Source organism: Ceratotherium simum, chromosome 3 (assembly GCF_057802395.1).
Source record: "Ceratotherium simum simum isolate JZ-2026a chromosome 3, ASM5780239v1, whole genome shotgun sequence".
Lineage (NCBI taxonomy): Eukaryota > Metazoa > Chordata > Mammalia > Perissodactyla > Rhinocerotidae > Ceratotherium > Ceratotherium simum.
The window spans coordinates 14,722,916-14,867,094 of record NC_141902.1 but is presented as its reverse complement, the minus strand read 5'-3'; the positions used below and the strand labels follow the sequence as shown (position 1 = coordinate 14,867,094).

General features: G+C 43.1%; 2 protein-coding genes, 1 long non-coding RNA gene and 11 other non-coding genes across 18 annotated transcripts; 7 read left to right on the top strand and 7 right to left on the bottom strand.

Moving 5' to 3' along the window:
* Window positions 1–3,200: 3,200 nt before the first annotated feature.
* On the bottom strand, window positions 3,201–16,165 carry EAPP (E2F associated phosphoprotein). Of its 2 annotated transcripts, XM_004421133.3 has the most exons (6): window positions 15,982–16,164; window positions 11,297–11,478; window positions 10,165–10,260; window positions 9,058–9,175; window positions 7,604–7,717; window positions 3,201–3,777 (listed from the first exon to the last, which is right to left on the bottom strand). In XM_004421133.3, exons 1-6 carry the CDS (start codon window positions 16,053–16,055, stop codon window positions 3,501–3,503), a joined length of 861 nt encoding a protein of 286 aa, XP_004421190.2. In that variant the 5' UTR covers window positions 16,056–16,164; the 3' UTR covers window positions 3,201–3,500. The 2 variants fall into 2 exon arrangements, with proteins under 2 accessions (XP_004421190.2, XP_087278839.1); XM_087422713.1 differs by lacking the exon at window positions 9,058–9,175 and having other exon boundaries at window positions 3,631–3,777; window positions 15,982–16,165.
* Window positions 16,166–20,149: 3,984 nt separating this feature from the next.
* LOC147917433 (U1 spliceosomal RNA) lies at window positions 20,150–20,313 on the top strand. The gene has a single exon (XR_015551777.1). It is a non-coding gene; the product is annotated as a U1 spliceosomal RNA (small nuclear RNA).
* A 2,341-nt stretch (window positions 20,314–22,654) lies between these two features.
* Window positions 22,655–30,369, top strand: LOC147917432 (uncharacterized). Its single transcript, XR_015549707.1, has 3 exons — window positions 22,655–22,836; window positions 22,924–23,009; window positions 29,625–30,369. It is a non-coding gene; the product is annotated as an uncharacterized LOC147917432 (long non-coding RNA).
* Window positions 30,370–32,852: 2,483 nt separating this feature from the next.
* Window positions 32,853–33,016, bottom strand: LOC147917431 (U1 spliceosomal RNA). The gene has a single exon (XR_015551846.1). It is a non-coding gene; the product is annotated as a U1 spliceosomal RNA (small nuclear RNA).
* An 11,261-nt stretch (window positions 33,017–44,277) lies between these two features.
* On the top strand, window positions 44,278–44,441 carry LOC147917430 (U1 spliceosomal RNA). Its single transcript, XR_015551766.1, has one exon. It is a non-coding gene; the product is annotated as a U1 spliceosomal RNA (small nuclear RNA).
* Window positions 44,442–47,184: 2,743 nt separating this feature from the next.
* Window positions 47,185–47,274, bottom strand: TRNAY-GUA (transfer RNA tyrosine (anticodon GUA)). The gene is given in 2 exon segments: window positions 47,185–47,220; window positions 47,238–47,274. It is a non-coding gene; the product is annotated as a tRNA-Tyr (tRNA).
* Window positions 47,275–49,941: 2,667 nt separating this feature from the next.
* On the top strand, window positions 49,942–50,105 carry LOC147917428 (U1 spliceosomal RNA). Its single transcript, XR_015551839.1, has one exon. It is a non-coding gene; the product is annotated as a U1 spliceosomal RNA (small nuclear RNA).
* Window positions 50,106–60,708: 10,603 nt separating this feature from the next.
* On the bottom strand, window positions 60,709–60,870 carry LOC147917427 (U1 spliceosomal RNA). Its single transcript, XR_015551788.1, has one exon. It is a non-coding gene; the product is annotated as a U1 spliceosomal RNA (small nuclear RNA).
* A 2,672-nt stretch (window positions 60,871–63,542) lies between these two features.
* TRNAY-GUA (transfer RNA tyrosine (anticodon GUA)) lies at window positions 63,543–63,632 on the top strand. Its single transcript is given in 2 exon segments — window positions 63,543–63,579; window positions 63,597–63,632. It is a non-coding gene; the product is annotated as a tRNA-Tyr (tRNA).
* A 2,748-nt stretch (window positions 63,633–66,380) lies between these two features.
* On the bottom strand, window positions 66,381–66,544 carry LOC147917425 (U1 spliceosomal RNA). Its single transcript, XR_015551758.1, has one exon. It is a non-coding gene; the product is annotated as a U1 spliceosomal RNA (small nuclear RNA).
* An 11,268-nt stretch (window positions 66,545–77,812) lies between these two features.
* Window positions 77,813–77,976, top strand: LOC147917424 (U1 spliceosomal RNA). Its single transcript, XR_015551829.1, has one exon. It is a non-coding gene; the product is annotated as a U1 spliceosomal RNA (small nuclear RNA).
* A 2,478-nt stretch (window positions 77,977–80,454) lies between these two features.
* SNX6 (sorting nexin 6) lies at window positions 80,455–131,846 on the bottom strand. 4 transcript variants are annotated; one of them, XM_087422672.1, is made up of 15 exons: window positions 131,793–131,846; window positions 131,588–131,635; window positions 119,123–119,227; window positions 118,368–118,478; window positions 116,216–116,337; window positions 114,204–114,327; window positions 108,375–108,470; window positions 106,242–106,347; window positions 99,474–99,549; window positions 97,835–97,874; window positions 93,567–93,653; window positions 87,995–88,154; window positions 87,822–87,907; window positions 82,948–83,125; window positions 80,455–81,205 (listed from the first exon to the last, which is right to left on the bottom strand). In XM_087422672.1, the coding sequence occupies exons 1-15, from the start codon at window positions 131,796–131,798 to the stop codon at window positions 81,201–81,203; spliced, it is 1,350 nt and encodes a 449-aa protein (XP_087278798.1). In that variant the 5' UTR covers window positions 131,799–131,846; the 3' UTR covers window positions 80,455–81,200. The 4 variants fall into 4 exon arrangements, with proteins under 4 accessions (XP_087278798.1, XP_087278809.1, XP_087278803.1 ...); XM_087422683.1 differs by lacking the exon at window positions 82,948–83,125 and having other exon boundaries at window positions 131,793–131,843; XM_087422677.1 differs by lacking the exons at window positions 131,588–131,635; window positions 131,793–131,846 and adding an exon at window positions 119,875–119,893.
* On the top strand, window positions 95,773–95,879 carry LOC147917423 (U6 spliceosomal RNA). The gene has a single exon (XR_015551828.1). It is a non-coding gene; the product is annotated as a U6 spliceosomal RNA (small nuclear RNA).
* On the bottom strand, window positions 102,531–102,637 carry LOC147917422 (U6 spliceosomal RNA). The gene has a single exon (XR_015551824.1). It is a non-coding gene; the product is annotated as a U6 spliceosomal RNA (small nuclear RNA).
* Window positions 131,847–144,179: the final 12,333 nt, after the last annotated feature.

Here is a 144,179-nt window from a genome sequence, read left to right as displayed (position 1 = left end):
CAAAAGCATTTATCCATTTGGCACCGCAGGCAGAGTGCTCAGGGCCCACAAGCTTTTTCCAGAGCAAAGAAAATTGTCTGAGTTCTGGGCAGGGAGGGGGCAGGTATTGGTTCTAAATAAGAAAATAAAACTACAAAATTAAGAAATGTTTAATTAAATTTATATTTAAACTTCATTAATTTTTTTATTTAAAACAGATACAAATTTCATTACATTTTAAAACAATTAGAATTCCCATGTATGCACAATGATTGCTTAAAAAAAAATCAAATCATAAATGAGTCAATCATAGTCAATTAATTTCAAACACAAGAATAATCTATTCAAAAAGTTTTATAAGAAAAATATTCAACACTGGATATGAGTGAATCTTAATATTTGATATAACACAGGGTAGGGTCTCTCTTTTCTCCCTCCATTCCCTAACTGCCTATCTCCCTCAGTTCCAAATCACTGGTAATAGTGCAGAGAGCCCAAGGCAGTGGTTCCTGCAAGGGAGGGCTGGAGGGTCCTGAGGGCAAAGTTTCTAGGGGTTAGGAGGATGAGGAGCTAAGAAAAGAAGTAAGCATAAAGAGTCCCTGTATGATATACCATACCATACAAACATAAATACACCCTGGACCCTTTAAAACATAAGTGACAGATGTAACAATAGATTTAACATTATGTGTCTTTCCACCTGTAGAGGCAGGTGGCCTCCAGGAGGTAAGAGCAGCTCCTGGCTTACAACCAGCAAGAAAACAACGAACTCAGTCCTATAACCAGAGGAGGTGAATTCTGCCAACAACTTGAGGGAGCTTGGAGGTGGAATCTTCCCCAGTCAAGCCTCCAGATGAGAATGCAACCCGGCAACAACCCGACTACAACCTTCTGAGACCCTGACTAGAGGACACTGCTGAACTGCACCCAGGCTCCTGACTCACAAAAATCATGAGATGATAAATGTGTGTCATTTTATGCCACTAAGTGTGTGGTCATTATGTTAAATAGCAATAAAAACTAATAAAGTAACCCAAGCTAATCAGGAAAAAAGAACAATTAGTTTCACTGGGATCACCAAACCAAAGCTCCAAGCTCATGTTTACCTAAACCCCACTTAAATAATTTATGCTTCATTTAAAAAGGAAATTGAAACGGATTAGGGCCACAAGTGGCCTTAATCCTTTAAAGGTTCATGTGTAGCTCTTTAATACAGAGACAAGAGAAAAACATTTACAATTACAAAATGTGAGAAGGCTATGCTGAAAAGCACTAAGATTGTTGAATAATCTGAATATAATCACATTGCAGGATAGCCTCCTAAGAAAACAAAAGAACAGAAAATATATTCAAAGCTATGCATTAAAAGTGAGGTGGAAAAACTGTGGCAGCCTCTCTGCTTCAAGCCAAAACAGTGTCACCACCAATTTCCTTGAGTGATATTTCAAGGATTTTTTTTTTTAATTAAAGGGACATAATAGTTATACATAGTTGTGGGGGGTTTTTTTGTATCTTTGGTGAGGAAGATTAGCCCTGAACTAAAATCTGCGCCCATCTTCCTCTACTTTATGTGGGACGCCTGCCACAGCATGGCTTGATAAGCAGTGCGTAGGTCTGCATCCGAGATCCGAACCTGCGAACCCCGGGACGCCGAAGTGGAGCATGCAAACTTAACCACTATGCCACCGGGCTGGCCCCTACGTAGTTTTTTATTTTATAATATTAAATATATTATAGTCTTTTCTTGAATCACTTCAAATTTTTTTCTTGTTGCAACATCTTCATGCTTACCCTGGGGATTACAATTGTTCTCTTAAATTCCTAACTAGCTTGAAATTAGCTTCCATAGTATACAAAACTCTGCTTCTATACAGTTCTGTCCCTCCCCTTTATGTTGTTACTGTCACAAACTGCATCTTTATACACTGTGATTTCCTACCTCATTTTTATTACTGAATCCATTCTGAGTAGAGACTCAACAATGTACCTTCTTAATATCTGGTCCAGGTGATCTTTATGTATAAGACCACTGGGAACTTCCACTCAAGTGGAGATGAGGTTATAATGGAGGAGTGGTTGTGGGATCTGGGAAGAAAGTAGGCTTTGCAATGACAGTAAGACAGAAAGAGATCTTGCAAAGCTACAATATGGCAAACACAAGGTTAAAACAATAGACAAGTAGTGTTATTCTGCAACATATCATCTATCATATGTTAAAACATTTATATATACATATATTATATATATATATATATTGCTTCCAGATAGGTATCAGTGTAGTATAAAAATTATTAAATATGCTATTAAGACATTGGAAATTCCCTAGAAGCAAATTCGTTATCATTTTTCTGCCTCCACCCGATTCTTACCAACACCACAAAATCACTGGTTCCAGCTCTCCTTACGAGTAGCTTTTAGAAAGCGAAGGCGGCAAGGCGGTGGGAAGGACATGTTTTCCTTCTGGAAGCATATCATTCTCTGAGGGAGTATGCAGAGGCACCCCCTCAAGCTCTGTTGAGTCCTGACCTCTGTGGGGAATCACTGCTCTAGTCCAATCTTTTCATTTTATAGATGAGAAAACTGGGGCTCAAAGGAACAGACTTGCCCAAGATTAGCATGGTGGGGCCTGAATTAAAACATATTTCCTGACTTCTCTCCACTCTATCACATTTCTATTAGAATAACAAGAGGACCCTGAGGTTCCTAGTGTTGTTTTTGGAAACAGTCCCATCCTATTATCCTTTTAAAACACTAAAATGTACAGATGCATACAGTGCAATTTCCTCCTAGCTGCCACTAATGATTTTTATATTATTAACAGCAAAAAAAAAATACCTGATTGCTGGCAACAGAAATTCCAGAATAAATGGTAAGCACAAGAGGCAGCAACAGGATTTTTAAGTCCAAGGCCAGAGACTGAGGTTGCTCTTCTTAACCACAAATTTCTATTTTACTATGTTAATTCATTAAGTTTAGAATACTGCTAAGTACAATCCTTTTAGGGAAAGACCTAAATTAATTACTCAAGGCACCTGGCAATAGTAACTCCATATAATTGTAATAGTTACTAAATACTGTCACTCTATCATGCAGGGGAGAAGGAAAATAAAGCTATTTCTTAGCAAAAACAATGCAGACAGAAGTCAGGAAATAGTTTCTAGTTTAATCACACCAAGGGTATATCCAAAATAAAAAATAAAAATAACACTCTGAAACAAAGATTACTTATAACTCCAGAACATTTTAATTTTAAAGAGCTTTAATAAATAAAAAGCCCCACGGTTTCCAAATGCCCATGAAAAAGGAAGGAATAATCAGTCCCATCAGAGCTGGGGGAAAATTTTTTAAAAAGGAGGGGGGATGAAGGTTGATAACCATTCTCTTTCAAAAGGATAAAGACAAAACACTGCTTCCTCAAGTAAGCACTGAGAATGTCACTTGATATGAAGAGGCAGGAGAAAAACAACTGTTCATACTTGCCTTATCTACATTACTGAGCAACTCAATGCCAACTTAGCTACTTAGGAATGGCTTGCTAAAACGTTGAAAAAATGAAAGACTTCGTCCTTGTCGTAGACTGCCACTTCAGTGGAACATTCGGTGCACATGACTGGGTGATAGATTTCTTCCACTTCTGTCTCTGTCTGCTCTGCAGCATCTTCACGGTTAGACCTCATCTTCTTATGGCCTCGTCTTTTCCTCCTGTTCTCTGGGATTTTGTATCTTAGAACCTCCTCTTTGTTGACAGAGCAATTCATCACAAACATTGCTCTATATTGAGTTTTGTAAGATTCATGTCTAAGAGGAAAATGAAATGGAGAATTTCGACTTATGTTCTATTTTAATTATTATCTATTTAGATAAAATTTGAGAACACCAGAAACTTACTGAAATATCAAAGTAAAGACATGGGAACAAAACAGAAAATTTAAAGAAATTTAAGTTATTTTAAGAATAGGAAGAAACTTGTTAATAGATAATAGTATAAAGAATGAATATATCCTCTTTTCTACTGCTTTAAACTTTTATTTTTATATATTATTATTTTTGTGTGTGTGTGTGAGGAAGATCAGCCCTGAGCTAACATCCATGCTTATCCTCCTCTTTCTGCTGAGGAAGACCGGCTCTGAGCTAACATCTATTGCCAAGCCTCCTCCTATTTTTTTTTCCCCCCAAAGCCCCAGTAGATAGTTGTATGTCACAGTTGCACATCCTTCTAGTTGCTGTATATGGGACGCAGCCTCAGCATGGCGGGAGAAGCGGTGCGCCGGTGCGCGCCGGGATCCGAACCCGGGCCGCCAGTAGCGGAGCGCGTACACTTGACCGCTTGCGCCACCGGGCGGCCCCTCTACTGCTTTAAAAGTAACTTGTCTCTCAGAAAAAATTTGATTTGCTCTTCAAACTTAGAACAAGAAAAGCTGTTGAAAAACTTGAGAGGTAATGTTTAAATAATCTTTGTGTCTTTTCCTGTTGTGGCCTGAGACTCTGCCCTCCTCTCATTCCAGGTGGTGCCATTCTGGTTACCATTTTCATAAAAGCTACAGTTTTAAAAGTTTAAAGAGGGGCTGGCCCCGTGGCTTAGTGGTTAAGTGCGTGCGCTCCGCTGCTGGCGGCCCGGGTTCGGATCCCGCCGCGCACAGACGCACCACTTCTCCAGCCATGCTGAGGCCGCGTCCCACATACAGTAACTAGAAGGATGTGCAGCTATGACATACAACTATCTACTGGGGCTTTGGGGGAAAAAATAAATAAATAAAATTAAAATTAAAAGCTTAAAGAGCTTCTGACTTTATAACGTCCACTCTTGCCTTTACTCTCGCAGCTTAATGAACAAACAATGCTTTCTTTACTCTCCTCATAGACTTAATATTTTCCTACTTCTTTCCCCACTTAGCAAGTTGCTTTTCTTTTTTGCCCCCTTAAACCTCATGCAACAGAAATATCTATCTGGCTAAAAACAGTGAACTCAAGTTATGCATTCACTAGTTACAAATGTTGATCTCCACCACCACCACCACCACCAGGAATTTAGACTATGCAAGCCGGTGCTTCTCCAGGTAAGACTACAAAAATTTCATTTATACACTACTGTGTTGGAATCTTGTATTAATACAGAACACAATTTTTATCAAGGCCAATTTCCACTGTTAAGATCATGAAGGGGTATTATGTTAAGTGAAATTACGCCAGAAAGAGAAAGATAAACAGTGCATGATTTCACTCACATGTGGAAGATAAACCAACACACGGACAGACAGAACTGTTTGGTGGTTACCAGGGGCTGGGGGGGTGGGGGGTGGGCACAAGGGGTGGAGGGATACACTTATATGGTGACTGATAAACAGTAACGTACAACAAAAATTTCACAACTGAAAAAAAAAAAAAAGATCATGAAGCAATTTCTTTTGAGTATGAGAACTCTGTAACAGTCTAACTTGGAAGAAAAGTGACTTAAGTACAAAGACATTTTACTTTTTCTTGATTTTATAAACATATTCTAGGTGTCAATTTATATACAAAAAACTTAAGCACTCATATGGAGAGTAGAAAAATTAATTGTTGCAGATGATCAGAAACCTCAAGCTAGCCAAAAAAATAAACTACGTCTGGCTACTCATTAGTTCCTAGAACAAATCCACCACCTACATCATCACTTAGTTTCAGTTAACTTGATTCAGAACATGGACTAAGCTAGGCATTTATTAGGCCACCAAAAAAAGGGGGGCAAAAAAGAAAAGGAAAAGAAGGGAGTATATTCGGATTAATAGAATGAAGGAGAAAAGCACACAATCATCTCAACTGATGCAGAAAAAGCATCTGACGAAACTCAACACCCTTTCATGATAAAAACACCCAATACACTAGGAATAGAAAGAAACTTCCTCAATACAAAATAAAGGCCATATATACAAAAACCCCACAGCTAACATCATTTGTAGTGATGACAGAGTGAAAAGCTTCCCTCTGAGATCACAAACAAGAAAAAATGCCTGCTTTCACCACTTCTATTCAACAAGGTATTGGAAGTTCCAATCAGAGCAATTAGGTAAGAAAAAGAAATGAAAGGCATCCAAATTGGAAAAAAGTAAAATTATCTTTGTTTACAGGTAACATGATCTTAAATACAGAAAACTCTAAAGATTATTCAAAAAAACTGTCGGTGCCAATAAATGAATTCGGTAAAGCTGCAGGGTACAAAATCAACACACAAAAATCTGTTGCATTTCTCTACGCTAGCAATCAATAATCCAAAAAGGAAAGTAGAATAGAGGTTACCAGAGGCTAGAGTGGGTGGGAGTGAAGAATGGGGAATTATTGTTTCATGGGTGCAGAGTTTCTGTTTGGAATGACAAAAAACTTCTAGAAATGTATAGTGGTTATGGCTGCACAATATTATGAATGTAGTTAATGTCATTGAATTGTACACTTAAAAATGGTTAAAATAGGGAACAAAACAAGGGTGCCCACTCTCACCACTCCTATTCAACATAGTACTGAAAGTCCTAGCCAGAGCAATCAGGCAAGAAAAAGAAATAAAGGTATCCAAATAGGAAAGAAAGAAATTAAATTGTTTTTGTTTACAGATCACATGATCTTATAGATCATAATCTTTAGAAAACTCTAAAGACTCCACCAAAAATCTGTTAGAATAAACGAATTCAGTAAAGTTGCAGGATACAAAATCGATATACCAATATCAGTTGGATTTCTATATACTAACAACAAACTATCTGAAAAAGAAATTAAGAAAACAATCCCATCCACAATAGCATCAAAAATAATAAAATACTTAGGAATAAATTTAACCAAGGAGGTGAAAGATCTGTATACTGAAAACTATATACTGTATGATCTCACGCATATATGGAATCTAAAAAAACGGAACTCATAGAAAAAGAGAGTAGATGGGGGGTGGCGGCAGAATGGATGAAGATGGTCAAAGGGCACTAACTTTCAGTTATAAGATCAATAAGTTCCGGGAATGCAATGTACAACATGATGACTATAGCTAACAATACTGTATTGCACACTTGAAAGCTGCTAAGAGAATAGATCTTAAAAGTTCTCACCACAAAAAAAAAAGGTAACTATGTGAGGTGATGATGTGTTAACTAACCTTATTACGGTAATCATTTTGCAATACACATATATAAAATCATCACATTGTACACCTTATACCTACTTAGATAATGTTATACATCAATTATATGTCAATAAAGCCAGGGAAAAAAATTTTAAAGAATAGTTGACAACAACCTGAATATTCAAATAAAGTACTCTTCAACAGCAAAATTTTTAAATTGGTTAATATAGTACATTTTATATTACATATATTTTATCACAATAAAAAGAGTGTATTTGAGCGATTATGTCATTCCACAACATATATATAGTTTCACTGAATTCTTGTCAGCACTGGCAAGTGCTTTATTAGAAAAGCTACTTAGAACTATGTATAACCATAATTATTTGTATAAAGATTAGTCATGTAGCACCAAGGACAGATGAGTACAGAACTTTATCAGAATTCCTAAGCACCTCAAAAGTCTATTTCTGATATAAACAAAGGACCACAAGTTGTTTCTTTGTGTGTGCATGTGTGTTATTACCCTTTACCTATTACCTTTGACAATCAAGACACAGCGTGGTCATGCAGGCAGGGCAATTCAAGACAGCATCACTATTTGGAACAGGCTGCTGTTGTTGACATGGCCTCTGTATTCCAAAACCATGGTAGCTAGAACAGAAAAAGAAAGGGCAGGGGGGAACACATCGGCCGTTATAAAATCAAATTTGAAAAAGAGTATTTTTCCCTCTTGGGAAGATGAAAATGGCTTGAAATGAAATAGGCTGCACAACATTGCAAATATACTAAATGCCACCAAATCATTCACTTCAAAATGGTTAATTTTACGTTATGTGAATTTCACCCCAATTTTAAAAAACCAAATTTGTAAATAGTGAGAAAGAACAATTCAGGTGCAAAAGATAACATCCACTCTTCATCCACATAAACACTTAATCTCCAAGTAATTTTAAAATGTGACCATTTGAAAAAAGTCAGCTTTGTTTCTTGAATGGAGAGAGTGACTACAGCAGTTTGAATTCAACAACAGTTTTTTAAAAATCAATTGTCTGACAGCAATTTGCTGGTTATTTTCAAAATAAACTATTCTTGGGATCGGCCCTGTGGCATAGTGGTTAAGTTTGGCATGCTCTGCTTCAGTGGCCTGGGTTCAAAGGTTCAGATCCCAGGTGCAGACCTATACTACTCGTCAGCCATGCTGTGGCAGCGACCTGCATACAAAATAGAGGATTGGCATAGATGTTAGCTCAGGGCTAATCTTCCTCAAGCAAAAAAAGAGGAAGATTGGCAACAGATGTTAGCTCAGAGCGAATCTTCCTCAGTAAAAAAACAAAACAAAAGGGGCCAGCCCCATGGCGTAGCGGTGAAGTGCGCACGCTCTGCTATTGGCGGCCCGGGTTCGATCCTGGGCACACACCGACGCACCGCTTGTCAGGCCATGCTGTGGCGGCATCCCACGTAAAGTGGAGGAAGGTGGGCACAGATGTTAGCCCAGGGCCAGTCTCCCTCAGCAAAAAGAGGAGTATTGGCATGGATGTTAGCTCAGGGCTGATCTTCCTCACAAAAAAAAAAACAAAAAATAAACTATTCAGCAGTTTTTTCTAAAACTTCTTTGTTTATGTATGTCTGCATAAGCATATACATGTATATTCAAAATGTGAACATGGTGAAAATCATCTTTTAATCATTTTATTCCAAAGATTCTAAATATTAAATTTAAGTTCTGGGGCCAGCCCCATGACATAGTGGTTAAGTTCAGCGCGCTCCGCTTCAGCAGTCCAGGTTCGCGGGTTCAGGTCCTGGGTGCAGACTTACACCACTTGTCAGCCATGCTGTGGCGGTGACCCACATATAAAGTGGAGGAGGACTGGCACAGATGTTAGCTCAGGGCTAATCTTCCTCAAGCAAAAAAAGAGGAAGACTGGCAACAGATGTTAGCTGAGGGCTAATCTTCCTAAGCAAAAAATAAATAAATAAATTTAAGTTCTTACCCTCTTCTCTGTGCATCAACCCAGGCCTGATCTCTGTTATCTTTCTCAGGATCATATAGCAATTCATCATTTGTTGGAATCCTGTGTCTTTTCTTCTTTTTTTTCTTGGTTACCTGTGCTATTTGAAAATGTTGAGGATATGGCTAAGCATCATGTCTAAAGTTCACATCTCTTTAATACAGAATGAAGAATTCCACTTCCTAAGCTACATTTTTTTTCCTATTTATATTTTCCTAAAAAAAATTTTTAAACTATTCCTCCAAATAAAGTTCTTGTGCAATTAACAGGGCAGTAAAATTATGACAAACAAGGCAAAAACTGTTCCTTCACCAAAAACTGGTATCTCAAGAACTGAGCACAAATAATGAGAATTCAGAGTCTTAAAAAGGCCACTCAAAGCAAGCCAAGAATACAAACTATTCTTGATGTTTAAATTCTCCACAAGTTTCCATATATAAAATGCTACTGAAATCAGAACAAAAATATTTCAAAATGAGTGGGGAAAAAAAAAATATGGTCATCTACATACACTAGGTTTTTTTAATGTACTTGAGCAAGTCAATATTTAGGCAATAATATATAAAAATATAAAATTATTTCTTTACTATATAAATTTGTTGTTTGTGTATTCCAGTGTAATTACTGATATAACTAGTTTTGGCTCTTGTCATTATGTTCAACTTTGCTCAAATTTTATACAAAATCAATTCCAAAGAACAGAGAAGTTGATAAAAAAAGCAACAGGTCAGGAAAAATTATGCAAAAAGGTAAAAACATAGAAACTGTTTGCAGGTGTGAAAGCAAATGTTTCATGCTAAGGAACCTGAGGGAAGAGGGGGCCCAGGAGCCCTGACAAAGGAGGTCCTGAGTGAGGACAGACTCTCCTTCTCCCCAGGGGTGCCTGTGCAGCACCATTGTTGGTCCCATGCCCTCATATGTGTACATTCCCATCTGTTCTGATTCATCAATCCTGCTTTTGTTTTCACATCAAGGGCCTACAATTTCTTAAAAGATAAAACTCAGAGAGAAACCCTAATATCAAATAATTGCTAGGCAAACCTTTTTTCATAAAATACAACTGCTAAATCTGGTAAACACGTTACTTACCTGCTTTGTCTTCATCTTCAGAATCAGAATCAAAATATATATCATCGTAGTACTTTGTTGGAGCTGTTCCAACTTTCCCATTTCCTGAGGAAGACCCTATGCAAACCATAAGGGAAGTTTACAGACTAAACCATACATAATTGACAAGAAAAAAACTCCATGTATTCTTCTATCACCTCAAAGTAACATCAACTCATTCCCAGTCTCACTTGAATGGAAAAATATTTTCACGTCAATGACTTACTGGATTTCTGTGCCCTATGCAATTACAGAGAACTGCTCCTCCTTGATTAAGTGTTCCAAATCATGAGAAAATTATTCTCTCTCCCTTCCCACAAATCTAATTAAATAAAACAGCCATATTTTCAAGTTGCCAGCATACATATCTCTACCTTTCAGCCATGCAGTATGCTATGGAGAACCGGGAGTAAACATCACATTTTAAGGGACTTTAGGGAAAAGAGGATAAGAGCCTTACAGAGAGGTGGGGGACATGAGGCAAGGACTCTTCCTCTTATGCCTAGTGCCATGACATTACCTATATCTACATCATCATATGCCTGCATCCCTAATTCTTCCTCTTATTTAACATCTGCTTTTGCTTTTATTATTATCATATATGCTTTCAATTCTTAACAGTTAATACATAAGCATATCAACATGGCAACCAATGCTGAGGAGTCCTACTTTCACAAATCAGTTTTCAGGCCAGGTACATTTTACATAAAGACCAAATATCAAAATGAAGTACATTTCCTTACTTCCTAAAATGAGAGAGGAATTTGTGGTGACACACCATTCAATCTGCCATATCAGTGCTATACAACCCTAAAAATACTTCTACGAGCTGGGCTGTCTTTTTTTTTTTCTTAATCCTGGCATAAAAATTACAAAAGGAAATCACACAAGTAAACAGTACTAAACAGTCTCTTTCCAACAACACAGGACACTTCTTCGTTAATCATCAAAGAAAACTATATGCTCAGGTTGCCAAACACATTTATTCATCCATTCAGTAAATATTTATTGAGCACCTACCAAAAGCACTGGGGACACGACAGAGTACAACTAAGGTTCCTGCCCTTACAGAGCTTAGGAAAATATCTACATGAAAATCTAACTAAAAGTTTACCTGTTTCCAGAGAGGATAGCTTGTCCTCCATTGTTTTTATGGTCGAATTTAATTCAGCTTCCATTTCTTTTTCAAATTCATCTTCACTAGAGGATTCACTTTCTCCAGTAAGACATTCTCTGATGAGTTTTCGTTTTTGGTCGGGAGTTCCATGTAAAAGCACATCCACTTCATCTTCAGAACTAGTACACATTTAAATCATAAAGAATAGGAATATTAAAGAATTAAAATAACTTAAAACTCCCATCATCTCACTGGCCAGCAATTTTAAGTTTTACAAGGTTGCATTTGACTTACCTGTCGTATTACATACAGCTATTCTCACTTAATAAATCAACCATTTCTGTATATTTCCAAATATATAGATAGATAGATAGATAGATACCCCCCCCCCCAGCCCCAGTGCATGGTTGCATATCCCAGCTGTAAGTCCTTCTAGTTCTTCCATGTGAGCCACCACCACAGCATGGCAACTGACAGAGGTGGTGTGGTTCTACGACTGGGAAACAAACCCGGGCCACCAAAGCGGTGAGAGCACCAAACTTTAACCAGTAGGCCATCAGGGCTGGCTCCCAAATATATTTTTTAATGTCTGGATAACATTTCCTCTTGTAGATGCTGTACATTTATTTCTAACTCTCAGCTATTAAACCCTACAATGAAGAGTTCTGTATATGTAATTTTGTATCTGTTGATTTCCTTAGGATAAATGTCTAGAATTAGATACAAACATCTTTCTGACTTCTTGAATTATCACTCTGCTTTCCAAAAGTATTGCACCAATTCAGAATTCTATCAGCAATAAAAAGTTTACTTCACAGAACTGAGAGTTTTTTAAAACTCTGGATACTTAAATAAAACTTAATATACATACCGATACACAGCTAATACATTCACACAAAATATTAACAGACTAATTAAATATTACAGTTTAAAAGGCACAGTGCTACAGACAACTATAAAGAGAGAGAAAGGTAAATTATACTCCAAATTCTCCTGAGCAATTTCTGCCAATTTACTTGGCCTTTTGTGCCTGGGTTTCCCCATCAATAGCAGTATGACAGAATTAAACCAGATATCAGAAAGGATGAAATGTTATCAAAATGAATGAAATGCCCAAGACATTTCTAATATAAGCAATAGTACATATATAACATTCAATTATTCACAGTCTGATGAATAGTTACAGACAATTCCTGGTTTCTGCTTCTCTATTTTTCTCTTCTAAAACAATGCTTTTGAGCCTCCAGCAGAAGGTAAATCAGAAAACACAATTCACGTCAATCAATTTTGCTAATGATAGAGGCCTCAGTCAGATCTACTCCCAAGAAAATTCCCTGTCTGACATTCCTCACCCTGACCAGCACGCTCTCCTTCTCCATTACCACTACATTCACTCTGCTCCTCTCAACTCTGCCTGTACCACCATATCCTAAGGATCTCCAGGCCTCCAAACTCTTCTGTTTCATTCCACCCTTAACCCTGCTGCCAGAATGTTATTCCTAAAGAACTCTCATCACATCACCACTCAACTGCAAAAGAAATCGTCCATGGCCAAATCTCCAAGCACAGTATCCAAAAGAACCTTCCACAACCTGGCTCCAACTTATCCTTTCAACCTTACCTCTCACTATTACCCTTGAACTACCACAGTGGTCTTCAACTGGGGGCAATTTTGCCCCCCAAGGAACACCTGGCATAGTTAGAAAAATTTTTGATGGTCACAACTGAGAGGCAGCAGGAAGGGCTACTGGCACCTAGTGGGTAGAGGCCAGAGCGCTGCTAAACATCCTACAATGCACAGGACAGCCCCCACAACAGAGAATTATCTGACCTAAGATGTCAATGCTGCCAAGGTTGAGATTTATCCAGTTTATTGATTTAGCCAATATGCTAGTGTTCCAAAGTGTGGAATGTAGATTATTTTAAGGAGTGGCAGGCAGACAGCCCACTAAGTAACAATGAAGCCATTGCTAGTGGGAATATAAAATGGTACAGCCACTATGGAAAACAGCTTGGCAGTTTCTTATAAAACGAAACAGGCAACTACCACACAACACAGCAATCACACACCTGGGCATTTATCCCAGAGAAATGAAAACTTAAATTCACACAAAAACCTATACATGAATGTTTATAGCAGCTTTATTCACAATAGTCAAAATTGGAAACAACCAGATGTCCTTCAATGAATGAATGGTTAAACAAATACAGAATACTGCTCAGCAATAAAAAAGGAATGAACTATTGATACCTTCAACAATGTGGATGAATCTCCAGAGAATTATGCTGAGTGAAAAAAGCCAATCCCACAAGGTTATATACTGTATGATTCTATTTATATAATATTCTTGAAAATGACAAAATTGTAGAAATGGAGAATAGATTAGTGGTTACCAGAGGTTAAGGAGGGCACAGGGGCGGACAATGGTAATATGAGGAACCCTTATGGTGATGGAGATGTTCTGTGTCTTGACTGTATCAATGTCAGTATCCCAGCTGTGATATGTACTGTACTTCTGCAGTATGTTAACACTGGTGGAAACTGGGTAAAGGGAACAGAGAATCTCTGCATTATTTCTTACAACTGCATGTGAACCCACCTCAAAATAAAAAGTTTAACTAAAAAAAAATTGAATCACATGGCAAGAGTTATACTTTTCTCAAATTTTCTTCAATCCTTGTGATTATTTCAACAGAAATCTCAGCACTTAGCACTGCTGGGCGAAGCAATACATCACGGGCCCTGCACATTCCTGTTGAGTATGCCAAGAATGCAAGGTTCTGATCACTCTTCACCCAGGCCTGTGTTTGCAGTGAACAACCTTGAGGGATGAGGCAATGTCTCTTTCCAAGACAGAGAGCAGGCTTATTTACTGCCTGCTGTAAAAGAGGTGGATTCTCCAAGCTCAAGTGGTCCTGAGGCTCGATGCCAACCCACTGAATGTGTAGTATCCATCTGGGCCTCTCCGGGTAACCCCTGTAAGACTTGGGAACTAAGAGTGAGCAACACAAACATGATACTCATGCTGCTTGCTGTGCTGTGAGTTGTCTCTGACCCACGAGTCTCATGTCTTCTGCCAGCTTCCATGAAACAGTAACAGGCTATAAAATATTAGCTTATAAGTAGGGTAAAATCAAATCCTGACCGACATCTCTTAAACATCTCTCTAACACCAATCTCCCTTTTCAAAACAACAAGCATTTGATTTAGAGCCTTGAGCAGGCAATATTAATAACAGTTTTGTTTTCGTAGTATTTTTTTAACAGCTTTTCTTTTCTTTTTTCTTCTTTTGAGAAAGAGTGGCCCTGAGCTAACATCTGTTGCCAATCTTCCTCTTTTCTTCTTTTTTTCCCTCCCCAAAGCCCCCAGTACATAACTGTATATTCTAGTTATAGGTCCCTCTAGTTCTTCTATGTGGGATGCTGCCTCAGCAAGGCTTGATGAGCAGTGAGTAGGTCCACTCCCAGGATCCAAGCCAGGGAACCCTAGGACGCCGAAGCAGAATGCGTGAACTTAACCACTGCACCCCCCAGCCAGCCCTCACAGCATTTATTTTTATAGTTACCTTACCAGTGACAACCGTCACAGGATTATAAAGCTTCCTCAAAGAAACTTAACTACAAAAATGTAAACTGATTTAAAGAAAAATATTAAATACATAATAACCCGGGTGACTATGGAGATGGTAAGTGGGGGAATAACTCAAGTCCAGGAAACACGGCTATATTGCAAGAGGCCTACATATACCTCCTTTACAGATGGGACTCATTAACTGAAACGCTTTTTCACAGGGTATCCTGGAACCCATCCTCACTTCCCACCACAGAAATCTCCACAGCAGTCTGCTCTCTCATGCCTACAACCCTCCCCAGGATAGTATGAGGAAACATTGTGGCTAAAGGAAGGACAGTTTCACAGAAAGCTTAGTCGGATAGAATATTTTAAAGTTTATGAATAGAATCTGCTGACAACCTAAAAAATGGCTTAATTTGCCTGCAAATTTCCTGCCAACATAATCCCAAGTTTCCCCCAGGTAGGATTAATCCCTCCCTTCTGGAAATTCCCATGGAACTTCATCTGTGCCTATCTCAGGTCATAGTTTTCTACAACACTCTTCTGAGATACATGCTTATTTCCGAAATATATACCTTATTTCCCCTACTGTACTGGAAACCTGTAAACGACAAATATCTTAGGACTGACCTCTGTAGCCCAGAGCAAACATTTAACAGGTGCTCAGAAAACGTCTGTTAAAAGGTCCCTTATGTCTGTTTATGGCAGTTTAGTCTTCAAGATGGTCACTTCACATTAAGTCCCGTAACCTCACAACATACTTACGATATAGTTATTATATTTCCTCTTTACAGATGAGAAATCGAGGATAACTGACTTGCCTTCAGTCACACTGCTAGTAAGCTGCAGAGGCAGGATTCGATCTCACGGCTTTTGAAGACAAACGCAGAATTCCAGAATATCCCTCTTCCCCAAGCGGGTGTCAGCCCCGCCTCCCCCGTGGCTGCGCGACCTCACCAGAACCCCCCTCGGCGTCCCACAGGGGACAGCGGGGCGCGACAACCGCCGGGCCGAGGGTCCACACGAGCGCGGCAGGCGCAGGGAGGGGAGGAGACTAAGGCCTGGCCTCGGCCCGAAGCCTCGGGGCAAGGACGGGGCAGGGGCCCACCTGCTCAAAGCCGGCTCCTCGTCACTAGGCTCTTCAATTGCGTAGGGGTCATAGTCATCTTGGAGCCGGTTCATGATGGCCTGCGCCCTCCGACACCGTCTACAGGTGTCGGCAAACCATCTGTTTACGCCGCAGGTCCCTTCCCTAAAGCGTTCCGGCCTCCACTTCCGACCGCACTTCACTTCCGCCCTCACTTCCGCGCCCTCCCTGCGCGCCTGCGCAGATCGTCCCAACGAGGGGGCGGGGAGAGGGGGCGGGTCCCCGTGTCTCGACACTGCCCTCCGAGGCTTCTGCTCACCTGGAAACGGCTACCCTATTACCGGAAATAGTAATTGGCACCTTCATAAATGGCAGTCTCTGAGATGAACACTCCAAGTGCATTGTCTCCCGCCGTGACGTGAAGAAGCAGAAATCTAGATGCTGAGAGACATGCAGCCTGAAGTCTGGGCCAGTGGGTCCCCAGACACTAGCACCCGATGTCCCTCCAACCTCCTCGCCTCAAGCTTTTCTTTTTTGTCACTGCGCGGCTGCCTCGGGCTCACCCTGTTCTCCTCAGTCTGACTTCAGCCCCAACTGTCTACCGGAAAGTTGCTAGGTTGCCACCAGTTACTTCCTAATTGCATTTTCTTGGCCTCTCCTCAGTCCCAACCTTTGCTCAGCCTTTATCCGATTCCACTCGATACTCGAGGTGAAGCCGATGACAGCTTCCCGATTGTGAGACCGTTTCCTCCCCTGTTTCTGTATTGGCCTACACTCAAGTTCCTGCCTCCTTCCGGACAATTCTTCCCTCTGCATGATCCCAATCAGGTGACTGCCCCATCTTATGTGGTCCTTGCCTTCTCCTCCGGTACCAGGTTGGATTTCCAATCGCCTGGCTAGGTAACTCCGCCTGCTGCACCACCGGCAATTCAAAGTCAAGGTAGCCCAGACCACACTCAACATCTTCCACCCTGTTCCTATATCTCAGCCAATAACTACCTTTGACTTCTGATTTCTGTGTATGTCACTTCCTCCACCCTTACAACTGCCATAGGCTGAAAGTCTTGGAATCTTGGTTGACTCCTTCTCTGTCCCTCCATGAGCCCTCAATTCCCAAGTCCTGTAGATCTCTTAGCAATATCTCTCTCACCCACCTCCCATCTCCCCACCCCTCACTTTGACTATTGATACAGGCTCCTAACTGACAGCCTTGCTTTGCTTTTGTTCCCTCTGCAATCCATGCTACTCTCTACTGGCAGAGTAACGCTCTTCCAGCACAGCTTTTGCTCTGGATGACTTCCTTCCTAAAATGTCCCAATATTTCACCTTCGCTGGCTGATCTGTTTGCCTTATTCTGCAATATTCTTGGCCCTCCGCAATATAGTTCAATCCATCATGCCATCCCTACAGATATCCAGCACAATTTGCTGATTCGAGAATATGTGTTATGCCTTCCACCACTAGGCTTTTGCTTATGCTATTCCCTGAAGCACTCTCTGCTACTTTTTTTTTTTTTTTTTGGTGAGGAAGATTAGCCCTGAGCTAACATCTGTTGCCAATCCTCCTCTTTTTGCTGAGGAAGATTGGCCCTGGGCTAACAACCGTGCCCATCTTCCTCTACTTTATATGTGGGACGCCTACCACAGCATGGCTTGATAAGTGGTGCATAGGTCTGCACCCGGGATCCGAACCTGTGGACCCTGGGCGGCCAAAGCGGAGTGTGCAAACCCAACCACTATGCCACCTGGCCAGCCCCCCACCCTCTCCTACTTCTAATTCCACCATCCAAACCCTACCTCAAGATCCTTCTGCAAGCAATGGATGGGTCAATAAATATATAGAATGACCCTTTAGGATACCTTTCAGCCATGAGATGCCATAGTTCTGGGAACTCACACTGTACCTTTTCTATGATGACTTTTCAGATTCTCTCTCTACATGGGATCTTTCTCTGCTTTGAACTCTTGTAGGATAAGGTACCACTCACACATGCCATGTGTTTCTCTGGTTTTCAACTATTGTTCCACCCAACTCTTTTGAGAGGTACAGTACTCTTCCATGAGTCACAGTGATGTGAAGGGGACACCTGTTGGGGAATCCATTTTTCCTTTTCTGGGAATTGTGGCCCTCCTCAGGGATATGCCCTTATATCTATAATCATTCTGCTCCATGAAAGTTGGGCCATTACTTACCTACTTACTCCCATAAATTTAAAAGTAAGAGTTACAGATTCTAAAGAGTTGACTGTGGTCCTAGGACTTGTAACAGGACAAGTAAACTCAGGAGCTGAGGCTGCCATTTTAGGGTGGCTGTTTAGGGGTTATATGTGTTGATGATGAGCAAGCAAAGAAAAGCACAAGTGTGTAACAGAGAGAAGCAGAGAGCTTTCCCTGACCCCCTTATCAAAAACTTTAAGCCCTCAACCCCAACCCCTTCTCTCCATCCCATCTTCTCTATCCTTTAATCCACATTTTTCCCCTTCTGATTCATGTTACTTGTTTGCTTATTTCTGTCTTCCTGTTCCATTTCTCTATTGCTGCACAAAAACACCACCCCAAAATTTAAGAGCTTTGAAACAAAAACAATCATCTAATTTCATCACAAATCTGCAGTTTTGGCAGGGATTACTCTGGGGTCTCAGTTTAGGACTGAAACTGCTGGGGACTCACCGAACATCTTTCTTTTCATGCATCCTTCTCCACAAAGCCTTGGGCTTCCGTACAATATGGCAGCCCCAGAGTAGTCAGCCTTCTTAGATAGCAGCTCAAGTCTCGCGGAGAGGGTTCCCAGAGACCCAGATGGAAGCTACAAGGCTTCTTCTGACCTAGCCTCAGAATTCTCTGAACATCACTTCTGCCACATTCTATTGGTCAAGCTAGTCACTAAGTCCAGATTCCAGGGGAGGAGACAGACTCCACCCCTCAATGGGCAGAGTAGCAGAGATAGAAAAGTTGTGTTTACTGTCTAAAAAATTGTGTTGGCTTCACTATCTAAAAACAAAAGGAGACATGAACAGATTAAATGGAATATTTCAGATATCATGAACTTACTGTAAAACATAATAGTATATTTACAAATTTTTTAAGTGTTTTAAAATACTTTTCTAGGGGCTGGCCCCGTAGCTTGGCGGTTAAGTGCTCCCGCTCTGCTACTGGCAGCCTGGGTTTGGATCCCGGGCGCTCACTGACACACCGCTTCTCCGGCCATGCTGAGGCCGCATCCCACGTACAGCAACTAGAAGGATGCAACTATGACATACAACTATCTACTGGGGCTTTGGGGAAAAAGAGGAGGAGGATTGGCAATAGATGTTAGCTCAGAGCGGGTCTTCCTCAGCAAAAAGAGGAAGATTAGCATGGATGTTAGCTCAGGGCTGATCTTCCTCAAAAAAAATAAATAAAATAAAATACTTTTCTATTTACTAGTATTATATACTTAACTCCACCACTGCACAATTTGCACAGTGGATGAAATTCGTACTTTGCCCTGGTTTTCTTTCTTCAAGCTTAGAGCCTTGACTTTTTTTCCTTTAGATTTCCCTAGGTTTAGTTGTTGCGTATGTTGAGGCAGTTCATGTGATGTAGTTTGTGACAGGCTTACTGAGGACGGCGCCATGGGAAAACGATCCCTGTTGAGTTGCTTGGGGAAATATCAGTACTTAGATGTTTAATGGGGGGGGGGGGCCTGCTCTCATAATAATCGTGTCCAGGGAGAATGAGTTCGGTCGGCCGGGCAAGGACAAAATGCGCTGAAACTTCCTTTTTGCTGAAAGGAAGGCGAGACCAGACCCGAGCCCTGACCCGCCCCCGGGGGGCCCCTCAGCTGCCGGGCGCCGGCGCCGCGAGATCCCGTCTTCCCGGGCGTCCCCTCCAGGTCCCGGACTCGTCGGGTCTCCGGTGGGGATTCGTAGGTCCCGTATCCCGGAGCGGGAGATGGGTCGCGGCTGACGTCACGACAGGGGCGTGGCGTATGCAGATGAAAGTACGCGCAGAGGCTGCCGGTCCCGCTCGGCCGGGCCGCGGCGTCCTGCGTGTGGAGATCCGAACGCCGCCGGGGTCGTGGTCCGGGTGGTCGTGGTGGGAGCACCGGGCCTTGAGGGGGCGAGTGCGGCGGGCGGCGCGAGGGAAGTGACCGTGAGTAAGGAGCGGGGCGCATGCGAGGGTGTGGGGCGAGGGGGGCGGAGCAATTCATACTTACCTGGCAGGGGAGATACCATGATCACGAAGGTGGTTTTCCCAGGGCGAGGCTTATCCATTGCACTCCGGATGTGCTGACCCCTGCGATTTCCCCAAATGTGGGAAACTCGACTGCATAATTTATGGTAGTGGGGGACTGCGTTCGCGCTCTCCCCTGAGAGTTCTGGTGTGCTAACGTGAGACTCAGCAACTTATGCGGTCGCTCACTTGGTTACGGGTAATCTGCTGTGCTTAGAACGCTTAGTGAACACACGTTGGGGAGAACACTGTTGTCTTTCTGTTTCGCAAACGTTTAGTAAAGTGAAACTACTGATAGTTCTATTAGGTGGAGTGTATAGTTCATTAATATCAGTACCTTGATTTCGCCCGTGGGAACTCTTTAAAACTGATCTCTTTGCGCTTGCCGTGACCGCATCACTCCGCATCACTCACTACACATTTCTTTCATTTTTGGCTGAACTCCCTGGTCCAGGTTCGGCTTGTGTTTTCCCGGCCTGGGAGTCTCTTCTCCCTGGGTGATGTGTCCCTCCATCCTCCTGCCCGCAATGACCTAGGCTCACTGAGAAGTGACTGGAGAAAGGCTATTAGATGAGGTGGGGAAACCACGTCCAGAACAGCCCAGGACGTGACCAGGCCGACAGATGCCAAGCCTTCGAGGCCGTGGCTCCTCTCCTCTGCCCACCGACCTGGATTCCTTTGCAGAGGAGGCTGCTTCCCGAAACGGGTCCAGGTTCTGTGCACTTCCGGGGGAGGGGCAGGGGACACTGATGTCCGGGTTGGACTCCTTGCCCTGGCTCCACGTATTTTACAGACGTTTCACATCCACAAGACCGCTCACCCACCCAGCGCAAGTTCCACAGAGGCACGGCAAGCCACACTGAGGTGGCCTTCCTTCGACTGAGAGTGTCCCCACTCCCTGACTGGGCGGCAGGCACCTCTGCACGTTCTAGGATGAGAGGACTCTACTGGGACAACTGAATAGTCATATGAAAAAAATGTTGGACCCCTTCCTCATTCCATATGTAAAAATTTACTCAAAATGGATCAAAGACTTAAATGTAAGAGCTAAAACTATAACATCTTTAGAAGAAAACAAACATAAATCTTCATGACCTTTGATTAGGCATTGATTTCTTAGGACACCAGAAGCACAGCAACCAAAGAAAAAATGATAAATCGGACTCTATTAAAATTAAAAACTTTTGTGTTCAAAGGACATTATCAAGAAAAAGTGAAAACACAACCCATAGTCTGGGAGAAAATATTTGCAAATCATGTAAGTTCCTAATAAGCAACAGGTATTCAAAATATATAAAGAAGTCTTATAACTCAATAAAAAGACAAATAGCCCAGTTTAAAAATGCACAGAGGACTTGAAAAACATTTCTCCAAAGAAGATATACGAATGGCCAATGAATACATAAAACAATGCTCAAGGGCCAGCCCCGGTGTCCGTGGTTAAGTTTGGTATGCTCTGTATTGGTGGCCTGGATTTGGTTCCCGGGCTCAGACCTACACCATTCATGGCCATCCTGTGGTGGCAACCCACGTACCAAATAGAGGAGGATTGGCAACAGATGTTAGCTCAGGGCAAACCTTCCTCAGCAAAATAAAGATGCTCAACTTTATTAGCCATAGGGAAATGCAAATCAAGACCACGATGAGATATCACTTCACACCCACTAGGTGGCTTTTATCAAAAAGAAAGAAAAGAAGTGTTGACAAGGATGTGGTGAAATTGGGACCCTCATACAGTGTTGGTGGGAATGTAAAATGGTGCAGCCACTTTGGAAAACAGTTGAGCAGTTTCTCAAAAGGTACACCACAGAGTTACGAGGTGACCCAGCAGTTCCACTCCTAAGTAATGAGATACGAAAAGGAAATGAAAACGTGGCCACACAAAAACTTGCACACAAATGTTCATAACAGCATTATCCATACTAGGCAAAAAGTGGAAACAAACCAGATGTCTGCCAACTGATGAATGGATGAATCATCGTGGTATATCCATACAATGAAATGTTATTTAGCAATAAAAAGGAATGAAGTACTGATTCATGGATAAACTTGACACTTTATGCTAAGTGAACAAAGTCAGACACAACAGGCCACGTATTTATATGATTCCATTTTTTTATGAAATGTTCAGAATAGGCAAATCTGTAGAGACACAAAGCAGATTAATGGTTGTCTAGGGCTGGGGGGTGTGGGAGGAAATGGAGAGCGACTGCTAATGCATATGTGGTTTCTTTTTGGGTGATGAAAATGTTCTACAATTGATTGTAGTGATGATTACACAACTTTGTGAACATACAAAACCGTTGAATTGTGCACTTTGAGTGAGTTATATGGTATGTGAATTATACCTCAATAAAGCTGATTTATAAAAAAGCATTGAGAAGAGTAATTGGCATGTGGTATTCAGTGTGTGAGTGTTAGCTCTGATGATGATTGGAGAGCTATGAACGTAAGCACTAGGTACACGCAGCCTGTGTTACCGTGAAGCACTCTCTTTTATAGGATCTCCTCTATCGACGATCTCGGTCACTAGTGGATTACGAAAATGCTAATAAAGCACTGGATAAAGCTAGAGCGAAAAATAGAGACGTTCTGCAGGCTGAAACGTCCCAGCAATTATGTTGTCAGAAATTTGAGAAAATATCTGAATCTGCAAAACAAGGTACTGTTATATTGACCTTTGATCATCAAGTGTGCTTTAGACTATTGTGTAAATTCAATAGTTAATCCGAATCTCTCTTGTTCACAGAACTTATAGATTTTAAGACAAGAAGAGTTGCTGCATTCAGAAAAAATTTAGTGGAACTGGCAGAGTTAGAACTGAAGCATGCAAAGGTAGTGTCATATTAAAGATTTCATAATTTAAGTGACTTTGGATTTAGAAATGAGTCAGGAAATTGATAATAATCCTTCAGTGGCAGTTTCCTTGTGCAGAGATACTGTAAGAACTATTCCTGAATTGGAATTGTGTTTTCCAGGATTATTTCACTGCTTCAAAACATTTAGTTTTAGGGGCCGGCCCCGTGGCTTAGTGGTTAGTGCTTGCGCTCCGCTACTGGCAGCCCGGGTTCGGATCCTGGGCGCACACCGACGACCGCTTCTCCAGCCATGCTGAGGCCGCTGGCCCCACGTACAGCAACTAGAAGGATGTGCAACTATGACATACAACTATCCGCTGGGGCTCTGGGGGAGAAAAGGAGGAGGATTGGCAATAGATGTTGGCTCAGAACCGGTCTTCCTCAGCAAAAAGAGGAGGATTGGCATGGATGTTAGCTCAGGGCTGATCTTCCTCACACACACACACACACAAAAAAATTTGGTTTTAGTAAATAAAATCCTTCTTCTAGAGTTTTTTACAGTATTGTTTACTTCTAATTAGGCCCTTTCTTGTAGTTAACATAAAGATAAAGCTTAGCCCAAACCTTATAGTAATTTTTAAAATAGAGAAGCGTAGAATTGAGAGAGATTGTAAAGATCACCTAATTCACACAAGAATAGCATCTCTAATGTCTCTAATGGTCAACTCTGCGAGACTCTAGTACCTGATATGTGAAACCAGTACCATTTTCTGAGTAGCTGTTAAAAAAAATAGGGCCGGCCCCGTGGCCTAGTGGTTAAGTTTCACACGCTCCACTTTGGCAGCCTGGGTTCAGTTCCTGGGCACAGACCTACACCACTCATCCGCAGCCATGCTGTGGCAGTGACCCACATACAAAGTGGAGGAAGATTGGCATAGATGTTAGCTCAGGTCGAATCTTCCTCAGCCAAAAAAAAACCACGACATGTGACTGGGCCAGCCCGGTGGTGTAGTGGTTAAGTTCATGCCCTCTGCTTCTGTTGCCCGGGGTTCGTGGGTTCAGATCCCAGGTGCCGACCTACACACTGCTCATCAAGCCATGCTGTGGTGGCGTCCCATATACAAAATAGAGGAAGATTGGCACAGATGTTAACTCGGGGCCAATCTTCCTCACACACAAAAACTAAATAAGTAAAAATATAAATCTTCCTTAAAAAAAACATCACTTAAAAATTTATTTAAGGGGCCAGCCCAGTGGCGTAGTGGTTGAGTTCGCACACTCCACTTCGGCGGCTCAGGGGTTCGCAGGTTTGGATCCCGGGCACACAGGTATGCACAGAGTATCAGGCCACGCTGTGGCAGGTGTCCCACGTATAAAATAGAGGAAGATGGGCACGGATGTCAGCCCAGGGCCAATCTTCCTCAGCAGAAAGAGGAGGATTGGCAACAGACGCTTAGCTCAGGGCTAATCTTCCTCACAAAAAAAAAAAAATGTATTCAGAATTCCCAAAACTATAAATAAGTATTAAAGAAATTTAAGTAAACTTTTAAATGTTATTTTTTGATACATTTATAGCATTTACACTTATAAAGTTATTAAAGCTTAAAACTACTGAGATTTTGGGGGCGCTCGCTAATGAACACAAATCTACCTCTGTGTAACTCTGACCAATATGTCCAAGTTTTCTCATCTAAAATAAGAAAGATAAGTTTCATTCCTTTAATTACAGTTTACCCTTCCGATATTTGAATACTTTATATTCTTTATGTATCTTCTCTCCTCCAGGCTAGACATCCTTGGGCTAAAGATTTTCATCCCCTACACCTCAACAATCTTTTCGTGATATTATTGCCCTCCTCTCATTGCTCTTCTGAAATATTGCGCCTGGAAGTGCAAACGCTTTCCCATACACCTACTAATTATTGTACAGGTTGCTTCTTACAGCGTGTTTTATATGTATAAGATGAGGGGTTTTGAAACTGCCATATTGCACCAGCTTGATTTGGCTTATACTCACACTTTTTTTTTTCTTTTCTTCCTCTTATAACTCAGTTCTTGAACCACAAACCTGTAGTTGTGTGTTTTGGCGGTATTTTTTAGTAATTATTTTTTTCATTTTTGTTGTAAAAAACACATAACACAGAGCCAGCTCTGATGGCCCAGTGGTTAAGTTCGGCAGCCTGGGTTCGGTCCCTGGTCACAGAACCACATCACTTGTCTGTCAGTAGCCATGCTGTGGTGGCGGCTCACACAGAACTAGAAGGACCTACAACTAGAATATACAACTATGTACTGGGGCTTTGGGGAGGAAAAAAACAAACACATAACACAAAATTTACCACCTTAACCATTTTTAAACGTACAGTCCAGTAGTGTTAAGTATATTCATGTTGTGCAACAGATCTCTAGAACTTTTTCATTTATTGAGCATTTAATTTTTAAAATGTGATTGCAAGCCACATTTATGTCTGTTAAATATTAGCTTGCTAGTTTTAGCCCAGCGCATAGAGTTAGTTCTTTTGGAAACTTGGATTTGATCAGATGGTATTTGACTGTTATACTAGTCATTCCTCCCAAGTGCTGGACATTTGTAATTTATGTGAACTTCCCTTTTATGTCTTCATCTAAGTTTAGATTTAAGAGATTGTTCAGGGGGCCAGCCTGGTGGCTCAAGTGGTTAAGTGCACACGCTCTGCTTCGGTGGCCCAGGGTTCGCAGGTTCGGATCCCTGACGCGCACCGACGCACTGCTTGTCAAGCCATGCTGTGGCGGCGTCCCATATAAAGTAGAGGAAGATGGGCACGATTGGCAATGGATGTTAGCTCAGGGCTGGTCTTCCTCACCAACAACAAAAAAAAAAATTAGTAAAAAAATAAAAATAAAAGATTGATCAGGACCAAAGGAATCAACGTTGTCAATCTAATCGTAGACGTGTGTGGCACCAAAAACAGCTAAATTTTTAGTTCCCTTCCTTTCTTTCTATCCTGATTGGTATGAACTCATTAATTAATATTCTTCGGTTGTAGTTAGATAGTTATGAATTCACCTATTTATACTATCATCAACCATTGTTTTTTCATTTTATCCATGAAGGATATAAGAAGTATCAAATTCCTCATTAAAATCAAGATATATGTTGCTTGATTTCCTGGTCTAATAACACTGTCAAGAGAAAAATCTTTTGATAAGCTTGGCATGATTTATTCCTACTGAGCCTGTGTTGGTTTCTAATGTTCACTGTTTTTGTTCTTTTTAAAGAGGTTATAAACTGTCCAAGATTTTGTTACAGATCAAGGAGAGGTTGGCAAATTACAACCTGTCTGTTTTTGTACAGCCCGTGGGCCAGCAGTGGTGTTCATATTTTTAAATGGTTACAAGAAAAGCAAAAGACTAATATTTCATGACCCGATAATTGTATGAAATTCAAATTTAATCTGTAAATAAAGTTTTGTTGGACTACAGCCAAGCTCACTCATTTATGCTGTCTGTGGTGGCTTTCACAGCAGAGTTGAGTAGTTGAAACAGAGACCAAATATCTCTCAAAGTCTAAAATGTTTACTGTTTAGTGCTTTAAAGAAAAAGTTTGCTGACCCTACTATAGATTGATGCCAGCCTCTGATTCCCGGATTCTATACTTTTTCAAATCCTTTCTCAAATGCGTTCTTTGTGTTCAGATTTCTGATCGCTCTTCTAGTCCAGGGGCTCTCAACTGGAGGCGATTTTGCCTGGCAGGAGACATTTGCGGTTGTCGCAGTAGCTCGTGGGTGGGTTACTACTGGTATGTAGTGGGTAGAGGCCCGGGATGCTGCTAAACGTCCTACAGTGTGCAGGACAGCCCCCACAAGAAAGGATTATACAGCCCAAAATGTCAGGAGTGCTGAGGTTGAGAAACCCTGCTCTGGTGTCTAAGATTTCTTTTCTTTTCTTCTTTCTTTCTTCCTTTTTTTTTTTTTTTTTTTTGCTGAGGAAGATTCGCTCTGAGCTAACATCTCTGCCAGTCCTCCTCTGTTTTGTATGTGGGTCGCCGCCACAGCGTGGCCCCCAATGAGTGGTGCAGGTCCACGCCCTGGAACCGAACGCGGGCCGCCGATCGGAGCGCACCAAACTTAACCACTATGCCACGGGACCGCCGCGCCCCCCCCCCACCCCACCCCCGCTCCGAGATTTCTTAATGATTTTGTAAATCTGAACAAAGTCCCATTTTGGTCCCAGGATCCACATAAATTATTCCAAAAAGACTAGATATTGGTTAAAGTCACAGCAAGATGGTTTAAAACCACTTTGGATTTCATCTAGTATAACTGGGATATGTCTTATCACATAATTGAAATCTGGCTATAACAGAAAACTAGGTAGTTAGGTCATTTTTGTGTCCTTGAAAATAGTCTCGGATTCTTTATTAAGGCAGTATAAAATGTATGAGGAGGAGGGCAGTAAAAAAAAATAGAAGCGATGACGCCGACTCGGAGGCTGTGCAGCGAGTCCTCACGTGCCCTGTTGGTAAGGGGGTGAGCGCACGCCCTTTCGGGGGCCAGTTTGCAGTGTGTCCCAGTGCAGGGTGTGCATCTGTTGACTCACCAGTCCCACTGAGGAGTATACCTTTAAGAAGATAATCTCACAAATACGGACAGGCTCAAAGTCAATTGTCACAGTTCTTTTCTCACACTGACACAAAATTGACAGTAACCAAAACACCTAAAATTTTTAAATGTTTATTTTCCCTTAATTTCAGACTTTCAGAAAAGTTGCAAGAGAAATACAGAGAATTCCTGGATGCCCTTCGCCCAGATTTCCCAAGTGTGCACGTTACCACATCTGCGTGTCCTTCTTCCTCCCTCCCTCCCTCTCTTCACACGTACTCACACACGTACACACACACCCCTTTGCACACTATTTTTGTCTTAAGCCATGTAAGTTGCAGATAGATACCTCTTCATTCTTAAACACTTCAGTGCGAATTTCCTAAAACCAAGTAATTCTCTTCGATACTCAGTACAGTTATAAAGATTAGGAAATTAATATTGATAGAATGCTGCTATCTGATCCAGAGACCTTTATCCACATTCCACCAGTTGTCCAAGTAATGTCTTCAATGGCAAAAGGAAATTCAAGATAATGTGTTGCATTCGGTGCACATGTCTTTTTAGACTGCTTTAACCTGGGAAAGTTCCGGAGCCGTTGTATTTCCTCACGCTGGACACTGTCAGAAGCACAGGCCCGTAGGCTGCCCTCCTTTGGGGTGTGTCTGATTACTGGGTTTGGGTCATGCGCTTGGGCAGGAACGCCGCGGGGGTGATGCTCGGATCTCCTCCCTGCAGCACAGCAGAGGCACGTGCTGTTAATCTGCTGCCTTACTGGCAACGTGTGACTTGAATCATTTTCTTAAAGTGATGTCTGCAGGTCTCTCGGTGGCAAAGTTACTATTTTACACTTTGGAATTAAGAAGTATTCTGTGGGGAGACCCTTGGGCCTATGGAAACACCCCATCACTCAACCAGCACCGTCCCACAGAACTTTGTGCGAAGATGGAAATATTCAGTCAGCGCTGTCCAGTATGGTAGCCACTAGCCACATTGTGGCTATCGAACGGTCGAAATGTGGGTAGTGCAACTGAGGAACTGAGTTTTTATTTCATTTTAATTGACAGGAATTTAAATTTTAGATGGCTTCACGTAGCTAATGGCTACAGTATTGGCATTTCAGCCCCGCACTGTTTTTAGCATCCATTCGTGACTTTTTGCCTGAATCAGTTATTATTACGATGGTTGCCAAATGGTCACTTCCTGATCCCATCGTTCTTCATACATTTTAGTCGACCTTCTACTCTAAGGAGGAGGTGTTCCTTCACCCCCATTCATAATTAATGTGACCTGAGTATACTCACATTTGTCTTTAAACGTGTCTCTAAATTTGGATGCCAGTTTATGTGTTTTACAAATGGGTACTTGGGTATGAATTTCATAGAAAATCTTTGTATCGGGGCCGGCCCGGTGGCGCAAGCGGTTGGGTGCACGCGCTCCGCTGCGGCGGCCCGGGGTTCGCTGGTTCGATCTCGGCGCCAAGACCGACGCACTGCTTGGCAAGCCATGCTGTGGCGGCGTCCCATATAAAGTGGAGGAAGATGGGCACAGATGTTAGCCCAGGGCCGTCTTCCTCAGCAAAAAAAGAGGAGGATTGGCGGATGTTAGCACAGGGCTGATCTCCTCACAAAAAAAAAAAAAAAGAAAGAAAATCTTTGTATGGAATCTTACTATTTTTATCAAAACTGCTCTAACCCTATGCTATCGTATGTTTTAATGGCTAAAGGAAAGTGATCAGAACCTATCTTACAATCAGAAAATGTCTACTAGTTTAACTTGGACACAGAGGGCATATTGTATCCCTCCCTCATTAGAACATAAGTAATTCGAAACATTAATACTGGTCTAGATGGAAATTTACAGAAGAATCGGGTACGTGGAAAATATGGTACACGAAACAAGTTATATAATTTTATGTCTTTAAACCTTGACTTGTACGTAATAAATGGCTGTTTCCAAAATTCTGATGATCTTAACAAATTTAAAGTTATGTGATTTCTGATCCTGTATATTTTCAACAAGATTCTTCCCAAGTATTGGAACTTCATGATTGGTTTTCCCTTCCCTCATAGGGTAACCTGCAGTTGCTGCAGAACTGCCTGGCCGTGTTACATGGAGACACATAAGCCACACGCTCCACTTTCCGGTTACAAAGGGCTGCCTTCCTTCAGATTTTATTTTTGTTTTCTTCATGACGTTAGGCATTTACAGCTCACTGGAAACAAGGACACAGCTGACGAAGCGCATCTCCTCTCCTTTTCTCTGTGCCGCAGCGGAGCGGCGGCGTCCGCCGTCGCCGTCGCCGTCGCCGTCCCCGTCCCCGTCCCCGGGTGCGGCCAGTCTGCGGCGGGCCGCTGCGCTCCCGCACCCGCGTGCTGCCCGGTCGCTGGGCGCTCGTCGTGCGCTCCTCCTCTGCAAAGCCCAGAGGGCGGTCCTTGTTTTCAAGTAGCCTCTATGACTGTGTTTATTTTATGAATAGGATTCCTTGTGGCTGCCAATCTTCTCTGCCTTTAAGTAATTTCTGAAGTTTAACCCTTTCAGAACACACTGTTCAAACAAGATAAAGATTGCCGTTACCTTTTTCTTTTTGAATTTTGTTTTTAAAAAGTAATGTATACCACCTTAGTTCATTCGTGTATCCTGGAAAACATCTTAATCAGACTTATTTTTAATTATGAACATTTCTTAGAAGTTTTGGGACGGACTTTATGTACTCTTTATAAGTATGATTTGTGAAGAAAAGCAAATGCATTAGTATGTTTGCCTTAAACTTGTAGACTAAACCAACTATTGTCAAATAAACAGTGATAACAGTGATGGTTTCTAAGTCTGTGGTCATTGTATCACTCTACAGTTCGGAGTAGCTCTAAGAAATCTACTCCTCTGTTATGCTTTACTTTCTTTTTTCTTATTTCTTTTAAAATGGCATGTGGAACCGAGTTCACCAGTCCCTTTACAAGAGAATGAACTGCTTCTCTCTGTGCTCTAAGCTCTTCGTAGTCATAGAAGATGGAACTGGGCAGAGGCCGGTCAGAACAGCTGTTCCTGAAATTCAGGAGCAGAGAGTGTGGTCTGTTCCGGTTTCCTGGATTCCCTCCCCAGCTCAGCGGATGAACCAGGCGAGAGATGCCTCTGAGCCACCTGGTAGCTGTCGCCCGGGTGTGTAGACTGGTGTGGAGAGAGGAGGGGGTCTGCTGTAGGGGACAGCACTTGTCGGTGGGTGGAAAACATTGGAATACTTGGGATACAAGTTAGGGCACAAAGAGGATACTGATTGATTGTCAGTAATTACATTACAGATATTTTTGGCCTTTCTCCTATGAAGGAACATTATGTCATTCCTAGTGTGGAATTAGGTTGAGTGATTGGATTTTCCCACTGTCTTTTTCTAACTTTTCTCCCATCTGGAAGCCACAGGCATTTGGGTGGGTCCCCCCTCGGGTGGGTTCCCAGCGTGCTGACATCTTCCCACACCGTTCTGAAGAAGGCCTGGTCTAGGGCTCATGGCGAGTCCCCACGACTCCAGCCTTCTCTGCAGCGTGTCTTCGTGCCTCACTGGTGTGCCGGTTAACGTCTCCGTCCTTAACCCCTGTTCCCAGATGCTGTTTGAACTGTTGCTTTTCCTTTTGGCTGAGTGTGTTCTGTCCTTCGTGTCACCTTCACTGGTGAAAACGTGCCCATGCAATGCCCACCCGTGGGCGAACGTGTGATGGAGAGCCTTAGCTTCTGGATTCGGGTGTGGTCCCTCCACAGCTGCCCTTGTGGCTTCAGGAGGGTTGTCCTGACCTCTCTCTGCCTCAGTTTCCCTGCTATAAAGGACATAACGACCTACCTCACAGGGGTGTTGTGAGGATTAATAAATGCTGGTACAGTGCTTTGGAAATGTGAAGACGCCGCGTCAACGCTAAGAAATAGCAAGTACAAGGCAAAAAGCTCTACAGTGTTCCATGTACCCGTCCGCGAATCCGTGTCTACCAAGGGGGCCTTTTTTCTGGGAAGGGGGTGGAGTGGAAGGTGACATCCCTTGGCCCCTGGTTTGCGTTTCTAGAGTGCGTGTTGGGGTGGAGGTAGACTGGAAGCAGCTGTTACACATTAGAGTGTGTGGGTGGGTGGGCGGGCGGAGGGTTGCTTAATAGTTATACAAATGTGTTAACGACCACACTAGCCGAGGGCCCTCTCACTAACAAAGCGTACAAATAAGGTAAAGAATGTACGTTACTCCCTCGAGGCCATACTTAGGAAAGTGTCTACTTTGTCCCTCCGGAACAATTGAAGCATTTATTCCGTAGCTCACTGCTGGTCTCTGATAGTAACAGCCAGCCCTGGATTCACCGCTGTTGAGTTGTGGCATTCATTTTCGTTTATTGACCATCTCTTGCCTGGGAGACACAAAGGTGACACAGGGAGACAGCCTAGGATTTCTCTCAGGTGAGCCTTTATACACTGAGAGCCGGGAGAGGAGCGCCCAGGCAGTGGCAGTGGCAGTGGCCTGGGGAGTCGCCAGCGGGGTGGGAACCGGCGGAGTGACAGATGAGGGCGAAGGATGGCAGGACAGGAAATTGCAAAAGAAAGCGGCTCAGGCCTGTGGGCCAGTGAGGCTCAGACGGTGAGATGTCTGTACCTGGTTTGGAAAAGCCTGTACGATACTCTTAATGTTTCGCAGTGAAACTATGGAAGGTGAGCCCAAACTGATCTTTTTGAAGCGGAGCACTAAGGAGTCAGTAAAATAGGAGAGGGGACAAGGGTGGTGGGTTTAAAAGGGAAACTGTGTGGGGGAACGGGAGCGATTCAGGGCCTTAAAGCCAAGAAGCGAAATTCTACTTGAATCTTACTTTACACCGTCTCCGGGTAGAGAGAGATGGGAACACGTCCACCTCCTCCCACGCCTATCCTCTTCCGTTGAAATGACACACAATATAACAATCAAGCGGAATGTAACTTTAGCTACAGATAACTAAACGAGCATTGTACAAGTAAGTTGTCACCACTTCCCCTTCTGCACCTGAGCCTGGGCAGGGTCGGCCTGTGTGTGTACTCCCTGCCAGACCACCCCCGTGATTTCGTACTGCCAAAGAAACCCACAAAACACAGAACCGAATCACAGCTTGTTAAAGCCACCGAAATTCTACTCCGACCTCTTTAAGCAGAAGCGCACAGAAATTGTCTTACCACGTGACGCACACCTCGAACACAGACAGCAACACCACCGCTGTGTAACAACACACCCACGGCAGAAAGCACCAACCGCACTTTCGTGGGGGCAACACAACAAGCTCTACTCTTTTTGAACCGCAGGACACCAGGGGAAAGCGCGAACGCAGTCCCCCACTACCACAAATTATGCAGTCGAGTTTCCCACATTTGGGGAAATCGCAGGGGTCAGCACATCCGGAGTGCAATGGATAAGCCTCGCCCTGGGAAAACCACCTTCGTGATCATGGTATCTCCCCTGCCAGGTAAGTATGAGTTGCTCCGCCCCCCGCGCCCCGCACCCTCGCGTGCGCCCCGCTCCTTACACACGGTCACTTCCCTCGCGCCGCCCGCCGCACTCGCCCCCTCAAGGCCCGGCGCTCCCACCACGCCCACCCGGACCACGACCCCGGCGGCGTTCGGATCTCCACACGCAGGACGCCGCGGCCCGGCCGAGCGGGACCGGCAGGCTCTGCGCGCGCGCTCATCTGCATACGCCCGCCCCTGTCGTGACGACCGCCGCGTCCCGTCTCCCGCTCGGAGACACGGGACCTACGAATCCCCACCGGAGACCCGACGAGTCCGGGACCTGGAGGGGACGCCCGGGAAGACGGGATCTCGCGGCGCCGGCGCCCGGCAGCTGAGGGACTTCGGGGCGGGTCAGGGCTCGGGTCTGGTCTCCCCTTCCTTTCTGCAAAAATGAACCGCAACAGAGTGTCAATTAAACGTTAAATACCAAGATCAGAGTTTCGTCACCAATTTAACATGAAATGGTTTGAATCCTCGTTCGTGATCTTTCTTTCAGATTGTGTAGTAGCCTAGTCTTGCAACAGTGAGAGGAAGACTTGAACAGAGACTGTCAGGGCAAGGCGTCTCTTCACCGGGAAGCCGTGTGGGCCGGGGAGGGCTGTTGAACGGTCTCCGAAAATCAAATGAACAGAAATGTCACATTTCCGTCCTGGGGGCTTAGGTTGCCTCTTTCAGGCCTCCGGGACTTGTCTTTTCCTCTTCTGTACAAGATTCCTTCTCGAGATCAAGCCGAGGTTAAAGGTGCGTCCTCCCCAGATGTGAGCAAAACGATGGACTATTGTGTGTTCGTGGGTGGTCGGTGCTATGGAGCAAAGCAAGGCCAGAGGCAGGGCTGGAGATGACAGGGTCAGGGAAGCCTCCTCTGAGGTTCTAGCTGCGCAGAGATCCGAGGAAACGTACGGTCGCATCCCTTGTGATTGTTGGTTGTTTCAGGAAGAGTTTCCTTTCTTAGTTGTATTTACGAAAAACACAAGATTCTCTTACCGAACCCCAGTACAATTATCGAAATCAACGTTGATACGATATTATTTACTCTACAGACATTATTCCATTTAAATCAATTGTTCCGATAATGTCTTTTATGACAGAGGAAAATTCAAAATCACGTGTTATGCTCAGTTGTCGATCTCTTCAACCTACTTTAATCTGAAAGAGTCCCCAGGTCATTCTTCGTATTTCATTATGAAGGCATTTCTGAAGACTACAGGCCAGTTATTTTGTAGAATATCCTTTGATTTTGGGGTTGTCCTATGTTTCCTCACAATTACACTCGGGTATGCGTTTTTGACATGAAGACTACGTAAATGATATCGTGCCTGATGTGGGTTGACTTGTGTCCCTCCAAAGAATATGTTGAATGTGACCTTATTTCGAAATGGGATCTTTGCAAGCACAATCAAGTTAAGGTGAGGTCACTAGAGTGGGCCCTAATCCAATATGACTGTTGTTCTTATGAGAGGAACACACCGTGTAAAGACACAGACACACAGGGAGAACACCATGTGATGACAGAAGCAGAGACTGGAGCGATGTTGCCACAAGCCACAGATTGACTGTCACCACTAGAAGCTAGAAAGAGGCAAGGAAAGATTCTACCCAGAGTTTCAGAGGGAGCATGGCCCTGCTGAGACCCTGATTTTGGACTTGGAGCTTCCAGGGCTGTGATGAGAGCAGACGTTTCTGTTGTTTCAGCGACCCAGTTTGTGGTACTTGATTATGACAGCCCCAGCAAATGAATACAGTGTCCTCCTCTGGGCATCACGTTTGGAGGCACGTGAAGTCAGTTTGTTCAATTGGTGGTGTTGACACTGATTACTTGATTAAGGTGGTGCATCAGTTATCTGTTGCTGTGTGACAAATCCCCCTAAACCTTTTAGTGATTTAAGATACCAGCCATTTTATTTGCTCACCATTCTTTGGATCAGCAATTCTGGCTGGGCTCAGCTGGGCAGTCCTGCAGGTCTCCAGCAGGATCACTCACGCAGCTGCGGTCAGCTCACGGGTCAGCTGGTCAGTCTAGGGGACCTCAGCGGATAGGCTTCATCTTCACTCCCGTGATTTCATCCTCCAACAGGCTAACCCAGGCTTCTTCTCATGGTGGTCTCAGGACAGCGATTGAGAGCGAGTCCCAGTGAGGGAGCGTTTTTCAATCTTCTGCTGGCATCACATTTACTAACGTCCCATTAGCCAAGTCCAGAGTCCACATGGGGGGTACTGCAGACGAACATGGGTAATGGGGCCAGCGCTGCAACCATCTGCCACTAGAGGTGTTCACTGGGTTTACCCTTTGTGATTATTAAGTAATTTCTGTGGAGATAATTTGGGGATATGTAAATATCCTGCTCCTCTTCAAACTTTAACACAGGAGTTCTTAGCATCCATGGATGACTCTTGCATTATGATTGCCAAATGTGCATTTTCTAATTCCATCATTCATTCTACATTTATTAGTGGGCACGCTATTGTCAGGAAGAACTTTCCTCCTTCCCTATGTACTATCAATATGAAGTCATGGTTGTGATTTTATTCAGTTGTTTATAATGCATAACTTTTTCTTTACCTTGATGTTCAGACATTCTGCGATCGGGCCTATGAAAGCTGGTCCGTATAATTTTGGAGCATTTCCTTATTTTCTGGCACAAGATGTTCCAGGCTCATCTGGTACCTTCCCTGACCCCTGAAAATCATCAATTTCTCCAAAGAGCCCTGCTCTTTGTAGGGGAATGGCATTTAGAAAGCAAGATCAGGGCACTAGGTATGCTGCTGTTACTGGGTGTCTTTGCTTCTAGGCCGCTTCAGTGGATAGAGCTGGGAAACACCTATATTTCCTACACATGCCTATACCTACTAAAAACAATGAGCCCATGCTGATATCTTCGATTCCAATTTTCAGCTTAATACCAGGTGGTTCCTCCTTGCCCTCCTCCTTTTCATATTTGCATCTCCTTTCTCCAGCAGCGAGAACCTTGACTCCCAACACGCATTTACTCATTAGCTCAATCCTGCAACACACACGACATTATGACGGGATTGTTACGGCCCCGTACCGGGAAGAACAGACCTGCCGTGGGACAGTTCGGTCTTTGCAGTTCTTGTCTTTAGACTTGAAGATGCTCGTAGTCAAGGTACTGTGTTCAAAAGTCATCTCGGTTATTGTTTTCTATTTCAGTGTGCTTACGCTATTCACGTGAGACACAGTTAGGTCCATTTATGCTTATATCCTCTGTTAGGGTCTTTTCCCCTGTATTTAAAAAATAAATGTAAAACATTCACCGAGTTCCAGAAAGATGGAGGCGTAGGCAGACTCTGAACTCACCACCTCCCACGGACACAGCCAATTTACAGCTACTCTTGGAAAAATTACCCCTGAGAGAGAACTGAAAACTGGATAAGAGGAACCCCTGCGACAAACGACAATCCTAATTGAGGTGGAAGAGGCAGAAACTCCCTTCTAGAGAGGAAGGACGCCGCCTTCACGAGCCGCAGCGCTTTACAGCCGCCCGGGAGCAGCCCACGGGCACCCAGACTTCCCTGGAGGAGTGGGGGCCCTGAGCCGGGGAGCGTGCCCGCTATAGGCATTTTTTGGACCCAGCACAACCGAGACGAGTGGCCTAATATCTGACTTTGCTTGCTACTAACAACACTGGGGAGTACCCCCAGCAAAGCTGGTTCACAAAGAAATTAACGCCGGCTCTTGAAGGGCCCACGCGCAAACTCACCCGTTTCAGAAAGCAACCTAAATTCACCAGAAAGAAAGGTGCACGGTCCTTTGGTGAAAAGAGACTCACCTGATGGGCTCTGAGTGCATCTCGGTGAGAGGTGAGACCTCTCCAGGGACTGGGACATTGGCGGCGGCCATGGCTGTGACCTGGTGTGGGCGTGCTGACACAGACGCCGGCAGACGCCATTGGAGTTCTCCCCCTGGCCTGCTAGCCCAAGGTCTGCCCCACGCACTAGAGCACCAACTTAATCCAGCTCAGCCAGGGCGGGCAGCCCACCCTAGGGACTGGCCTCACCCAACAGCAAGCCCTCAGGCAACTTGTGGGCCTGCATAGATTGGTGACTGGATTCTCCGCAGCCTGGCGAGTGGGCCCACCTCTGTGGGGCAGGGCGTGCACAAGGAGCGGCTGGGGAGTATGGGGCGTTGGTGGAGTGTGTGGGGCTCCTGCTTTGGAGAGACTGGGTCCACTTCAGGAGGTCGGGGCACGCGCACCCACGGGCAGGACTGTGTTGACCCGTGTGTGTGTGTGTGTGTGTGTGTGTGTGTGTGTGTGCGCGCGTGTGGCCCTGTGGGCGGTGGGGCCTGCCAGCTGCCGAAGACTTGTGCTTCTCAAAGAGCCACATGGGGGATTGGCCCCACCTTCCAGAGCCTGAAACAATTGGGTGCTCCCGGGCCTGAGGCCAGCCATACCCAGCTGCAATCCTCAGAGAGCTGACAAGAGACCTAAAGGCCGGAGGCTTATAGCAATTATAAGCCCCTGAGCCTAACAACCAGCCACGCTGGGGGCCTTCTCACTTAATAGAAATACTGCAACAGGAATGTGCTATTAGACCTTGCAGCCAACTGTGCTGGGGCTCCCCACACCCGATAAAGACACTGAAGGGCCCACAACAACTACAAGCAGCTGAGCGTTACAACAGCTGGCCAGGGGGACAGCTCAGCCTCCCTGGGCACCTACGGGAAGAGCAACCCTGCCACAACAGAAGGACACACGTAGCCCACACAGGGGTCACTTCTGGAACATTCGGAACTGGTGACGAGAGGGAAGCACACTGCCGGGCCTCAGGAGGCATCACTTATATAAGGTCACCTCTCCAAGATCAGGAGACGTCGCTGACCTACCTAATACATAGACACAAGCACGGGGAAAGAGGCAAAATGAGGAGGCAAAGGAATATGATCCAAGTAAGGGAACAGGACAAAACCCCAGAAAAGGAACTAAATGAAACAGAAATGAGCAATCTACCCGACAGAGAGTTCAAACAAAGAGTCATAAGGATGCTCACTGATCTTGGGAGAAGAATGGATGAACTCAGTGAGAATGTCAACAAAGAAATGGAAGATGTAAAAAAGAACCAATCAGAAATGAAGAATACAATACTGGAAATGAAAATTTCACTAGAGGGACTCGAAAGCAGAGTAGAGGATACAGAAGAACGGATCTGTGAGCTGGACGAAAGACTAGAAGAAATCACCCAAGCTGAACAGGTAAAAGAGAAAAGAATTAAAAGAGTGAGGGCAGTCTAAGGGACCTCTGGGACAACATCAAGTGCACTAACATCCGTGTTATAGGTGTCCCAGAAGGAGAGAGAGAGACAAAGGGGCAGAGAATCTATTTGAAGAAATAATGGCAGAAAACTTCCCTAACCTAAGGAAGGAAACAGACATCCAGGTACAGGAAGCACAGAGAGCCCCAAACAAGATAAACCCAAAGAGGCCCACACCAAGACGCATCATAATTAAAATGTCCAGAATTAAAGATAAAGAGAGAATCCTAAAAGCCTCAAGAGAAAGACAAGTTACATACAAAGGAAACCCCGTAAGGCTATCAGCTGACTTCTCAGCAGAAGGCTTACAGGCTAGAAGAGAGTGGCACGCTATATTTAAAGTGCTAAAAGGAAAAACCTACAGCCAAGAATACTCTACCTGGCAAGGTTATCATTCAAAATGGAAGGAGGGATAAAAAGTTTCCCAGATAAGCAAAAATTAAAGGAGTTTGTCACCAAGAAACCAGGACTACAAGAAATGCTAAAGGGATTTATTGAAGGGGGAAAGAAAAGACCACAAATAGGAAAAATTATCTATTTCCATGATAAGAGGGTAATGGATACAAACGCACAAAAAAGAGGTTAGATATGATATCAAAAACATAAAATGTGGGAGGAGGGGAGTTAAAGAGTAGAGCTTTCAGATAGAGGTCAAACTAAAGAGACCATCAACTTAATTTAGGTTGCTATATACGTAGGTTACTGTATATGAACCCCATGGTAATCACAAACCAGAAACCTATAATAAATACACAAAAAACTAAGAGAAAGGAACCCAAACAAAATACTAAAGAAAGCCATCAAACCACAAGGGAAGAGAGCAAGAGAAGAAGGGAACAGAGAAGGACTACTAAAACACCGAGGAAAACAAGTTAAAAAATGACGGTAAGTACGTACTTATCAATAGCTACTTTAAACGTCAATGGACTAAATGCTCCAATTAAAAGGCACAGGGAGGCTGATTGGATTAAAAACAAGACCCATATATATGCTGCATACAAGAGACACACTTCAGACCGAAAGACACTCACAAACTGAAAGTGAAGGGATGGAAAAGATACTCCACGCAAGTGGCAATGAAAAGAAAGCTGGGGTAGCAATACTCACATCAGACAAAATAGACTTTAAAATAAAAACCGTAACAAGAGAAAAAGGAGGGCACTACATAATGATCAAGGGAACAGTCCAACAAGAGGATATCACACTTGTAAATATCTATGCCCCCAACGTAGGAGCACCTAAACATATAAAGGAATTATTAACAGACATAAAAGGAGAAATAGACAGTAACACAATAATAGTAGGGGACTTGAACACTCCACTTACACTAACGGATAGATCATCCAAACAGAGGATCAATAAGGAAACATTGGCCTTAAACGACACACTAGAACAGATGGACCTAGTAGATATATACAGAACATTCCATCCAAAAACCGAAGAATACACATTCTTTTCAAACGCCCATGGAACATTCTCCAGGACTGATCACACATTAGGCCACAAAACGAGTCTCCATCAATTTAAGAAGACTGAAATAATACCAAGCATCTTTTCTGACTCCAACGGTATGAAACTAGAAATCAACTATGCGAAGAAAATCAGAAAAGCCACAAATATGTGGAGGTTAAACAAAATGCTACTGAACAACGATTGGGTCGACGAAGAAATCAAAGGAGAAATCGAAAAATACCTGGAGACAAATGAAAAGGAAAATATGACATGCCAGAATTTATGGAATACAGCAAAAGCGGTTCTAAGAGGGAAGTTTATAGCAATACAGGCCTATCTCAACAAACAAGAAAAATCTCAAATAAACAATCTAACAATGTACCTGAAGGAACTGGAAAAAGAAGAACAAACAAAGCCCAAAATCAGTAGAAGAGGGGAAATAAAAAAAATCAGAGCAGAAATAAATGAAATAGAGACTAAAAAACCAATAGAAAAAATTAATAAGACCAAGAGCTGGTTCTTTGAAAAGACAAACAAAATTGACAAACCTTTAGCTAGACTCACCAAGAAAAAAAGAGAGAAGGCTCAAATAAGTAAAATCAGAAATGAAAGAGGAGAAATTACAACGGACACCTCAGAAATACAAAAGATTACAAGAGGATACTATGAAAAGCTATATGCCAACAAATCGGACAGTCTAGAAGAAATAGATAAATTCTTAGAATCATACAACCTTCCAAAACTGAATCAAGAAGAAACAGAGAATTTGAATAGACAAATCACCAGTAAGGAGATCGAGACAGTAATCAAAAACCTCCCCCAAAATAAAAGGCCAGGACCAGACGGCTTCCCTGGTGAATTCCACCAAACATTCAAAGAAGACTTAATACCTATCCTTCTCAAACTCTTCCCCAAAATTGAAGAGGAGGGGAAGCTCCCTAACTCATTCTACGAAGCCAACATTACCCTGATACCAAAACCAGACAAGGACAACACAAAAAAAGAAAATTATGGGCCAATACCACTGATGAACATCAATGCAAAAATCCTCAACAAGATACTAGCAAATCGCATACAACAATACATTAAAAAGATTATACACCATGATCAGGTGGGATTTATTCCAAGGATGCAGGGATGGTTCAATATCCGCAAATCAATCAATGTGATACACCACATTAATAAAATGAAGAATAAAAATCTCATGATCATCTCAATAGATGCAGAGAAAGCATCTGACAAGATACAGCATCCATTTATGATAAAAACTCTGAATAAAATGGGTATAGAAGGAAAGTGCCTCAACATAGTAAAGGCCAGATACGACAAACCCACAGCTAATATCGTCCTCAATGGTGAAAAGCTGAAAGCTATGCCTCTAAGAACAGGAAGCAGACAAGGATGCCCGCTCTCACCACTCCTATTTAACATAGTATTGGAAGTCCCAGCCAGAGCAATCAGGCAAGAAAACGAAATAAAAGGGATCCAAATTGGAAAGGAAGAAGTGAAACTGCCACTGTTTGCAGATGACGTGATTTTATATATAGAAAACCCTAAAGAATCCACCAGAAAACTTTTAGAAGCAATAAACGAATACGGTAAAGTTGCAGGATACAAAATCAACACACAAAAATCAGTTGCGTTTCTGTACACTAACAATGAGGTAGCAGAAAGAGAAATTAAGCATACAATCCCATTTACAATTGCAACAAAAAGAATAAAATACCTAGGAATAAACTTAACCAAAGAGGTGAAAGATCTGTACACTGAAAACTATAAAACATTGCTGAAAGAAATTGAAGATGACACAAAGAAATGGAAAGATATTCCGTGCTCTTGGATTGGAAGAATCAACATAGTTAAGATGTCCATGCTTCCTAAAGCCATCTATAGATTCGATGCAATCCCTATCAAAGTTCCAACAACATTTTTCACAGAAACAGAACAAAGAATCCTAAAATTTATATGGAACAACAAGAGACCCCGAATAGCCAAAGGAATCCTGAGAGAAAAGAACAAAGCTGGAGGCGCCGGCCCCGGGGCACAGCGGTTAAGTGCGCGCGTGCTCCGCTGCTGGCGGCCCGGGTTCGGATCCCCGGTGCGCACCGCCGCACCGCTTGTCAGGCCATGCTGTGGCGGCGTGCCACATAAAGTGGAGGAAGATGGGCACGGATGTTAGTTAGCTCAGGGCCAGTCTTCCTCAGCAAAAAGAGGAGGATCGGCATGGATGTTAGCTCAGGGCTGATCTTCCTCACAAAAAAAAAGAACAAAGCTGGAGGTATCACACTCCCTGATTTCAAAATATACTACAAAGCTATAGTAACCAAAACAGCACGGTACTGGCACAAAAACAGACACGCAGATCAATGGAATAGAATCGAAAGCCCAGAAATAAACCCACACATCTATGGACAGCTAATCTTCGACAAAGGAGCCAAGAACATACAAGGGAGAAAGGAAGGTCTCTTCAACAAATGGTGTTGGGAGAACTGGACAGCCACATGCAAAAAAATGAAAGTAAACCATTATCTTACAACCATACACAAACATTAACTCAAAATGGATCAAAGACTTGAAGGTAAGACCTGAAACCATGAAACTTCTCGAAGAAAACATAGGCAGTGCGCTCTTCGGCATCGGTCTTAGCAACATATTTTCAAGCACCATGTCTGACCGGGCAAGAGAAACAATAGAAAAAATAAACAAATGGGACTACATCAAACTAAAAAGCTTCTCCACAGCAAAGGAAACCATCAACAAAACGAAAAGACAACCTAACAACTGGGAGAAGATATTTGCAAACCATATATCTGATAAGGGCTTAATCTCCAAAATATATAAAGAACTCATACATCTCAACAACAGAAAAAACTAACAACCCAATTAAAAAATGGGCAAAAGACCTGAACAGACATTTCTCCAAAGAAGATATACAGATGGCCAACAGGCACATGAAAAGATGTTCAACATCATTAGCCATCAGGGAAATGCAAATCAAAACTACAATGAGGTATTACCTCATGCGCCTGTCAGAATGGCTATAATTAACAAGACAGGAAAGAACAAGTGCTGGAGAGGATGTGGAGAGAAGGGAACTCTCATACACTGCTGGTGGGAGTGCAAACTGGTGCAGCCACTATGCAAAACAGTATGGAGATTCCTCAACAAATTAAGGATAGAACCACCACACGATCCAGCTATTCCACTGCTGGGTGTTTATCCAAAGCACATGAAAACACCAGTGCGTAAAGATACATGCACCCCTGTGTTCATCGCAGCATTCTTCACAATAGCCAAGACTTGGAAGCAACCTAAGCGCCCATCAAGGGACGAATGGATGAAGAAGATGTCGTATAATATATACACAACGGAATGCTACTCAGCCATAAGAAACGATGAAATCCAGCCACTTGTGACAACACGGATGGACATTGAGGGTATCATGCTAAGTGAAATAAGTCAGAGGGAGAAGGTCAAATACCGTATGATCTCACTCATAAGTAGAAGACAAAAACAACAACAAACGAACACATAGAGACCCAGATTGGATTGGTGGTTACCAGAGGGGAATAGGGGAGGGGGGAGGGCAAAAGGGATGATTCGGCACCTGTGTGTGGCGATGGATTGTGATTAGTCTTTGGGTGGTGAACATGAGAACATGATGTCACCTATGCAGAAACAGACGTATAATGATGTGCACCTGAAATCTATACAATGTTATAAACCAACGTTACTGCAGTAAAAAAAATAAAACACTCACCGAGTTCCAAAAGTCAAAACTACATAGAAGGGTACACTCAGAAAAGCGGCACTCTCTCCTTCCTTTCACCCCTGCAGGCAATTTCATCAGTTGTGTTTCTTTTTGCAAGACTGTGTATAATGTTCTTATTTTCACATTTTTCCAAGACTAAGGGTAGCATGCTACATATATTTTTGCACTTTATTTTTTTCACTTAACATAGTCAACGCGTCATATCTAGAGAAACCTAGAGGTCAAGCAAACCTGCCCTCACCTGCTCGAGGCCCCAAGGGCAGCCAAAGAAAAAGTAAGCAAACTGGAACCGCGGCCCAGGCTGACTAGCCCAAGAGACGGTGATTTCCCAACGGGGAAAAGGTTCGAAGACGACGGCGAGAAAAATGCAACCCCTCAACCTAACTTCAAACTACCAACGAGTGTTCATTTTAACCATAAGAGTCACAGCAGATCTCGCCCACTCCTCTCTACTTCCGTCGCCCGGGTCAGGGACAGACGGGACGCCGGGGACGTCAGGACAGGGGCGTGGCGTATGTAGATGAGCGCGCGCGCAGAGGCTGCCGGTCCCGCTCGGCCGGGCCGCGGCGTCCTGCGTGTGGAGATCCGAACGCCGCCGGGGTCGTGGTCCGGGTGGGCGTGGTGGGAGCGCCGGGCCTTGAGGGGGCGAGTGCGGCGGGCGGCGCGAGGGAAGTGACCGTGTGTAAGGAGCGGGACGCACGCGAGGGTGTGGGGCGCGGGGGCAAGGGCAACTCATACTTACCTGGCAGGGGAGATACCATGATCACGAAGGTGGTTTTCCCAGGGCGAGGCTTATCCATTGCACTCCGGATGTGCTGACCCCTGCGATTTCCCCAAATGTGGGAAACTCGACTGCATAATTTGTGGTAGTGGGGGACTGCGTTCGCGCTCTCCCCTGAGAATTCTGGTGTGCTAACGTAAGACTCGGCGAGTTATGTAACGGGTAGCTCGCTTGCGGCTCTTCTGCTGTGCTTACAGCATTTAGTCACGGCAAGTTGCGCTGAAAGAGCGCTGTTTTTTCTGTCTCGCTGTGGCCAGCCGTGGTTTTGTCCCCTACCGAAAGTGGGGGGATCTTCCAAACGCTTTCCGCGTTGCGTGTTGAAGCGAGCGAGAGACGGTTTTACTTCTAGTGCAGTCGTTTTATTTACAAAATTGCAAAAGTGTATCATTAGTACTTAATGCAAGCGAAACTAATTATAGTTTCATTTTATTCGATGGAGTGTATAACCCACTACTATCAGTACTTTGGTTTCGCCCGCGGGAACCCTTTCAAACTGACTTTTTTGTGCTTGCCATGACCGCATCACTCACTGCACGTTTCTATCCTTTTTGGCTCAGCTCCATGTCCCAGGCTCGGCTTGTGTTTTCCCGGCCCGAGAGCCTCTCCTCCCCGGGAAACGGGTCCAGGTTCTGTGGACTTCCTGGAGAGGCGCTGGAGTGGAAGGGGAGGGGCAGAGAACACTGATGTCCGGGTTGGACTCCTTGCCCTGGCTCCACGTATTTTACAAACGTTTCACATCCCAACTGGTGTGTGCCCACCACCCAAGACCGCTCACCCACCCAGCGCAAGTCCCACAGAGGCACGGCAAGCCGCACTGAGGTGGCCTTCCCTCGACTGAGAGTGTCCCCACTCCCTGACTGGCCGGCAGGCACCTCTGCACCTTCTAGGATGAGGGGCAGGGCCTCAGAGCACCCCCCGCCCCCCGCCCCGGGACGCCCAGACAGGAGGGTTGGCCATGCTGGGGCTCACGCTCGCCTATGCTGGTCACCAAAACCCAGCTCTTTCCCCAAAGCACCCGAAGCTAGGTTCCCAAGGATTCCACACCTCCACATCCCGTCAAGGGCCGTATCCAACGAAGGCCTAAGGTTCTTTCTGTGGTCTCTGTCCTCTGGTCTCCGCAGATGGTGACATTCGAGGCTCAGGTCTCTTCCTGGAGGTCACCTGTCAGACTGCAATGGCACACCCTCCCGGACCGGTGGAGACTCCGCAGACTCCGGCTCAGCCCATCTCAGTTAGCAGTGGGAGAGTGGGGAAGGCTGAGACTGCGGAGGGAGACCGGGGGCAGCGTGCCGGGAGAGGAGGACTGTGGGGAAACGCAGTCTCCAGCTTGAGAGGCAGAAGCAGCGGGCCCAGGGGTCAGGGGAGGGCGGTGGCTGGCCCCCCGAGGCTTCAGAGCGCCACACTCCCATTGCGGTTCTGCTGCGAGTCCTCTCTGTGATGCGCTCCAACTGGACAGCGGGTCTCTGGACTTCCCTCCCTACAGGAGGGAAGAGAGCAAGGGCCACTCCCTGGCGTTCTTCTCTGCACCCACCCCCTCCCCAACCCGGCTGCGTGGGCAAGGTGAAGCCCAACCCCTTTCCTCCTGGGTGCTCTCTGGTTGGGCCTCAGCATCTTCCCCTTCAGGCCCTGCCAATTTAGCCTTAAGGGCCCAGCACTCGAGTTAGCCAACTGGTCAGAACCCACGGGCCGGTGGCCCATGTAAGGAGGTGAATTTGTGTGCCCCTCTATGATGACAGCTGCCCACCTCCCACCCCCGTCCCCACGCTTCCGCTCCCTGCCTCCAGCCCCCGTTGCCCCCGACTCGCAGGGCTCTCTCTGAGCTCTGAGTCTGCGCTGTCGCTGTCGTATATGTATATGTGTGGATACAGATATAGATATAGCCACAGATATCTCCATCAGATGTGGCGGGAGAATCGGTGCAGGTGCTTTACCACCATTGTACAGAGTGAGAGCCATCACTGCTCCTTCAGCAGGAATTCAAACCCTCCCTCGGCTACAAGAACAGCTTCGAAGGCCCGTGAAAGTCAAGGTTTCCCCGGGGCCACACCTCTGTCCTCAGACGGGCAGGAAACCTGAACGGGCCACTGGAGTTCCCATCGTGACTGTCAAAGCCCACCAGGAGCCCTGCTGCATCTTGCTCCTGGCAGCGTCAGCCTCGATGCAAGCGCACGATTGGCAATGGCTCGGACAATCTCAAGGGGCCAGTTCCGTCCCACGAGCAGATTAAGCCGGGTCGGGGAAGAGGGTTTCCCGTCTCCCTGCGTCTGCATATATATAGACCATATGAGACAGAGAGACAGAGAGGCTGCAGCTGGGAGAGACAGAGACAGTGACCATCCTTTGCGGAGGGAGAGCAGGAGACCAAGACGGAGACTGAGAGGGAGAGTTTTCCTGGAGGATGCCGTGATTGTCCCTGTCCCCTGTGAGGGCCTGTATGCCCGTCAGCCTCCGGGGCTTGTCGTGGGCAGATCCTCTTTGCCCACCTGTTTGGCAGGGATCTGTCAACGGTGAGCAGAGCGGTGGTGGCAGAGCCGGCGCTCCGGATGGGGGGCGGTGGGTGAATCAACGTGGAGAGGGCGCGCCATGTCGCGGGGCTGGTTGGGGCTGCGCGGCAAGGCAGGAGCACCGGGGACTGTTCGGCGCCGAGGGGACGGTGTCTGTGGACCGTGGGAAGAAGACGCGGGTGCGTCCCCTGGCGACAGCACACTCGAAGCTGTGTAGGTGTTTCGAAAAAGACTCTCCTGGCTTTGGCCCGTGGGAGAGAGGATGCTACGATGCTCCGAGGGCACGGGGGCGGGGGAGGTGGGGGTCCGGGAGCCAGGGGCGGTGCCCTCCTGAGGGCGCAAAAGCGTCAGGCACTTCCTTCGAGCCGGAATCGAACCAGCGACCTAAGGATGTCCACGCCTGCCCAGTCTACAGTCCTCCGCTCTACCAGCTGAGCTATCGAAGGGTGCACGCTGCCACGGCTGGGTCGTTACTTTTTCTCGAAACGGTGGAGGCCACGACACGGGACCGCTCGAGGTCCGGCGTGCCTTGGGTTGGTCGGAAGCCGCTTTGAAGACGGCCGGGCACTCGCCGCCAGGCGCCCCACTCCGGGCGGCGGAGCAGATCCTCTGCGCGTGGCTGCTGGGGGCTAGCGGGTGGCCCGGCCTCCCGGGACGGCGATCTTCAAGACGCCGGGGCCCGGGCTCTCACCTGTCGCCTCATTTCCCCTCCCCGCGACCCTCTGTACGGGTGGGGACGCCAGCGGTCCGCCGCCGGCCGGAAGGCGGGGACGAGGGGCAGGGGAGGGGCGTTGGCGAAGGGATGCGGGGGTCGAGTGGGCGAGACCCGGCGGAGGACAGGAGGAGAACCCACTGGAATGGGCACCGGTAGGCGGCCGCGACCCGCCCCGCCACCTGCTGTTTCTCCAGGGCCTTTAGTTCAAAATATGCCAAATGGCGTTTTTGGTGTGGCATATTCTGCCATCATTCAAGGTCAACACCATCTTGCCTGGATTATGCAAATCTCCTCACTGATCTCTCTGCTCTGGCCCTTGCCACCCTTGCAGCCAGGGTGATTTGGGGGGGTGGGGGGTCGGATCAAACCACTCCTCTGCTCAAAACTTCTGTTTCGCTCAGGTTTAAAGCCTTACAATGGTCTACAAGACCTTCACGATCCTACCCCGCCCAGTCACCTCTCTGATTTACCTGTGTACAACTCTTTAATTTTGCTCTGGACACAGGGCCCCCTTGCTGTTCTCCACACACAGTGCTACCTGGGCCTTGGGTAGCAGATCTTTGTGCTGGGGATGCTCCGCCCCCAGAGAGCCCCCCGACCGACTCCCTCACCTCCTCCAAGTCTTTGCTCACATGGCACCTTCTCAGTGTGGCCTCTTCTGGCCACCCAATTTAACACAGCAACCTGCCCCTTACTGCAATCCCCCATCCCCTTTCCCTCCTGCATGTTTTCTTTTTTCATAGGTCTTAACACCTAAGATACTAATTAATTTACCGATTGTGTCCATTGCCGATTTTCTCCCATCCCCCTCCCTCTTCTCTAACTAAAATGGGAGCACCAAGAGGCATTTTTGTTCCCAAATTCCTGAACAGTGTCCGGCACAGAGCACGCGCTCAATAAACAGTTGTTGAATGGACAAAATCGCAATGTCATCAAAGAGGAGATCCGAATATAAAAGAAGGGGCCAGGAGCCGGGGGTGGGGGTGGGAGGGCAGAGCTGTCTTGTTTGATCACAAAACGGAGAATTTCTTAAGTGAGAAGTACAGAACTCTCAGCACATAACCACCCATCCAAACCGTTTCCTGCACCGAGAGACCTGACCAGACTCTCGCGTGGCTCCTGGCGGCATGAGGTCCTGTCCCTAGGCCGCCCATTAAAATGCCTGCCTGAGAAAGTTCTACATAGCCCCTGACCTCCCTTTCTTAGAGCATTTATTAAGAAGGGCTTACAGTTGTGAATGTGGATCTCTTACGACTCCGGAGTGTCTCCTCAAGGACTGAGAGATGTCATCAGGAAGGATGGGGCCTGCGTCTCCCAGCCTCCGGGAGGATGGCATCCTGACTTCAGTTAACTGCCAGCTGACAAACCCCGCTGGCCTAATCGCCTTTGGACCGACCAACCCTTTGAGGCCCTCACTTCTCGGACTCTGCTGAGCCCTCCCTCATTCTCGCTTCGAAACGCCCGAGTCGCCTCTGCACGAATCGGAATGGAGCTCCGCTCTTTCCCCCACGGTCAGCAGTTACTGCATAAAATCTGTTTTCGCCACTTTGCTGGGTTTCTCTTTCACCGAGTCCGCGTCGGAGAGGACCAGAGGGCACTCTGCGGGGCCACTGTGTGCGCGGGCTGGCGCAGGAGAGACGAGGGAGAAGGCCGGGGCGCCTGACCCTGACCCCGGGGCCCGGGGACCACCCGCCTGGCCGCGGTTGACGGGGACCGCTTGGCGCTCTCACGCGGTTTCTCTCTTCAAAACTTAGAACGCTGGGTTTTCGTTCCAGCCTTGCTAGGTTAGGCTTCTACACATTCTGAGGCGCTTCGTGTCGCTTTCACTGAGACAGACAGCGCGAATAAACATCAGCACGATTTCTCATTAAGGCGGCTTAGCACTTCACGTCAGCCGGCAAAAAGGCCTGGCCTGAGTGTCCGATTACTTGAGGATGAGTTGGAGCAGGCGAGAACAGAAATGGGCTGAAACTTCCTTTCCGCTGAAAGGAGAAAGCCCTGCCCCGCCCCGCCCCCGGGGGGCCCCCTCAGCTGCCGGGCGCGGGCGCCGCGAGATCCCGTCTTCCCGGGCGTCCCCTCCAGGTCCCGGACTCGTCGGGTCTCCCGTGGGGATTCGTAGGTCCGGTGTCCCCGAGCGGGAGACGGGATGCCGCGGACGTCACGAAAGGGGCGTGGCGTATGCAGATGAGCGCGCGCGCAGAGCCTGCCGGTCCCGCTCGGCCGGGCCGCGGCGTCCTGCGTGTGGAGATCCGAACGCCGCCGGGGTCGTGGTCCGGGTGGGCGTGGTGGGAGCACCGGGCCTTGAGGGGGCGAGTGCGGCGGGCGGCGCGAGGGAAGTGACCGTGAGTAAGGAGCGGGGCGCACGCGAGGGTGTGGGGCGCGGGGGGCGGAGCAATTCATACTTACCTGGCAGGGGAGATACCATGATCACGAAGGTGGTTTTCCCAGGGCGAGGCTTATCCATTGCACTCCGGATGTGCTGACCCCTGCGATTTCCCCAAATGTGGGAAACTCGACTGCATAATTTGTGGTAGTGGGGGACTGCGTTCGCGCTTTCCCCTGGCTTGTTTGTGTTTCCAAAAATAGCAAGCTCCTTCGTTTCGCTGTCTACGGGTTTTCGGGGTGTTCTGCTTACGCCAACGTCGCTTCTGCCCCCGATGTTCGTTCTAGGAGTGCAGCGTTCGCGGTGTCTTCTGGGGATTGGTTACCGAACGTGCTTTTGATCCCGATCCCGATCCCGCTTCGGTACGCATGCTTTTGCTCTACCGATTCAGTACAGATACTTACTCCGTCTTTCGCTCCCGGGGAGCTTGTGCGCACGCGTTTCTTAGGTGATTCTAGTAACGAGGGCACGGAAAACTGGGTTATTTGCGAAGTAGTCCCACTTTCGTTCTGGCTGGTGTGTCAAAACCCGGTGGTTTTTGAGGGCTAATGCTCTGTGGGGTGAGGCGTGACACAGCATCATTATGTGAATCCCCGGAATTGTGTAACTGATATGTCAAGGCCTCGGAAGGGTCCGATAGAACCCCCACCAGTTTGGATGCAGTTTACCAGCACTATCTTTACAGCTATAAATAGTTTGATATTGACTCAAACTCCTACCATAGTGACGATGAGAAAAATTCTATAGTGGGGTTAACTCCTACCGCTCTCTTGCTGTAGAGTTAAGGGATTCCTTTCTTCTATAAAGATCCCTCCAATCAAGCCAGTTAACAAAACGTTTTTGGGGCACATTCACGGCTTGAGTATCTGGATACATCATACATAACTTATACATCCAGCAGTGGGCAAAGTGCCCGCTCTTTGAGAAGGACTGGACCGAGTGAGTCATCATACTCCTAAGTAGACACAGATGTGTGGTGACAGCGAAGGCCTATCTATGAGGCCCTTCCCAAACAGGGGACTTGTGCTCTCCTCTAATGGAGTTGGAAAACCAGGCAAGACTGGCCAATCTAGAAAGACCTTTCAATGATGCTGCGTGGAGAGAATCTCCTGACTGCCTAGGAACATGTCCCCAGGAAGAAACGAGACTCTCTGCGATTGTATTTTAAGATTCCGGGCCACCATCCTGACATAGACATTTCCTCCACTGATAATGTTGCCATTTCACCATCCTAAGTCTTGTATGTCCAGGCCTCCCCTGAGCTCCAAGCCATTGGGACACGTGTAACGTAAGAGTAAATATGAAATTGAAAAAATTTTTTCCTCCTGGTGCCCAAAGGGAAAGAGATTTCTTCTCTCTTTTTCTTAAAAATTTGTAAATTTTTGTTCTGTCCCTTTGAGATATATGTAAATCTTATTAATGGCTAAATAAACCTCTCGCCGGTTTTGCAACTTAGAAATGTTCATAGTAAGAGCCTTGAAGCCATCTCTTCGGAATGTAAACATGAAGGAAGGTAGTGCCCCATCTCCCTCTGTCACTGAGAGTTTAGCTTAGGTGTCTGTCCAGGTTGTAGCTACTTGCTTGTCATGAAGATATGAGTTTTATTTTCTCTTTGGGTAAAGACAGTTAACACAGATGGCCACTCCAATTACTGGTTGAGTTTAGGATGAACTATGCGTAGCAAACGGTGCCGTCAAGTCCTCTTATAGAGAACACATTCTTGAGAACATACATGTAATCAGTTGTATCTGCCTGTCTATACAACAGAGTAAAATTTCTTACTGTTATGGAATGAATTGTGTCCCCCCCCAAATTCATATGTTGAAGCCCTAATCCCCGATGTACGGTAGTTGGAGATAGGGTCTTTAAGGAGGTAATTAAGGTTAAATGAGGTCATACAGGTTGGGCTCTAACCCAACAGGACTGCTGTCCGTGTAAGAAGAGAGACATCAGGGATGGTTGCCAGCCAAGGACAGGCCTGAGGAGAAACCAAACCTGCCAACACTTTGGTCTCGGACTTTCAGCCTCCCGAACTGAGAAAAATTCCTGTTGTTTAAGCCCCTTACTCTGTGATATTTTATTATGGCAGCCCAAGCGGACTAATACACTGTCTTTGCAATCTCTTTAATGGATTGCCTGTGATGCACATTACAGTCTGGTTTAATGCTTTTTCAGTGAAACTGTTTACTTCTCTTCTTTCTTCCTTTGTGGAGAGGATTCACTGGGTTGGCAGGAGAATTTCTTTTCCCTAACAACCTGGCAACGAGGACAGGATTGGTCTGGCAGTTCTTGATTTGAGTGGACCAGCTAAAAGTCTTATGGCCCCACAACAGTCAGGTAAAAGACCCCAAGTTATTTTTAAAAACTCTCCGTTGAAGCTCTCTGCTCTTCTGGAATACTACCTGGAGGAGCCAGCCTCTCCAGTATCAAGACACTGAGTAAGCATGGGTAACACAGGCTCTAAAATCCTGTCGGGATCACTATTAGCTTTGAGGGTAGAAAAATACAGGAAGCCAGAAGTGTTGCATGCAGGTCTTTCTCTTAAATGGCTAATCTCTCTCTTGCATGTGGAATGGGTCTGCATATGAGAATCAAGTCTTATGGCCTGAGGGTGGTTCCTTTGATTTGGATAAATTTATGTATTTTTGGAGGTTCTTAGCAGGGCCTCCTCCCAAGCAAATGAATTATGGTATTTGTAGGATTAATACCATTCTAAGAGGAAAGTTAAAAATTATTTGGCTAGGGGCCGGCCCGTGGCTTAGCGGTTGAGTGCACGCTCCGCTACTGGCGGCCCGGTTCAGATCCCGGGTGCACACCCACACACCGCTTCTCCAGCCATGCTGAGGCCGCGTCCCACATACAGCAACTAGAAGGATTTGCAACTGTGACATACAACTATCTCCTGGGGCTTTGGGGGAAAAATAAATAAATAAATTATTTAAAAAAAATTATTTGGCTAGACAGAAGGAAAGGTTGAGAACAATGGAAGAGGAAATGTGAGAATGGCAATTTCTTTTTCGCAGGACACTCTTCCTCTTTTCTCTGCTGCTCCCCCTGGTCCTCTAGCATCCCTCTATTCCTCCCAGCCTCAAATCAACTCCTGGGAAGAAGGAAAGGGGACGAACGCACAACTTCTTTAGCTGGTAATAAATTACCTGCTCTGTTTGAGGGCATAGATTTTAATTTTTTATTTTTTTAATTTTATTGAGATCATATTGGATTATAACATTGTGTAATTTCAGGTGTACATTATTACATATCAGTTTCTATATAGACTGCATTATGCTCACCACCAATAGTCTGGTTTTGATCCCTCACCATACATATGTGCCCCTTTACCTTTTTCGCCCCCACACCCTTCCGCTCTGGTAACCACTAATCTGTTCTCTTTATCCATGTGTTTGTTTATCTTCCACATACGAGTGAAATCATACGGTGTTTGTCTTTCTCTGTCTGGCTTATTTTGCTTAACATAATACCCTCAAAATCCATCCATGTTGTTGCAAAGGGGATGATTTTGTCTTTTTTTATGGCTGAGTAGTATTCCATTGTATATATAGGTACCACATCTTCTTTATCCAGTCATCAGTCGGTGGGCGCTTGGATTGCTTCCACGTCTTGGCTATTGTGAATAATGCTGCAATGAACATAGAGTTGCATAAGTCTCTGTATTGTTGATTTCATGTTCTTTGGATAAATACCCAGTAGTGAGATGGCTGGGTTGTATGGTATTTCTATTTTTAATTTTTTGAGAACTCTCCATGCTGTTTTCCACAGTGGCTGCGCCAGTTTGTATTCCCACCAGCAGTGTATGAGGATTCCCTTTTCTCCACATCCTCTCCACCATTTATTATTTCTCATCTTGTTCATTATAGCCATTCTGATGAGCATGAGGTGATATCTCATTGTAGTTTTTTTGTGTGTGAGGAAGATCAGCCCTGAGCTAACATCCATGCCAATCCTCCCTTTTTTTTTTGCTGAGGAAGACCGGCCCTGGGCTAACATCCGTGCCCATCTTCCTCCACTTTATATGGGACGCCACCACAGCATTGCCTGACAAGCAGTGCATCAGTGCAAGCCCGGGATCTGAACCTGGGTCGCCAGCAGCGGAGCGCGCGCACTTAACTGCTAAGCCACGGGCCGGCCCGGGGTTATTCACTTTAGCGAATAGTTCTGAGCAGCTACACAGCAGTTTCAAATTCCTTAACTTCTTCTTTATCTTTCTCTAGATTGTCACAAAGGTCTTCCCCAGTAGCAGAGGAGGGGGGTCTGGGGGGCCGGCACAGATAGTTGGCTTCGGTTGGTCATGAATACCCCTTGACTTGGTGGGTCATCTGGTCCCCGATATGCTTGCTCATCCAAGGAGCCAAGTCTAGTTGCAGAATTTCACTCAGCAGCCAATGCACACCCCCATGAGTGGGGCTGTTAACTGAAAACACTGCAGAATACTTCTGTAAACTTCTGCAGGTCTTCCTGGAGCAGGGAAAAAGAAGACTTTAAATGATGACTATCAGCTGGTGAGAAGGGCACCTTGATTCTTATTGTTTCATGTGGGAGTGGGGGCGGGGAGTTGGGGGCTGGGTAGCTTCTCAATGGCCTTAGCTTTGCTGGCAATCTGCACAGGAAGGGCTGGTTTACCTGCATTGAGAAAAGAAAAATGTAGAATTATATGGCAGGTTGGCTTCTTTTCCCATGTTGAATTTATCAGCCAATCTTTTTTGTTTGCCTTTTTCCGAGTGACTGGTACAACAGCTCTCCATCCAGTGGCCTTCACAGGGGATACATTCTTTTATCCAAGTTCTCAATTACTCCCTGATCATGTCTCTCCATCATGTCTGCTGTCCTAACTACATGGTGTGTATGTGATAAGCGACTCTTGGAGGTGAAATCTGGACTGACACAAAGTGGACTCTGGGCTAGAGCTGGAGGCACACAAATCTGTGCCCTCAATGCAGGGATGGCTCAACATCTGCAAATCAATCAATGTGATAGACCACATTAACAAAATGAGGAATAAAAATCACATGATCATCTTAATAGATCTAGAGACAGCATTTGACAAGATCCAACATCCATTTATGATAAAAACTCTGAATAAAATGTGTATAGAAGGAAAGTACCTCAACATAATAAAGGCCATATATGACAAACCCACAGCCAACATCATACTTAATGGCAAAAAACTGAAAGTCATCCCTCTGAGAACAGGAACAAGACAAGGGTGTCCACTCTCGCCACTCTTATTCAACATAGTACTGGAGATTTTGGCCAGAGCAATGAGGCAAGAGAAAGAAATAAAAGGAATCCAAATTGGAAAGGAAGAAGTAAAACTCACCGTTTGTGGACATGACTCTATATATAGAAATTCCTAAAGAATCCACCAGAAAGCTATTAGAAATAATCAACAACTACAGAAAAGTTGCAGGGTACAAAATCAACTTACAAAAATCAGTTGCATTTCTATACACAATTAATGAACTAACAGAAAAGGTCAAAAATACAATCTCATTTACAATCGCAACGAAAAGAATAAAATACCTAGGAATAAATTTAACCAAGGAGGTGAAAGACCTATACACCGAAAACTATAAGACATCATTGAAAGAAATCAAAGAAGACAAAAGAAATGGAAAGATATTCCATGCTCATGGATTGGAAGAATAAACGTAGTTAAAATGTCCATATTACCTAAAGCAATCCTCAGATTCAATGCAATCCCAATCAGAATCCCAATGACATTCTTCACAGAAATAGAACAAAGAATCCTAAAATTTATATGGAACAACAAAAGACCCCAAATAGCCAAAGCAATCCTGAGAAAAAAGAACAAAGCTGGAGGGGGCTGGCCCCATGGCCTAGCGGTTAAATGCGCGTGCTCCGCTGCTGGCGGCCGGGGTTCTGATCCCAGGCGCGGACCCACGCACCGCTTGTCGGACAATGCTGTGGAGGCGTCCTATATAAAGTGGAGGAAGATGGGCACAGATGGTAGCCCAGGGCCAGTCTTCCTCACCAAAAGAGGAGGATTGGTATGGTATATTAGCTCACGGCTGATCTTCCTGACAAAAAATAAAAGAGAACAAAGCTGGAGGCTTCACAATCTCTGACTTCAAAATATAGTACAAAGCTATAGTAATCAAAACAGCATGGTACTGGCACAAAAACAGACACAAGAATTGAAAGCCCAGAAATAAAACCACACATCTATGGACAGCTAAGCTTCAACAAAAGAGCCAGGAACAGACAATGGAGAAAAGAAAGTCTCTTCAATAAGTGGTGTTGGGAAAACTGGACAGCCACATGCAAAAGAATAAAAGTAGACCGTTATCTTACACCATACACAAAAATTAACTCAAAAATCAAAGACTTGAAGGTAAGACCTGAAACCATAAAACTCCTAGAAGAAAATATAGACAGTACACTCTTTGACACTGGTCTTAGCAGCATCTTTTTGAATACCATGTCTACTCAGGCAAGGGAAACAAAAGAAAAAATAAACAAATAGGACTTCATCAGACTAAAAAACTTCTGCAAGGCAAAAGAAACCATGAACAAACCGAAAAGACAGCCCATTAACCAGGAGAAAATATTTGCAAATCATATATCTGACAAGGGGTTAATCTCCAAAATATACAAAGAACTCATACATCTCAACAACAAAAAGACAAACAACCAGATCAAAAAATGGGCAGAGGAAATGAACAGACATTTTTCCAAAGAAGATCTACAGGTGGCCAACAGGCACATGAAAAGATGTTCAACATCACTAATTATTAGGGAAATGCAAATCAAAACTACAATGAGGGGGCCGGCCCCATGGCTTAGCGGTTAAGTGCGCGCGCTCCGCTGCTGGCGACCCAGGTTCAGATCCCGGGCTTGCACTGATGCACTGCTTGTCAGGCAATGCTGTGGTGGCGTCCCATATAAAGTGGAGGAAGATGGGCACGGATGTTAGCCCAGGGCCGGTCTTCCTCAGCAAAAAAAAAAGGGAGGATTGGCATGGATGTTAGCTCAGGGCTGATCTTCCTCACACACAAAAAAACTACAATGAGATATCACCTCATGCTCATCAGAATGGCTATAATGAACAAGATGAGAAATAATAAATGGTGGAGAGGATGTGGAGAAAAGGGAATCCTCATACACTGCTGGTGGGAATACAAACTGGCGCAGCCACTGTGGAAAACAGCATGGAGAGTTCTCAAAAAATTAAAAATAGAAATACCATACAACCCAGCCATCTCACTACTGGGTATTTATCCAAAGAACATGAAATCAACAATACAGAGACTTATGCAACTCTATGTTCATTGCAGCATTATTCACAATAGCCAAGACGTGGAAGCAATCCAAGCGCCCACCGACTGATGACTGGATAAAGAAGATGTGGTACCTATATATACAATGGAATACTACTCAGCCATAAAAAAAGACAAAATCATCCCTTTGCAACAACATGGATGGATTTTGAGGGTATTATGTTAAGCAAAATAAGCCAGACAGAGAAAGACAAACACCGTATGATTTCACTCGTATGTGGAAGATAAACAAACACATGGATAAAGAGAACAGATTAGTGGTTACCAGAGCGGAAGGGTGTGGGGGCGAAAAAGGTAAAGGGGCACATATGTATGGTGAGGGATCAAAACCAGACTATTGGTGGTGAGCATAATGCAGTCTATATAGAAACTGATATGTAATAATGTACACCTGAAATTACACAATGTTATAATCCAATATGATCTCAATAAAATTAAAAAAAATAAAAAATTAAAATCTATGCCCTCAAACAGAGCAGGTAATTTATTACCAGCTAAAGAAGTTGTGCGTTCGTCCCCTTTCCTTCTTCCCAGGAGTTGATTTGAGGCTGGGAGGAATAGAGGGATGCTAGAGGACCAGGGGGAGCAGCAGAGAAAAGAGGAAGAGTGTCCTGCGAAAAAGAAATTGCCATTCTCACATTTCCTCTTCCATTGTTCTCAACCTTTCCTTCTGTCTAGCCAAATAATTTTTTTTAAATAATTTATTTATTTATTTTTCCCCCAAAGCCCCAGGAGATAGTTGTATGTCACAGTTGCAAATCCTTCTAGTTGCTGTATGTGGGACGCGGCCTCAGCATGGCTGGAGAAGCGGTGTGTGGGTGTGCACCCGGGATCTGAACCCGGGCCGCCAGTAGCGGAGCGCGTGCACTCAACCGCTAAGCCACGGGGCCGGCCCCTAGCCAAATAATTTTTAACTTTCCTCTTAGAATGGTATTAATCCTACAAATACCATAATTCATTTGCTTGGGAGGAGGCCCTGCTAAGAACCTCCAAAAATACATAAATTTATCCAAATCAAAGGAACCACCCTCAGGCCATAAGACTTGATTCTCATATGCAGACCCATTCCACATGCAAGAGAGAGATTAGCCATTTAAGAGAAAGACCTGCATGCAACACTTCTGGCTTCCTGTATTTTTCTACCCTCAAAGCTAATAGTGATCCCGACAGGATTTTAGAGCCTGTGTTACCCATGCTTACTCAGTGTCTTGATACTGGAGAGGCTGGCTCCTCCAGGTAGTATTCCAGAAGAGCAGAGAGCTTCAACGGAGAGTTTTTAAAAATAACTTGGGGTCTTTTACCTGACTGTTGTGGGGCCATAAGACTTTTAGCTGGTCCACTCAAATCAAGAACTGCCAGACCAATCCTGTCCTCGTTGCCAGGTTGTTAGGGAAAAGAAATTCTCCTGCCAACCCAGTGAATCCTCTCCACAAAGGAAGAAAGAAGAGAAGTAAACAGTTTCACTGAAAAAGCATTAAACCAGACTGTAATGTGCATCACAGGCAATCCATTAAAGAGATTGCAAAGACAGTGTATTAGTCCGCTTGGGCTGCCATAATAAAATATCACAGAGTAAGGGGCTTAAACAACAGGAATTTTTCTCAGTTCGGGAGGCTGAAAGTCCGAGACCAAAGTGTTGGCAGGTTTGGTTTCTCCTCAGGCCTGTCCTTGGCTGGCAACCATCCCTGATGTCTCTCTTCTTACACGGACAGCAGTCCTGTTGGGTTAGAGCCCAACCTGTATGACCTCATTTAACCTTAATTACCTCCTTAAAGACCCTATCTCCAACTACCGTACATCGGGGATTAGGGCTTCAACATATGAATTTGGGGGGGGACACAATTCATTCCATAACAGTAAGAAATTTTACTCTGTTGTATAGACAGGCAGATACAACTGATTACATGTATGTTCTCAAGAATGTGTTCTCTATAAGAGGACTTGACGGCACCGTTTGCTACGCATAGTTCATCCTAAACTCAACCAGTAATTGGAGTGGCCATCTGTGTTAACTGTCTTTACCCAAAGAGAAAATAAAACTCATATCTTCATGACAAGCAAGTAGCTACAACCTGGACAGACACCTAAGCTAAACTCTCAGTGACAGAGGGAGATGGGGCACTACCTTCCTTCATGTTTACATTCCGAAGAGATGGCTTCAAGGCTCTTACTATGAACATTTCTAAGTTGCAAAACCGGCGAGAGGTTTATTTAGCCATTAATAAGATTTACATATATCTCAAAGGGACAGAACAAAAATTTACAAATTTTTTAAGAAAAAGAGAGAAGAAATCTCTTTCCCTTTGGGCACCAGGAGGAAAAAAAATTTTTTTTCAATTTCATATTTACTCTTACGTTACACGTGTCCCAATGGCTTGGAGCTCAGGGGAGGCCTGGACATACAAGACTTAGGATGGTGAAATGGCAACATTATCAGTGGAGGAAATGTCTATGTCAGGATGGTGGCCCGGAATCTTAAAATACAATCGCAGAGAGTCTCGTTTCTTCCTGGGGACATGTTCCTAGGCAGTCAGGAGATTCTCTCCACGCAGCATCATTGAAAGGTCTTTCTAGATTGGCCAGTCTTGCCTGGTTTTCCAACTCCATTAGAGGAGAGCACAAGTCCCCTGTTTGGGAAGGGCCTCATAGATAGGCCTTCGCTGTCACCACACATCTGTGTCTACTTAGGAGTATGATGACTCACTCGGTCCAGTCCTTCTCAAAGAGCGGGCACTTTGCCCACTGCTGGATGTATAAGTTATGTATGATGTATCCAGATACTCAAGCCGTGAATGTGCCCCAAAAACGTTTTGTTAACTGGCTTGATTGGAGGGATCTTTATAGAAGAAAGGAATCCCTTAACTCTACAGCAAGAGAGCGGTAGGAGTTAACCCCACTATAGAATTTTTTTCTCATCGTCACTATGGTAGGAGTTTGAGTCAATATCAAACTATTTATAGCTGTAAAGATAGTGCTGGTAAACTGCATCCAAACTGGTGGGGGTTCTATCGGACCCTTCCGAGGCCTTGACATATCAGTTACACAATTCCGGGGATTCACATAATGATGCTGTGTCACGCCTCACCCCACAGAGCATTAGCCCTCAAAAACCACCGGGTTTTGACACACCAGCCAGAACGAAAGTGGGACTACTTCGCAAATAACCCAGTTTTCCGTGCCCTCGTTACTAGAATCACCTAAGAAACGCGTGCGCACAAGCTCCCCGGGAGCGAAAGACGGAGTAAGTATCTGTACTGAATCGGTAGAGCAAAAGCATGCGTACCGAAGCGGGATCGGGATCGGGATCAAAAGCACGTTCGGTAACCAATCCCCAGAAGACACCGCGAACGCTGCACTCCTAGAACGAACATCGGGGGCAGAAGCGACGTTGGCGTAAGCAGAACACCCCGAAAACCCGTAGACAGCGAAACGAAGGAGCTTGCTATTTTTGGAAACACAAACAAGCCAGGGGAAAGCGCGAACGCAGTCCCCCACTACCACAAATTATGCAGTCGAGTTTCCCACATTTGGGGAAATCGCAGGGGTCAGCACATCCGGAGTGCAATGGATAAGCCTCGCCCTGGGAAAACCACCTTCGTGATCATGGTATCTCCTGCCAGGTAAGTATGAATTGCTCCGCCCCCCGCGCCCCACACCCTCGCGTGCGCCCCGCTCCTTACTCACGGTCACTTCCCTCGCGCCGCCCGCCGCACTCGCCCCCTCAAGGCCCGGTGCTCCCACCACGCCCACCCGGACCACGACCCCGGCGGCGTTCGGATCTCCACACGCAGGACGCCGCGGCCCGGCCGAGCGGGACCGGCAGGCTCTGCGCGCGCGCTCATCTGCATACGCCACGCCCCTTTCGTGACGTCCGCGGCATCCCGTCTCCCGCTCGGGGACACCGGACCTACGAATCCCCACGGGAGACCCGACGAGTCCGGGACCTGGAGGGGACGCCCGGGAAGACGGGATCTCGCGGCGCCCGCGCCCGGCAGCTGAGGGGGCCCCCCGGGGGCGGGGCGGGGCAGGGCTTTCTCCTTTCAGCGGAAAGGAAGTTTCAGCCCATTTCTGTTCTCGCCTGCTCCAACTCATCCTCAAGTAATCGGACACTCAGGCCAGGCCTTTTTGCCGGCTGACGTGAAGTGCTAAGCCGCCTTAATGAGAAATCGTGCTGATGTTTATTCGCGCTGTCTGTCTCAGTGAAAGCGACACGAAGCGCCTCAGAATGTGTAGAAGCCTAACCTAGCAAGGCTGGAACGAAAACCCAGCGTTCTAAGTTTTGAAGAGAGAAAACCGCGTGAGAGCGCCAAGCGGTCCCCGTCAACCGCGGCCAGGCGGGTGGTCCCCGGGCCCCGGGGTCAGGGTCAGGCGCCCCCGGCCTTCTCCCCTCGTCTCTCCTGCGCCAGCCCGCGCACACAGTGGCCCCGCAGAGTGCCCTCTGGTCCTCTCCGACGCGGACTCGGTGAAAGAGAAACCCAGCAAAGTGGCGAAAACAGATTTTATGCAGTAACTGCTGACCGTGGGGGAAAGAGCGGAGCTCCATTCCGATTCGTGCAGAGGCGACTCGGGCGTTTCGAAGCGAGAATGAGGGAGGGGGCTCAGCAGAGTCCGAGAAGTGAGGGCCTCAAAGGGTTGGTCGGTCCAAAGGCGATTAGGCCAGCGGGGTTTGTCAGCTGGCAGTTAACTGAAGTCAGGATGCCATCCTCCCGGAGGCTGGGAGACGCAGGCCCCATCCTTCCTGATGACATCTCTCAGTCCTTGAGGGAGACACTCCGGAGTCGTAAGAGATCCACATTCACAACTGTAAGCCCTTCTTAATAAATGCTCTAAGAAAGGGAGGTCAGGGGCTATGTAGAACTTTCTCAGGCAGGCATTTTAATGGGCGGCCTAGGGACAGGACCTCATGCCGCCAGGAGCCACGCGAGAGTCTGGTCAGGTCTCTCGGTGCAGGAAACGGTTTGGATGGGTGGTTATGTGCTGAGAGTTCTGTACTTCTCACTTAAGAAATTCTCCGTTTTGTGATCAAACAAGACAGCTCTGCCCTCCCACCCCCACCCCCGGCTCCTGGCCCCTTCTTTTATATTCGGATCTCCTCTTTGATGACATTGCGATTTTGTCCATTCAACAACTGTTTATTGAGCGCGTGCTCTGTGCCGGACACTGTTCAGGAATTTGGGAACAAAAATGCCTCTTGGTGCTCCCATTTTAGTTAGAGAAGAGGGAGGGGGATGGGAGAAAATCGGCAATGGACACAATCGGTAAATTAATTAGTATCTTAGGTGTTAAGACCTATGAAAAAAGAAAACATGCAGGAGGGAAAGGGGATGGGGGATTGCAGTAAGGGGCAGGTTGCTGTGTTAAATTGGGTGGCCAGAAGAGGCCACACTGAGAAGGTGCCATGTGAGCAAAGACTTGGAGGAGGTGAGGGAGTCGGTCGGGGGGCTCTCTGGGGGCGGAGCATCCCCAGCACAAAGATCTGCTACCCAAGGCCCAGGTAGCACTGTGTGTGGAGAACAGCAAGGGGGCCCTGTGTCCAGAGCAAAATTAAAGAGTTGTACACAGGTAAATCAGAGAGGTGACTGGGCGGGTAGGATCGTGAAGGTCTTGTAGACCATTGTAAGGCTTTAAACCTGAGCGAAACAGAAGTTTTGAGCAGAGGAGTGGTTTGATCCGACCCCCCACCCCCCCAAATCACCCTGGCTGCAAGGGTGGCAAGGGCCAGAGCAGAGAGATCAGTGAGGAGATTTGCATAATCCAGGCAAGATGGTGTTGACCTTGAATGATGGCAGAATATGCCACACCAAAAACGCCATTTGGCATATTTTGAACTAAAGGCCCTGGAGAAACAGCAGGTGGCGGGGCGGGTCGCGGCCGCCTACCGGTGCCCATTCCAGTGGGTTCTCCTCCTGTCCTCCGCCGGGTCTCGCCCACTCGACCCCCGCATCCCTTCGCCAACGCCCCTCCCCTGCCCCTCGTCCCCGCCTTCCGGCCGGCGGCGGACCGCTGGCGTCCCCACCCGTACAGAGGGTCGCGGGGAGGGGAAATGAGGCGACAGGTGAGAGCCCGGGCCCCGGCGTCTTGAAGATCGCCGTCCCGGGAGGCCGGGCCACCCGCCAGCCCCCAGCAGCCACGCGCAGAGGATCTGCTCCGCCGCCCGGAGTGGGGCGCCTGGCGGCGAGTGCCCGGCCGTCTTCAAAGCGGCTTCCGACCAACCCAAGGCACGCCGGACCTCGAGCGGTCCCGTGTCGTGGCCTCCACCGTTTCAAGAAAAAGTAACGACCCAGCCGTGGCAGCGTGCACCCTTCGATAGCTCAGCTGGTAGAGCGGAGGACTGTAGACTGGGCAGGCGTGGACATCCTTAGGTCGCTGGTTCGATTCCGGCTCGAAGGAAGTGCCTGACGCTTTTGCGCCCTCAGGAGGGGCACCGCCCCCTGGCTCCCGGACCCCCCCACCTCCCCCCCGCCCCCGTGCCCTCGGAGCATCGTAGCATCCTCTCTCCCACGGGCCAAAGCCAGGAGAGTCTTTTCGAAACACCTACACAGCTTCGAGTGTGCTGTCGCCAGGGGACGCACCCGCGTCTTCTTCCCACGGTCCACAGACACCGTCCCCTCGGCGCCGAACAGTCCCCGGTGCTCCTGCCTTGCCGCGCAGCCCCAACCAGCCCCGCGACATGGCGCGCCCTCTCCACGTTGATTCACCCACCGCCCCCCATCCGGAGCGCCGGCTCTGCCACCACCGCTCTGCTCACCGTTGACAGATCCCTGCCAAACAGGTGGGCAAAGAGGATCTGCCCACGACAAGCCCCGGAGGCTGACGGGCATACAGGCCCTCACAGGGGACAGGGACAATCACGGCATCCTCCAGGAAAACTCTCCCTCTCAGTCTCCGTCTTGGTCTCCTGCTCTCCCTCCGCAAAGGATGGTCACTGTCTCTGTCTCTCCCAGCTGCAGCCTCTCTGTCTCTCTGTCTCATATGGTCTATATATATGCAGACGCAGGGAGACGGGAAACCCTCTTCCCCGACCCGGCTTAATCTGCTCGTGGGACGGAACTGGCCCCTTGAGATTGTCCGAGCCATTGCCAATCGTGCGCTTGCATCGAGGCTGACGCTGCCAGGAGCAAGATGCAGCAGGGCTCCTGGTGGGCTTTGACAGTCACGATGGGAACTCCAGTGGCCCGTTCAGGTTTCCTGCCCGTCTGAGGACAGAGGTGTGGCCCCGGGGAAACCTTGACTTTCACGGGCCTTCGAAGCTGTTCTTGTAGCCGAGGGAGGGTTTGAATTCCTGCTGAAGGAGCAGTGATGGCTCTCACTCTGTACAATGGTGGTAAAGCACCTGTACCGATTCTCCCGCCACATCTGATGGAGATATCTGTGGCTATATCTATATCTGTATCCACACATATACATATACGACAGCGACAGCGCAGACTCAGAGCTCAGAGAGAGCCCTGCGAGTCGGGGGCAACGGGGGCTGGAGGCAGGGAGCGGAAGCGTGGGGACGGGGGTGGGAGGTGGGCAGCTGTCATCATAGAGGGGCACACAAATTCACCTCCTTACATGGGCCACCGGCCCGTGGGTTCTGACCAGTTGGCTAACTCGAGTGCTGGGCCCTTAAGGCTAAATTGGCAGGGCCTGAAGGGGAAGATGCTGAGGCCCAACCAGAGAGCACCCAGGAGGAAAGGGGCTGGGCTTCACCTTGCCCACGCAGCCGGGTTGGGGAGGGGGTGGGTGCAGAGAAGAACGCCAGGGAGTGGCCCTTGCTCTCTTCCCTCCTGTAGGGAGGGAAGTCCAGAGACCCGCTGTCCAGTTGGAGCGCATCACAGAGAGGACTCGCAGCAGAACCGCAATGGGAGTGTGGCGCTCTGAAGCCTCGGGGGGCCAGCCACCGCCCTCCCCTGACCCCTGGGCCCGCTGCTTCTGCCTCTCAAGCTGGAGACTGCGTTTCCCCACAGTCCTCCTCTCCCGGCACGCTGCCCCCGGTCTCCCCTCCGCAGTCTCAGCCTTCCCCACTCTCCCACTGCTAACTGAGATGGGCTGAGCCGGAGTCTGCGGAGTCTCCACCGGTCCGGGAGGGTGTGCCATTGCAGTCTGACAGGTGACCTCCAGGAAGAGACCTGAGCCTCGAATGTCACCATCTGCGGAGACCAGAGGACAGAGACCACAGAAAGAACCTTAGGCCTTCGTTGGATACGGCCCTTGACGGGATGTGGAGGTGTGGAATCCTTGGGAACCTAGCTTCGGGTGCTTTGGGGAAAGAGCTGGGTTTTGGTGACCAGCATAGGCGAGCGTGAGCCCCAGCATGGCCAACCCTCCTGTCTGGGCGTCCCGGGGCGGGGGGCGGGGGGTGCTCTGAGGCCCTGCCCCTCATCCTAGAAGGTGCAGAGGTGCCTGCCGGCCAGTCAGGGAGTGGGGACACTCTCAGTCGAGGGAAGGCCACCTCAGTGCGGCTTGCCGTGCCTCTGTGGGACTTGCGCTGGGTGGGTGAGCGGTCTTGGGTGGTGGGCACACACCAGTTGGGATGTGAAACGTTTGTAAAATACGTGGAGCCAGGGCAAGGAGTCCAACCCGGACATCAGTGTTCTCTGCCCCTCCCCTTCCACTCCAGCGCCTCTCCAGGAAGTCCACAGAACCTGGACCCGTTTCCCGGGGAGCAGAGGCTCTCGGGCCGGGAAAACACAAGCCGAGCCTGGGACATGGAGCTGAGCCAAAAAGGATAGAAACGTGCAGTGAGTGATGCGGTCATGGCAAGCACAAAAAAGTCAGTTTGAAAGGGTTCCCGCGGGCGAAACCAAAGTACTGATAGTAGTGGGTTATACACTCCATCGAATAAAATGAAACTATAAGTAGTTTCGCTTGCATTAAGTACTAATGATACACTTTTGCAATTTTGTAAATAAAACGACTGCACTAGAAGTAAAGCCGTCTCTCGCTCGCTTCAACACGCAACGCGGAAAGCGTTTGGAAGATCCCCCCACTTTCGGTAGGGGACAAAACCACGGCTGGCCACAGCGAGACACAAAGAACAGCGCTCTTCAGCACAACTTGCCGTGACTAGATGCTGTAAGCACAGCAGAAGAGCCGCAAGCGAACTACCCGTTACATAACTCGCCGAGTCTTACGTTAGCACACCAGAATTCTCAGGGGAGAGCGCGAACGCAGTCCCCCACTACCACAAATTATGCAGTCGAGTTTCCCACATTTGGGGAAATCGCAGGGGTCAGCACATCCGGAGTGCAATGGATAAGCCTCGCCCTGGGAAAACCACCTTCGTGATCATGGTATCTCCCCTGCCAGGTAAGTATGAGTTGCCCTTGCCCCCGCGCCCCACACCCTCGCGTGCGTCCCGCTCCTTACACACGGTCACTTCCCTCGCGCCGCCCGCCGCACTCGCCCCCTCAAGGCCCGGCGCTCCCACCACGCCCACCCGGACCACGACCCCGGCGGCGTTCGGATCTCCACACGCAGGACGCCGCGGCCCGGCCGAGCGGGACCGGCAGCCTCTGCGCGCGCGCTCATCTACATACGCCACGCCCCTGTCCTGACGTCCCCGGCGTCCCGTCTGTCCCTGACCCGGGCGACGGAAGTAGAGAGGAGTGGGCGAGATCTGCTGTGACTCTTATGGTTAAAATGAACACTCGTTGGTAGTTTGAAGTTAGGTTGAGGGGTTGCATTTTTCTCGCCGTCGTCTTCGAACCTTTTCCCCGTTGGGAAATCACCGTCTCTTGGGCTAGTCAGCCTGGGCCGCGGTTCCAGTTTGCTTAGCTTACTTTTTCTTTGGCTGCCCTTGGGGCCTCGAGCAGGTGAGGGCAGGTTTGCTTGACCTCTAGGTTTCTCTAGATATGACGCGTTGACTATGTTAAGTGAAAAAAATAAAGTGCAAAAATATATGTAGCATGCTACCCTTAGTCTTGGAAAAATGTGAAAATAAGAACATTATACACAGTCTTGCAAAAAGAAACACAACTGATGAAATTGCCTGCAGGGGTGAAAGGAAGGAGAGAGTGCCGCTTTTCTGAGTGTACCCTTCTATGTAGTTTTGACTTTTGGAACTCGGTGAGTGTTTTATTTTTTTTACTGCAGTAACGTTGGTTTATAACATTGTATAGATTTCAGGTGCACATCATTATACGTCTGTTTCTGCATAGGTGACATCATGTTCTCATGTTCACCACCCAAAGACTAATCACAATCCATCGCCACACACAGGTGCCGAATCATCCCTTTTGCCCTCCCCCCTCCCCTATTCCCCTCTGGTAACCACCAATCCAATCTGGGTCTCTATGTGTTCGTTTGTTGTTGTTTTTGTCTTCTACTTATGAGTGAGATCATACGGTATTTGACCTTCTCCCTCTGACTTATTTCACTTAGCATGATACCCTCAATGTCCATCCGTGTTGTCACAAGTGGCTGGATTTCATCGTTTCTTATGGCTGAGTAGCATTCCGTTGTGTATATATTATACGACATCTTCTTCATCCATTCGTCCCTTGATGGGCGCTTAGGTTGCTTCCAAGTCTTGGCTATTGTGAAGAATGCTGCGATGAACACAGGGGTGCATGTATCTTTACGCACTGGTGTTTTCATGTGCTTTGGATAAACACCCAGCAGTGGAATAGCTGGATCGTGTGGTGGTTCTATCCTTAATTTGTTGAGGAATCTCCATACTGTTTTGCATAGTGGCTGCACCAGTTTGCACTCCCACCAGCAGTGTATGAGAGTTCCCTTCTCTCCACATCCTCTCCAGCACTTGTTCTTTCCTGTCTTGTTAATTATAGCCATTCTGACAGGCGCATGAGGTAATACCTCATTGTAGTTTTGATTTGCATTTCCCTGATGGCTAATGATGTTGAACATCTTTTCATGTGCCTGTTGGCCATCTGTATATCTTCTTTGGAGAAATGTCTGTTCAGGTCTTTTGCCCATTTTTTAATTGGGTTGTTAGTTTTTTCTGTTGTTGAGATGTATGAGTTCTTTATATATTTTGGAGATTAAGCCCTTATCAGATATATGGTTTGCAAATATCTTCTCCCAGTTGTTAGGTTGTCTTTTCGTTTTGTTGATGGTTTCCTTTGCTGTGGAGAAGCTTTTTAGTTTGATGTAGTCCCATTTGTTTATTTTTTCTATTGTTTCTCTTGCCCGGTCAGACATGGTGCTTGAAAATATGTTGCTAAGACCGATGCCGAAGAGCGCACTGCCTATGTTTTCTTCGAGAAGTTTCATGGTTTCAGGTCTTACCTTCAAGTCTTTGATCCATTTTGAGTTAATGTTTGTGTATGGTTGTAAGATAATGGTTTACTTTCATTTTTTTGCATGTGGCTGTCCAGTTCTCCCAACACCATTTGTTGAAGAGACCTTCCTTTCTCCCTTGTATGTTCTTGGCTCCTTTGTCGAAGATTAGCTGTCCATAGATGTGTGGGTTTATTTCTGGGCTTTCGATTCTATTCCATTGATCTGCGTGTCTGTTTTTGTGCCAGTACCGTGCTGTTTTGGTTACTATAGCTTTGTAGTATATTTTGAAATCAGGGAGTGTGATACCTCCAGCTTTGTTCTTTTTTTTTGTGAGGAAGATCAGCCCTGAGCTAACATCCATGCCGATCCTCCTCTTTTTGCTGAGGAAGACTGGCCCTGAGCTAACTAACATCCGTGCCCATCTTCCTCCACTTTATGTGGCACGCCGCCACAGCATGGCCTGACAAGCGGTGCGACGGTGCGCACCGGGGATCCGAACCCGGGCCGCCAGCAGCGGAGCACGCCACAAGACTTAACCGCTGTGCCTCGGGCCGGCGCCTCCAGCTTTGTTCTTTTCTCTCAGGATTCCTTTGGCTATTCGGGTCTCTTGTTGTTCCATATAAATTTTAGGATTCTTTGTTCTGTTTCTGTGAAAAATGTTGTTGGAACTTTGATAGGGATTGCATCGAATCTATAGATGGCTTTAGGAAGCATGGACATCTTAACTATGTTGATTCTTCCAATCCAAGAGCACGGAATATCTTTCCATTTCTTTGTGTCATCTTCAATTTCTTTCAGCAATGTTTTATAGTTTTCAGTGTACAGATCTTTCACCTCTTTGGTTAAGTTTATTCCTAGGTATTTTATTCTTTTTGTTGCAATTGTAAATGGGATTGTATGCTTAATTTCTCTTTCTGCTACCTCATTGTTAGTGTACAGAAACGCAACTGATTTTTGTGTGTTGATTTTGTATCCTGCAACTTTACCGTATTCGTTTATTGCTTCTAAAAGTTTTCTGGTGGATTCTTTAGGGTTTTCTATATATAAAATCACGTCATCTGCAAACAGTGGCAGTTTCACTTCTTCCTTTCCAATTTGGATCCCTTTTATTTCGTTTTCTTGCCTGATTGCTCTGGCTGGGACTTCCAATACTATGTTAAATAGGAGTGGTGAGAGCGGGCATCCTTGTCTGGTTCCTGTTCTTAGAGGCATAGCTTTCAGCTTTTCACCATTGAGGACGATATTAGCTGTGGGTTTGTCGTATCTGGCCTTTACTATGTTGAGGCACTTTCCTTCTATACCCATTTTATTCAGAGTTTTTATCATAAATGGATGCTGGATCTTGTCAGATGCTTTCTCTGCATCTATTGAGATGATCATGAGATTTTTATTCTTCATTTTATTAATGTGGTGTATCACATTGATTGATTTTATGGATATTGAACCATCCCTGCATCCTTGGAATAAATCCCACCTGATCATGGTGTATAATCTTTTAATGTATTGTTGTATGCGATTTGCTAGTATCTTGTTGAGGATTTTTGCATTGATGTTCATCAGTGGTATTGGCCCATAATTTTCTTTTTTTGTGTTGTCCTTGTCTGGTTTTGGTATCAGGGTAATGTTGGCTTCGTAGAATGAGTTAGGGAGCTTCCCCTCCTCTTCAATTTTGGGGAAGAGTTTGAGAAGGATAGGTATTAAGTCTTCTTTGAATGTTTGGTGGAATTCACCAGGGAAGCCGTCTGGTCCTGGCCTTTTATTTTGGGGGAGGTTTTTGATTACTGTCTCGATCTCCTTACTGGTGATTTGTCTATTCAAATTCTCTGTTTCTTCTTGATTCAGTTTTGGAAGGTTGTATGATTCTAAGAATTTATCTATTTCTTCTAGACTGTCCGATTTGTTGGCATATAGCTTTTCATAGTATCCTCTTGTAATCTTTTGTATTTCTGAGGTGTCCGTTGTAATTTCTCCTCTTTCATTTCTGATTTTACTTATTTGAGCCTTCTCTCTTTTTTTCTTGGTGAGTCTAGCTAAAGGTTTGTCAATTTTGTTTGTCTTTTCAAAGAACCAGCTCTTGGTCTTATTAATTTTTCTATTGGTTTTTAGTCTCTATTTCATTTATTTCTGCTCTGATTTTTTTATTTCCTCTTCTACTGATTTTGGGCTTTGTTTGTTCTTCTTTTTCCAGTTCCTTCAGGTACATTGTTAGATTGTTTATTTGAGATTTTTCTTGTTTGTTGAGATAGGCCTGTATTGCTATAAACTTCCTCTTAGAACCGCTTTTGCTGTATTCCATAAATTCTGGCATGTCATATTTTCCTTTTCATTTGTCTCCAGGTATTTTTCGATTTCTCCTTTGATTTCTTCGTCGACCCAATCGTTGTTCAGTAGCATTTTGTTTAACCTCCACATATTTGTGGCTTTTCTGATTTTCTTCGCATAGTTGATTTCTAGTTTCATACCGTTGGAGTCAGAAAAGATGCTTGGTATTATTTCAGTCTTCTTAAATTGATGGAGACTCGTTTTGTGGCCTAATGTGTGATCAGTCCTGGAGAATGTTCCATGGGCGTTTGAAAAGAATGTGTATTCTTCGGTTTTTGGATGGAATGTTCTGTATATATCTACTAGGTCCATCTGTTCTAGTGTGTCGTTTAAGGCCAATGTTTCCTTATTGATCCTCTGTTTGGATGATCTATCCGTTAGTGTAAGTGGAGTGTTCAAGTCCCCTACTATTATTGTGTTACTGTCTATTTCTCCTTTTATGTCTGTTAATAATTCCTTTATATGTTTAGGTGCTCCTACGTTGGGGGCATAGATATTTACAAGTGTGATATCCTCTTGTTGGACTGTTCCCTTGATCATTATGTAGTGCCCTCCTTTTTCTCTTGTTACGGTTTTTATTTTAAAGTCTATTTTGTCTGATGTGAGTATTGCTACCCCAGCTTTCTTTTCATTGCCACTTGCGTGGAGTATCTTTTTCCATCCCTTCACTTTCAGTTTGTGAGTGTCTTTCGGTCTGAAGTGTGTCTCTTGTATGCAGCATATATATGGGTCTTGTTTTTTTAATCCAATCAGCCTCCCTGTGCCTTTTAATTGGAGCATTTAGTCCATTGACGTTTAAAGTAGCTATTGATAAGTACGTACTTACCGTCATTTTTTAACTTGTTTTCCTCGGTGTTTTAGTAGTCCTTCTCTGTTCCCTTCTTCTCTTGCTCTCTTCCCTTGTGGTTTGATGGCTTTCTTTAGTATTTTGTTTGGGTTCCTTTCTCTTAGTTTTTTGTGTATTTATTATAGGTTTCTGGTTTGTGATTACCATGGGGTTCATATACAGTAACCTACGTATATAGCAACCTAAATTAAGTTGATGGTCTCTTTAGTTTGACCTCTATCTGAAAGCTCTACTCTTTAACTCCCCTCCCACATTTTATGTTTTTGATCTCATATCTAACCTCTTTTTTGTGCGTTTGTATCCATTACCCTCTTATCATGGAAATAGATAATTTTTCCTATTTGTGGTCTTTTCTTTCCCCCTTCAATAAATCCCTTTAGCATTTCTTGTAGTCCTGGTTTCTTGGTGACAAACTCCTTTAATTTTTGCTTATCTGGGAAACTTTTTATCCCTCCTTCCATTTTGAATGATAACCTTGCCAGGTAGAGTATTCTTGGCTGTAGGTTTTTCCTTTTAGCACTTTAAATATAGCGTGCCACTCTCTTCTAGCCTGTAAGCCTTCTGCTGAGAAGTCAGCTGATAGCCTTACGGGGTTTCCTTTGTATGTAACTTGTCTTTCTCTTGAGGCTTTTAGGATTCTCTCTTTATCTTTAATTCTGGACATTTTAATTATGATGCGTCTTGGTGTGGGCCTCTTTGGGTTTATCTTGTTTGGGGCTCTCTGTGCTTCCTGTACCTGGATGTCTGTTTCCTTCCTTAGGTTAGGGAAGTTTTCTGCCATTATTTCTTCAAATAGATTCTCTGCCCCTTTGTCTCTCTCTCTCCTTCTGGGACACCTATAACACGGATGTTAGTGCACTTGATGTTGTCCCAGAGGTCCCTTAGACTGCCCTCACTCTTTTAATTCTTTTCTCTTTTACCTGTTCAGCTTGGGTGATTTCTTCTAGTCTTTCGTCCAGCTCGCAGATCCGTTCTTCTGTATCCTCTACTCTGCTTTCGAGTCCCTCTAGTGAAATTTTCATTTCCAGTATTGTATTCTTCATTTCTGATTGGTTCTTTTTTACATCTTCCATTTCTTTGTTGACATTCTCACTGAGTTCATCCATTCTTCTCCCAAGATCAGTGAGCATCCTTATGACTCTTTGTTTGAACTCTCTGTCGGGTAGATTGCTCATTTCTGTTTCATTTAGTTCCTTTTCTGGGGTTTTGTCCTGTTCCCTTACTTGGATCATATTCCTTTGCCTCCTCATTTTGCCTCTTTCCCCGTGCTTGTGTCTATGTATTAGGTAGGTCAGCGACGTCTCCTGATCTTGGAGAGGTGACCTTATATAAGTGATGCCTCCTGAGGCCCGGCAGTGTGCTTCCCTCTCGTCACCAGTTCCGAATGTTCCAGAAGTGACCCCTGTGTGGGCTACGTGTGTCCTTCTGTTGTGGCAGGGTTGCTCTTCCCGTAGGTGCCCAGGGAGGCTGAGCTGTCCCCCTGGCCAGCTGTTGTAACGCTCAGCTGCTTGTAGTTGTTGTGGGCCCTTCAGTGTCTTTATCGGGTGTGGGGAGCCCCAGCACAGTTGGCTGCAAGGTCTAATAGCACATTCCTGTTGCAGTATTTCTATTAAGTGAGAAGGCCCCCAGCGTGGCTGGTTGTTAGGCTCAGGGGCTTATAATTGCTATAAGCCTCCGGCCTTTAGGTCTCTTGTCAGCTCTCTGAGGATTGCAGCTGGGTATGGCTGGCCTCAGGCCCGGGAGCACCCAATTGTTTCAGGCTCTGGAAGGTGGGGCCAATCCCCCATGTGGCTCTTTGAGAAGCACAAGTCTTCGGCAGCTGGCAGGCCCCACCGCCCACAGGGCCACACGCGCGCACACACACACACACACACACACACACACACACACACACACGGGTCAACACAGTCCTGCCCGTGGGTGCGCGTGCCCCGACCTCCTGAAGTGGACCCAGTCTCTCCAAAGCAGGAGCCCCACACACTCCACCAACGCCCCATACTCCCCAGCCGCTCCTTGTGCACGCCCTGCCCCACAGAGGTGGGCCCACTCGCCAGGCTGCGGAGAATCCAGTCACCAATCTATGCAGGCCCACAAGTTGCCTGAGGGCTTGCTGTTGGGTGAGGCCAGTCCCTAGGGTGGGCTGCCCGCCCTGGCTGAGCTGGATTAAGTTGGTGCTCTAGTGCGTGGGGCAGACCTTGGGCTAGCAGGCCCGGGGGAGCCCCCCAATGGCGGCTGCCGGCGCCTGTGTCAGCCCGCCCCCACCAGGTCACAGCCATGGCCGCCGCCAATGTCCCAGTCCCTGGAGAGGTCTCACCTCTCACCGAGATGCACTCAGAGCCCATCAGGTGAGTCTCTTTTCACCAAAGGACCGTGCACCTTTCTTTCTGGTGAATTTAGGTTGCTTTCTGAAACGGGTGAGTTTGCGCGTGGGCCCTTCAAGAGCCGGCGTTAATTTCTTTGTGAACCAGCTTTGCTGGGGGTACTCCCCAGTGTTGTTAGTGGCAAGCAAAGTCAGATATTAGGCCACTCGTCTCGGTTGTGCTGGGTCCAAAATGCCTATAGCGGGCACGCCTCGGCTCAGGGCCCCCACTCCTCCAGGGAAGTCTGGGTGCCCGTGGGCTGCTCCCGGGCGGCTGTAAAGCGCTGCGGCTCGTGAAGGCGGCGTCCTTCCTCTCTAGAAGGGAGTTTCTGCCTCTTCCACCTCAATTAGGATTGTCGTTTGTCGCAGGGGTTCCTCTTATCCAGTTTTCAGTTCTCTCTCAGGGGTAATTTTTCCAAGAGTAGCTGTAAATTGGCTGTGTCCGTGGGAGGTGGTGAGTTCAGAGTCTGCCTACGCCTCCATCTTTCTGGAACTCGGTGAATGTTTTACATTTATTTTTTAAATACAGGGGAAAAGACCCTAACAGAGGATATAAGCATAAATGGACCTAACTGTGTCTCACGTGAATAGCGTAAGCACACTGAAATAGAAAACAATAACCGAGATGACTTTTGAACACAGTACCTTGACTACGAGCATCTTCAAGTCTAAAGACAAGAACTGCAAAGACCGAACTGTCCCACGGCAGGTCTGTTCTTCCCGGTACGGGGCCGTAACAATCCCGTCATAATGTCGTGTGTGTTGCAGGATTGAGCTAATGAGTAAATGCGTGTTGGGAGTCAAGGTTCTCGCTGCTGGAGAAAGGAGATGCAAATATGAAAAGGAGGAGGGCAAGGAGGAACCACCTGGTATTAAGCTGAAAATTGGAATCGAAGATATCAGCATGGGCTCATTGTTTTTAGTAGGTATAGGCATGTGTAGGAAATATAGGTGTTTCCCAGCTCTATCCACTGAAGCGGCCTAGAAGCAAAGACACCCAGTAGCAACGCGCATACCTAGTGCCCTGATCTTGCTTTCTAAATGCCATTCCCCCCTACAAAGAACGGGGGCTCTTTGGAGAAATTGATGATTTTCAGGGGTCAGGGAAGGTACCAGATGAGCCTGGAACATCTTGTGCCAGAAAATAAGGAAATGCTCCAAAATTATACGGACCAGCTTTCATAGGCCCGATCGCAGAATGTCTGAACATCAAGGTAAAGAAAAAGTTATGCATTATAAACAACTGAATAAAATCACAACCATGACTTCATATTGATAGTACATAGGGAAGGAGGGAAAGTTCTTCCTGACAATAGCGTGCCCACTAATAAATGTAGAATGAATGATGGAATTAGAAAATGCACATTTGGCAATCATAATGCAAGAGTCATCCATGGATGCTAAGAACTCCTGTGTTAAAGTTTGAAGAGGAGCAGGATATTTACATATCCCCAAATTATCTCCACAGAAATTACTTAATAATCACAAAGGGTAAACCCAGTGAACACCTCTAGTGGCAGATGGTTGCAGCGCTGGCCCCATTACCCATGTTCGTCTGCAGTACCCCCCATGTGGACTCTGGACTTGGCTAATGGGACGTTAGTAAATGTGATGCCAGCAGAAGATTGAAAAACGCTCCCTCACTGGGACTCGCTCTCAATCGCTGTCCTGAGACCACCATGAGAAGAAGCCTGGGTTAGCCTGTTGGAGGATGAAATCACGGGAGTGAAGATGAAGCCTATCCGCTGAGGTCCCCTAGACTGACCAGCTGACCCGTGAGCTGACCGCAGCTGCGTGAGTGATCCTGCTGGAGACCTGCAGGACTGCCCAGCTGAGCCCAGCCAGAATTGCTGATCCAAAGAATGGTGAGCAAATAAAATGGCTGGTATCTTAAATCACTAAAAGGTTTAGGGGGATTTGTCACACAGCAACAGATAACTGATGCACCACCTTAATCAAGTAATCAGTGTCAACACCACCAATTGAACAAACTGACTTCACGTGCCTCCAAACGTGATGCCCAGAGGAGGACACTGTATTCATTTGCTGGGGCTGTCATAATCAAGTACCACAAACTGGGTCGCTGAAACAACAGAAACGTCTGCTCTCATCACAGCCCTGGAAGCTCCAAGTCCAAAATCAGGGTCTCAGCAGGGCCATGCTCCCTCTGAAACTCTGGGTAGAATCTTTCCTTGCCTCTTTCTAGCTTCTAGTGGTGACAGTCAATCTGTGGCTTGTGGCAACATCGCTCCAGTCTCTGCTTCTGTCATCACATGGTGTTCTCCCTGTGTGTCTGTGTCTTTACACGGTGTGTTCCTCTCATAAGAACAACAGTCATATTGGATTAGGGCCCACTCTAGTGACCTCACCTTAACTTGATTGTGCTTGCAAAGATCCCATTTCGAAATAAGGTCACATTCAACATATTCTTTGGAGGGACACAAGTCAACCCACATCAGGCACGATATCATTTACGTAGTCTTCATGTCAAAAACGCATACCCGAGTGTAATTGTGAGGAAACATAGGACAACCCCAAAATCAAAGGATATTCTACAAAATAACTGGCCTGTAGTCTTCAGAAATGCCTTCATAATGAAATACGAAGAATGACCTGGGGACTCTTTCAGATTAAAGTAGGTTGAAGAGATACGACAACTGAACGCAACACGTGATTTTGAATTTTCCTCTGTCATAAAAGACATTATCGGAACAATTGATTTAAATGGAATAATGTCTGTAGAGTAAATAATATCGTATCAACGTTGATTTCGATAATTGTACTGGGGTTCGGTAAGAGAATCTTGTGTTTTTCGTAAATACAACTAAGAAAGGAAACTCTTCCTGAAACAACCAACAATCACAAGGGATGCGACCGTACGTTTCCTCGGATCTCTGCGCAGCTAGAACCTCAGAGGAGGCTTCCCTGACCCTGTCATCTCCAGCCCTGCCTCTGGCCTTGCTTTGCTCCATAGCACCGACCACCCACGAACACACAATAGTCCATCGTTTTGCTCACATCTGGGGAGGACGCACCTTTAACCTCGGCTTGATCTCGAGAAGGAATCTTGTACAGAAGAGGAAAAGACAAGTCCCGGAGGCCTGAAAGAGGCAACCTAAGCCCCCAGGACGGAAATGTGACATTTCTGTTCATTTGATTTTCGGAGACCCTTCAACAGCCCTCCCCGGCCCACACGGCTTCCCGGTGAAGAGACGCCTTGCCCTGACAGTCTCTGTTCAAGTCTTCCTCTCACTGTTGCAAGACTAGGCTACTACACAATCTGAAAGAAAGATCACGAACGAGGATTCAAACCATTTCATGTTAAATTGGTGACGAAACTCTGATCTTGGTATTTAACGTTTAATTGACACTCTGTTGCGGTTCATTTTTGCAGAAAGGAAGGGGAGACCAGACCCGAGCCCTGACCCGCCCCCGGGGGGCCCTCAGCTGCCGGGCGCCGGCGCCGCGAGATCCCGTCTTCCCGGGCGTCCCCTCCAGGTCCCGGACTCGTCGGGTCTCCGGTGGGGATTCGTAGGTCCCGTGTCTCCGAGCGGGAGACGGGACGCGGCGGTCGTCACGACAGGGGCGGGCGTATGCAGATGAGCGCGCGCGCAGAGCCTGCCGGTCCCGCTCGGCCGGGCCGCGGCGTCCTGCGTGTGGAGATCCGAACGCCGCCGGGGTCGTGGTCCGGGTGGGCGTGGTGGGAGCACCGGGCCTTGAGGGGGCGAGTGCGGCGGGCGGCGCGAGGGAAGTGACCGTGTGTAAGGAGCGGGGCGCACGCGAGGGTGCGGGGCGCGGGGGGCGGAGCAACTCATACTTACCTGGCAGGGGAGATACCATGATCACGAAGGTGGTTTTCCCAGGGCGAGGCTTATCCATTGCACTCCGGATGTGCTGACCCCTGCGATTTCCCCAAATGTGGGAAACTCGACTGCATAATTTGTGGTAGTGGGGGACTGCGTTCGCGCTTTCCCCCGGTGTCCTGCGGTTCAAAAAGAATAGAGCTTGTTGTGTTGCCCCCACGAAAGTGCGGTTGGTGCGTTCTGCCGTGGGTGTGTGGTTACACAGCGGTGGTGTTGCTGTCTGTGTTCGAGGTGTGCGTCACGTGGTAAGACAATTTCTGTGCGCTTCTGCTTAAAGAGGTCTGAGTAGAATTTCGGTGGCTTTAACAAGCTGTGATTCGGTTCTGTGTTTTGTGGGTTTCTTTGGCAGTACGAAATCACGGGGGTGATCTGGCAGGGAGTACACAGGCCGACCCTGCCCAGGCTCAGGTGCAGAAGGGGAAGTGGTGACAACTTACTTGTACAATGCTCGTTTAGTTATCTGTAGCTAAAGTTACATTCCGCTTGATTGTTATATTGTGTGTCATTTCAACGGAAGAGGATAGGCGTGGGAGGAGGTGGACGTGTTCCCATCTCTCTCTACCCGGAGACGGTGTAAAGTAAGATTCAAGTAGAATTTCGCTTCTTGGCTTTAAGGCCCTGAATCGCTCCCGTTCCCCCACACAGTTTCCCTTTTAAACCCACCACCCTTGTCCCCTCTCCTATTTTACTGACTCCTTAGTGCTCCGCTTCAAAAAGATCAGTTTGGGCTCACCTTCCATAGTTTCACTGCGAAACATTAAGAGTATCGTACAGGCTTTTCCAAACCAGGTACAGACATCTCACCGTCTGAGCCTCACTGGCCCACAGGCCTGAGCCGCTTTCTTTTGCAATTTCCTGTCCTGCCATCCTTCGCCCTCATCTGTCACTCCGCCGGTTCCCACCCCGCTGGCGACTCCCCAGGCCACTGCCACTGTCACTGCCTGGGCGCTCCTCTCCCGGCTCTCAGTGTATAAAGGCTCACCTGAGAGAAATCCTAGGCTGTCTCCCTGTGTCACCTTTGTGTCTCCCAGGCAAGAGATGGTCAATAAACGAAAATGAATGCCACAACTCAACAGCGGTGAATCCAGGGCTGGCTGTTACTATCAGAGACCAGCAGTGAGCTACGGAATAAATGCTTCAATTGTTCCGGAGGGACAAAGTAGACACTTTCCTAAGTATGGCCTCGAGGGAGTAACGTACATTCTTTACCTTATTTGTACGCTTTGTTAGTGAGAGGGCCCTCGGCTAGTGTGGTCGTTAACACATTTGTATAACTATTAAGCAACCCTCCGCCCGCCCACCCACCCACACACTCTAATGTGTAACAGCTGCTTCCAGTCTACCTCCACCCCAACACGCACTCTAGAAACGCAAACCAGGGGCCAAGGGATGTCACCTTCCACTCCACCCCCTTCCCAGGAAAAAAGGCCCCTTGCTAGACACGGATTCGCGGACGGGTACATGGAACACTGTAGAGCTTTTTGCCTTGTACTTGCTATTTCTTAGCGTTGACGCGGCGTCTTCACATTTCCAAAGCACTGTACCAGCATTTATTAATCCTCACAACACCCCTGTGAGGTAGGTCGTTATGTCCTTTATAGCAGGGAAACTGAGGCAGAGAGAGGTCAGGACAACCCTCCTGAAGCCACAAGGGCAGCTGTGGAGGGACCACACCCGAATCCAGAAGCTAAGGCTCTCCATCACACGTTCGCCCACGGGTGGGCATTGCATGGGCACGTTTTCACCAGTGAAGGTGACACGAAGGACAGAACACACTCAGCCAAAAGGAAAAGCAACAGTTCAAACAGCATCGGGGAACAGGGGTTAAGGACGGAGACGTTAACCGGCACACCAGTGAGGCACGAAGACACGCTGCAGAGAAGGCTGGAGTCGTGGGGACTCGCCATGAGCCCTAGACCAGGCCTTCTTCAGAACGGTGTGGGAAGATGTCAGCACGCTGGGAACCCACCCGAGGGGGGACCCACCCAAATGCCTGTGGCTTCCAGATGGGAGAAAAGTTAGAAAAAGACAGTGGGAAAATCCAATCACTCAACCTAATTCCACACTAGGAATGACATAATGTTCCTTCATAGGAGAAAGGCCAAAAATATCTGTAATGTAATTACTGACAATCAATCAGTATCCTCTTTGTGCCCTAACTTGTATCCCAAGTATTCCAATGTTTTCCACCCACCGACAAGTGCTGTCCCCTACAGCAGACCCCTCCTCTCTCCACACCAGTCTACACACCCGGGCGACAGCTACCAGGTGGCTCAGAGGCATCTCTCGCCTGGTTCATCCGCTGAGCTGGGGAGGGAATCCAGGAAACCGGAACAGACCACACTCTCTGCTCCTGAATTTCAGGAACAGCTGTTCTGACCGGCCTCTGCCCAGTTCCATCTTCTATGACTACGAAGAGCTTAGAGCACAGAGAGAAGCAGTTCATTCTCTTGTAAAGGGACTGGTGAACTCGGTTCCACATGCCATTTTAAAAGAAATAAGAAAAAAGAAAGTAAAGCATAACAGAGGAGTAGATTTCTTAGAGCTACTCCGAACTGTAGAGTGATACAATGACCACAGACTTAGAAACCATCACTGTTATCACTGTTTATTTGACAATAGTTGGTTTAGTCTACAAGTTTAAGGCAAACATACTAATGCATTTGCTTTTCTTCACAAATCATACTTATAAAGAGTACATAAAGTCCGTCCCAAAACTTCTAAGAAATGTTCATAATTAAAAATAAGTCTGATTAAGATGTTTTCCAGGATACACGAATGAACTAAGGTGGTATACATTACTTTTTAAAAACAAAATTCAAAAAGAAAAAGGTAACGGCAATCTTTATCTTGTTTGAACAGTGTGTTCTGAAAGGGTTAAACTTCAGAAATTACTTAAAGGCAGAGAAGATTGGCAGCCACAAGGAATCCTATTCATAAAATAAACACAGTCATAGAGGCTACTTGAAAACAAGGACCGCCCTCTGGGCTTTGCAGAGGAGGAGCGCACGACGAGCGCCCAGCGACCGGGCAGCACGCGGGTGCGGGAGCGCAGCGGCCCGCCGCAGACTGGCCGCACCCGGGGACGGGGACGGGGACGGGGACGGGGACGGCGACGGCGACGGCGGACGCCGCCGCTCCGCTGCGGCACAGAGAAAAGGAGAGGAGATGCGCTTCGTCAGCTGTGTCCTTGTTTCCAGTGAGCTGTAAATGCCTAACGTCATGAAGAAAACAAAAATAAAATCTGAAGGAAGGCAGCCCTTTGTAACCGGAAAGTGGAGCGTGTGGCTTATGTGTCTCCATGTAACACGGCCAGGCAGTTCTGCAGCAACTGCAGGTTACCCTATGAGGGAAGGGAAAACCAATCATGAAGTTCCAATACTTGGGAAGAATCTTGTTGAAAATATACAGGATCAGAAATCACATAACTTTAAATTTGTTAAGATCATCAGAATTTTGGAAACAGCCATTTATTACGTACAAGTCAAGGTTTAAAGACATAAAATTATATAACTTGTTTCGTGTACCATATTTTCCACGTACCCGATTCTTCTGTAAATTTCCATCTAGACCAGTATTAATGTTTCGAATTACTTATGTTCTAATGAGGGAGGGATACAATATGCCCTCTGTGTCCAAGTTAAACTAGTAGACATTTTCTGATTGTAAGATAGGTTCTGATCACTTTCCTTTAGCCATTAAAACATACGATAGCATAGGGTTAGAGCAGTTTTGATAAAAATAGTAAGATTCCATACAAAGATTTTCTTTCTTTTTTTTTTTTTTTGTGAGGAGATCAGCCCTGTGCTAACATCCGCCAATCCTCCTCTTTTTTTGCTGAGGAAGACGGCCCTGGGCTAACATCTGTGCCCATCTTCCTCCACTTTATATGGGACGCCGCCACAGCATGGCTTGCCAAGCAGTGCGTCGGTGCGCGCCCGGGATCCGAACCAGCGAACCCCGGGCCGCCGCAGCGGAGCGCGTGCACCCAACCGCTTGCGCCACCGGGCCGGCCCCGATACAAAGATTTTCTATGAAATTCATACCCAAGTACCCATTTGTAAAACACATAAACTGGCATCCAAATTTAGAGACACGTTTAAAGACAAATGTGAGTATACTCAGGTCACATTAATTATGAATGGGGGTGAAGGAACACCTCCTCCTTAGAGTAGAAGGTCGACTAAAATGTATGAAGAACGATGGGATCAGGAAGTGACCATTTGGCAACCATCGTAATAATAACTGATTCAGGCAAAAAGTCACGAATGGATGCTAAAAACAGTGCGGGGCTGAAATGCCAATACTGTAGCCATTAGCTACGTGAAGCCATCTAAAATTTAAATTCCTGTCAATTAAAATGAAATAAAAACTCAGTTCCTCAGTTGCACTACCCACATTTCGATCGCTCGATAGCCACAATGTGGCTAGTGGCTACCATACTGGACAGCGCTGACTGAATATTTCCATCTTCGCACAAAGTTCTGTGGGACGGTGCTGGTTGAGTGATGGGGTGTTTCCATAGGCCCAAGGGTCTCCCCACAGAATACTTCTTAATTCCAAAGTGTAAAATAGTAACTTTGCCACCGAGAGACCTGCAGACATCACTTTAAGAAAATGATTCAAGTCACACGTTGCCAGTAAGGCAGCAGATTAACAGCACGTGCCTCTGCTGTGCTGCAGGGAGGAGATCCGAGCATCACCCCCGCGGCGTTCCTGCCCAAGCGCATGACCCAAACCCAGTAATCAGACACACCCCAAAGGAGGGCAGCCTACGGGCCTGTGCTTCTGACAGTGTCCAGCGTGAGGAAATACAACGGCTCCGGAACTTTCCCAGGTTAAAGCAGTCTAAAAAGACATGTGCACCGAATGCAACACATTATCTTGAATTTCCTTTTGCCATTGAAGACATTACTTGGACAACTGGTGGAATGTGGATAAAGGTCTCTGGATCAGATAGCAGCATTCTATCAATATTAATTTCCTAATCTTTATAACTGTACTGAGTATCGAAGAGAATTACTTGGTTTTAGGAAATTCGCACTGAAGTGTTTAAGAATGAAGAGGTATCTATCTGCAACTTACATGGCTTAAGACAAAAATAGTGTGCAAAGGGGTGTGTGTGTACGTGTGTGAGTACGTGTGAAGAGAGGGAGGGAGGGAGGAAGAAGGACACGCAGATGTGGTAACGTGCACACTTGGGAAATCTGGGTGAAGGGCATCCAGGAATTCTCTGTATTTCTCTTGCAACTTTTCTGAAAGTCTGAAATTAAGGGAAAATAAACATTTAAAAATTTTAGGTGTTTTGGTTACTGTCAATTTTTTGCCAGTGTGACAAGAGAACTGTGACAAATGACTTTGAGCCTGTCCGTATTTGTGAGATTATCTTCTTAAAGGTATACTCCTCAGTGGGACTGGTGAGTCAACAGATGCACACCCTGCACTGGGACACACTGCAAACTGGCCCCCGAAAGGGCGTGCGCTCACCCCCTTACCAACAGGGCACGTGAGGACTCGCTGCACAGCCTCCGAGTCGGCGTCATCGCTTCTATTTTTTTTTACTGCCCTCCTCCTCATACATTTTATACTGCCTTAATAAAGAATCCGAGACTATTTTCAAGGACACAAAAATGACCTAACTACCTAGTTTTCTGTTATAGCCAGATTTCAATTATGTGATAAGACATATCCCAGTTATACTAGATGAAATCCAAAGTGGTTTTAAACCATCTTGCTGTGACTTTAACCAATATCTAGTCTTTTTGGAATAATTTATGTGGATCCTGGGACCAAAATGGGACTTTGTTCAGATTTACAAAATCATTAAGAAATCTCGGAGCGGGGGGGGGGGGGGGGGGGGGGGGCGCGGGGGGCCCGGGGCATAGTGGGTAAGTTTGGTGCGCCCCGATCGGCGGCCCGCGTTCGGCTCCAGGGCGTGGTCCTGCAGCACCCATTGGGCGCCGCGCTGTGGCGGCGCCCCACATACAAAACAGAGGAGGACTGGCAGAGATGTTAGCTCAGAGCGAATCTTCCTCAGCAAAAAAAAAAAAAAAAAAAAAAGAAGAAAGAAAAAAGAAAAAAAAAGAAAACTTAAACACCAGAGCAGGGGTTCTCAACCTCAGCACCCCTGACATTTTGGGGTGTATAATCCTTTCTTGTGGGGGCTGTCCTGCACACTGTAGGACGTTTAGCAGCATCCCGGGCCTCTACCCACTACATACCAGTAGTAACCCACCCACGAGCTACTGCGACAACCGCAAATGTCTCCTGCCAGGCAAAATCGCCTCCAGTTGAGAGCCCCTGGACTAGAAGAGCGATCAGAAATCTGAACACAAAGAACGATTTGAGAAAGGATTTGAAAAAGTATAGAATCCGGGAATCAGAGGCTGGCATCAATCTATAGTAGGGTCAGCAAACTTTTTCTTTAAAGCACTAAACAGTAAACATTTTAGACTTTGAGAGATATTTGGTCTCTGTTTCAACTACTCAACTCTGCTGTGAAAGCCACCACAGACAGCATAAATGAGTGAGCTTGGCTGTAGTCCAACAAAACTTTATTTACAGATTAAATTTGAATTTCATACAATTATCGGGTCATGAAATATTAGTCTTTTGCTTTTCTTGTAACCATTTAAAAATATGAACACCACTGCTGGCCCACGGGCTGTACAAAAACAGACAGGTTGTAATTTGCCAACCTCTCCTTGATCTGTAACAAAATCTTGGACAGTTTATAACCTCTTTAAAAAGAACAAAAACAGTGAACATTAGAAACCAACACAGGCTCAGTAGGAATAAATCATGCCAAGCTTATCAAAAGATTTTTCTCTTGACAGTGTTATTAGACCAGGAAATCAAGCAACATATATCTTGATTTTAATGAGGAATTTGATACTTCTTATATCCTTCATGGATAAAATGAAAAAACAATGGTTGATGATAGTATAAATAGGTGAATTCATAACTATCTAACTACAACCGAAGAATATTAATTAATGAGTTCATACCAATCAGGATAGAAAGAAAGGAAGGGAACTAAAAATTTAGCTGTTTTTGGTGCCACACACGTCTACGATTAGATTGACAACGTTGATTCCTTTGGTCCTGATCAATCTTTTATTTTTATTTTTTTACTAATTTTTTTTTTTGTTGTTGGTGAGGAAGACCAGCCCTGAGCTAACATCCATTGCCAATCGTGCCCATCTTCCTCTACTTTATATGGGACGCCGCCACAGCATGGCTTGACAAGCAGTGCGTCAGTGCGCGTCAGGGATCCGAACCTGCGAACCCTGGGCCACCGAAGCAGAGCGTGTGCACTTAACCACTTGAGCCACCAGGCTGGCCCCCTGAACAATCTCTTAAATCTAAACTTAGATGAAGACATAAAAGGGAAGTTCACATAAATTACAAATGTCCAGCACTTGGGAGGAATGACTAGTATAACAGTCAAATACCATCTGATCAAATCCAAGTTTCCAAAAGAACTAACTCTATGCGCTGGGCTAAAACTAGCAAGCTAATATTTAACAGACATAAATGTGGCTTGCAATCACATTTTAAAAATTAAATGCTCAATAAATGAAAAAGTTCTAGAGATCTGTTGCACAACATGAATATACTTAACACTACTGGACTGTACGTTTAAAAATGGTTAAGGTGGTAAATTTTGTGTTATGTGTTTGTTTTTTTCCTCCCCAAAGCCCCAGTACATAGTTGTATATTCTAGTTGTAGGTCCTTCTAGTTCTGTGTGAGCCGCCACCACAGCATGGCTACTGACAGACAAGTGATGTGGTTCTGTGACCAGGGACCGAACCCAGGCTGCCGAACTTAACCACTGGGCCATCAGAGCTGGCTCTGTGTTATGTGTTTTTTACAACAAAAATGAAAAATAATTACTAAAAAATACCGCCAAAACACACAACTACAGGTTTGTGGTTCAAGAACTGAGTTATAAGAGGAAGAAAAGAAAAAAAAAAGTGTGAGTATAAGCCAAATCAAGCTGGTGCAATATGGCAGTTTCAAAACCCCTCATCTTATACATATAAAACACGCTGTAAGAAGCAACCTGTACAATAATTAGTAGGTGGATGTGAAAGCGCTTGCACTTCCAGGCACAATATTTCAGAAGAGCAATGAGAGGAGGGCAATAATATCACGAAAAGATTGTTGAGGTGTAGGGGATGAAAATCTTTAGCCCAAGGATGTCTAGCCTGGAGGAGAGAAGATACATAAAGAATATAAAGTATTCAAATATCGGAAGGGTAAACTGTAATTAAAGGAATGAAACTTATCTTTCTTATTTTAGATGAGAAAACTTGGACATATTGGTCAGAGTTACACAGAGGTAGATTTGTGTTCATTAGCGAGCGCCCCCAAAATCTCAGTAGTTTTAAGCTTTAATAACTTTATAAGTGTAAATGCTATAAATGTATCAAAAAATAACATTTAAAAGTTTACTTAAATTTCTTTAATACTTATTTATAGTTTTGGGAATTCTGAATACATTTTTTTTTTTTTTGTGAGGAAGATTAGCCCTGAGCTAAGCGTCTGTTGCCAATCCTCCTCTTTCTGCTGAGGAAGATTGGCCCTGGGCTGACATCCGTGCCCATCTTCCTCTATTTTATACGTGGGACACCTGCCACAGCGTGGCCTGATACTCTGTGCATACCTGTGTGCCCGGGATCCAAACCTGCGAACCCCTGAGCCGCCGAAGTGGAGTGTGCGAACTCAACCACTACGCCACTGGGCTGGCCCCTTAAATAAATTTTTAAGTGATGTTTTTTTTAAGGAAGATTTATATTTTTACTTATTTAGTTTTTGTGTGTGAGGAAGATTGGCCCCGAGTTAACATCTGTGCCAATCTTCCTCTATTTTGTATATGGGACGCCACCACAGCATGGCTTGATGAGCAGTGTGTAGGTCGGCACCCGGGATCTGAACCCACGAACCCCGGGCAACAGAAGCAGAGGGCATGAACTTAACCACTACACCACCGGGCTGGCCCAGTCACATGTCGTGGTTTTTTTTCGGCTGAGGAAGATTCGACCTGAGCTAACATCTATGCCAATCTTCCTCCACTTTGTATGTGGGTCACTGCCACAGCATGGCTGCGGATGAGTGGTGTAGGTCTGTGCCCAGGAACTGAACCCAGGCTGCCAAAGTGGAGCGTGTGAAACTTAACCACTAGGCCACGGGGCCGGCCCTATTTTTTTTAACAGCTACTCAGAAAATGGTACTGGTTTCACATATCAGGTACTAGAGTCTCGCAGAGTTGACCATTAGAGACATTAGAGATGCTATTCTTGTGTGAATTAGGTGATCTTTACAATCTCTCTCAATTCTACGCTTCTCTATTTTAAAAATTACTATAAGGTTTGGGCTAAGCTTTATCTTTATGTTAACTACAAGAAAGGGCCTAATTAGAAGTAAACAATACTGTAAAAAACTCTAGAAGAAGGATTTTATTTACTAAAACCAAATTTTTTTGTGTGTGTGTGTGTGTGAGGAAGATCAGCCCTGAGCTAACATCCATGCCAATCCTCCTCTTTTTGCTGAGGAAGACCGGTTCTGAGCCAACATCTATTGCCAATCCTCCTCCTTTTCTCCCCCAGAGCCCCAGCGGATAGTTGTATGTCATAGTTGCACATCCTTCTAGTTGCTGTACGTGGGACGCGGCCTCAGCATGGCTGGAGAAGCGGTGCGTCGGTGTGCGCCCAGGATCCGAACCCGGGCTGCCAGTAGCGGAGCGCAAGCACTAACCACTAAGCCACGGGGCCGGCCCCTAAAACTAAATGTTTTGAAGCAGTGAAATAATCCTGGAAAACACAATTCCAATTCAGGAATAGTTCTTACAGTATCTCTGCACAAGGAAACTGCCACTGAAGGATTATTATCAATTTCCTGACTCATTTCTAAATCCAAAGTCACTTAAATTATGAAATCTTTAATATGACACTACCTTTGCATGCTTCAGTTCTAACTCTGCCAGTTCCACTAAATTTTTTCTGAATGCAGCAACTCTTCTTGTCTTAAAATCTATAAGTTCTGTGAACAAGAGAGATTCGGATTAACTATTGAATTTACACAATAGTCTAAAGCACACTTGATGATCAAAGGTCAATATAACAGTACCTTGTTTTGCAGATTCAGATATTTTCTCAAATTTCTGACAACATAATTGCTGGGACGTTTCAGCCTGCAGAACGTCTCTATTTTTCGCTCTAGCTTTATCCAGTGCTTTATTAGCATTTTCGTAATCCACTAGTGACCGAGATCGTCGATAGAGGAGATCCTATAAAAGAGAGTGCTTCACGGTAACACAGGCTGCGTGTACCTAGTGCTTACGTTCATAGCTCTCCAATCATCATCAGAGCTAACACTCACACACTGAATACCACATGCCAATTACTCTTCTCAATGCTTTTTTATAAATCAGCTTTATTGAGGTATAATTCACATACCATATAACTCACTCAAAGTGCACAATTCAACGGTTTTGTATGTTCACAAAGTTGTGTAATCATCACTACAATCAATTGTAGAACATTTTCATCACCCAAAAAGAAACCACATATGCATTAGCAGTCGCTCTCCATTTCCTCCCACACCCCCCAGCCCTAGACAACCATTAATCTGCTTTGTGTCTCTACAGATTTGCCTATTCTGAACATTTCATAAAAAAATGGAATCATATAAATACGTGGCCTGTTGTGTCTGACTTTGTTCACTTAGCATAAAGTGTCAAGTTTATCCATGAATCAGTACTTCATTCCTTTTTATTGCTAAATAACATTTCATTGTATGGATATACCACGATGATTCATCCATTCATCAGTTGGCAGACATCTGGTTTGTTTCCACTTTTTGCCTAGTATGGATAATGCTGTTATGAACATTTGTGTATAAGTTTTTGTGCGGACACTTTTTCATATCTCATTACTTAGGAGTGGAACTGCTGGGTCACCTGGAACTCTATGTTGAACCTTTTAAGATACTGCCAGTCTGTTTTCCAAAGTGGCTGCACCATTCTACATTCCCACCAACACTGTATGAGGGTTCCAATTTCTCCACATCCTTGTCAACACTTCTTTTCTTTCTTTTTGTTGAAAGCCACCTAGTGGGTCTGAAGTGATATCTCACTGTGGTCTTGATTTGTCTTTCCCTGATGGCTAGTGATTGCTGAGCATCTTTTTATGGTATTCGTTGGCCATTTGTATACCTTCTTTGGAAAAATGTGTTTCAAGTCCTCTGTCCATTTTTAAATTGGGCTATTTGTCCTTAGAGTTATAAGAGTTCTTTATATATTTTGAATACCAGTTGCTTCTTAAGGACTTATATGATTTGCAAATATTTTCTCCCAGTGTGGGTTGTCTTCAGTTGTTTTTTTTTTTTTTTTTTTTGAGGAAGAGGAGCCCTGAGCCAACACCTGTTGCCAATCCTGCTCTTTTTTTGCTGAGGGTGACTGGCCCTGGGCTAACATCTGTGCCCAGCTTCCTCCCCTTTACATGGGACACCACCACAGCATGGCTTGACAAGCAGTATGTTGGTCTGCACCCGGGATCCAAACCTGTGAACCCTGGGCCGCCGAAGCTGAGAGTGCGAACTTAACTGCTATGCCACTGGGCCAGCCCCCTTGTCTTCAGTTTTCTTGATAGTGTCCTTTGACACACAAAAGTTTTTCATTTTAATAGAGTCCAATTTAATATTTTTTCTTTCGTTGCTGTGCTTCTGGTGTCCTATCTAAGAAACCAACGCCTAATCGAAGGTCATGAAGATTTATGTTTATGATTTCTTCTAAAAATGTTACAGTTTTAGCTCTTACATTTAATTTAACTCTTTGATCCATTTTTAGTAAATTTTTATACATGGTTTGAGGAAGGGATCCAACTTTATTTTTTTTATATGACTATTCAGTTGTCTCAGTACCATTGTTGAAAAGTCTATTCTTTTCCCCACTAAATTGTCTTAGTACCCTTGTCAATAATCAGTTGACTGTCTCAGCAAACCAGGACTAGAAGGAACTTCCTCAACTTGATAAAGAACATCTACAAAAAATCTACAGCTAACATCATACTTCATGGTGACAAACCACAAGCTTTGCAACAATGCAAGGATGTGCCATCTTACCACTCCTTCTCAACATCGGACTGCAAGTCCTCGCTAATGCAACAAGAAAAGGAAATAAGAAGTATATAGATGGGGAAGGAAGAAATAAAACTGTCTTTGTTCACAGATGACACAACTGTTTATGTAGAAATCTGAAAGAATCAACAAAAAAACTCCCGGAACTAATAAATGAGTATAATAAGGTTGTAGGATACAACATTAATACACAAAAGTCAACTGCTTTCTTATATACCAGGAATGAACAAGTGGAATTTGAAATTAAAAATATAGTACCATTTACATTAGCACCCCAGAAAATGAAATACTTAAGTATTAATATAACAAAATACATCCAAAATCTATATCAGGAAAACTACAAAACTCCGATAAAAGAAATCGAAGAACAAAGTAAATGAAAAGATATTCCATGTTCACAGATGGGGAGACCAATATTGTCAAAATCAGTTCTTTTCAACTTGATCTATAGATTCAACATAATCCCAATCAAAATCTCAGCAAGTTATGTTATGAAAAAAAATTTTTTTTTTTGTGAGGAAGATCAGCCCTGAGCTAACATCTGTACTAATCCTCCTCTTTTTGCCGAAGAAGACTGGCTCTGAGCTAACATCTATTGCCGATCCTCCTCCTTTTTTTCCCCCCAAAGCCCCAGTAGATAGTTGTATGTCATAGTTGCACATCCTTCTAGTTGCTGTATGTGGGACGTGGCTTCAGCACGGCCGGACAAGAGGTGTGTTGGTGTGCGCCCAGGATCCGAACCTGGGCCGCCAGTATGGAGCACGTGCACTTAACCGCTAAGCCATGGGGCCGACACTCAGAAAGTTATTTTATAGATATCAACAAACTGAGTCTAAAGTTTACGTGCAGAAGCAAAAGACACAGAATAACCAACACAACATTGAAGGAGAAGAACAAAGTCAGAGGACAGACACTATCTACTTGAAGCCTTTCTATAAAGCTACAGTAATCTAGACAGTGTGGTACTGGTGAAAGAAGAGACAAATAGATCAACAGGAGAGAACAGAAAGCCCAGAACTAGACCCACAAAAATACAGTCAACTGATCTTTGACAAAGGAGCAAAGGTGATACAATGGAGAAAAGACAGTTTTTTAAAAAAAACGGTGCTAGAAAAATTAGACATCCACATGCAAAGAAATGAATTTATATACAGACCTTACACCCTTCAAAAAAAAATAAACCCAAAATGGATCACAGACCTAAATGTAAAATGTAAAACTATAACACCCCTAGAAGATAACATAGGAGAAAATCCAGATGACCCTGGGTTTGATGATGACTTTTTAGATACAAGACCAAAGACATGATCTTTGAAAGAAATAACTGGTAACTAAGACTTCATTAAAATTAAAAACTTCCGCTCTGCAAAAGACACTATCAGATGTGAAGACAAGCCACAGACCAAGACATAGTATTTACAAAAGACATATCTCATAAATGACTGTTATCTAAAATATACAAAGAACTCTTAAAATTCAACAATAGGAAAATAAACAATCCATTTTTTTTTAACAGACACCTCACCAAAGAAGATACATAGATGGCAAATAAGTACATGAGAAGATACTCCACATCATATGTCATCAGGGAAATGCAAATTAAAACAACAACAAGATACCACTACACACCTGTTAGAATGGCTAAAATCCACAATACTGATAACAGCAAATGCTGGTGAGGATGTGAAGTAACAGGAACTCTCATTCATTGATGGTGGGTATGCAAAATGGTACAGACACTTTGGAAGACAGTTTGGCAGAAGTAAACATACTCTTACCATATGACCAAGCAATTGTGCTCCTTGGTATTTACTCAACGAAGATGAAAAGTTATGTCCACACAATAACTTGCACATGGATGTTTATAGCAGCTTTGTTCATAACTGCCAAAACTTGGAAGCAACTAAGATGTCCTTCAGTAGGTCAGTGGATAAATAAACTGTGGTACATCCAATGGAATATTATTCAGTGCTAAAAAGAAATGAGCTATCAAGCCATGAAAAGACATGGAGGAGAGTTGGATGCATATTACTAAGTGAAAGAAGCCAATCTGAAAAGGCCCAACTATATGACATTCTGAAAAAGGCAAAACTATGGAGACAATAAAAAAAAATCAACAGGGGTTAGCGGGAAGGATGAACAGATGGAGCAAGGAGGATTTTTAGGGCAGTAAAACTATTCTGTACAATACTTATACTGGTGGACAGTCATTACACATTGGTCCAAATGCAGAGAATGTACAATACCAAGGGTGAACTTTAGTGTAAACTATGGTCTTTACTGTGTGGCTTCTTTCACTTAGCAAAATTATTTTGAGATTCATCCATGTTGTTGAGTGATGCATAGTTCATTCCTTTTTACTGCTGAGTAGCACTCTACTGTACAGACATACCACAATTTGTTTATGCACTCACCTGTTGGTGGACATTTGGGTTGTTGCTGGTTTTCAGCTATTACAAATAAAGGTGCCATGAACATCTGTGGGGATGTATGCTTTCAAATACCTAGGACTAGAAAGACTAGATCGTAGGGTAGATGTATGTTTAATTCTTTAAGAAACTGCAAAACTTTTCCAAAGTATTGTATCATATTCCCCCTAACAGTGTGTGACAGTTTCAGTTGCTATAATTTGTCAGAATTTTTTTCATTTTAGCCATTCTAATTAAGGTGTGTAGTGATACCTTATTTTAGTTTTAATTCTTGCAATTAAATTTCAATTCTTTCTTGTGCTTACTAAAAAATTTCGATTTACTTTTAAAGCCATGTTCTAAAAAGTTATCTATTAACTACTACATATTATAATAAAATAATGAATTTAAAGTCTACAAAAATGAACAATTCATTTTATCCCTGCCCATCCAATGTAAACAGTTTATGTGACACAATGTGATTTAAAATAATTTGATATGGACAGTATATCTGCAAGAATTTAAAGTCTTCTAAGTTAAGAGGGTTATTTATAATTTGATAAGGAATGAAAGAATGGTATTCAAAGCACCACTGCTCAGATGAGAATTTTCTGTACAATAATTCAATTCATAAATTAACACTAAATTTGGAGTATCTAAGCCACTAAGTTTTCAGTGCTTTTTAGATGATTTTGTTAAACATTTTTTTGATTAGTAAGATTTTTAGTCTTGCACATAGACAGACTTCCAAAAGGAAATTTGAGTTGCCTTAAAATAAAACAAATCTTTGATTTATGGCTCTCTTATCCTCAATAGAGGACTCATAAAGACCAAATTAGGAATCCTTTAGCTATACTACTGTTATTTGGGGGTTATACTTTTGTTTTTGCAGGTATTTTACCTGAATAAATCTACCAAATTTATTTTAAAAAAAAAAGCTCCAGACTATACTGTATCAGAAGTTTATAGAGGAAACTTTTATGTGGGTTCCCTGACCTACAATTTCTAAAAGGTGGAAAAAAAAATTCACACTTGAAAATATAATTTAAAATCGAGAGATAAATCATCTTTAACAATCTTAAGTCTCATGACCTCCAGAGAGATGGCTTTTTGTAAAACAGTCCTTTTTAAAAAACAATGAACAATAAAGTTACCTTAGCAGCTTGAGATTCTCTTAAGTAATATTTTAAAAGGTCAGAAAGTTTGAGGTCCTCATCAGCAGACACTCGTGCCTCTATTTTCTGAAAAAGGAAAAAAAAAATGAGCATTTAATCAGCACTTACATACTACATTCAGTGTTTTCTTTCTTAATTGCTGTAAAAAAAAGTTATAAATAACTACAATATCCACTCCTATTTAATGTAGGTTTTCTTCCCTTCTCCTTTACTAGCCTGTTACTTTTCTTTGTAACTCTGACAAAAAATGAACAGAAAAAAGAAGATGAGATCAAATGAGACTTGTGAATTTATGGAAGGACTCCATATTTGACTCAAGTTCTTGGCTATAATGAATTTCAATACTATCTTTCAGCTTCACTTATATTTTCTCTCTTCGTTTCAATGGAAATTGATATGTACACATGATTTTAAAGTAATAAAGGCTGGCAATGGTAGACTAAGTAATTCAAATCAATCCTCCTGCTGAAGACAACCAGAAAACATACTCCAAACATTAGCAAAATGTGCTTGAAGACAGTAAAGAGTAATAAACACACATGGTTAGTCTGAGTTGGGATGACATGGGAAATAGCCACGTCAGACTAAAAAGATGACAACTCTTCATTCAGCCTGGAGAGACAGAGGATAAAGAAAGATGTATTACATCAACCAAATACAGTATAGGGACCTTGTGTGGATCCTGATTCAAACAAACTCCCCTGTAAAAAGCCACTTATGAGACAACTGGGAACATCTGTGTACTAGATATCTGATGACATTAAGGGAAATCATTGACAATCATATTGGCTATATTAAAATTAATTCTTATCTTAGAAAAAAGAGATGTGCACAAAGAGCAGAAAAAAGAATGAATATGGACTTCCTAGAATAAAAACTTTAAGCAAGGTAAAAAACGTTAACTTTCAGAAAATCTAAGTGATGCATGTATAGGAATTCTTTGTACTGTTCTTGTAACTTTTCTCTATGTCTGAAATTACTGTCAAAATAAAAAGTTAAAATAAAAAAACCGTACACATCCACCAGAATGGCTAAAATAAAAAAGATACCAAGTATTAACAAGCTGTGTAGCAACCCAATGCTCACATTCATTCCGGTGGGAATGTAAATTGGTACAGTCACTTTGGGAAACAGTTTGGCACTACCGACACAAGCGTTTCACATGGGTAACCTATGACTCACCAATTCCCCTCCTAGTTACATACACCTGACAGAAAACACATACTTACGTTCAGCTGAAGATATACAAGAATGGTCTTAGCAGTACTATTCGTAAAGAGCCCCAAACCAGAAACTATGCAAATGCCTACTAAGAGTAGAACAGATAAATAAATTTAGGTATATTCTTGCAATAAGAATGAAGGAACTAGAGCCAGCCCTGATGGCCTAGCGGTTAAAGTTCCACACGCTCCACTTCAGTGGCCTGGGTTGGGTTCCCAGGCTCGGAAACACACCACTTATCTGTCAGGAGCCACGCCATTGTGGCAGCTCACACAGAAGAACCAGAAGAACTTACAACTATACACAACTACGTACTGGGCCTCTGCGGGGGAAGAAAGGAAGAAAAAAGGAGGAAGATTGGCAACAGACGTTAGCTTGTGCGAATCTTCCCCTGCAAAAATAAATAAAAAAGAAAAGAAAAAAAGAATGAAGGAACTATACCTACGTGCAACAACATGGATGAATTTTATGTACATAATGCTGAAAAAATGAAGCCAGACATAAAAGAATACATATTGCATTTATTTTCATTAATAATGAAAATAAAACTAATCTCTGCTGTTAGAAGCTGGGATAGTGGTTACCCTTGCAGGAGGTGGTGACTCAGAAGGCAGCTGAAGGAGGGCAGGGCATCTGGGTTGCTGGTAATGTCCTATTTCTTGATCTGGCTGTCCATTACACAGGTGTGTTAAATTTGTAAAATTTCACTGAGCTGTACACTTCTGATATGTGCTCTTTCCTATATATATAATAGACTTCAACAAAAAGTTAGAAAAAACTTGAAGCTTCTTAAAAAATATTACTTCATGGAGAAATAAACCTATGGAACTTCTTAACCTAACAGATAAGAGCATAGACACAAAGTCTATTCAAAATTGATTTAGATAAATTTAGATAACATGCTAGATAGATGTTCGATGCTTTTAAATATGGCTCCTCTGCCTTCATTAAGAAGTAGAGTTGCATGCTCGCTTCGGCAGCACATATACTAAAATTGGAACGATACAGAAAAGATTAGCATGGCCCCTGCGCAAGCATGACACGAAAATTCGTGAAGCGTTCCATATTTTTAACTAGAAGGATGTGCAACTATGACATACAACTATCTACTGGGGCTTTGGGGGAAAAAAAAAGGAGGAGGATTGGCAATAGATGTTAGCTCAGAGCCGGTCTTCCTCAGCAAAAAGAGGAGGATTAGCACGGATGTTAGCTCAGGGCTGATCTTCCTCACAAAAGAAAAAAAAAAAAAAAAGTAGAGTTGGTGTTCCCTTCTCTTGAATCTGGGCTCTAAGACTGCTTGATCAACACAGAAGTGATGCTGTGCAAGTTTCCTGGCCCAGGGCTTAAGAAACTAGCAGCTTCCACTTCCCATCTTTTGGGACGCTCATTTTGGAACCTAGCCACCATGCTGTGAAGAAGCCTAAGAAGCTCCATGGAAAAGCCACATGTAGGTATTACAGCCAACAGCCCTAGCAGAAGTCCCAGCTGCCAGCCAGTATCAACTCCCAGACACGTGAGTCTTCAGATGATTCCAGCCCCCAGCTTTCCTATCTTCCCTGTTGAGGCCCCAGACATGATGGAGCAGTCAGGCCATCTCTGCTGTGCCCTTTCTGAATTCCTGACCCAAAAAATTGATTAACATAATAAAATTGCTGTTTTAAGCTACTGATTTTAGGATGGTTTGTTACATGCAATAATAACCAGAACAACACGCAAACACTAAAGCAAACAAGGATCGTGTGGCTATGGAAATGTGCCACTCCGATCTCCTTCAAGAGAAACTGCTTGCTTCAAGGAGGATAGCTGATAGTCCAACTGCAATCTCCCTGGATCCAGAACCATGTTCGTATGAAGGTTCTGTTTCATCCTCGCCTCCTTGCCTCAGTACACCTGGCCAAAGAGAGCACAGGGGTAGCAGTGCCGGCCCATTCTTGCCTGACGCAGAACTCCTCTAACGGGCAACTCTGGCTCAGGGACTCCCCTTTGACTCGGAGAAAACTATCTTAGAACTGTGCCACAGTCTGAAACTCTTCCTGCCTCTGCCCTCTCCTCTCACAGGTGTAGACCTGCACTGCGGTCTGAAGGCTCTTCCTGTCTAGTCCCGCTCCTTCCTCTTTTTCACAATAAATCTCTTGTACATCTAATCCCATCTCAACATCTGCTTCTGAAAGAATTGACTTATAAGGCTCTTTTGTGATAGATCCCTATTGTTTTGATGTAAATGCACAGAAAAACAACTATATCTTCCCAGAAAATGCTCATTGGTACAAATATCAAAGGCAGAATAATGGGTTATACAGACTCTGGTATAACATTTATGTATTTAAGAACTTTTTCCTTCGTGAGAGAACATCTCCTCTTCTTTTACTTGTCTCCACTACACATCACTCAATTGACAAGGTCATACTGAAATCAGATTTCTACAACAGACTAGCTGCCACCACTCTCAGCTAAGTACCATTAAACATCTAATAAACATTTTCACTGTTCTATCAACTGATAAAAAATGTTAAATAATATTATATTGTTTTTATCTAGGACTGGTCCCTGAAAACCAAAACCAAAACATAGTAATGAATGAAATATTCTGTAGTTGTTCACTTGCCTCGTATTGACACAACTCACTTTTTTTTTTTTACAATTCAGTTTTAAAACTGTTTCATGGGAGATCAAAAGCAATACAGTCTCGGTAAAATTATAATGAATCTATGACTTCCTCCTAGCTTATGAAACCCCAGAAAAAGATCATTCTTCATAAAAATAAACCCAGTCTCCAAAATTAACATGTTTTTCGATCAAAAATATGAACTTTTACACCAATACCAAAAGGCCATAACAAAAACTGAATTTCCTGAAAAACTCTCAAATTTTCACATCTAAATCTGTCTCTTCATCCTTCTGAAGTATAACGCATCTTCCTCAGTAAAGTTAAACACGGCCACAACAAGTTAAACACGACTGTATGCAGAGGTTTAGTTAATTAATAGTTAATTAGTTAATCCCAAAGGTTAATTAATAGTACTTACTCTTGTTTTATCAAACAGTTCTGAAACTTTGAGAAAAAACCTGGAAAGGAAAAATATTTCATCAGAAGCTACCTCTGAAATAATTTTCCATTTCAAATCTTCAGAGAATATGCCCCCAAACCATATTAATAATGAACATTCTTATCTCATTATAATATTTAATGGTCCTGTTCACTGCTGATCTCATTTAGTTCAACAAAAATCACTCCACTTCCACGCATGTAACAGATTACCTGAAATCTGTTGTTGCAGAAAATCTTCTCACTTCAAGATGACAGTCTAAGCCATACATTAAACTTAAATATTTGTCTTGATATTCTTTAGTAATATGCCACATAAAACTAAATAAAGCATACACCTTCAAAATTATTACAGAAGCACAAAACAATCTCATCCAAAGAGACAAAAGACTGATTTAAAAGGAACAGTTCTTGAAGTTATCTGATAGTTCCATTTTAAACATTTTCAAATAGAGTTGCTTTGTTTTGGAAAACAACAGAAAGGAACAAGCAATTTCTATCTCAGAATTCACTTTCACTTTTAACTAAATAGCCTCTCAAATGCTGGCACCAACTAAAAAATATCCTGACACCAAACTATTAAAGAGTATTCTGTAAAATATGTAATTATACATGACATTATAATTGGATTAGCGCAAATACTATGAAAGCAAAAACACAATTTGATGAACTTTGCTTTATTGAAAAGAACTTGCTTTGACAGGTTTATGTCAGATGACACACGGCAAGGCTAACTTTTTCTTATCAAAGACTTAAGAACTAACTCTTTGGGAAGGTAGCACGTTAATTAGTGTAAGCTATACCTCGCTTTGCAGAAAAACCTTGGGTCTTCTATGTCTACTGAGACAGGATATACTAGATAAAAGTTCAAGGATGCAGTCTGGAGAAAGACGTGGACTATGAAAATAGTTTTCCCACTTAAAAATTTTTTACAAATATATTTGAATTATTTTTCAATGAAGAGTTGAGTTTAAACAATATTACGGGAGCAACTAAATTAACTACACTTAGATTAAAATGAAGGTGAAAAACTAGCACAAAGTAAATAAAGGACAGCTACTGTGTAAGTAAACTTCCAGAGAGCTTTTCCACACTAAAATGCACAACACCTTCCCTATCCAGTTGCCCCCAGGATGCCCTACAATTCACTAAACCATGAAACTAGAACAGTCAGCCTCTTTAAAAAGTGCAAACTGATAGCATCACATTTTACTTTAAAAGTCAATTTGGGCTCCAGTGAAATACATACATACATATTCTAATTCCAAATAGCATTTCTTATTTATAATAAGCTTTATCAAAACTTAAGAACATTTTGACATAAATTCTGTCTCTCTCTCTCACACAGACACACACAAATCAGCCCATTTTCATCAAAAAAAAATTGTAAATGTTATATGTTAAAGTCCATTTTTATTTCTCAGATTTAAAAAATAAGAGACAAAGAGAGGAGAAAAAATGACACTAACCCAGGTGTCATAAGAAGCTCCTCATTACCAATGTGTTTTGACAAAAATATTCCAAAATGCCTGCTGGGTCAGAAGTATTGTGTGTGCCCGGGCTGCCAACAAAATTTTTCTGTTGTATTAATATTTAATGTTTTTAATTAGAATCCTTACTTGCATATATCTGTAGAATCCTGAGTTCCTAAAGCATATAATGAAGAACCAATTCTATTGTAATCATCTGCAGCACCTATGGAAAAAGTTTTAAGAATTTAATATATTTATTCATTGATTCAAAAATACTTACTGAGCCTGCCAAACAATGTGTGTGTAACATGAGATACCCAAAGTCTAGTGAAGGAAATGACAAACACAACTATAACACAACACAATGAACGTTATATTAGATGTAGGTACAAACTATGTTGGGAGCAGGGAGAATCACAGTTCCCCCTGAGTGAGTCAGGGAAGGATTTAAAGACACTACAGAATGAATTGGAGCTTGCAAGACGAGCAAACCTTTACCAGGCAAAGTGGAGGGGAGAGCATTTTGGGTGAAGGGAAGAGAATGAGTAAAGGCCAGGGAGACCTGAAGGAGTCTATTCAGAGAGCCGTCTGGGACTATGGCACTGCAGGGTGCAGAGGGCAGTGGAGGGAGTTGCAGATGGAAAAATAAATTGGAAGCATCTTGTGGAAAAAAGGCTTTTTGTAAGCCATGATAAAGTTTGGATCTGATCTTACGGGAATGGGTGTTATTAAGCATTTTAAAATCACAGTGGTGGTAAATTCAAATTCAACCTGATAACTTTAGATAACAAACTCTGCTTCCTAGAGTAAAGACTAGAATATTAAACACTTTTAAATCATACACGTGGTAAAATCAACCTGATAAGGATTTTAGATAACTCTGCTTTCTAGAGTAAAGACCAGAAGTAAAGAGACAGAGAAGGTAGGGTGACCAACTAGGAAACTACTATGTCAGACATGGAGGGCCAGGATCAAGACAGTGGGAACAGTGAGAGCAGAGAGAAACCTACAAAGCTAAAACATATGTAAGAAATTAAATAGGTAGGATTTACAATCAATAGACCTGAGGTAGGAGGGGAAATTACAGCATTTGGGAAGTTAGATGAATGGTGGAACATTACCATAGGGTGTCAGGAAGCAAAGTACTCAACTTCAGCACAATACTCTTCCTAGGGCTTGCCCCACAGGACAACGTACTTGTTGAGAAAAGATTATAATGGACGCTTCTATTCATTTCAGAAAAAGGATAGTATAGTGCAATGATTACTGCCTGGGGTCCAATCCCAGTTTCCCAATATACCAGCTATATGACCTCGGGCATATCACTTAACTTGTCTATGCCTCAATTTCCTCATCTGGAAATGGAGATAATAATGGTACCCACTTCATGTAATTATTTGGAGGATTAAATGAGTTAATAAATGTTACTATGTACCTAGCATATAGTAAGTACAGTAGTATACAAATGTTTGCTATTATTAAGTAGTAATACAATGCAAGACATGCCTACTTTGTATGGAAATTCCCATTTACAATAGCAGTATTTTTACAAGGATAAAAACAGTAATCTTTATATTATATTTATGTTGCACAAAATTACATTCAATTGACAAAGCTGAAATTTAGTGACTCTATTTACTGTACTTATTGCTACTCAAAACATCTATTTTGATATGTTTTATAAAGAAACTTTGACTACAAACTTCAGACTCTGAATGGTAACTATTGTTTTTTTTTTTTTTTGAGGAAGATCAGTCCTGAGCTAACATCCATGCTAATCCTCCTCTTTTTGCTGAGGAAGACCAGCTCTGAGCTAACATCTATTGCCAGTCCTCCAACTCCCCTCCCGCCCCAAAGCCCCAGTAGATTGTTGCCTGTCACAGTTGCACATCCTTCTAGTTGCTGTATGTGGGACCCAGCCTCAGCATGGCTGGAGAAGCAGTATGTCAGTGCGCGCCCAGGATCCGAACCCGGGCCGCCAGTATCGAAGCGCATGCACTTAATCGCCACGCCATGGGGCCAGCCCCTCTTCACTATTATCTTAACCTAAAAGTTTAATTTAAAAAATAAATAATACCTAAAAATCACTTAAAGCTTGGTTTATCAAGAAGCAAGAATCAAAAACGAGTTTTGTGTGGTTTTGGTTTTTTTTTTTTTTTGTGAGGAAGATTGTTGCTGAGCTAACATCTGCGCCAATCTTCCTCTATTTTCTATGTGGGACGCTGCCACAGCATGGCCTGATGAGCAGTGTGCAGGTCCAGGCCCGGGATCTGAGCCTGCAACCCCGGGGCTGCCGAAGCAGAGCACGCAAACTTAACCACTATACCACCAGGCTGGCCCCATGAGTTTTGTGTTTAATAACAAATACATTAATATTTTATGCTTAAATTGACCTTGAAATTATCTTTTAGAGAAAGAAATTCCTGGATTCTAATAATATCTGGCTCTGAGAACACTGCCCTCTTCAGCTATCACATCATTACGGAATCACAGGAAATATGCAAACTGCCCTGATTTTATACATCAGAATTCACAATGATGCTGAAAAGCTTAATTTTTCATAGTCCAGGCAAAGTTAATTCATTACAAAAAATAGCTTTGACTTTATAATTATTATTTTGTAAAATAGGTTCCCTATCATCTCTCTTAAAGTACTATTCCGTTTGGCTAAATAAACAAATAATAAGAATCACTGATTTCTTCAGTTTCCTTAACAGATGATTCTCTACCTTTGTAGTTCTTTATGTTTCCATAGCAATAATACATACTTCTATGATAAGACTTATTACAATGTATTGTAATTTTTTGCCCTCCTTAAAGGCAAAGACTATATTTTCTTCATCTGGAAATCACCACTGTCTAACACAATGGTGGGCACATAATAGATAAGCCATAAACTAACAGATATTTAGTTTATGAACTAAATAATTTTTTAAGAAATTAAAAAAGTATAGTAGGATTCCATTTTAAATCATCAAAACTAAAATTAAGGGCATTCTTAATTCCTAACAATTACAACCAACACTACTACATACCACTTCATATTTACAAACTTTTTCTTTTTTTTTTTAAATGTTTTGTTTATTGCAGTAACATTGGTTTATAACATTGTATAAATTTCAGGTGTACATCATTATACTTCTATTTCTGCATAGATTACATCATGTTCACCACCCAAATACTAATTACAACCCATCACCACACAAAAATATGGAACGCTTCATGAATTTGCACGTCATCCTTGCGCAGAGGCCATGCTAATCTTCTCTGTATCGTTCCAATTTTACTATATGTGCTGCCGAAGCGAGCACCAAACTTTTTCTTAATAGAGAAGTAGAAGTATAAGATATTTTACCCTTAATGTCATTTTATAAACAAGGAAACCAACACAAGACCAATCACGTGGTCTAACAGGCTCTAAAGCAAATCAGTAATGAATCTAGGAAGATATTCAAGTCCCACACTTTTACTTTATAGTTCTTAACTATGGAACAGGCAAGTATAAACTACTACTTCATTAGAAGAAATCTGTAAATCACAAAGATGTGAGGAAATAAAATACAAAAATAACTCTTAACCTTCCTAAAAGAATGACACAAGAACAAAAGTTACCAATTATTTCCTCCTTTCTATTACAGCATCTAACAGTAGTCCAAAAGGGAGGTTCATATTTCTAGGTCCCTACTGAGTTAGAGTCTCTATATCAGAGGTTCTCAAACTTTCTGGTCTTAGGACTCCTTCACACTCTTAAAAATTACTGAAGACCCTAAAGAGCTTTCACTTATGCAGATTATATTTATCAATATGTACTGTATTTTTTTTAAAAAGTAAAACAAAATTCTAAAATATTTACTAATTCATTGATTTAAAAGAACAGTATTAAAACCATTATGTTAACATAAATAACATTTCAAATGAAAAATAACTATATGTATTTTTTTAAATTAGTGAGCAGAGTGACTGTTACATTTCTGCAAATCTCTTTTGTGTCTGAATAAATAGAAGATAGCTGGATTCTCTTATCTGCTTCTGCATTCATTCTACTGCGATATATTGTTTTTGTTTAAGTATGCAGAGAAAATCTAGCCTCAAACAGACGTATAGCTGAAAAAGGAAGAGGTATTTTACTAATATTTTCTGATAATTGTGGATATTCTTCTTTGATACCATATCGAAACTCAATAAGCAGTAGTTTCTTTAAGAGTTAGCAATGTGGAATCTAAAATCATATCAATAAACTTTCTGTACTCTGTTACATTAAACCCCATCGGTATAAGTGATATTTATCCCAAGAATTCAAAGTTGGTTTAACATTTGAAAATCAATCAATGTAATTAACCATATTTATAGACTAAAAAAGAAAAACCATACGATTATCTCAACAGTTGCAAAAAGAGCATCTGACAAAATCCAACACTCATTCCTGACTTAAAAAAAAAAAAAAGCCCTCTCAGAAAACAAGGAATTTAAGAGAACTTTCTCAACCTGATAAAATGCATCTAGGAAAAACCTACACCTGACAACATAATTAATGGTTTAAAACTAAATGCTTTCCCCACAAGATAAGGAACAAAGCAAAAATGCCCGCCCCCCACTACTTTCATCAGCATTGTACTGGTGGGTATAGCTATTGTACAATAGGGCAAGGAAAAGAAATAAATGGCATCCTAATTGAAAAGGAAGAAGTATAACTTTTTATTAGCAGATGATCATCTATGTAGAAAATCCTAAGGAATCTACAAAATAGTTACTATAACTAATCGTTTATTTAGTATGGTTTGCAAAACATAAGATCAATATTGAAAATAGGTTGTATTTCTATATATTAGTAAAGAACAAATGGAAACTGAAATTTAAAAACCACATCATTTACAATGGCATCAAAAAATAATTAGGGATCAATCTAACTAAGGATGTATAATACCTGTACAATGGCAACTACAAAACACTGCTGAGAGAACGTAAAGAAAACCTAACTAAATGGACAGATATACCATATTCTTGAATCAGAAGAATCAATATTGTTAAGATATCAATTTTCCCCAAACTGAGGTACAGATTCTATACAATTCCAATCAAAATCCCAGTAGGCATTTTCGTAGGAAGTGACAAGCTGATTCTAAAATCCAAATGAAAATGTAAAGAACCTAGAGGGATCAAAACAACTCTCATAAAGTTGGAGGACTTACATAAGAAAAGATGGTCAAAATCATTAGTCATTAGGGAAATGCAAATTAAAACCACACTGAGACACCACTACTAACCTATTAGAATGGCTAAAATTAACAAGACTGACCATCCTCATTCACAAGGACGTAGAGCAATTGGAACTCTCAGGCACAGCATATAAAATGGTACAATCATTTTGGAAAAAAGTTTGGCAATTTTTAAAAAAGTTAAATATACACTTACCATGTGACCCAGCCAATATACTTCTAGGTATTACCCAAGAGAAATGAAAGCATATGTCTACACAAACACTTATATATAGATAGTTCGTCAGCTTTATTCATAATATCCAAAAGCTAGCAACAACCCAAATGTCCAACAGTTGCCAACAGCTGAATGGTTAAAGAATTGTGGTATATCCATATAATGGAATATCACTCAGCAATAAAAAAGAATGAACTAGTGATGCATACAACAACCTGGGTGAATCTCAAAATAATTCTGTTGGGTTTCAAAGCCAGACAATAAAAAGTACACACTGTATGATTCCATTTATATAAAATTCTAGAAAATGCAAACTAACCTACAAAGACAGAAAGCAGATCAACAGCCACCTGGGGACGGGTGGGAGGGAAGGATTACACAGCGCCACAAGGAAATTTTTGGTGGTGATGGATATGTTCATTATCTTGATTGCAGCAATGACTTCACACATAAGTCAAAACTTATCAAACTGTATATGCTGAAAAATGCAGCTTATTGATATCAATTATACCTCAATGAAGCTGTTCAAAAAGCCCATTGGTCTATCTTGCACTTTGAATGGATCTTTTACATACATGATTTTGTAACATGTACTTGATCATTCAGAAAATATTAGTTCAATGAATTATGCAGATCTTCCAAATGTTGACACACTTCAGTACATAATATCAAAAAAATCACATTCACAATACCATTATCAATCTCCTCAGACAAGTCTTTAATTATTGGGAAGCAAGCTCATGGTGATGGATTTAAGTTTTCTAAAATTCTAATTATTGCTGGAAAGCTTGACTTTTATCATTGTCAATACATACTATCAGTTGTTTTCCTTGAAGTGACAGGCTCATTCAGTTACTTTTGAGAAGATGTCTACTAAATACTCAAGTCTGAATAATCACAGTTTGTCCGTCATTCTTTCAAGTAAAAATGGTGTTCTATGAAAAAAGTAGCTAGTTGAGTCACAACTCAATCACTAAAATTCTTCTCTAGAGAACCATTACACTTCAGTATGCAAAGTGCTTCATGCATACCTCCCATTTCATCACTCAGAATGTAAAAAAATGTGTACTCAAGGGAGAAAGATTTATTACAATTAATAATTTTTACTGCTTCATCAAGGAAATTCCTAATTGAAATTATTACTTAATTACAAATACATTGTGAGAAAGAATACAGTGACTATTAGTACAGTTTGGTGCCACTGCCTTGACCTGTGCTAAGGCATCAGCAATTTTATCCACCATGGCTTCTGCATCATCAGTATAAAAGTCAAAACGGTGAAAAAGGTAAAAAGCATCATAAGATTATTATGAAAATAGTTTTAACCTCATAGACTTCCTAAAAGGGTCTTGGGGTCAAGGTTTCATAGACCAGTTTGAGAACCACTGCTCTACATCAGGACTTCAACAAACTATAAGTAACATAACTTTATAATTATTCCATTAAAAAGTGTAAGCTTTAGCCACAGAGAAAAAATCTTACTTTTGTGAGATCTTGTCATCCTATCAGATTTAGCAGATGCATCCTTAACTCGGTTATGATATTCTAAAAGGAATGTTCGTTCATGCTCAAAGAAGTCATCTACATCCTACAGGATCAAAAGAAAATATAAACTTTTTTCACTTATTTACTTTAGTGTAATATGTGAATCACTCCGTTATCATTATCATAAAAGATCGTCAATAAAACAGCATAGCTATCCTCTAATAATCAGATGTTATATTGATTTCATCAAGTTCAGACTTTAACAGACACGCATTTCCATCAATCAAGTAAGAAATCTATGGTTTTGTAGCTGAAGGCTTAGAGCTTCCCATATGGTTCATGTTCACATGCTGTACTCTGAAACATGTTCCTACTCCTGCTCTGCCTCTACAATCCTGCCAGTCCAACAAATAATTACTGCCAGTGGGAGTGACCGATTGCTTCTGAGAAAAATGGAAAAAACTTCTGGTAGACAAGTGAAAATCTCCTCCTCTTGGTCTATCATGTATTCTACGGGCCATTCCTGAAGCCTGCCAGGCCTTCTCATTAGGGCCCTCTCTGACTGCTTTGGGGAACCTGGCCAAACTAGCTAGCTGGGAGCAATTATCGTATTAACCACTGTCTTCAACCTTTTTTTTGGGAACAAAGTTAAATATACATTAAAAATAAAAATTATTAACAGTACTTTCCCTCCTTCTAAAAGAGCAATCATTTATTGAAAAAGCATCAGTTGACATGATGTAATTCAACACTCACATCAATAGAACGCAAGAAGAAAAAGTACTGACAAAATGTCATTTAAAATGTGTAATTCATGTGTACCAGTTTTCTTAACTGTAAAAATGGGGATAAAACTAACTTGCAGGGTTGTAGTGATGATTAAATAAGAAAATGTTAGCTACCAATCAACACACTGTAAATGTTCAAAAAATGTTAATTACTTTACTAGTAAAATTATTAAAATCATAATAATATAGTGGTTTACACAACGCTAAGAAAAATATTCAATATTAAAGCCTAGCAGTATCAAAATGCAAGTAAGCTGAGTCCTTACTAGAAAGTAGCCATAGCACATGCACTGTTAACATATCACTTGACCTGTCTCTGAAAAATCAAAGTACAAATCAAATAAATAGTACTTCACACCTAAGTTTTATTGTAGACATTATCTATAAAAACAGGCAACAATGACAAACCAGCATTATTTATCTCTTTTTTAGTATTTGCTTGATAATGTAATATAAACATTTTTCTCATATTTTAATGGTAAAAATTTTCAGATAAATCAATTCTTGTACCAATTTTAGAACATCATTAAGAAAAATTTAAGTGTTATTTAGGTAAATAGTTAACTTTGTAAGTATTTTCACACATATTATCTCATTTAATCTTTCCAACAATCCTGTGAGGTAGGTGATATATTAACCTCATTTTGAAAATGGGAAAAGAGATTCAGAGAAAGAGTCTTTACCCAAGGTCATGTAGCTACTAGGAGATAAAACCAAAACCTCAACTGAGCTTTTCTAACTCCAAATCTGAACCAGGTTTCCCCTAACATTTGTAAGGCCAAGGCCAAGCGTACAAATGGAGGCAGTCCGTCTTCTTGCACCACCCTGCAGCTCTCTAAGGCACCCAGAGGGACCTCATGTGCATGTGGCTGGACATTCCATCCTGCACACTGATCTTCTCCCCGTCCCTTCCCTCTCCCCAGCTGCCCCACGGTCACCCCTTGACCACCCATGGAGGATATACACCAGTGGCACAGTCTACCCTCTGGAGGATGAGCTCAGGGAAGAAGCCCACGCAGGACCTGGAATGAAGCTTGGGAGCTGGGTAGGGCAATATGGTGTTTTAGATATCTGAAGCATGGTCCGGTTTGGAGGGAAGGGGGTGGGGGTTCCAGGTGGGCAAATCCCCTTGGACCTGAGAGCTCTCACCCCTTGAAGAAGGACACTCTCTAAAGAGTGGAACCCAGCGCAGGGTGCCCAGTTTCCCAGGCCTAAGGATTCTACTGCCCAAACTTCTCTTACTCCAATACAACCTTCTGCACACCTGAAATCTCGATCTATCTCCCTCTTAAAAAAAGTAAATTCTCAAACCAATACCTCTGTTAATCAAGTAAAATCTTACCTTTACTCCTGAAACAATTACTCCATCTGCTGATTTAACCATGTTTTTAAAGAAATCTTCAAGTTTCTCTTTTTTATTTTTCCCTCGCACACTCAACTGAAAGGAAGGTAAATTTAAGTTAGCATTTTTTTTAGATTACAAATGGAAAGCAGTGCTTTCTCTATTCTCTGACATCAAAATGGCAAACTCCAAAGGATCCGAGTTTTTAAACTTAATAAAGTGGCAATTTCATCATGCGTATCCGTGATTTTCAAACTTTAGGGCATTAAAGAGGAGTGTGGCCTCACTCCCCAAGATTCAGATTCAGTGGATCTACAATAAGGTCTAGATATCTCAAATTTTACAAGCATATTTCCTAACTCTATTGCAAGAAGCCCCCTCACTATACTTTGTCAAACACTACTATGTAATATAAAGACAACAAAAATTTTAACTGGGGAGTTTCTTTAAACATGTGAAATTGATTGGAGTACAATATACCATCATGTGATTCTGTAAAAGCTCTGAAAATACATTCTGCAAATTCTCCATGCTGAACTCATCCAAGTATCATCTCTTGTCCTGTTTTGGAGTCAACAACTTACAGTACAAGGGATATCAAGATGGCTCTGAATGGCATGAATGGTTATCTAAACGCAAAACTGAGAAGCAGCTAACTCTGACTCTACCACTTGGTGCCCCATATCACAGTGCCCTGTAAAGGAACATCCCATCTAATTTCCTTATCTATTGCCATGGCTTCAATGCTCACCTTCACGTAAACGACTCACAGATCGCTATCATCACACCTAAGCTTTTTCCTGAAACTTAGATCCTATTTCCAATTGCCTAAATCATAACCTTGCATGGAGATCCTGCTAACCTCGCATTAGATGTGCCTAAAACAGTACTCATAATCTAATCTCCAAATTTTTCCTCTTTCCAGTTCCTCAAATTCACGGCCCCTCCATCCAACCAACCAGTCTCTCGGACTCCCACATGTTTCCTAAAACCCCACAGCTCTCATTAAAATCTTGAAATAATCTACAACTTCTTCCTTTCTCTCAAAGCTCAAATTCTATCAGCAAATGTCTGAAATTTGTCCCTTTCCATTCCCACTGTCCTAGCAGAAGTCCTCATCATCTCTTGCCTAGACTACTACATTGGTCTACTAGTTAATACTCCTCATCTCATCAATCCAATCCATTCGGCTGCTTGGGATGACTTTCCAAAATCAAATTTTGAGCATCTCTTCCTTACTCAATAACTTTACAGAGTTTCACAATGTTCAGAAAATGAAGGCCAATATCCTTAGCATGGTATTCAAGACTTTCAACAATCTGGTTCAACTTACCTTTCCATCCACCACCCTGTCCCCAGAGTCCTATGTTTCAAATAATTTTCAAAAGAAGCTCAAAACTATTAGGTTCTCTGTATCTGAAATAGTATCTCCCCTCTCACCAAAAATTCTGTTCAGACTTAATTAAACATCCAAATTAAAGGGCATCTTTTTATGAAATCCTTCCAAACTCCCAGTTAGAATTCACCGCTTTTTTTTTTTTTTTTTTTTTTGGTGAGGAAGATCAGCCCTGAGCTAACATCCATGCTAATCCTCCTCTTTTTGCTGAGGAAGACCGGCTCTGAGCTAACATCTATTGCCAATCCTCCTCCTTTTTTCTCCCCAAAGCCCCACTAGATAGTTGTATGTCATAGTTGCACATCCTCCTAGTTGCTGTATGTGGGACACGGCCTCAGCATGGCTGGAGAAGCGGTGCATCAGTGCACGCCCGGGATCCTAACCCGGGCCGCCGGTTGCGGAGCGCGTGCACTTAACTGTTAAGCCACGGGGTCGGCCCCTCACTGCTCTATCTTTAGGCCTCCCAATGCACTCTGGTTTGTTTTTTATACTACATTTTTATTAATTCACTCACTTAACAAACCATTAATGAATGTCTATTACAGTCAGGCACTGTGCTGGGAATATAAAGATGATTAAGAGGTGGTCCCTACTCTTAAATAACTTATGGTACAGAGGAGGATACAGAGAAGTAAGCATATGATTAAATACAGTGTGAGGAGTATAATGTTAGAGGTATTCACAGGACACTAGGGGAGCATCCAAGGAATTTAATACAGACTTAGGGGGTGAGAAAGATTAGGCTGGAGGATGAATAACTAGTTGGGGGTTGCTTCAATAACCCAGGCAAGAATTATGAAAGTCAGAACTAATCTTTAGGTCTGGCAATGGAAGGAAGTGGACACCTTCCTAATACAGTAAGAGAATAAAACAGACAGGATTTGGTGACTCCTCAAAGGAACAGGGAATAGGAGTAGGCATGGGTAATTTTCAGGTTTTAAGGAACTTGGAGGTGGTGATACCTTCTTTTTTTTTTTTTTTAAAGATTTTATTTATTTTTCCCCCCAAAGCCCCAGTAGATAGTTGTACGTCACAGCTGCACATCCTTCTAGTTGCTGTATGTGGGACTCGGCCTCAGGATGGACGGAGAAGTGGTGCCTCGGTGCACGCCCGGGATCCGAACCCCGGCCACCAGCATCGGAGCGCACGCACTTAACCACCAAGCCACAGGGCCGGCCCCGGTGATACCTTCTTTGAGATGGAGAATATAAAAGGAGGCACAGGTTTAAAGAAGAGTTCAGCTGAGGGTAAAATGCCAAGAGGACAACTAAATGGAGCTTTTCAGGAGGCTGTTTAATAAATATGGCTGGGACTCAAGAGTGATCTAGATTTATAAGTTAAGAGCATATTAGAGTATCTGAAGCCACAGGAGTAGATCAGATCACTTAGGGAGAATTTATAAAATTAGAAGTCTAGAGGAACTTCTAGACTCCTAGAGAACTCAATGCGGAACCTTGGAAAGATCAGATTTAAATGAATGGAGATATGGAGGGAAAAGCCCATGAAGGAGACTGGGAAGGGGCCACAGAGTTAAGAGGAAAACTCAGAAGAGATCCCAAAGATCCAGAAGTACATGGGATCCAGCATAGCTAGAAAGATATCTTAGTCAAAATGGAAAGGCATGATGTAATAGAACATATTAATAGAATAAAGGACAAAAACCACAAGATCATCTCAATAGATGTACTTTTTCATGATAAAAACATTTTTTTCATGACAAAAACACTCAACAAACTAGGAATAGAAGGGAACTTCTTCAACCTGATAAAGATTATCTATGAAAAACCCACAGCTAACATCATACTAAATAAAGAGTAAAATAGTGAATGCTTCCCTCTTAAGATTAGGACAAAACAAGGATGTCTGCACTTGTCTTTTCTATGAAACACTGCACTGGAGGCTCTAGTCAGGGCAGTTAGATGAGAAAAAGAAATAGAAGACATCCAGATTGGACAAGAAGAAGCAAAATAAAAAACCCAACAAACAAAACAAAAGAAAGCTAATAAATGAGTGTGGCTGCCAAGGTGGTTAAAGGCTGTGGAGGATATAAGAAGTTCATGGATTTGATTTCTGATTGGCTTCCACTTTCCTGAGAATAAGGTCATTATCTATCAAGAGGAACCGCTGCAAGTTGAAATTAGCTTTTACGGAAAATGGGAGAGAGCTGTCTAAAGTCATAACCTTGTTATAAATGATGGAGCAGGGACTCTAGGCTAGATGACAGAGGTAAAGACAAAAAGGCTGCTAACAGGGTCAAAATGAAGGAAAGGTCAAGTGTCTAGATGTATCAGTGAGTCAAAGAACAACTATAATGGAAATAGGGAAAAAAAAAGCTATAAGGACGGAAGGCTACTTTTGGGGTCTATAATACTAGGGTTTAAGAACTCAGAGGTCAAGCAGGTCAGCATCATGGCAAGGTCCTGCATGTGGCCACTGATGAGGTAGCAAGAATGAATGGAGGCTCAAGTGTTACATAGGTTAAATATTTAATCTACTGTTAAGTAGACTCAGACTATACCTACTGGAAACAGAGAAGGTGCACAGCTACATTAAGTAAAGCAATACTAAAGGCAATCACTCCTTGCAGCAGTGGCCATTTCTCATGCAACTACAGCTGGAACAAGCTTTCTAGACCTCCCGTATGCCCCAACGGCCTTTTTAGACTTCAAGACACCCTGGCCCTACTTCAAAAGCTCATCAATCCTGTGACCCTCTGAAACTTAGATAATAGACCAGCACATACAGATTTCTTTTCTAGCAACACTGAACTGAGAAAAGATCTGAGAAACAGCATTACAAACAAGATTGAGAAAAACCTTTTAATTTTGAGCCCATAATCTTCTACAACCTGTTAAAACACTTACTATTAAAGAATATTTGCAAAACATTTTCCAGTCCATCTTTTTAGGCTTTCTCCAAAACACCATTTGCTGATATTAAGAGTTTATTATAATGCATCATCATCATTATCTCTATTAAGCATATATTAGTTTGTAAGGAAGAAAAAGAAATCTACCTTAGTGGGAGAAAACTTAGGAAATCCTAAGATTTCTGAAAGCAATTGATAAAGCTGATCTAAATATTTAGTAATTTTTCACTTATTATTTTAACAAATATTTATTTTGTATCTTAAACTGCCAGGCACTATCCTAAAATAGTGATGATACAGTGGTGAAAAATTGAAGTCTTACTCTCAGAGAGCTTACATTTTAGTAGAGGGAACTAGATAATGAATATATAAACAAATTTTAAAAATACAGATACGTAATTTCTGATAGTACTAAGGGCTGTGGCAATGAGATAGAGTACTCGGAGCGCAAGGCTACTCTAGCTCAATGGCCTTGTACTCAGATCACCATGCCTCACTTTATACCTATGCTGCTCTACCAAATTATTACTGAGGCTTTAGCCCAGGCCATAAATAAGGCCCAGCAAAAACAAACTTAAAGGTAAAAAAGTGATGACAGCATTCTGTCACGTGTTCTTTCACAATCTTACTTATGAATCATTTTCAGCTTCTTATAATTCATGATATAGCCAGCATTCTTTACAATTTCTAGTTATAAATGACCATATGCCAGTACCACATACCACATTTATGCTTGTGAAAGTACCCATCCTTAAAATGCTCTATTTCTGTGATCTTAAATTACTGCATACCCTTTTAAAAATTTTCATTTTCTCTACTGTTAGACTCAGGACATTATTATTGTCATATCTACTAAAACCAAACCAGAAGGGCAAATTTATATACACAAAATTATTTGACCTTGATGCTAACTTGTAAGCAAACAAGAACCACGCTACATTTGTTTTCTGCCAAAATTATGAGTTTATTTTGTCATCCAAATATAGATCCCAAGATCCGTATCACCCATCCACTATAAGTTTTTTTGCCAGCACCATGAATGAAGAAATCTTTAAAGTTCCACCACCTCAATCTCTCTTTTTGCACTATAAGGGAGTTTTCAGGCAGGAAGAGAGGGAGGAAAATTAGGAGCGATCAGCACTGAAGAAGGTCAGTTAAACAGATCAAGAGTCACTATTAACCCAAAAACAATATGGAATTCTTTAGCTCAAGCACCTCCCTAAGGAACAGTCTTAGGGAGGAATTCTCCATGAGGCTTGAGAAGACTCCAAACTCAAATTCAGGAAATACTAATCAATTTGATAACCCTATTTCTTAAGAAGTTCACAATTCAGGATGAAAATCAATGTCCCATGTTATAACATGATTTACCATCATTTCTTTAATTAATCTACTCAAGTTTTACTGAAATACTGCATTACCACTGAAAAAGCGTCATTTTTAAACTGCCTTGAAAAATAAGAACATTATAAAAAGGCCTTAAGCCTTTTCTAACTACTCCCTGCCTTTTCCAATGACTCTAAAAATAAACCTCAATCACTGCTTTAATCAATTCAATACTCACATCTTGATTATATTCCAAGAAGACATGGAAATTTAAATCTTTTCTCAAAATCGGATGTGCTGCCACACGACACAGGAACACTTCATGCATTGCAACAGTCTTCTTGAATATTGCCAAATATTCACTAGAAACAATATACAAAATTAAAGGTAAAACACCGTATCAACTAGAAAAGCATCTGCAACAATTTCTTCAGTAAATACTTTTTGAATTATTCCAAATGCAAAATTAGAGGTACAAAGATATAATCCATAAACAAAGGTTTTAGTTGAACTGGTTAACAAAGTATATAAAACCCAGCTCTGAGAAGACCTCATGCTAGTTAATAGTATTTATATTTAAATGTTAATATTTTTAGGTTTTATGAACCTTTCTTCTGATGCAAATTGATGTTAAAGTAACTATAGGGGTGTGTGTTTTCAACTCCAGAGAAAGTATACTACAAATTATTTGACACAATCTTAATGATTCAATCTCTAGATAAGCACTGCTTTTAAACACCTTAGCACAAAAAATACCAAAACCCAAACCTCAGTAAGCATATTTTCATCTAATGACCCAAACACACAAGAAACAAACACACCATGGAGAGACTGAGTTTTGCCATTACACTGAAGAACTGTGTTTAAAATATTTTAATATCATCAGTGAATCATAGCGATCATATAGTAGTAACAAATGTCAGTTTGGAAAAGAAAACACTCAAGGAAAAGGCCCAACATTCTTGCTTCAACTACGTGCAAGGAGGATAAGTTTTACATACCAGAAAACCAGCAGGACCAATGTTGGGAGAAGTTTGATCTCTGTGAGGGTAGTCATTCAGTGAAGACAAAAAAGAAGGATGCAGAGGATGGAGGTAGCAGTAGAATAAACCCAAGGTTCTCTGTTATCCAACCCCTAACCAGACCACAAAAGAGTCATGATCAGGGCCACTGGAAAACCACAGATTCTTCAATATTCATCTGCTCTGCTAATTTCCAGTTTTCAGTCTTATAAACTGTAAGTATACACCTGTCTGCTATCAGACTACTGCTCGCACCCAGCACTGACAGAATTCTTAAAATATCTGTCACCTTATACTTTGACAAAGAAGACCTACTTTGCTAATTTATCTTGTCAAGAGAGTTTAGCATTCTCAAGAAGAGTCTAGTAGCAGTGTGAATATATGCTTGAAAACTGAAGTAAGTGGAAGAGGAGAAAAGGAAATGCATGAAGGGAGAAATGACCAGAAAGAGTGATGATAATGCAAGGAAAATTCTTTCCTTGTACAATTCTCAAAATACAGAGAAACAATACATGGCAAATCCAAAATTACTTCACACGTTTAATAAAAGGGGAAAAATTCTGCATGTTCAGCAATTACAATAAAAATGAAATAGAAATCATCTCAATTTTTTTCAAGGATTTCATACATTTCTAGTATATATGAAACTAATAATCATTTAATGAAAAATATTTTAAAACTATTCTCACTTTACTTTGCTCCTACTCTTTTCCCTTCAGCCAGAAGCAATAGGCAGAGAAAAGAGGAGGGGGAAATTACACACACACACACCCCACATACATTTTTCTTTAAAGAAAACAGAATGTATGCAAAGAGTTGCTCAGCGCATATTTCTAAGAGAAACAGAAGTTTTGGTAGTATGCACGTGTTGAAAGAAGAGAACTAGGTTGGTAATGACTAAGGCCTTGTAAGTAAATTAAAAAAAACAATTTACATTCTGCTTTAAAAAGACATTTCCCTTTCTACTATTTTTTATAAACTTCTGGATCCTTCATTTTCAATTTTCAGAGTCTATTTAAAAGATTAATTTAAAGATTTTTACAACGCAATTATTCCATAATTTTCCTGTAGGCTCTGATCATGATCATTAACACTGGTTGTGTGGCTTAAACCTGCATCTTTCAGAAAGGGTCACTATGGTGAAATGATTAAAAGGATGGGATATCAGAGAGCACAAAAAAAGGCATTAAAACAAGCACAATTAACAACAACAAAAAAAGTCACATACGCTTCCAGTTCCTGTTTCATTTTTGTGAATTCTTCCTTCGTCATGGACCCTTCTCCTTCTCCAAGCTTCTGTAGTTTTTCCCTTGAAGCATCAAAATCAGGTCTTGGTGGTGCTGGTGGGATCTATAACAGAACCAAATCACTAATTTTAAAGACTATTTAATTGTTTGCCGCAGTTGTACTACTGCCACCATAAAAGACTGTCTCTGTGAGAGCTAAACATATCCTGAATGAACCAGGCACCAGGAATATCCCAAGTCACATTAGAGAATTTGATTAGGTCTAGAAATTAAGATCCTTCAGGTGCTTTACATTAAAGAAGAAATACAGCTGAGCAATATTTCCTGGTATTAGGACAGTAGTTCCCAAACATAAATCTGCAGATTCCTATGTGGCAACCTAGAGTCCTCAAATGTACATGCACATTAAGTTCTGACCATATATTAAATGAGTATGTATAGCAAATAAGCATACCATTTTTCAAAAGTATGCAGATAGCATGATTAAATACATTTTTTTTTATATTAATGAATTCGTAGGAGCTTTACGCTACTGTGTTTTTTAAAATTAATGGATGCTAATAATAAGATCCAGCAAGGGATGTTAAAAAGGGTTTCTCGATTGGAGGAGAGTACCAGAAGTAGAAAGCACTGACTTAAAAACAAGACAATACGACAGAGATTAATGACTAACCTCATTCTATTCACCCACAGTAAAGGAGTAAGTAAGCACTTATCTTAAATAAAAATATAAGATCTAGCAGAGACATGTCACTCTAGGGAAGGACATAAGAAAAAAATTTATCGTAGGAGGAAGGGGCTACAAGTAAGAACTGTTAAGGGGAAATGATGGAAAGTAAAGAGAGCAAGTAAGACAAGAGGGAAAAAAGCTAAGTAGGGGGGAAAAGTTAAATGAGAAGGACTACAAGAAAAGGGTTACACCAAGGAAGGCAATAGGGAACAAAGCATCACGTATAGTTCAGAACATTCACTGACGCCCGCACACAGAGTCTACTATGTGCAGGCATGAGGCAGAGCAATGGGCATATAAAGATAGATAAGAGGGTCATGGTCTTTGAGGAGTGTTTAGCCTATGGAAGGAGAAAGTAGTAAGAAAATGCCATCAGACAAGAAGATGAAGAAAAAAAGGTGAAAATAGGATGAGAAGAGAAGGAGCTTCCAGGTTGGTGAACACAATGACATGCCAGGAGGAGGAAGGCGGTGCGCCTGGAGAGGGCATGAAAGCTCTGCGCCAACCGCCCTCCCCATACCTTGTCTATGCATCTCTTCCATTTGGCTGCTCCTGAGTTGTATCCTTTATATAAACCAGTAATAGTGGGAAAAAAAAAAGAAAAGAATGCACTGCCAGCTGTCCACCAAACTGAGCTGTAGAAAGAAAAAGCAGCACGGGGCCAGCCCGGTGGCGTGGTGATTAAGTTCGCACACTCCACTTTGGCAGCCCAGGGTTCGCAGGTTCGGATCCCGGGCACGGACCTAAGCACTGCTTATCAAGCCATGCTGTGGCCGGCATCCCACATATAAAAATAGAGGAAGATGGGGACAGATGTTAGCCTAGGGCCAATCTTCCTTAGCAGAAAGAGGAGGATTGGCAATGAGATGTTAGCTCAGGACTAATCTTCCTCATCGAAAAGAAAAGAAAAGAAAAAGAAGCAAATGACTGAGAAGGAGTGACCACAAGTATGAAGATGGAATCAGGTCAGGATGATTTCAAGGAAATCAAATGAAACTAAGTTTCAGAAATCTGAATGTGGTCAACAGGTGAGGCGCAACATCTGGTGCACATTTAGATTAGATAACCTCTTAAGGAGCCCTCCAACTCTAAAGATCTGTCTACCTAAGGGGTCAGAACCAGGATGGTTTGTAACATCCCTTAATTAACCCATAGGACAAGCCCTTTTCAATTCTAATAAATAGTAAGAATTTAAGTTTAAATGAGGGAGCAGAACATACCTATATTCCCACGCTCCCAAACAAGACAACTCAGGATGAAAGGTTTTAGCCAATTATGTTTTATAACTGGCAATTTTTAAAAATTACATCAGTTCACTAAAAATGCTTAACAAGATTTCAACACATAATAAAGTATCTAAAAAGCTCCTAAACATGGGATTAAAATGGAACCTCAACACTTACAATGTAACCTGCATAGTCTTCATTTTCAACGAAGGAATCGTGAAGCCAGATAAATTCCTCATGTTGTCGAACAACAGAAAACTCATTTTGTTTAAAATTTGGCAATGAACTCTGCAAAGATAAAGATTCTCTCGAATAAAAATCAAAATCACACTAAAAAGCTTTTAATAAACATTTTATATTTTATTTTTTTAAATTAGTCTCATATGAAAGATCATCAGTACTCTTAAACTCTATTATGAAAACCCTGAGACACTCAGACAAAATTACCTTGTGATCTCTGAGAAATAGGTTGACAGCCTCTTATTATATTGCACCGCTACCATTATTTAAAAGTTATCCTATTGATATACATATATCAAGCTCAACTATTTAAACAAAGGAAAATAGATCCGCAATTTGAAAATGTGCCTGAGAACGGAAATCTAAAGAGAAAATTATTTGTAAGACAGTAATTTGATTAACTGAAGGAACACAAAATTGAAAGTAACAAGAATGGTAAAAGATTACTAAAAGTCTACAGAAAATTATATTTGCATTATGCCTAGATTCTATGATTAATTCTTAAGTGTCAATCTTTAAAAAGTACCAGAAGAAACTTTTTTAAAAAGTTTTTTTTAAATAGTAGCAATGAATTATAAACTATAATAGTTTCTAATTATGTTCAAAACCAAAGTTCCAGTCAATATATTATTACAAATGTAACATTATTACAATAAATAGCTAAAATAATACAAACACAAAATCACATTTACCTTTGTGTGAACAGTGAATTTTACTTTATCTCTCTCACTAAGAGCATCAGAAATGTCCACCTGCAGAGCAGCATCACTTTGAAGATCTACGTTTATTGCTTTAAGCTAGAAAAAGAAAATAATACCTTAATGAAAATTCTGAGCTTTTACATAATTTCATTCTTCTCCAAGACAATAACGCAATGCAAAAACAAAACTAAACTAAAATAACAAAAGAATCTTAAATCTAAAAAAGTACTGAAGTTCGTTTAATCTACATATACATATTTTGGGGCAGGTGCTTTGGGTATGTTATTATCTTAACCAATTTTCATTCTACACCATTCAACTATACTTTGCTTCGAATGAGTCAATGTGCTAACCATGATTCATTATAGTTTCACCCAAAAAGTAAACTATTTTCCAAGAAGATGGTCCATTAAAGTTCAAGGGTTCTAAAATTAAGGAATCTATCTACCTTTAAGAACAAGAAAAATAATAAAAAGAATACTGGCCAATAATTTTAACTCTATTGCTTATTTTAATTCAGGAACATACAATGAAACTACTAAATATACTCAAATATGTCACATAAATGTAAAGTGCTAAGAAAAATGCTAACATATAGTAAATACTCAATAACTCCTGTGATAGCAATTAAATTTCACATTTTACTCTATAAGCTTTAATACACTCAAAGAACTGAATATGTTCCCTATTTAGTGCTTCCATTTACTTGCCTATGAGAAGACTTTTCCACTTATAATTCTTACCATTCTTAAATTTCATCCATTTTTCTTCCCCTTTAAACAAACAAACATTCTAATAAGTTAGGGTAATTTGGAGACATATAAAAGAATCAAATACACTAAAAGATATAATAAAGTCTTAGCCAGCTGCAAAGATATGAAACATTTTAAGCCTAATTAACTAGCCTGGGGCCGGCCCCATGGCTTAGCGGTTAAGCGCACGCGCTCCGCTGCTGGCAGCCCGGGTTCGGATCCCCGGCGCCCACCGCTTCTCCGGCCATGCTGGGGCCGCGTCCCACATACAGCAACTGGAAGGATGTGCAGCTATGACATACAACTATCTACTGGGGCTTTGGGGGGAAAATAAATAAATAAAATCTTTAAAAAAAAAAAAAAAAATTAACTAGCCTGCTTCAAATACTCTAGTTGTAAAACCCAGGACTTACTTTGGGAATCTCACCTAGGTAGCATCTCAAATTTCAATTACAATGTAAATGGAAAAAATACTGGAAGCAAATTGTATATACTCTATGATCTCAATTATATTTTTTCAAATGCATACATAAAAGGCTTATAGGAAGTACAACAAAATGTGAATAATGGATTTTCTTCTTTATATATTCCTTTATTCTCCCAAATTTCCACAACAGGTACGTATTACTTTTACAAATAGGAAAAAAGTAAGCCTTCTTTACAGAAATCCTGTGATTTATTAAAAGATGAATTTTGTGAAGTTTTTCATTAAATAGGGTTGTTTAACTTTATTAGTAATAAAAAAAGCAATATGGGGCTGGCCCATGGTGTGGCAGTCGAGTGCGCACGCTCTGCTGCTGGCGGCCCGGGTTTGGATCCCGGGCGCACACCGACACACCGCTTGTCGGGCCATGCTGTGGCGGCGTCCTGTACAAAGTAGAGGAAGACTGGCACGGATGTTAGCTCAGGGCCAGTCTTCCTCAGCAAAAAAAGAGGACTGGCATGGATGTTAGCTCAGGGCTGATCTTCCTCACCCAAAAAAAAAAAAAAAAAGTAGTAATATACTATTTCATTTTGCACTACTGGTTCTAGAGTGAATAAACATATAAAAAAATAAATACTGTTATATAAAATCCAATTTAAGATTCACAGAAGAAATTAATCACGGTTTAAATGGTGTGATACCATCTATGATGGCTTTTAATAAAAATTTTATTGATAACTTTAATAAATTTGTATTAAGCTAAATGTCAATCAGTAACCATATTTTTAAAAGTTTATACTATAAACTTACATGAAAACATTTAAAAATAAGGTTTAAAAATTATTGTTGTACTCAACGTTATAGGTAGCCCATTGTCTAATAAAAGAAATGAAATTAAAAGTTGCCTTGAGGTATGACGAAGTTTTCTTTTCCATTTTCCAACTACCTCGTTGCCTCTGCAATATTGGAAACAATATTGGAGAACTCTGTTCTTTGGTTTTTTCATTTCTATTTAGTCTTAATCAGGTCTTACTGCTGTCCTTACCACCTCTTCTCCAATGCTTACTTTAATTCTAGTTTAAGAAGTCTGTTTCCTGGGGCCAGCCCAGTGACGTAGTGGTTAAGTTCGAGTGCTCTGCTTTGGCGGCCTGGGGTTTGCAGGTTCGGATCCCAGGCATGGACCTACATAACGCTCAGCAAGGCACGCTGTGGCGGCATCCCGTATACAAAGTAGAGGAAGATTTGCACAGATGTTAGCTCAGGGACAATCTTCCTCAAGCAAAAAGAGGAAGACTGGCAATGGATGTTAGCTCAGGGCCAATCTTCCTCACCAAAAAAAAAAAAAAAGGAAAGAAAGAAATCTGTTTCCTTTTCTCTCTTTACTCACATTCTGGCCACTTTTAAGATGTTTATTGTGGTAGGCTAAACAATGCCTCCCCAAAAGATATCCACATCCAAATCCCTGGAACCTGAGCATCTTACCTTATCTGGCAAAAAAGGGCTTTGCAGGTCTGACTAAATTAAGGATCTTTGAGATGGGAATTAGCCTGTATTATCCAGGTGGGCCCTAAATACAATTACGTGTATCCTTACAAAAGGGAAGCAGAGGGAGATTTGGCACAGACAAAAGAGAAGGCAACATGCCTGTGGAGACAGAGATTACAGTGATGGAGCCACAAGCAAAAGATTGCAGGCAGCTCCCAGAAGCTGGAAGAGACAGGTAACTAATTCTTCCTGAGAGCCTCAGGGAGCGTGGCCCTGCCAACACCTTGATTTCAGCTCAGTGATACTGATTTCAGACTTTTGGCCTGCAGAACTATGAGAGAATAAATTTCTGTGGTACTAAGCCACCAAGTTTGTGGTAATTTATTACAGCAGCCACAGGAAACTAATAAATTTATCATACAGTTTTTGGAATAACATCCTTGGCATTTCTCCATTTCTTATGTTTTCATTGCCTATTCTAGCATTTCCCAAACACAACTGATAAGAATCAACCTGGGTGCTTGTGAAAAAATACAGAATCCCAGACTCTACCACAGACCTAGCAAAACAGAATCTTCAGGCAAAGTGCCTTAAAAACTGTATTTGGGAACACTAACTTAGATTTTCAGGGCTGTCTTTGTCTTTACATTCTATCAAAACTTCAACTCAACTAATAGTTTTTTTTTAATGATTATAAAAAATATTTTTGTCAGATTTCATAGCTACATGTACATTTTTATTTTCAGACTCATTTTATATTTTTAGCCATTGGTCTATCAATTTGGAAACACACCTTTCAGGATTTCTACATTTAAACAGCTGTTATTTCTGTAACTATGCATGGTGACGGATGTCAACTAGACTTATTGCAGTGATCATGTCACAATGTATACAAACGTCGAATCATTATGTTGTACACCTGAAACTAACATGTCAACTATACCTCAAAAATAAATAAATAGCTTCCAATTTAAGATTATTCCAAATTATTAAAATATTTCTCTTTCTTCCATTTCCCTATCCTTGTATACCAAATACACTGTTTCCCTTTTTTTGTTTTTTTCTGCTAGTACAACACTTGGCTTTTTTTTTATTGTAACTTTTATCAATAAAAATATTCCTATATTATATATTTACCACTTTTAGTCTTGGATTCTATTTTTTTAGGTATAGTTTACATACAATGAAATGCAGATTTTAAGTATATAGTTTGAAGAGATTTAACAAATATACAGGTTACACCCCTGTAATCACGACCATAATCAAGACATGGAACATTTCCATCACCCCCAGAAGTTCTCTCCTGTACTTTTATGCCTCAACTTCCTTACTTTTTAACTCTTCTGTAAATTCTCTTGTATGCCTTACTAAAGCATATTATCCATTTACATATCGCCTTAATAGCTATTAATTCCATTTACCATTTGTCTTTTTCATTCTTTTAACAAATGAGTTCTACAACTGATCTCAGGAAAATGTGTATGAACCACAAATGTGGTCACAGCAAAACGCTTATGGTGAGATTCTGACTCCTTTAACTTATCTTTCATACTAAGTTCAAAATATCAAGTAAAGTGTTCATTCTGGTTCTGCGTCTTCCTATAGTCAGTTCCTATATACACTTCACACCTCACATAATTTTTTCCATTTCCTGAGCCTAAGGAGAAAAGTAGACATAAAAAATTATTTTATTTGACAATAAGATTTGCTTCACACAAGTAAGGCTTTTTTTTTTAAGTCCTGTTTCTAATAACTAAGACGTATAATGGAAAATCCATCCAATAAAATAAAGTCATCCCCCACATCAGCACAAAATTTTCACTGAAAGCTAATGTACTATCATTTTTCATCAATTCTAGATGCATATTTTTCACATTTTAACATATCTGAAATAGGGATGCTTTTCAATTGATGGACAAATTACAGTTTAATTGGCAATATTTTTTCTTTGTTAGTGGTATATAAAATATATCTTTTCTAATCAATTGCACCTTAGATTTGATAAAATATCATATTGTAAATTTAGTGTTAATTAGATGAAATATACACAGATTCTCCAGGTGGATTTTCTTCTTTGTTTAGAGAAGTCACTAATTGTAGAGAGTTTTTATTAAGGGAAAGAGTCAAAGCAAACAACTTGTGATTCATCAACATTTAATTAACTTTCCACAACCAGTGAGGTCGGTTTGTCTGAGGAAATTCTAATTAGACTACGTTCACTGGTTTAATCCTTATCTGGGCCAATAAACTTTGTACTTTCTTTTGTCAGAGACTGACTAGATAAAACATTTGTCTCATGGTCAACAGAAAGACTAGGACAGAGAAATGGATTAAGTAACACAAATACGATATCATTATAAAAAATAATTTAAAGACACTGCCCTATTGCTGACACTCACTATTAGTTTACTACACTGACTTGTTTACTGTAAAGTACCTACCTTAGAACATTCCTTAAAAATTAGTTGTTTATCTTTTGCCAGAAAAGCAAATGTACAGAGACAGACGGATGGATGAAGAAAAGAAGGAAACTAACTTGGATTACTGCAACAGCCTCCCAAGCGGTCTCTTGCTTCTGCCCTTCCACCTGTTTCTTATACAGCCCCCGGAAGGACCCTGTTAAACTAGAAATCATTCCTCTGCTCAAAGCTTAAGGGGTTCCCACTTAGAGAAATGCCAAAGTCCTTACAGTGACCCACCAGGCCCTATAAAATCTGCATTAGACATTGTCTTTCTGACTAATCTATTATTCCTCTGGCTCACCGCAGCCCTGCCATATGGCCTCCTTGCTGTTCCTTCAACACGCCGGCTGCTGCCACCTCAGGAGTCTTTGCACTTACTGTTCCCTCTGCCTGGAACATTCTGCCCCCAGATCTATGTGCATGGCTCACTCCCTCATTTCCTTCATCGTCATTACTGAAATGTCACCCTCTCAGGAAGGCCCTTCCTGGCTACCCTATCGAAAACTGCAGCTCAACCCCCCTTCACCCCAAAATAATCCCTATCCCACCGTCATTTCCTGTCAGTTCTATGAGGACACAGATTTTTGTTTGTTTTGCTTGTTGCTATATTCCCAGTGGAGGCCCTCAACAAATACTTGTTGAATGGGGCCGGCCCCGTGGCTTAGCGGTTAAGTGCGGGCGCTCCGCTACTGGCGGCCTGGGTTGGAATCCCGCGTGCGCACTGATGCACAGCTTCTCCGGCCATGCTGAGGCGGCGTCCCATATACAGCAACTAGAAGGATGTGCAGCTATGACATACAACTATCTACTGGGACTTTGGGGGAAAAATAAATAAATAAAAAAATCTTAAAAAAAAAAAAAAAAACTTGTTGAATGGAAAGGAGGGAAGAGTAGCAAATAAGGTGGTAACCAGAACTGTTTTCAGGTAATTACAGTACAATCATTGAAAGACCTCATGAGACAGACAGAAGTAAATTCTGCTAAGCTCACTAATTCAGGCCAAATTTTACATCTATTTAACTTCTAGCCCAGTTATCATTTTGGAAGTCCTGTAATACATCATTTCCATTATTACTATGTGCCCTGTATACCCAGCAGTCAGATCAATGGTTGATTATACATACATTTTCTGGAAACTGGCTTTGGAACCAGATTTCCTCTCATATACCATACCAGAAACAACAAAACATTACTAGGGTCACATGATATGTCACTCCAACACCTTTTCTGCTGGCCCCATCAACTCCCAATGCTCTTTTGCCATACCTGGCTTGCAAATTCCCACCTTTAGGATCAATTCAACCATCAATTTTCTTTGCCTTTATAGTGTGAGTTGCTGAGTATGGCTAGAGAAAAGTCACCACTGGCATTTCCAACTAGATTTCCTCTCACATATCATACCAGAAACAACAGAACATTAGTAGGATAGTACCAATGGGGTTTACCTACGCATTCCCTCGAAGTCAAAGTTAATATTACTGGTAGGACAAATATAACACTTCACTCTTTAGACAGGATACCAATATGTATTTATTTAATAAACTTTTTTTTAGCACTTACATGCAAACAACTGTCCTAGGTATTGAGGAGGATATAAGGTAAACAAAAAGCCTTGCTTCAAGAAATCTGTTTGTTGTGAGGAAGACAATCAACTTTATGAAATAAAACATAAACTTAAGTGTTTCCCATTCTCTTCTCCCCACCACTTTTATTATGTGCACAATTTGACCTTATCAATACCTCCAGTCCTGCGACCTTTCCACATATCTCCAGGTGGTCAGCCCCTCTCTGCTTCACTCCTTTTGCAATCCACTCCATGAAATGTCACTCCAATACCTTTCTCACTGGTCCTGTCAACTCTCATTGCTCTTTTGCCATACCTGGCTCGCAAATGCCCACACTCAGGATCAATTCAACCATCAACTTTCTTTGCTTTTTGAGCTGTTGAGTGTGGCTAGAGAAGTCACAACTCTTTACCTTGGTCCACTACAAATTAATGGTCTCTAAATTAGGCACTTACAACCACTCAACAGTACTAAGCAGATCTGCTCAGCTCCCCTTCAGCTACTCCAAATTGTACTACCTCAACCCTCTACCACATTTCTACCCCCTACGCTCAACAAGTGACCTTGCTTCCCACATCCCAGAGAAATAAACACTAGCAACTGTTTTTCCCTGACTCATCAATAAACCTTTCTAAAAACGAATTTGGCCTCACCACCTTCTCTGCATTCTCTCCAGAAGTGGTATGCTGTGGAGGGCTGAGCTGTCTGTCCACCTGAGCAACTGATCTTCCTGTCTGCTCCAGGACCTGCTCACACACTGCTCCTCTAGTCAAGCTAGCCTTGGTTTCACAAAACCTTCACACAGTGAGTCCCTAATTTCCAAATCCAATACTATTCAGTCTGTGTGACTTCTCTGTGGTACTCTGCCTTGGCAATCATTCTGACCACTTCCTCCTTAAAACTCTCTCAGCTTCTGGGGACTCCTCTCATTCTCCTCCTACCCCTCTCAACTCCATTAATTAGACCATTTCTTCCCCCTGGCCCTTAAATGTTGGTTTCTCCTCTGTGCTACACAGCCTTAGCAACCTCAGCCATTCTTGACTAATAACTCCTAAATTTCTATCTTCAACTCAGACCTCTTGTTCTATGCTCCCAATCAGAATTTAGAGTTACCAACTAGATATATCTACCTGGATGTGTTCACTTATGAAACAAGTGAGTGCCTTCAATTGACTGCAGTGTCCTAGGTGCTGGGGACAGAGCAGTGAAATGACACGATCCTCATCCTTATAGATCTTATATTCATTTTCTCCTTCTCTTCTGCCCAGCCCATGTACTTATTCAGTCACTATACCCTGTCAATTCCATCTCCTAAACATCTCTTTGCTATGTCCCCTCCTTCACCCCCTCTTCCACTGCTTTAGTTCTACCTTCATCATTTCTCATCTGGACTGTTGCAATAGCTGTTAACTGGTTTCTCTGCTTGCTGAAAGGAAGCCTCAAACCACTCTCCACATCAGAGTAATCTACAATGCTATTTTCTAGGCATTCATCTTTCCCGGAGTAAAATCCCTCAGGACTTCCCACTGCCCAGAGTCTTTATCACGTGCTTTACACTCTTATCTGTACTATCCATATATCTACCTCTGCAATCCCTGCTTCTGGTAAAAACAAGCACTCCAGCTGGAAGCAAATTCCTACACATGCTATCCTCTCTGCAGGGAAGCCTCCTTTCCTACAAAATTCCTGATCAACATTTAAGACTTAGCTCATTTAGGAGACAGCATAATGGTTAAGAGGCCAGGACCTACAGCTAGACTGCCTGAGTTGAATCCAGCTCTTACTGGCTGTATGACCTTGGGCAAGGTGTTTAATCTGAGACTCAGTTTTCCTTTCCAAAGGAGGAATAATAGCACCTACGTCACAGGGATTTAAGACTTGAGTTAATATATGGAAAGTCCCCGGCACGTAGTAAACACTATACCAGTGTGTAGCTATCATTACATCTTCACTAGTCCCCCTCCCCCAAAGTGAACCACTCTCTCCTTTGTACTCTCCTAGCACTTTATCCTAAGTCCCTCACTACACAAGATGGTCTCAGGGCAGGAACTTTCTCTTCTCCCTCCGCCAACATTCATCTTCTTATTCTCTGCCAACACAATCTGTCACATTTTTATCTGAAATAGCTATCACTAAATGTGGAATGTGTTCAAGCTAAATACTGAGCAGGTACAAAAGAAAATGTAAACATCTGGGCCAAGTCTTAAAAGATAAGTCAAATTTCAAGTGAGAAAAAAACACCAGTCCACAAGACTGAAGAGCATGCATAGAGCAGACATTCAAGTCCAGAGGTGCTTGGGCAATGACAAGTAGACTAGATTGAGCCTAGAGTGATGGTGGCAGGGAGCATATTAAGAAATGAAGCCAGCCTGAAATGTTTATGAACAGTGTTGAATGCTAGCCTAAGGAGTTTGGACCTTGCTGTGAAAAGAATGGGGTCTCAGTCCTCTTGACCAGTGGTGCTCCGTGATTTAATCCTTTTAGTTAGCTAACTAGAAGTAATGTGAAGGCTGGATTGGAAAGCAGCAAGGCGGGAGACAGACACCAACGACAGGTACTGCTACAATTCTGGTTAAGAAATAGCAAGGACCTTAACTGGGGCCATGCAAATGAAAGATGCGATGAACAACATTTCCGAGGTGAAATTTACCGGCTTCCTGATTATTCTGATATGGGGATGAAGGATATGATGATGCAGCTTTCTTGGCTGCTTGACTGAAAAATGATGACATTAATGAGATAAGGAATACAGAGGAAGGAGCAAGGCTAGGAGTCCAGGAGACGTGTAGTTACTCCACCTGAAGTAATTTTGAAAATAATAAACATATTATTTCGAATTTGAATCAAATGCTAAGAGAATTAGGCCATCACACTGGCATCCTGTGCTCTTTTAACAAGCATCTCAGAGTATAATATGTCCAGTTCAAAGAGCTCATTTGTTTACTAAATAATATGTTATTGCCTTTCATCTGGGGGAAAAAAAACCCTATTATGGAGAGGTGTGGCTGAAGAGATCAAAAAGTGGCTAATGATTTTCAATATTGTGCTTTTCTTAAAGTCTGCTTTTTAAGCTTCTCACAGAACAATATTTTCTTAAGCCTGTAAGATTCTCCTCTGTTCCAAATATCAGGATGAAAATTTAAGGCTGCTTAAAAATTTCTTTAAAAATACTGGCTTTAATTTCGCTTACTTGCTGTTTTGTTTGAAATGCTTGCACTACTATTTTTGAATCTGTGATGTCCCATCTGCAATGCATATCAAATATACACTTTAGGCTTTTTCTCCATCAACTCTCCTTCTTAAAAGGCTGAACAAGACAATCTAAACTAAAAGTGCAATGCCTAAAAGTTCTAATTATGGCAATCTATTTCTATCAGGACAAACACAACACAAGGAAATTTAAACAGGCCAGATATTTCTGTTCCTAAAACAAGGAGGGCCGGCCCCGTGGCTTAGCGGTTAAGTGCGCGCACTCTGATGCTGGCGGCCCGGGTTCGGATCCCGGGAGCGCCCCGAGGCACCACTTCTCCGTCCAACGCAAGGCCGAGTCCCACGTACAGCAACTAGAAGGATGTGAACCTATGACGTACAACTATCTACTGGGGCTTTGGGGGGAAAAACTGAATAAAGAAAATCTTTAAAACAAGGAAATAAGCAGGATAAATTTGTACATCCATAATCAACTTTCAGTGCACAATGGAATCTTCTTGGGTGCTTGTTAATAGTTATCTGTCCTTCTCCCCACCTCATGAGATTAATTTACTAGGGCGAGAACCCAGAAACTTTTGTTTTCAAACACCCCAGGTGATTCTGATGCAAGTGTTTCAAGGCCACTTGGAGAAATACTCACACTGGTCTCATGCCAGAAACTTGGTTTAAAGTCCACCTCTCCCACTCACTGGCTGTGTGACCTCACACTACTTAGTTTCTCTGAGGTTCAGATTTCTCATCTGTAAAAGGCGGACACTAAAAGCTTCAAAAGGATGATGAGAGGATATAAGGAAACAATAAAGAAGTGCTTAACACAGTGCCAGCTATGATTATTACACACTATGATTAACCCAGTTCCACAGGACAAAAACAAGGAAGAACTGCACATGTATACATATTCATCATAACATTCTAAATGCTTTCTAATTTATGGTAATGTTTTTTCCATCTTCATATTAAAATTTTCATCTACAAGATTCTACAAGAACCTCCCGGTCAGACATGCTCTTTGTCTCCCTCTCCCTTTAATTTTGTAACTTTTCTGAAAAAAGTTTTTGGACACATTACTTAATTAGTTCCAGTTCCATAAGCAAATCTTACCAAAGGCATAAAAGAACACAAATATTCATCAGAAAATACTCTACTTTTCACATAAACATAAATATTCAAAAAATTAATACTTTTACTGAACATTAGTCAGATTTTACAAGAGCAAATCCTGTTTGCTTTTCCTGGTAGACCTCAAAAATAAGACACAAAGTTGTTATCTAAATAAAGAAGGCTATATGCTTTGTATTTAGAAAAATCAGTTTGTGCTATAATCAATTCCTCCCATTTCACTAAAGAAATCTGCTGGTTTCCCCTATTTAAAACCCCACATATAATTTATAAGTGGTGATCTAACTCTACTGTCTTATCCCAGAAGATACATTAAAACACACACTTTGTTTTAAAATTCATTAGAAACTAAAAGTTTTAGAAACAATCAGAAATCCTATTTGATGCTTTCGCACTAACTAGAAATTCTAAACGATCATTTTGTGTCAACTGAGAAATTTATCAATTCATTATTTATAAAATAAAAATACGTAACACTCTGCATCCTTCTTACCATTTGAAAGCTTTATAAAGGTCATCAGTTAATACTATCTCATACTTAAAAAACAATAATACCTTACAAGAATATTTTATCGCCTACCAAAAATCGACGAACAAATGTGTCTCTCGCATTATCTAAGATGAATAAGTAAAGGCAAAATGGGCAACTAAGTGCAGGCTGTTAAATGTGAAGGAACCGTGGAACCTTGCTGAGCTGCAATCATGTCAATGTTTTTCAAGTGCTCACTTGTACAAGGCACTATACAGATTACCACCCTTCAGCCAAGGCAAATGGGGGGAGAGAGAGGGAGGGAGGCGCTGGGGCCCTGAAGGCCCTTTCTGAAGTGGAATTCAATTCTCCTCAAAACAACACCAAAGGAACTCTACAAAAGATGTATTTTGGAGACATTAAGAAAAGTGAAGGTACCGTGGGCTACCAGCACTTTGCAAAATCTGGTAGCATACTGGAGAAGAGTTAAGATTCGGTGACTTTAAAATACCTTGCAAAGCGGTAATTTAGAACAAGCCTGTACACTGTTTTAGAGGAGAGAAGGGCCGGCAGGGGCGGGTTCGAGAGGTCCACAGGGGAGAAAATTGAAGGTGCCGCCAGGAAGGTCTGAGGATGGGTTTCACAGCCACCGAAGTGGCGGGGGCGAGGGTCCAGCTCCGGCCTCCACCTCCTCTTCGACACCTGCACCCCGACCCTGCCGGGCGAGGAGGTCCCCCGAGGGTCCAAGCTAGGGCGGGGCACAAGAAAGCGGCCGCGGTCCCGGGAAATCAGAACCGAGCGGCCCCGGGCGAGCAAGAGCTGCAGGAGGGCGGGGCAGGGCGCGGCGGCGGGGAAACCGAAAGCAGGCCGGCGGGGAAGGGGCGCCGCGCGGCCGAGGATCCCTCTTCGCACCACACCCCGGGCCAAAGCGTGGGAAGGAGGGTCTCGCGAACCAGGAGGCACAACTTACTCCGCGGTCCTCTTCCGAGAGGAAGTCGGGGCCGTCGTCCAGGCCTTCCTGCGTGGTCGGCAGGACCCGGAGCGCCGGAGAAGAGGATGGAGTGGGAGAAACACAAAGGCAGACATTAGTGCCAGGCCGGCGCGGCCCCCGTGCCCGCCCCGCGCCCGCCGCCCCCACCGCGCGCCCGGGACCCGGCGCCGGGCAGAACACCCACCATCATGGCTGCTCCGAGGCGAGGGCCGGCGCAGGCGCGCACCGCACCGCGGCCGAGGAGAGCCGGCGGCGCGGGCGAGGGGGCGGGGCCTCGGGCAGCCCGCCCCGCCCCGCCCCGCCCCGGCGCAGGGGCCGGGGTCCGCGAGAGAAGAAGCGGGGCAGCAGGGCCGTCCGCGCAAGGTCGGAGCGCCCAAGTCAGAGAGGGCTTGAAGGCCCAGACCCACTTGGCTGGGGGCAGGTCGTGCCTGGCTGGCTCTGACCCAGGAAGGGCCGAAGGCCACCCAGGGAGCTGTCCAGTTTCCTTTCCCTGAGGGATGCAGCGAAAAACCGAGCAAGCGCCCTCTGGAAGCCACATAAATATCTAGTCTTTGTATCGTGCCACACGATAATTAATCACAATTAATATCATTTTGCCTTGCCCGTGGAAGTTGTGGGAAACAAGAGCCTTCACACAGTCATAAGACAGGAGCTGTAATCAACTTTTACTGCTGGCGAGTTAATAACTACCTCAGGGTTTGGGGCGCTGATGGTTGAGCACTATAAAAATGAGCTGTTTGCATTACAAGAGTATTCCTTTCCTTTAAACGAGGAAACGTCCCGAGACCTACTCTGTCTAGCTGGATAGCACCGCACGGGTGTCCACAGGCACTTCAAACAGCAGGACAAAATCCTTCCTTAACCCCTGACCACTTCACCTATTACACATACACGCACACCCCGCCCCCCCGCCCCACACACAAACAAGCAATCCTTGTGCTTCCACTCAGTTAATGGCAGCAGCATCTTCAGATGTTCAGGCCAGAAATCTCAAAGTCCTGTTCAAATCCTTCCTTCCTCTCCCTCACTCTTCACACCATTTAGTAACCAAATCTGATGGCTCCTTGTAACTGATTATCTGCGTTACCTCTTAAATTGGTCCCATCCCTCCCCCCCAATTCCACAGCAATTACCCTCAGCATCTCTGGTCTGGACCTTCGTAATACTCTCCTAACTTTTCTTATTTCCGTATCTCTCACCTCCACTCTACACACTGCTGCTAGATCTCCTCCTAAGACAGAGATATTGATGATTATGCTTGCTACTCTGTTCAATAATCTTTACAAGTCTCCATTACATAAAAGTCCAACTCCTCAGCCTATGATTCCAGGCTCTCCACGTTTGATTCCCTCCCTCTTTTGCCAGGCCCTCCATCCTATCTTGTTAAATTGACGCTTTCAAAACAATAATGTTAAACTTATTAATAATCTCATGAGAACTTCTTGTAGCTTTCATTTTGCATGTAAGGAGAACTTAGCATAGAGAGGGTAAGTGACTGCCCCAGCAAGGGTTATTCTTCAGTATAAGGGGGATGGCTTTATTTTTTGTCCTTTGTTTCTTGTTTCCCAGCGCACTGTAGTAACTATGAGAGCAGTGTTTTTCCCTGGGAGTCATGAGGCATCCATCATGTGATGTGGGTGTAGTGTGATGAAGTGTCAGGAGGAATGTTCCAGTAATTTGTTGCTGACAAAAAGTGCTAATATTTCTTAATGATTTGTTTTTAGATTGAAGGTAATGCGTGTAAAGATTCACTTCCTAGGTGGAGAGAGAGGAGTGGAGCTACAGTTAATGAGCAGGATTTGTCTGTGGCTGATAGGAGGGTCAGGTGTGTCCTAGGGGACAAAGGTTGAGAAGTGCCACATAAGACCACCTCAGATGCCTCTGATCATTAACCAAGAGTTTTAAATTTCAACGTTTAAGCCAAGTCCAGAACCATTGAAATCCTCATATGCCAAAACTTTAAAATCACTAGTTATGAAAAAAAAGATAGGATTTAAAATGAGTAGCCAACTGAAATTATCAACAAAGACGTATAGTAATTACTGCAGTTAAAATCAATAGCTGAAAACTCACATGAGCAGGGAACCCAACCTTGGAATAATAAAGTTGTTCATTAATATCTGAGCCTTCCTTTCTGAACAAAGGTCTCAAGTTATATTTCGTGAATGATAAAAAGGAATTATCAGTAACTGATAATAACAACTCTCAAAAAGCCAGTTACAGATGTCAGGGAATATCAAAAGAAAAGATATTAAGGTAAGCTCACATAACAGATTTTTCTACTACTTATAAATCAAGAGGATATTAAAGCCGAACCACTTCTCTATACCTTTAACCAAATAATCAATTTTTCATCTTGTTTTGTTAGATTTCTATGAAATTACCTAGTTTTCATGAACAAATTATGCTGAATCACAATCTGATTACTTCATAGATTTAACTACATGAAAGTAAAATGTTATAATTGTGAAAAGTTTCCCAATAGTATGCTTCAAGAGCAAATGGAAGAGTTTAGAGAGGAGTAAAACTTCAGAGAATAACGAATGAGTTACTTTTAAATTTTGGAAATCAAAAATTGTATTTGTTTGAACATGTTTGTCAAACAAAAATCAAGTTTTTTTCTAGAAGAAAAACTTTAAAAATAGGAAACAGTAATTATTTAATTAGATGGAGAAGAAAACCATTTAATTCCTTTTATCATGTTCTGATCAAAGAAGTTTTCACCAAAATGTACCAATTCCTCACTTCCTCAAATTCTAGGAGATCCTTTTTTGTTTTGGACAACCTTTGGGTCCTAATTCTTCCCTCCTCCTAGGGAGTTATGCTACAACAAAGCTCTCTACAGGAAGATTGCAGAGCTCCATTTTTTTCAAGTGTGTACTATATCAATGAGGATGCCTTTAGCTGCAAGTAACAGAAAATATCAATTCAAATAAACTTGAGCAGTAAGGAAATTTATTAACTCACAAGAAAAAATCAAGAAATAATGAGGGGCGGGCCCCGTGGCTTAGGGGTTAAGTGTGCAAGCTCCACTACTGGCGGCCCGGGTTTGGAACCCCGGGCGTGCGCACCGACTCACCGCTTCTCCGGCCATGCTGAGGTGGCGTCCCACATACAGCAACTAGAAGGATGTGCAACTATGACATACAACTATCTACTGGGGCTTTGGGGGAAAAAAAAGGAGGAGGATCGGCAATAGATGTTAGCTCAGAGCCCGTCTTCCTCAGCAAAAAGAGGAGGATTAGCATGGATGTTAGCTCAGGGCTGAGCTTCCTTACAAAAAAAAAAGAAGAAATAATGAGTCTCTGGGCATAGTATATAGTATAATCAGTAGCTTAATGGTGTCACCAAGGACCTAGATGCCTTCCAACTCTCCACTCTGCCATCTTCAGTGACAACCTTATTCTAAGGCTGGTTCTCCTCATGGTCCAGTTTTAAATTTCAGATCCTGACATAACAAGCAAAAAAAAACTTGCTCAGAAGCCTCCTCTCCCTCCTGTAGACCTCTCCTATCTCATTGGATTAGAATTGGATCACATGCCCATCCTAAAGGGAACTGGAACAACCATGATTGGCTTAGAGTCTAAGCCTTGACCAATAAGGAATTACCTCTGGGGCTAATCATTCTGATTTTTTTTGTCAGAAAACTTTAGAGCATCTAAAATATTTAATTTCCAAAAATTACATTTTACTCAGATTTTCAGAAACACACTATAGTGCAACATAAGATAGAGCTGTGTTTTTTAGGTCTTAGAAAAAAGGATTTTACAAAATTTGTGGACTCTGTACAGCACATAACCCATTGTTTCTCTAGTTAAGAATTTCTGCCTTCAGAATTAAAAATATGCCTCCTCTAAATAAGATATTCTACTACTTCTCTAGGGTTCTCTCCCCCGCCCTCCTTTTTTTCTGTGTGTGTGTGAAGCTTTTTCACTTCCCCTTTTCCCTGTATTTTGGAATCTGGAATATTTTTTAAGGTTCTTGTCTGCAAAGAATGTTGATGACTCAAGATATCTCCAGAAAAAGTGACTAATCCAGAAAACAAAAACTCAGCAACTTCAAATCATTTTTGGATCCTCCCTCTACTCACAGTGCACTGTCATCAATACTATGTTTTCATCTTTTAAAGATTGAATTCAGGAATTGAGAAATCCCTTGTCGTCCTTAATCATATCACATTAACTGTTAAAGCTGGGTCTTTTTATTCTTTTGGTCATCTAACAGATAATTAACCTTAACATTAACAGTTACATTCACTATGCTGACAAATATGGCTTTTATAAATGTTTAATACCAGATGATGTCTCCTGGATGAAATTTCAAATTGGTAATTGGATTGAGCACTCTTACATGCAACACTGTGTGAGGCACCTCCGCTTTCAAAAAAAGCTCTGTGAGACTATTAACAAGTTTCTATAAACGTGCTTTTTGGAGCATTTGTTACAAATGCGCTCTGGCAGATTTTAATTGATGTGTTTTTTAAGGAGAAAGGATAGAAAATAAATTGAAAATTGTCCGTTCACACACACACATCTCTAAAAGTAAATACTGATTACCAGCGGCTGGGGCAGCGGCATGGAGGGGGAAATAGGGAGTGACTGCTAATTCATATGTGGTTTCTTTTTAGAGCGATGAAAATGTTCTGGAATTAGATAGTAGTGATAGTCGCACATGGTGAATATACTAAAAACTCCTGAATTGTACATTTTAAAAGAGTGAATTTTAGAGTATGTGAATTATATCTCAATTTAAAGAAAAAAGAATGAAGTGACTTTGGGGAATTTCTTTCTTAGGATCTTACACATAGAATTTTGAAGAAAGATCTTCCAAAAAGTCACTGCATTCTTTTCTGAAAAGATATCTGCATGTTTGCATAAAGGAGAAGGAGTAATGTATACAAACCCCAGGCCTTATTTGGAAAACCTGCTGCTTTACACTAGTGCTTTAATCTTCTTGGAGTAGTTTATCCCTTTAAGATCTATGAACCTGGGCAAGAACCATTTTCCAGCAAAATCTAACAGGGTTAAGCCCCAGGAAGCCTGTGAGGTGGCCTCAACCTTTGCCATAGGAGTCCCAAGAAAAGAGACATTCAGGAATCAGAGAATCCTTCCAGCTCCCAGAACAAAAGGCAATGGAGGCTCAACCATAGGCCCTGGGCACCCTCTTCTGTTTGTCTCCTTGGTACTGTTGCTCAGACATAGCTGGGCCCAAGGTGTCCAGATACATGAAGTGCTACATTCAGGAGTGGGCTTGAAGCAGTGTTTGGACATGCATTCAGAAAGAAATGAAATGGCAGGTCTAGGTAATCCTTTGATTTGTGGTGCTAAACTTTCCCTCTCATTATAGTGGAAAGAATCAAAGTATGGTCTGGCCCAGAAAGGGAAGCTGCCCAGATTTTGGTATGCGTAGGTAGCGTGAGGTCCTTCTCTGTTCTCACCGCCTGAACTGACTTCCCTTCTCATCTTTGCCTCTCCCAATCCTATCCATCCTTCAAGACTGGCCTAGGAGTTGCCACCACCTCCACCCCTTCTTGTAATGGGTAAGAAAGGACATGGGCTCTGGGGACAGTCTCCTGTGTTCGGATCCTGGCCCTGCAACTTGTAACTTTGGGCGAGCCATTTTCTCTCTCTGAGCCGGTTTCCTCATATGTAATATGGCAACAATAACGTAGTCTCCCGAGTTAGACTGCCTGAGTGTAAATCGCTGCTTTGCCATTTAATTATTGTGGAGGCTTGAACATTTTTCTAAACTTTTTTGTTCTTCAGTTTCTTCTTCTTAAAAATGGGGGTAATAGCATGTACCTGTCGCAAAGGAGGAAGTTTAAAACAATCCATATAAAGCACAGGGAGGAGCATCTGGCATATGGCAAAAGCTCAGATGTTTGTTTTAAAGATATTGTTATGATTTTCTTAGAACTATCTGTCCCACTCAAGAGATAGGGCCGGCCCCGTGGCTTAGAGGTTAAGTGCCCGCGCTCCGCTACTGGCGGCCGGGTTCAGATCCTGGGCGCGCACCGTTGCACCGCTTGTCCGGCCATGCTGAGGCCGCGTCCCACGTACAGCAACTAGAAGGATGTGCATCTATGACATACAACTATCTACTGGGGCTTTGGGGGAAAAAATAAGTAAATAAATAAAATTAAAGAGATAGTGGGGCCCCGATAGCCCCGTCTCTATCATGGACAGTAAACCCCTGGCCCCGGCTGATCGGACCAGAGGAGGACATCTCACTCAAGCTGGCTGGGCCAATCGCTTTCCTCTGCTGAAGAATATTAGCAGAGAGGGGCCGCCTGTGGCCTAGTGGTTAAGTTCCCAATGCTCCGCTTGGGCAGCCTGGTTCGGTTCTGGGCAGACCTATACCCTCCTAGGCGGCTGGGCTGCAGCAGGCGACCCACATACAAAGTAGAGGAAGATTGGCACATGTTAGCTCACGGCAAATCTTCCTCAGCAAAAGAAAAAAAAAAGAATATTAGCAGAGACAGAGTTGGAAGCAGAGTAACTTTAATGGCAGGGCCCATCATAAGTGGGAGGCAGCCCAGGATTCTGCTGCTGAGGTCCCTGGAGCTGCGGGGACCTCAGCCCTTTAAAAAGTCCGACGAGTGGCCGCCCGGTGGCGCAGCGGTTATGTTTGTGCGCCCCACTTCAAGCGCCAATACAGATCCCCAGGCCGGACCTACTCAGCGCTCATCAAGCCATGCTGAGGCGGAGTCCAATGTAGATAGAACTAGAAGGACCTACAACTAGGATACACAATTATGTACTGGGGGCTTTGGGGAGAAAAAAGAAAAAAAAAAAAAGCGGAAGATTGGCAATAGATGTTAGCTCAGGGCCAATCTTCCTCAAAAAAAGAAAAAAAAAAGTCTGATGATTTAACTTCTTGTGCTTAGTGAGATATCCCAGTACTCTTCCAGTAACGTCTCCTTTTTTGGTTAAGTTTTTGGTTACTTGTAAAAAAAAGAAGTTTCAATTAATACAAGTATATGTATTGTTAGTTATTACATATGTGTGTGTATATATACATATATAAAATTTTTATGTATATAATTTTATATAAATTGCATATAAAATTTATATATATATATAAAATTTAGTGGTTGAGCCATATTAGTTCAGATAATGCTACCTGCTTTAACAGATAAACCCAAAAGCTTAATGGTGTAATGCCATATGATTTGTTTGTTATTTGGAGTCCCTGCTACATGCAGATATTCCGGAACTCAGGCTCCTCCTCTCTTGTGGTTCTGCCATCCCTTTTAGGACAGTCATGGAGGCCATAGAATCCAGAGATTCTGTATACTTGGATGGGAAAAAAATTTACCTCTTTATTTTCTCTAGCCTTTACTGTAGGCAACAAACCACAGTAGTATTAGTAATACAAACGACTTTGCCACCAAGAGAAATCACAGATATTTTCATATTTTATTACAGTTGTTATGGAATCTCAAAATGTTTATGCTCACTACTGTTTCAAAATTAAGATGGTTCCTAGACCCAACACTAGATCTAGTTATTTAACATGTTAATAAAAAAGCACATATATTATTGTATCACATTTTTAAAAAATTCCAATACCTGTATTTCAATATGATTTGGTTTCTTTATATCCTGTTTTATGCATTTAAAACATTATTCTGGAATTCTACAAAATACCTGACCAGTACTCCTCAAAAGAATCTGTCAAAGTCATGAAAAAAAGGAAAGAATGAGACACTGTCATGACCAAAGGAGACTGAGGAGACATAACTAGATACAATGTGGTTTCCTGGATTAGATCCTGGAACAGAAGAGGACATTAATGGAAAAACTGGCAAAATCTGAGTAAAGTCTGAAGTTCAGTTAATCATAATGTACCAGTGTTGGTTTCTTAGTTTTGGCAAATATACCACAGTAATGTAAGATGATAACATTAGAGGAAATTGAAACTGAGTGGGGAATAGATGGAAATTCTCTCTACTATTGCAATGGACTGAATGTTTATGTCCCCCCCAAAATTCATATGTTGAAATCCTACCCCCAGGGTGATGGTATTAGGGGGTGGGTTCTTTGGGAGGTGATTAGTGCTTCCCACGAATGAGATTAGTGCCCTTACAAAGAGTCCCCAGAGAGACCCCTCACCCCTTCTGCCATGTGAGGTTACAGTAAGAAGACAGCCGTCTATGAGAAAGTGGACCCTCATTAGACATGTAATCTGCCAGCCCCTTGATCTTAGACTTTCAAGCCTCCAGAACTGTGAGACATATATTTCTGTTGTTTATAAGCCACACAGTCTATATTTTGTTACAGCAGCCCAAAACGGACTAAGACACTATCTTTGCAACTTCTCTGTAATTTTAAAATTATTCCAAAATAAAAGCTTTATTTAAAAACAAAACACAATTCAGAGAAGGGATTCGGGCATCCGTGGAGCAAAATGATTAAGAAAGCCTGCCCTAGAGACTCAGATGCTGTTGAACAAGGGCAGAGAAAGCACCAGGATCAAGTGCGAAGCTTTTGTGGGCCAGGCCTGGCGGCAGGAACATCACCTCTGCCCACATTCAGTCACGTGGCCCATGCTGATGCCCAGGGGTCTGGGAAATGACAGTAACCCCTGGGCTGGGCAGCGACAACTCTGCACTGCGGGAGGAAGGCACATGGCTCAGCTAGCTCGCTGCCGCATAAGGTCAAGCAGTGGAGTCACTTCCCCTCTATCAGGCAGGATTCTAATAGGAAACAGATGTCACACTCAAATTAAGAGATTCAAGGAGGGTTCATTTACAACAGGAAAAAGTTCAATGTTGAGGGTGGTGACAACGCAGGACCAGGGCCAGCAGAACCCAAGCCAGCAGAAGCCCCAAAGGATTTATATCTTCTTGAGGGCAGAAATAAGTCCACCATAGCAGTAGCATACATAGTAAGGAGTCCTTAATGGACCCTCAACAAATATTTTTAATTAAATTGCATTAAAATGGAATTAAAAAGCTGGGTATTTCCATAAAGCAAGGCTGATCTTGAGCAGAAAAGTTAAAGAATGACTTCTCCAGGCACAAAGACTTCAGTCAGACAGAACTGCAAAGAATTGCATCTGAGTGCTGGCTTTGCCACTTCTTAGTGAAGAAGGATTTGTTTTTTGTTTTGTTTTTTTTTTGGTGAGAAAGACTAGCCCTGAGCTAACATCTGTTGCCAATCTTCCTCTTTTTGCTGAGTAAGATTGCCCTGGGCTAACATCTATGCCCATCTTCCTCTACTTTATGTGGGACACCTGCCACAGCATGGCTTGATAAGTGGTACATAGGTCCACACCCAGGATCCAAACCTGTGAACCCTGGGCCTCCGAAGCAGAGTGCGCAAACTTAACCACTACATCACCGGGCGGGTCCCAGAACTTGTTTTTGTAAATATTAAAACAATGAATATAAATATGTCCCTAAATTTTTTTGTTTTTTTTTTTTTGGTGAGGAAGAGTAGCCCTCAGCTAATATCCATTGCCAATCCTCCTCTTTTTGCTAAGGAAGATTGGCCCTGAGCTAACATTTGTGCCCATCCTCCTCTATTTTATATGTGGGACGCCCACCACAGCATGGCCTGACAAGCAGTGCATAGGTCTGCGCCTGGGATCCAAACCGGCGAACCCCAGGCTGCTGAAGTGGAGCACACGAACTTAATTGCTACACCACCAGGCTGGCCCCAATATGTCCCAAAATTTTGTTCCCTAGCTTTCCATCTCTGGCCTGAGCCTAGAGGTTTACTGCCCCAGAGCAAGAGAGAGTGGTGACTTGCCCTTTGTTGCAGGACACTTGGCTGGTGGAGCAGTTAGAACGTGGAGCTCCCCTGACAACGTGAACAAGATATTCCTGCCTGCCCTAAGACCTGGCTGTGAGGCCGAAGTGGGGAGGGAGACAGTAGCACCAGCCCTTTTCAGCCCTGATGGGAAGAAAGGGAAGCGAGAGAGGAAGAGGGCATGGACAAACACTCAAGTCTTGATTTCCTCTCTTGAGACTTGAGGTCTGGAGGGACCGGGGCGTCAGATGCGCTGAGGCATGCGCTGACGGTGGGGAGACGCTCTTGCTCTTGACCAGTTTTAGGACTCTGAGATGAGTTGTCTGGAGGGCTGCCCCCACGCTAACCTGCCAGTTCAGTCTGATTAGGCAGAGAGAAGTCTTGAGGTTCAGCTTTTCTTGCGGTGTGCTTGAGGCCCAGCAGTTTCCCAACCCTCAGCCCTTCCTTCAAGTCAGAAGACAGCTGAGTTGTGTGCCAGCAGGTCTTCTACGTTTAAGGCACCTAGCAGATATTAGTACGAGTACGTCAGATGTGCAGAGATGTTCTGAGGACTCAGACAAAACTTTGAAAAAGTCTATACAACCTTCTCCATGCTTAGAGATCTTTGAACAGAACAGATCATACCCCTGGGCCCCCTTCCTGTCTCCACCCTGCCCTACCTCCCCCCAAATGCCACTCTCGCCCCATCTGGGATGATTTTGGTCTAGGCCATCTCAGAAGCAGAGAGTTGGACCAAGTGATCTCTCTTTTTGTGTGTGTGTGTGAGGAAGATCGGCCCTGAGCTAACATCTGCCAATCCTCCTCTCTCTTTTTTTTTTTTTTTTGCTGAGGAAGACTGGCCCTGGGCTAACATCCATGCCCACCCATCTTCCTTCACTTTATATGGGACGCCGCCACAGCATGGCTCGACAAGCTGTGTGTCAGTGAGTGCCCAGGATCCGAACTGGCAGCAGCAGCGGAGCACAAACACTTAATTGCTTGCGCCACCGGGCCGGCCCCAGGGCGAAGTGATCTCTTGAGGTTTCTTTCTGCTTTTTGATTCAGAAAATGTACTGAATTATTTACTCTTTTATATTCTACAACCACCTTTTTTAGTCACTTCTCTGACCTTGCTTTTTTACACAATTTCCTTTGCCTTGCAGTTTCTAAAAAGGAAAGTCGGAACATGTATATCCTCATTTTAAAGGCATATTGGCAGCATACACTAAATTCTAATTATTAAAGATATTTCTTTCTCCCTCTTACATTTAACTAAACAGTTGCCTTGTATAAACTTAGTACGGGAGGGTCAAAAGTTTGAGTGAAAACCACCATCACCCTCTGCAGGATTCACTGCAAGACTGAGACTGCAGGAATTGTGAAGGTCTGGTGAGGGGCAGGAGCATGGTGCTCTTGAGGAACTAAAACTGAATGGAGGCAAAGGTCACTGGAGACTAAGCAGATCAAAGATAATGACGGGACTTGAGTTGGAGTGGAAGACTACGAGCCAAGTGCCTGAGCCACCACTGGATAAGGGGGACTGGTCTTGAGATTGGAAAGCTAGACATCAGGTAACTTTAGAAAGAAGAAAATTTAGAATTGCTAGAATGACCCTATGAATAGCAACTGGGAGTGGAGACCTTCTCCTAACTCCTGTTGTATGGAAACGAGGGAAGGGTGAAGTAGCAATTGGGAGGTGAGATCTTTACTTGGAAAGATAAGCTGTGCTTGATCTCAGCTGCCTGATTCAGTCCCCCAGAAGAAGAAGAAAAGCAGTAGGGATGGGATGACTCCATTAAACCACAGATACTGTGAGGTTATACTGAAGCTTCTGCAGAGTGGACGGAAGAAGTGGCAAGTGTTTTCCACTGGACATTTATTTGATAATTGCTTTGTATCAATTGGCTCATTATTTCATTGTTTCATAAATTTTAAAGGGACGAGAAATAGCATGAGAGTATTCTGCATGTCCTTTGTAGAAATTAAGTTTGCTGATAGTACAATCCTGGGATAAATTGTCCTGATGTTTGAGTGCTCCAAAAAGGATCTGGAAGTGCTCATAGACTTACTTCTTTCTGCAACTCTAAAGAAATCCTGAGGATATGAAGTTCATTTTCCAGCAAAGTTGCCAAAAGCTGCCCTCTGAAACAGACTACAGCTTCCTCTCCTCATTATAGGTGGCACTGCAGTAGCACATTTCTAATTCCAAGTAGTCTACATAGTGCGGTAGGCAGAGCAATGGCCTCCAAAGAGATCCGCGTCCTAATTCCTAGAACCTGCAAAGGTGTTACCTTACATGGCAAAGGGGCATTAAGTTTGCAGGTAGAATTAAGTTTTTCAATCAGCTGACCTTGAGATGGGGAGATGATCCTGAATTATATTGGGTGGGCCCAATAGAATCCCAAGGGTCCTTATAAGTGGAAGACAGAGGCAGAAGAGGAGAACCAGAGAGATGGCAGTGTGAGCAAGACTCGGCCCAATATTGCTGGCTTTCAAGACAGAAGAAATGGGCCACAAGCCAAGGAATGTAGCCAGCCTCTAGAAGCTGGAAAAGGCAAGGAAACAGATTCTCCTCTAGAACCTCCGGAAGGAATGCAGCCCTGCTGACACCTTTATTTTAGCTCCATGAGACTCTTTTTCACTTCTGATCTCCAAAACTATACGATAGTAAATTTGTGTTGTTTTAAGCCACTAAATTTGTGGCAATTTGGTACAGCAACAATAGGAAACTAATATATATTGCATTCTTCAATTCTGTAAACTATTCCAGGATCCTGCCAACAACTCCTCCTTTTTACTTAAGCTAGTTTGAGTTGGGTTTCTGTCTCCTGCAACTC

What these genes read in the sequence shown, in the direction of transcription:
- SNX6 (XM_087422672.1), bottom strand. An exon ending in ATGAAACAGGAACTGGAAGC is followed by an intron (nt 114,328 to 116,215) that starts GTATGTGACTTT and finishes TATTGTTTCTAG; the next exon opens with TGAATATTTGGCAATATTCA. An exon ending in GAGAATCTCAAGCTGCTAAG is followed by an intron (nt 88,155 to 93,566) that starts GTAACTTTATTG and finishes TCTCTTTTATAG; the next exon opens with GATCTCCTCTATCGACGATC.
- EAPP (XM_004421133.3), bottom strand. Translation starts at nt 16,055, where the DNA reads ATGAACCGGCTCCAAGATGACTATGACCCCTACGCAATTGAAGAGCCT. An exon ending in GAGGAGCCGGCTTTGAGCAG is followed by an intron (nt 11,479 to 15,981) that starts GTGGGCCCCTGC and finishes AATGTGTACTAG; the next exon opens with TTCTGAAGATGAAGTGGATG. An exon ending in TGAAGATGAAGACAAAGCAG is followed by an intron (nt 9,176 to 10,164) that starts GTAAGTAACGTG and finishes ATTTTCAAATAG; the next exon opens with CACAGGTAACCAAGAAAAAA.